This window comes from Plodia interpunctella, chromosome 11 (assembly GCF_027563975.2).
Source record: "Plodia interpunctella isolate USDA-ARS_2022_Savannah chromosome 11, ilPloInte3.2, whole genome shotgun sequence".
Lineage (NCBI taxonomy): Eukaryota > Metazoa > Arthropoda > Insecta > Lepidoptera > Pyralidae > Plodia > Plodia interpunctella.
This window is the reverse complement of record NC_071304.1, coordinates 9,107,906-9,252,084: the sequence shown is the minus strand read 5'-3', so window position 1 is coordinate 9,252,084 and position 144,179 is coordinate 9,107,906. Positions and strand designations below refer to the sequence as shown.

Genomic DNA, 144,179 nt, shown 5'->3' with positions numbered 1-144,179 from the left:
AAAATAATATATAAAAATTAAATTGCCACGATATGATATGAAGTAATCTTATATGCTACGTAATGATATATATTTTTTATTAATATGAAAATGTTCCGCAAAAAAAAATAGTAAAATCAATTTGAGTTTCTTGTTTTACATTCACCATTCTTAATAACTAACTCGCATTTTTTAATAACGCGCTAAATGTCCAAGAAACGAGACTCTTTTAAATCCTTATCAGGGCGGGCAAAGAGAAAAAAAAGGGCACTTAATTATACCCTGGAGTTTAACAGGTGGTTGTTCATTATGAGTTAATTATTCTCAGCCGACGTTACTGTGATTTTAAGAGAATTGACGGACTGTAACTGAATCCTAATTGAGCTGATTCAAATGGATTATTTTGATAACCATGACATAATAGTGCACCCAGAATCGTATATTAATATTGTGAGAACTCCCCAATGGCACGGGCACGATTTTTGTCAAGCATCGAACGCGACAAGATCTCTCTGACGACAATAAAAGCTTGTGGCAAAAATATCATTTTCATAAATAAACTGTTGCTCCCCGGGGCTTCGCTCCCGTAAGAATTTCGGGGTAAAAAGTACCCTATGTGTTATTCCAGCTTATATTCTACCCGTGTACCAAATTTCATAACAATTAGTCCAGTAGATTTTGCGTGAAAGTATAACAAATATACATACGCACACATTTCCTCACAAACTTTCGCATTTATAATATTAGTAGCACTAATTACTACTTGCATACGAAACCCTCGAGCTCCTCTGATATCTCAAAAACTGTATGTGTTTATGTGTGCGCAGTTCCAGTTGAACAACAAATTGATCTGTCACAATAACTCAAACTGTTTGTCTGTCGGTGCGTTCCTTTGAACACAACAAAGGATAAATAGCTCGTATTAGAATGAAATAATGCTTTGATTTTGTCTTAGATCGCGTCGCGACCGCACGTGCCGACAAAGAGTCGAGTGATTTATATACTACGTTAGTTTAAGGAGCACTTCATTTGTCAACTATTTCAAGGTAAATATTTTTATTTATTTATAAAATAACAAATTTAATATAAGCTACTAAAATACTAAAATAAACTAAGAAAAACGAATTATTTATTTATATATAGAATTATTTATATATATTTATAAAATACCAGTCCCTGCAATTCGTTCGAGACTTGTGTTATGGGATACTAACTCAACGATACTATATTTTGTAACAAATACATATATTGATAAACATCAGAAAAAAATAAATTTCTATCATGACCCGTCCGGGGATCGAATCCGAGACCTCTCTGTTCAGAGGCAAGCATTTTGTTTTATAAAGTATATAGACGGCGATAGTGAGCATAAAAACGTAAACATTTTTTACAAATAATTTATTTACCGACAAACAACAGTATAGTTTTTCAAGATTATTTTTCAGTTCTCGTAGTAAAACATTTTGTCTAATTAGCGGAACTATGGCTTAACCCCGCGACACCAGATCACTCCCAATGTCTCTCGCAGGCAGACTTAAAACAAATGAGTGCACAACAAAAGACCTTAATGCGGTCCTCATTTCCTCAGGGCGTGGCCTCATGAGGGAGTGAGGGAGTGAGGGTTTTTGCGAAGACGCTAAGCAGCGGGCGAACTTACAAAACTTATTATGGAGTTAGGTCTAATTTTCTACGTATAATGTCTATAGACACTTCTCACTCTGTGGTCTAGTTAACTGTAGAAGAAATCAAACGTGCCTTTTTGCTATGACGTTACAGGAAGAGTATAAAAGAATGATAAAAATATAATTCTTTGGATTAGGCCTTTGACGGGGGGGACTTGTTGTGCCTTACACATTACATTTAATAGTCAAAAAATAAAATGTGATTTAGGCATACTTACAACTAGTCTATATTATTATTATAAAGAGGTAAGCGCTTGTGAGTTTGTGAATTTGTATGTTTGAGACGGGTAATCTCCGAAACTACCGAACCGATTTCAAAAATTATTTCACCATTATAAAGGTACATTATCCAAGATTGCTATAGGCTATATATTGTCTCAGAATTCAAACGGGAGCCAAGCCCCGAGCAACATCTAGTATTAAATATTTCTGCAGACTATTAAAATAAAACTACATACAAAAAATATATATATTAAAAGTGTATTATGAAATTCGATGTTCCACCATTATGAATTTTTTCCATAAATACCAACAAAAATAAGGGACTAAAACTTTCAAATTTATTTTACAATCTTTAAAAATATTTCAATAAAAATGGAAAATACTCCGTCGACAAGTACCTCGTTTAAATCTATTGAAGATAAGAAATATTTCAGTTCATAAATAAACGCTATTCTACACAATATCTAATATCTATTCTAACAGACAATATTCAGATGTTCTAATTAAGCAGGTATCAATGTTAATAATATTCATGAATTTCTAAGAAAACCAGAACATTGTTCAAAACCAAGTAATTATAAGGTGATTTTGATGTAGCTTATAATTTACGGACTTGGTATGAAACAATTTCATAAGACAATAATAATTAATCGAATAATTCCAATTACGAAACTAAAATTAAATTTAGAAACTTACTATTAAATAGAGAAACTTAGTGTTGCCAAGTTATTATACTCAAAGAATCTTGGTAGTAGTTTTTCCCGCTGCAAACAGCTTATTAAGCAGGTGATGTCAAGCGTAATTTTCTTCTTAGAGCAAAGTGCTTAATAATTCTTTAAGGGGATGTTTTCAAACGGTGTACCTTTTAGTTAAATAGTTTTCTCGGAAGTTAAGTTCGCAGTTTGTACAAGTGGGTGTCAGTTATCACTTTGTATGGTTTTGGCATAAACTTGTAGCGATTTAGTTTTTTTTTTTTATTTATTATCAATTTTCAATATACATCTTACATCTAATATTCCAGGTTATAACCTAATACGTTAAAATGAACTTAGCTCAGTCTGTAGCAAATTACCAACAGTGCAACCCTCGTAAATTCATTAAAAGAGCAACAGAATAGATCCAGATCATTAGCCATAAGGTTAATAATTAAATATAAGAGTAAATTCTCTTTTGAATGATACGAAACGATTTGTTCAATTATATCGCCAATGAAATGAAGTGGTTTTTTTACTCTTTTCAGGACATCTGTCTGCGGATTTTATGACAATATAACTTATTTTGTGTCTCGTTTAGTATCAGTAAAAGGGAGTGAGAAGACCAGTCTTACCGCTTCGTCGCGTCGCCTTATAACGATTTCACATCATCGGCAAACAGTTTGGTGGTGTTAATTTACATTGCTGGACTTTCCTTGCCCTAAACAAAAGCTGACATATACACTACGCAATATACATTAATTCACGTCGTAATCTAAATATGCCGATGGTGCAGATGATTCAGTACTCGTACACGCTTGTTCTTATGAATTGTAACAACCAATGATAGCCAGAAGTTCGTAATATCATTACTTCAAACTCTGTTTTGTGTAGGATCTAGTTGAAACTTGCCCAGGGCACGATATATGCTTTTTCTTCTTATCTTATTTAATTCAGAGCGACGATTCACGTTTTGTTTTTCATAAATTTTCCGAGAAATATTTTTCTCATTTTGCGCTTAGAGCTTCAACAGGTAATTATTACTACAACTGAATAATTTGACAAGGAATTTGACTGGTGTTTTCCGTGAGAGCATATCATTATAAGCAATCATGACCACCAATAAACGGTGATACATAATGCTATCTGGTGCATACGTAACTTATTCGATATTTTTATTCTTAGCCAAAGCAACACATTTGTTAACTGCCAGTTACTTTTTAAAAACAGAAGCGAAGTATTCATTTTCGTCCAGTACGATAAATGTGGTACGATTTTTTTTAAACCGACACAACACATACCAGCAACATTTTTAATTAAAACGTCATCAATTGTCTTCGGACTACAATGTGGAGGTCGTAATAAGTTGATAAAATCCTGGCTCTGTGAGTTATTGGCCGCATAAACGACAGACAGAGGAACTTTGAGCCGTCGCTACTTCCGAACTACTTTACAGCTGATACACACGGCCCTGGAGAATGGTGAGCATTTCCTGGTCTGGAGCGTGAAAAAGATGATTTTATTTATTTTTGAAAATTTAACGTAGGTAACTCGTTTCCTAACAAAAAAAGAATCCTCACTTGCGTATTTAATTTGTTGTGTCAATAGTATTTCGTAACTACATAACTATTTAACATGTGTGGTAATCTGCTATCAAAATTTGTATATTAAGTAGGTACCTTTTAAAAAAAACTCGTACTTACAACGATCAACGAAAAGACTAAAAATGGCATTATTAACTTGTCATTCTTCTCAGTTCAGTCTTCTCCATTTCACACAATTTCAATAAAATTCATGAACCACAACACAACGAGTGCAAGTTTCCTAGGGATGTTATTTCCTTCACCGGAATTAGGTATTATGTCCGGCTTAAAACTCCGCCGCGGGCCAATTAATACTTTTTACATTTTTTCAGGTATCTGGTCTGAGTCCAAATTAGTTCATGGACCATGTTAAAGATTGTTAATATTTCTAGGGATCAATTAAACCGGATATCTTTTTTTTTTTTGATTGGCTATTTTCAAAATCCGCGTGTCGCGCACTAAAGTGTACAAAACTAACAATCACAAAACTGCACCTTACGTCGCGACAATAAAGTCTATTAATATTCCTTCGATATTCCTTCGAATACATTTGTTGCTTCGGGAGATTGCTATTGAGTTTGCGGTTGGCACTTCAGGGAATTTGGGAAAATGGCTCCGACTCATTCTGGCATTGTGGAGTGCCCTTTGTGCACTCAAAACAGTTGACGGCTCGAATTTTGAAACACTTTGATCGTAATATTGTTTACTGACAATGAATATTTATTAGAACTTAAGCCGATTCCTTTATTGTTTTCAGTTGGGATGTTTTTGAATGGTGTTTAAATTGGTTTTTAGATTTTCCGAGTCAAAGGCGCGATAAGTTTTAAATGAGATATTATGTTTTGTCACCGACCCCTAATTTAGTTTTGGATAATTTATAGTAAAATATTAATGGAAAGTGTTAAATCCATCAAAAGGTTAAATCCATTATTTGGATTGAATAAATTTTATTCAAACTTAAAATTTGTTTGAATCAAAATGTTCGTTATAATGAGAGTCATTTTTGGGTAAGAATTTTTTTTAGAAAGTAGGTCTACTTTGATGGTAATCACAGCCACTTTTACGTGATAAAATTTAAATAATTATTATTTTTAAAACAGCTAGCTATAGCTACAAACTACTGGCTTTTCGGAACAACCATTGCGGAGTAAAAATGCCGAAACATATGACAGAAGGGCAGGAATATTACTTTTAATGTGACATAACTAAACAATATGACCATTTTGTTATATGCACCGTCAGGACTAGCTTTTCTTAAAGCTATTTTTTTTATTTTATTTAAATAATAAGTAAATATTTTTTTCATAAATATGAACACAATTAGTTTTTATAAAGAGTTCTAGTGCGCAAAACTATATATAAGAATAAATTAATGCAAGCAAAAAAGTGCACTTGAGTGCAAAATAAAATGTAGCCGTATGAATCAAGTTGTCCGGCGCAGCGCGGACGCACTTACCGCTGCTAAGTGCAACTGCACCTGGGCGCTAATGTGGTATGCGTTTGCCGTTATGTGTACGTTACAATATAAGTACTATTTTTTGCAATTTTTTGCAAAATGAGGGGTGCTATAAGTTTGACCTCTAACTGTGTCTGTCTGTCTGTGTACGTTGCACCGTAGCTTATCAACAGGTGAATTTTGGATACGGTTTGTTTTTATTTGATAGAAAATCTTTATGCGGTTGTTCTTAGATATGTTTGATCGAAATCGTTTCAGCCAGTTCAACAGTTATAGCATGCAATGAATATTGAAAGTCTGGGGTTTTTTAAATTTGTCTAACAAATAAACTAGATAAAATTTGTCAAAATGAGGAGATCAGTAAGTAATACAGTGGAGTACTCTTTATTATACTGTAACTGTCGCCACGCCATCTATATGGAGATGCTGGATTCGATTTCCACCGCGGGCAAATATTTGTATATGAGGTCATAGTTACGGTTCTATCCGATTGTATTGTCCGTTTCTGCTAAAGCTAGTCATATATCATACTATCTGACGAAATATACATTGAAAATTAAACAAAAATAAATAATTACCATAGATACAGTAATAATTACCATAGATCTCGAATATATCGTCTCGTTAGTAATGCTAATTTAGGTACGTACGAAGTTTTCATTGTTATTAAATATATACGATTCGCGACTAAGCAAACACACTCAGGATTTTACAGTTTGTCTCTATTACCTGTTTTAAAGCCACGTTTCTGCAGTGATTTTATTTGTCCACATAGACTGCAGCTGTTGGGCAGCGGTCGGACCATAAGCTCCTCACAGATTGTCGTAAACTTAACTATACCGCTCCCACCCGGCAAAATAACATTAATTAAAATTGAGCTTTAAAGCGTGCTCTGTAGGCACAGTTTACATTGACAACAAAATAGCGGACTGCTCGCGGTCAGCTCTCGTCTTGTCACCGTAAAGTATGTCGTAAAGTATGTCTACAGAGCTCACTTTTAAATGAACGTCATCTTGGCGGGTGGGAGCAGTGTGGTGTACACGGATCATCTCTCACCGAAACCATAATCCGATGAAAAGCGGAACCGAAGAAGCAAGTATTTACCAAAAACATTCGTTCATGCAATCTTGAGATTGTGGTCCCACCTTTGAATAGGACAACTCAATGTCTTCCGGTGGAAGTAGTACAAAGCGACTGGATCCATAACCCTAGCTGCTGATAGGCAACAATGGCATTACCGAAGAGGGTTGACGTTTGATTGGTTCTAAATTCACAAGGCATTACAGCTCCAAACATAATCAGGCAAGGATGGGAGATTGGAACACGTAATCCGTCAAAAGTACGTCCGTCCGTTATGTTGATCGTATTTCTTTCTTTCGTTTTTCTGTTCTTCTTCTTGTCTTTTCTTTCAAATGACTTATGGATTAAAATAAGGTCGAAAATGATTGCTTTGAAATAAGTCCAGTTTCAGTCAGACTATTGCGCCGACAGCAGCTTGGGTCGCCCTATTAAAAATGTGCTCGTGCAATACGAAACACATCTTGATAGCGACAGCGAGCTAAAGGTTAGTTCACACCAAGCGAGCAAATCTCTTCGTAATCTTGCGCGGTGCTATGCAATCTGTGGCTCATCAACTGTCCTGTCTTAACACTCTAGCGTCCTGCTTTGTGGTAGACATGAACGGGGTGTAAATGACTGTTATTGATAATATATGGAGCATTCGGACATGTTCAAAAATGTCTGGTTTTTATTTTGTAATATATCTTTGAAAGCATTGATTTAATAAAGTGAATATTACTTAAAATTATTAATAAACGAACGCGTACCTATATACATTGGACGTTTCTGGCCTATCCATACATATTTTATATACAGAATCGACTTGATGATGATGAGAATCGATTCACTTAGAAGGAGTAGTAAATAAAATAGAATCTGTAGGTAAGACAAGAGATCTCGCAACAGTCTAATTGCGTGTGTTAGTTCCATTATGCTATTGTGAATGTGCCCTAGCCCAGAATAAATGGAGCGATAGATCACGCGGCGGGCTCTCGGCGTGTTTTATTTTGCGATAGTGCTGCCGTCCGGTCGGCGGTGGTGTGTACGCTCCCGTATAAGGGGATAGATTACAAAATTACTTTCTAATTTTATCGTGAAAATCACGAATCCCGTGTATACAGGGTTACTTGTATGAAACGCAAAACCTCTTAAAGACTACTTGGGTACTTACAATAAAATAAGCAACTTTTATTCTACGACTTTTTAGGATTGGTAGTTTTTTTTTCATATAAAAAATTCAATATAATTTGGGATTCTACACATCTTAACTCTATGTAATAGCCAAGCAACACGACAGTACAGTTAGCGTTATGTAGCGCAATCGAACATAGATATAACGTTTTATAGAAACGACATTAAAACTAAAAAAGGAAAATTGTTGTATTTATTACGTTTAGACAAAAGTCGTAGAACAAAAGATGTACCTTATGCGCCTTTGGAAGGTTATGCGTTAGATACCAGTAACCCTGTATAGACGGGATTGACAAAGGTGTGTATGGTCCAACTAATTCTAAGCATGGTAACTTAGGGTGGGTTGCACCGTCAATTTTGACGTTCACTTTAACGTGCGCAGATCAACGCAAAGTATGTCGTTTTGTTAGCGGCGCGCCGGTTATAGTCAACGTTAAATTTAACTGTGCAACTCACTCTTAGTATGTTAGTATGTTAATCTTTTTAATTACATGCTGCACCTCTGTTGTTTTATTGACATCTACACATATGTACAGAAATGCTTGGTGAAAAAAAAAACTTCGTATTAAAGAATTGCCGTGAAAATTGTGTGAATATGGTAGGTATATGTTGGACAACAGTTGTTCCCTCATTAGAGGTTTTATCTGGTGAGTAACGATTAGTGTTACTTGGCACCTTTCCCACAGGTGTCCATTCGAATGTGTTTTAGCCATAGATAAAAGAAATATATAATTAATTTTATCTATGGTTTTGGCCTAAGCATTAATTTTTTTTTACCTACTTATATAGGACTAGCTGAGCCCCGGGACTTCAATCCCATGGGAATTTCGGGATAATATAATAATAAATAATAATATAATATCTTTAGATAACAAGTACTCTATGTGTTATGCCAGGTTATATTCTACGCATGCACCAAAATTCATACCAATCCATCCAGTAAATTTTGCATGATAGGATAACGAACATACATACATACACACATACATCCCTACAAACTTTCGCATTTATCATATTAGTAGGATAGGATGTTTATTATTTTTGTCATTAAAGTATTTTAAAAACGACTTATAAATTATAAATCTTCGTTAGTCTTAAGCTAATCCGCTTGTTTCCTTGTGACCTTGTGAACCTTGTGAACCTTGTGAAGGCACATAACATAACAATCTAAAGAAGGTCCCATCGTGGGCACCCCATAGGCAAGGTGCCCATCATACAGGCAGCAGTCACGCGCTGAATTGTCGCGAGCCACCTGTTGTCTCCCACAGACGTTTGCTTAGTTCTCTGTACAACCCCCGTACGCCTCTGCCCCAAGAACCTAGTCTCGACGCCAAAAGTCAAAAACTCGTATTGGGCGCCGAGAATCAAAATATTGTCCAGATTTTGGCGGGTTATCCCGATTTTTATTTCAAGGAACTTAATGACCCGCGCGGGACAGCTCTTGCTGTACAGATTTTCGAATTTCGTTGGAAATGTTTAAAGTTGAAATTTGAAACAATCTCACTAATAAGTTTATAATGTTAGACAAATTTTAAAAAATCCGACATTTCATATTTTCTTTTTTTATTTCGCTACAACTTTTGAACGGCTAAACCGATTTTGATCAAACATATCTAAGAACCACCGCATAAAATTAGCTATCAAATAAAATAAAACCGCATCCAAATCGTTCACCCGTTGATGAGCTACGGCGCACAGACAAACAGGCATTCATTATTTTTTTTGCGTCGGTGGTTAAAAATGAGTCACCAATATAAAACAACATGTTATATTTAAGTTTGAGAACAATATATCAAATTGCTGCATTAGAATGCGAAACGTATCAGCGTACGTTTGTTCTCAAACTGTAAAGTATCAAACAAATGTGCGCCACGGGCCACCAGTTAACTACACAAGATTGTTTACACCGAACGATAAATTTTACATTGTATATAATTTTAATATTAATGCGGGAACCTGCAACATATTTAAAGATACATTTAGATAAGCACAACATACAAAAATTTGTTTGTTTTACTATACATTTCTTTTTTCAAAGACAAACATTATTTATTTGCAAAAACATGAGTTTACATTCTTTACAATGTGGTGTTAAAAGAAGAACTTAATCCTACATGTTTCACCGTCCACGGGTATGCAAATTTAAATGGAAAGCATGCTATCATCCTACAAAACAAAATCGAACAAATAAAAGTAACAAAATCTTTATATATGATATCTTACCTATCATTAAACTTAACGCTAATAGTAATTTAGCATGGTAATACGATGATTGGATAAGCAATATTTGATATATAAAAAATGCGTTATTGTCTTTAAATTCGTAGATGGAAATCATTACTCTCTACATTGATACAGAATTGCAGCCCTTAGTCATCTCTTACGACATCCAGACGAAGATATGCGACGAGCGCGTTTTTATTATGCTCTATATTCAGCTTACCAGACAGTTTATCCTTATATTAAATCTCTGCCAAAATTAAATAAAATGAACCCAAAGTGTGAAGCATATCAGTGCACGTTTGATCTTAACTGTAAAGTGTCGAATGAACATTCGCCACGGACAGAATGGAAAGGACGCTTTATACCTACCGACAAGACATCTCGATTTGCGTTTACCTTTTGAGAATACACAGGTAAATACGTCGTTTGAGATAAGAGATGCTTCTGTCTCAACTCAGTCTCGTTTTTTCTTCTGCTGCGAAACTTCATTTATTAACTGTATTCATTTGCTGTTGTCAGCTGTATTTGTTTTTCTTTTCCGTGCTTTAACAGAGAGACAACAATAGCAATCCCACAGAGGGTTGTTGTTAGACAGACAGTAGGTCGTATAACCTCAGCCGGATAATCAAATGTAGTAGATTAATTCGTAATATTTGTAATTATATTTTTGTCGTCTGTGTTCTGAGTGTGAGCCTGTGCCTGTCTCAATAAAAATAAAAAGTAGACACGGCTAATGAACCTAACATACATTCAGATGAGAGAAATACTAAATAACTAATATATCTAAAATACTAGCTGCGCCCCGAGGTTTCGCTTCTGTGGGAATTTCAGGATATAAAAGTGCCCTATGTGTTATTCCAGGTTATATTCTACCCTTGTACCAAATTTCATAAAAAGCCGTATAGTAAATCTTGCGTGATAGAGTAACAAACATACATACATCACAAACTTTCGTATTTTAAATATTATAGTAGGATCTATACTATTGTATCTCACATCTTTATCCCTTACGGGCTAAACCATAGATAAAAGAAATTACTAAACAAAACCTAGAATTGCGAAACTTGAAGGCTACGTTTAGCTACAATGCGCACCAGCTTGTTGGAAATGAGATAGGTACAATACTGATAGGTTCCCTTTGAGAAGTTTACTAAAATACAAAAATATAAAAAAACGAAAATGCATTAAAATGCTTTACTATATTCTGACATGACAACATGGCCGACCCACACATAAATATTCAGTGCGCATAAAAGCGACAAAATGGCCGAACAGTTTAAAGTTCAATTTACTTTGTTCCTGTTTGAGACGAGAATAAAAAGCCATCCGTAAATATGATTGTCACGTTACTTTTGGGATTAACAGGTGCATTCACACTAGGCAGTTTTAGGGTTGCCATAATTCTGGATTTTTCTGAGATTTCAGAATTTGTGTACATTGAATTGTTAAGACAAATTCAATCTAAGAAAATACAATTTGGACACACATTAATTATACAATAATTATAGTATTCATATATTTTATTACCTCATAATGTTAACTTTACGTATAAATCTTTAATTACTGATTTTTTCCCAGAAGTTTCTAGAAAAAAATACAAGTTGCTACAAAATCTTGTGATTTTTCGACCGAAACAAGGCTTTTATCAGGGTTTTGAATTTTCCATCTGGCAACCCTAGCTAAAGTGTTTTTTGGACGTATCACGTCCGTTGTGTTTATCCCACGCAGTCCCGAAATAAATGGCTTTTTAGTTTGAGGCAAATTTGACTCGACAACCTGTGTGAGTGACTTCGCGGGTTTTTGTTTCGGAACACACGTAGAATGAAAAGATTGACACATCCCATTTGCAATACGTCCTATTATGATTACAGAAAAAAATACTTATTTATCTATGTCTTTATTTTTGCATGACATGTGTCTATATCAGGATCAGGAAGCGTTGAAAGTTCTTTCAGTTTATAAAATCACCGTTAATAATTGTTAACGTTATTAATTTAAATTTAATTCACGTTTTCTTTGAACTAGAACTGTTTAATTTACTTTGATGCTAAGCTGGCAATCAAGTTCAAACTTTACTAGCAGCCAGTCCCGACTTTGTTTGGGTAAAACAATAATAAATTATACACTTAAATCTCCTCCACCTTTATCTCTTTAAGAAAACCCACATTTAAATCACAATTACATGAGGACAAACACAGCGTGAAGTGATTTTGTTTTATTCTATGTAGTGAATATAGATACTTACAATAATCGTTGCAACTTCAAAGGTTGTTAACATTATGTATGCAAGATATTTTCCGCTCTCTGTGACCACAAGTAAAATAATACATAAAGACGCAAAAGGTCTTAAAACCTTATAAATACACTCTGAATATTGGGCTTTTTGCCAGCCTTCTAAGAAAACATTGGCTCCGGAGTCTCGTTGCGAATTCGAAAATGCTTTTAGCTAAAACCCAGAGGCAAAATTTTAAGGTAATTGAGGGGCGAAGGTGATATGGGACTCATCTGGCTTAGAGAATTCCGAATAGGACAGAAGTGGGTGTGGGTAAAAGCGTTTTTGTGCAAGTTGATTTTTCACTTCTCACCTCGATGCTAAGATAGCTGATGTATTTCAACTTACGTGTATGAACTTACTTCATTTTATAAGACTCTTCATCTATTTCCACATGTTTAGATCTGTGGTTAAATCTTGCAATGTAAAACTTCTGGGTAAAGTTTCTAGTAAATTTTTGACGTGAACTATTTAGATCTAAAAGAGCTGTGAACATTACGAACATTTTGGAAAAATATTGTATGTTAGTTTTCAAATCGGAGTATATTTGAAAACGGGATACAAAAATTTATAAGACTATAAATACCCATAATGCAGCGCCGCGATGTACGCGACATCACTCTCATAGATAAAATCTAATTGAATTAAAAACAGCTCCCACAATTGCCTTGATATTTTACAGATTGCTTAAGCGAGCGAAAAGATATTTCATATCAAAACCTAAATCAATACCTATCGTTGTTTACCAGACACCTTGACGATAAATTCATTGCAATTCTTAGTAAATAACGTTTCGCCAACGAAGTTAAAATGTTATGAAATCTTATATTTTGATCTAACGCTAAGGGCACACGATATTTTGTTGGATATTGTAAAATATCACAATACAACGGAGGTCGTCCCCCCACCTATAAGACCAGTCAGTTCAGTTTTACCATTCTTATTCGAAATAAATGTTTAATGTCAGCTCGTCCGGGCTTCGCTCGAGTAAAACCATATTAAATATACATCTAAAACTTCCTTAAGAACAATACTATATATCTGTGGCGACATCTACCACGCCACATGCACAACGCCGCTGATGTAAAAAAGCCGATCAAACGCGACGAATAACAGGCCACACAAGTGATCCACGACTCTATGCGGACTGTTTACGCTTCGATAGCTTGTCTAGTAATGATTGAGATAAATAATAAACAATACTGGTGTTATCTTGCATATAATGCGAAAAGAAAATTTTACAGTATGAAATACGAATTGACGTTAGCGTAGTCGCGTCGGCCAGCGAAGTGAGAAAGTTGCGCGCGCAGCCGGCGCGCGGCATACCCCCGCGCACCGCGCCTCTTGTCGAGGATTGCGGTGTGGCCGCAACACGGACAGATGGCACTACGGTCGACTCATTACCTGAAGCTAACAAGCCTAGACCGCGCAGACAGTGCGTTTTTGATTGGAAGCATATATACGAGTACAACTTCCATGAACCTCCAACATGACAACGTCGGAGTTGTGCGGTTCCCCAGGGGTTGCCCCTGGGGAACCCTAGCCTGGCGGGAAGATCTTCCCTTTGTGGCGGTCGAGCAATAATCATCTGGCCCCCGCTACATATTAAAAAAAACCTCATCACAATCCGTTACGTAGTTTTAATAGTTTTAAAGATAGACATACAGCGGGAAGCGACTTTGTTTCATACTATACTACCGGCCCGTCCCGGCTTCGCTCGGGTAAAATCATAATTAATCACACACCTAAACCTTCCTCAGGAATTAGACTGTCCATTGGTGAAAACTGCTTGAAAATCCGTGCAAGTAGATTTTGAGTTTATCGCAAACAGACAGACAGTCTGGACTTTGTTTTATAATAAGTAAGGATAAAGTGTTTTATTTGCTGTTAAGTTTTATGTGCTGCTATACTTACTTTGACACACATTAGTATTTTTTATCTGTTTTAAAATATTGCTCCTGTTGCTATTTTGTTGCGGTGTGGTTGCGTTGTCACAATGCCACATTGTGATTGGTTTGCTGCGTGTCAACACTGCGAATCGACTCTATAGTGAGATGTGAAAACATAAATATATAAAGATAAACCAACTTTTGTAAAACAACAAAAATGTTCTCTATTTACAAGATCCGTTGAATACGCTTTAAAATGCCCTTTTACCATCACAGTATGCTACGTTCATCCACTTCGCTCTTTCACTACTTATCGCACTATCGCGCTCCATGAAAACTCCAGTCTCCAAAAGGCAACAGTGAATGGAGAATATTCTCGACTTTTCAGAAATGTGCACCAGGTATAATAACGGCAGAGGTCTTAGCCAATATCTCCCGGTAATCCTGCAGGATACGGGACGTGACCAGCGACGTCACCCACCCCGCCCAATACAGTACACGTAGTGACAGTAAGTCAAGTTTTTAGAAAAAAAAAACCACTGAGTTTTTCGTGTCTGAAGCTGATCCTCTCATTTAATTATTTTAACCTGTTAATTAAAATTCTATTTCTTGGACCTGGATAAATGGCAGTCAACAGGCTGCGGTGACCACTGTCCATGAAATGAAAATACTACCTTTCAGAAACGAGTCTACAACTTCTTAAAAAATCGGCAATGCTCCTGTGACGCCCCTGGTAGATGTCGCAATTGTTTTTGGGCCACGGTGACCACTTACCATCACGTGAAAAGCTAGCTTGTTCGCCATCTTTTTCATAAAACAATACATAAGCAAATAGGCGATAATACAGTACATTAAATATTGTATATTTTACGATTAGATGTGATCTATAATGGAACTCGGTGTTGAATTGTTTATGCACGGAAGCGGTGATGTAATGGTTAAGACACCCGCCTGTGGATCGAAAGGCCCCAGGTTCGAATCCTACTCGTGCCACATGAGTTTGTATAACAATTTGACTCAGGTATAGTTGTTTTCATCGACCAACACTTGCTTCCGGTGAAGGAAAACATCGTGAGGAAACCTGCACACTGGTTGATTATTAACTTGTTTGTGAAATGGAGAAGGCAATGGCAAACCTCTCCGTTACTAATGCCAAGAAAGTTGTTGTGTGTGTATAATTCCACGTAATGACTACGACCCTCAGCCATGAGGAATACGACTATGAAGAAGAAGATAATGAAACTCACTGTCTCTTTGAAACTATAATAACAAAATGCAATGCGAAATAAAGAAACATTATGCAATATATCAAAATACACAATACATTTTAAGGTAAAATGACGGCCTTATCGCCTTGGCAATTAAGCCTATTTACTTTAAATTGTCTTCAAAAGAAATACCTAAGCTTTACAGCAATATTATTCCAGCAACAGTTACATAAAATTTACTGCAAAATTCATGTCTTTCTAGGTCTTTGTACATGTTCTAGCTACCTAACCTACTGCTTTATATATACTATGTCAGAGGAGAGGGAATGTTATTAAAAGTATAGTGTAAACTTGTTATGGCACAAGAAAAATGTAAGGTTTAACGTTGCTTGATTTTATTTTAGTTTTGAAATTATAAAGCCCTGCTCATATTGTTTACTACGGTTTTGTTTTACTTTCTTTCTCGTCTGTATTGTGTACAGCAGTGCTTTTGTAAATGTGCCCTATCTATTACAATCTTTTATTCAGTTTTTCCTGTATTTCCCTGTCTGTAATTAAGTCTTGCAAATTAAATTAAACATTGTTTCAAATTTGCTTACAAATAACTTTTCTATTACCTTGTTTTATGCTAATTAAATAAACAATAAACTTCTATCAAAATATGTGTACTTAAAATTATCATATTTTTTTGACATGTTTACGTGACGTTACAAATTAGGTACAGTGTGTAGGATCTTAATACGTCAGGTATGATTTCATCATTTGTTATTATTTGTAACATTTATTCTAGAATTTATATTGTATTCTCGAAATTAAATTATATTTATATTTTTTCTCTTTCTTTGTTCCTTTCTTTCTTTCTTTCTGTTCGAAATTTTGAAATAAATTATTTTCGGCCTGAATATAATCTGAACATAGGATTCATTCCATTGGTTTACAATTTGGCGAGAAATTGTGCACACAGCACACTCGCTGCCGCGTGATGTTTCTATAAAACTGATACAGCAGTACTAACGTTGGCCGGCCCGCAATGATTTGCCTTTTGAGTTTTAAATGAGATGTATTTGGTTAAACAGACTGTAGACAGTATTTTTCAACACTATTTAGTGAAATCGGTAGTTTTTATACATGACATCTGGTAACACTTAAAAAAAATAATGTTTTTTTGACACAAAAGGTGTGATTTCTTGTAAAAATCTTAAGAAGGTAGGTATTTTACAGCATTATTTACTTACTTCCTTGTTACTTAATTAGTGTTTCTTTTTTCTTTTTATCTTGGGTCTTTTTCACAAATTACCTCATATAAAGTTAACTAGAACTGTAATTAATATATAGGAATATTAATTACAGTTCTAATTAACTTTATATGAGGTAATTTGTGAAAAAATACCCAAGATAATCTTAATTATGTAATTACATATACATATATAACTTGTACACATACCTGTCGCTATAATTCAGTTGTTCCCGACGATTTACTGATAGATAATGTTTTTACGTTTTTAGCATCAAGTCCACCCTTTGTACAGTCAATAGCATGTCAACCTACCCAAATTCATTGCAAACTCGCTTCTATTACCGCGCCATAGTGGTTCATGCAGGGTAACTTGATGTACTGTTGACTGTACTATATTTTATTTAAAATTTATTTACTGAGAAAATTTATTTTAAATAAAATAAAGGTTGAATTAAGTCGAAAACGTCGAATAATAACATAGTTGTGGTAACTTAACTATGTATTTATTAATGTATTCCCATGTCATTAGCGATTCTGGAGGTATGTTCCACCGCATTGACATAATATAGTCGCACAAACAAGTTAATGATAAATTATTCTCATTACAACTACGCGTCTGTATCAACGATCGGTTTGAATAAATTATTTACATGCCTAACTAGCTTTTCCCGTCGCTTTGCTCGGGGCAAAAGTGGTCTTTGTCAATCTCCACTACACAAAGTGAAAGAAATTTTGATTTTACAATTATATATGGGTTCTTAATGAAATCTGTTTAAAACTTTCCCGGTTGCTTTTCCGCTATTAAATCTCGAAGCCCAAGTTCGGCTGTGTATCTTTCTATCTTCACAAAATAATGACACTCCAAATCCTCAAGTCCCATAAGAGTTAAATGGCGAAAATTCGGAATAATTTGATTGCCAGCTTTGCACTTCAGCTTTCGACTATGACTTCCTCAATATCGATTGATCCGCATAAATCATCCGAGGGCCATCGGGGCACCTTTTGAAGTCCCAAGTCTCCATTTAGGTTCTCGATTGCTTTTTGAAATTCATGAAGCGATCTGCCTTCAAGGGTCTCCTTAATATTCCTAGAGCTCTCGGCAGTTCCGATAGATTAAGCGTAAAATCTTTGTTACGTTTCATTATGAAGGTTCGTCGTTGGATGTTATTAACAGTGGATTACACAAGTTTACTTTAACGTTAACTTTATAAAGTTGCGTATACTTTGTGTCTTTCGGCGCTGGGTAAAGTTTAAATTTTTAATTATAATATAAGATTGTTACATCGCTTGGTAATATTATTGGATGTTCAAAAAAATTTGTGTTATCCTTGAGTGTGAATAAAAAAAAGATTGAAATTGCCACTAGATTTAGAGTAAATAACATTTGCAGAATTTTCGCCGGAAAATTACCAGCGCATTCGACGCGAATCTGTTTTGGCTTTTAACCCGAAACAAGTACTCCGTAAACTTACTAAATTCACGTGTCAAATATTAACATTGCCATAGCGGTATAGCCGAAATCGATTTTGAAATCGTGACAGACATACTTTCGCATTTATAATATTAAGTGTGGATTTTTGATGTAAATGTTGCGGTGTATCATTTCCATTGAGTATACAATTAAACAAATTTATTTGCTAGACAAATTAAAAACCCTCGACTTTCAATATTAATTTCGCAACAACTTTTGAACGGCACTACTTTTGACCAAACATATCTAAGAAACACCCCATAAAATTTAGCTATCAAATAAAAAAAAACACATACAAATCGGTTCACCCGTTGATGAGCTACGGTGCCACGTACACAGACAGGCACACTTAGCGTCAAACTTATAACTTTTTGCGTCGTGGGTTAGAAGAAAGGATTAATGAATTTGCAAAATAAATTATTGTCATATTTCTTGCCTACCTATAATTATCCAAGAGAAGCACAGACCAGAGGAGCTAGTAATCTTACCTTGTACTCGTATAGCAACAACACAAGCTATACCTATGTTGATACTACAACAACGGGTGCTTAGCCGCATGTCTCCTTTGATAAACCTAATACTGTTGGGGCTGTTCAGAGAATGTCTTCGTGCGTATTGACAAAGTGACAGGCTGTGTAATTGTGTTTAGATATTGTCTGGCCAGTGGTCACATATATATTATAATAATATAATAATAAAGATTTATTTCAAGACCAAGTTTCATAAATTGTTAATAACTATTGACTATCATCTTATCCTAAGTGTTAGTAAACATAAATTACAATACAAACAAGGCACAGTTACCCCAGTTGCCCACACTTGTCACACTGCCAAAGTGTGGGCAGTCGAACCTGGCCGCTATCATCGAAAGTATGCTGTTGGAGCTGGCCTCAGTCCGGCGCAGCAGGGAAGAGCATCTCTTGCGCATTGTCGTGTAAAAACACTTAAGCGCGCTTCTGCAAACATCCCTGATGCGCTGCAGAAAGTGGGCAGCCCCATCAGCACCCGATACCCATTATAATACTGGACGCGGAGGGAGGGAGAAAGCGTATGGCTTTCTTAGTGTAATCTATCCAGAGACTGCAAGCGTACATTGTCCTGCACTATGCTCTGAACAATGACACCTTAATCCCCCGAGAGCACTTTGCAAATCTACGTGCATCATATTTGCTCTGACAGAAACCTCCGTTCCCTTTCGGTATCCATATCGTCCCTTAGTTCAGGAGTGAGCACATGACCTAAATATTTGAGCTGGTATACTCTATCTAGAGACACATTATTTAATTTTATAAGTCGAACCTCTGTCATCCGCTTACTCCCCGCCTCAAACACCATATATTGGCTTTTTTTTTACATTATATATGAGTCCATGGTCCGATGCGTTTAGTCCACTAGGATCCCCTAACTCGGTTCCCCTGGGGGATCCTCGTGAACTCATCTGTTCATCAGGATGCATAATCCTGACATATCCTCAACAGCTTCAACATTGTGCTTCAGTTTATTCCAATACGTCACCGTAACTTTATATTACTGTATGTATACAGGTTACTGGTATCTAATAACCTTAATAATAACCTTCCAAAGGCGCATAAGGTACATAGGACAACATCTTTTGTTCTACGACTTTTGTCTAAACGTAATTTAATACAAAAAAATCCTTTTTTCATTAGTCTTAATGTCGATTCTATAAAACGTTAACTATGTTCGATTTTGCTACATAACGCTACTGTACTGTTTCGTGTTGCTTGGCTATTACATATTATTAAGATGTGTAGAATCACTAATTAGATTGTATTTTTTGTTATATGAAAAAAATAAACACGAATCACGAAAAGTCGTAGAATAAAAGTTGCTTGTTTTGATGTACCCAAGTAGGTCTTTAGGAGGTTTTGCGTTTGATACCAGTGACCCTGTATAATTAATAATCTGTGACATCACATACATAATGGTTAGTTGTCATCAATTAATTTTATACATCCAATATCACCACCACATGTCACAAACCTATTTAGTTACTACCTATTTAGTAACCTATTTAGTACTATTTAGTTACACAATATGGTGTGTTGTTCCGCCCTAGAAAAGGACCACTCCATATCCTCCCGTGAATGTCGTACGAGGCGAATAAGGGACTCATAGTCTAGGCAGCTGATAGGCAACAATAGTCTTCCCATGGAGGGTTGACGCCAGGCTGGCGTTCGGTCGTAAAATCTCAGCCGAATCTTAAGAATTTGAGGATTATTCGTTACGCCGACCCCGGTCTTCGCAGCGTCACAGCCCCAGCGGATGCATGCGGAGAAAAGAGAGAGGTTAACACAAACCTTTTTATATACTTTTATTTAACTTATGCAATGTAAACCTACCTATGTCCCGGGTGGAATCTTGCAACTCAAATTTTAAGCAGATATCTTCAACCGATGAAGCTGAAATTTTGTACACACGTTCAGTTTGAATGCATTATTATAATGGCCAATTAATCAATTTGCACTGGCATAAACTCCCATTTATGTATAGCCTTCGGGCTTATGTTATTTCCTTACAAAAAAAAATCATCTGATAGTAATCAATATGTATCTTAAGTCTTGTAGTACAGGTTCTTCCACATTTTTTTATCTAGTTTCACCTTCACAATGCATAATATGCATGAATTAAAAAATATATATTATGCATGCATACGTAGGTACCTTAGATTATAAGAACTATTGTAATACGCCTTTTTATACGCATTTTTTTCTAGTTTCACCCTCATAATGCATAATATGCATGAATTATAAAAAACTTATATTAGGCATGCGTACGAACATATATGAACTATTGTAATACGCCCATAACCTGTTACCTATAATAAAAATTTATTATTTTTAAACAAAATGTAAATAGTTGTATTTGTATGGCTTCAACTTATTATCCAATTATGTAAAATTATTAATTATTCCATATCTGAACCGTAACACGAAGTTACATTTTAATTAAAAATTACATTTCCCCACGTCATTAAGGGGGTCTTATTAAGGGGCCTTTGTAATTGATTTACAGGCTAAGTGAGTTTACTTGGCGCCTCTCCCTATTACCATGAATAAAATTATTCTTATCAAGTTCTATGGGCAGTGCTGTAATTCTCCTGCCTTGTGGTTTTGACAGGTTTTTAATAAAAAAATTTACAAAAATATCAGTTTTGAGACTAAGTTTTATTGTCGCCAAAGTGATTTTGTTGCATTCGAATTGTGATAAAAAAATCATATGTGTTAATGTTCCTTCATCGTATGACGGTCCTGGGTCATCATTAAGTCGTAAAAATTGTACGTCTATGACATACGTCTATACGTCTGTACGTCTATACGTCTGTACGTCTATACGTTTTGCCTGTCGTAATAATTTGTAATTGCATGCACCTGTAATCAAATTAAATTTAAATTTGAAGATAAACTTTGCTTACTAGAATTAAATAAAGTTAGAAATAAGAAAGAGCGGGGTCTCTGGTACAGTCAACATCAACCTAGCCAAATTCATTGCAAACTCGCCGCTATTGCCGCGCCATAGTGGTTCATGCAGGGTAACTTGATGTGCTGTTGACTGTACAATCATATTTTTACTTAAAAGGCTCCTGAAATTAATGCAATTGTAAAATATTTCATCACAATAAACTTTATTTATTTTTTTTTATGCGTATGATTTTTTTTACATCTTTTATTTATAACTAGCTTTTGCCCGCGGCTTCGCCTGCGTCAATTTCTCCCGGGGCCAGTTCAGAGATCTATCATTTCTTGCAATATTAATAAGCTTGAAGAGGAACATACAAAGTCACTTTAACATTCGTTAGATCATATTAAATGAAATCGAAAAAGTTTTAGGACTCAATTGATAAAACTACCTACCTATATAAAATTAAAACTAATTAAATTCACAAAACTTACAAATTGAATATATGTCAAACTAAACACATATAAAAAATTAATTTGGTTGAAGATATCTGCTTGAAAATTGAGTAGCAAAACTCCTTACGAACATAATTACATAGGTACATAAATTGCAAGTTATTAAGAGCTTGTAATAATGTAATTTAATTTTTGACACCGCAAGAAAGTCAATGCAATAATTTATTATTTAATGATCTTCCTACGAAATTTTAATAAAGTGGAAATTACGAGCAATAAATTAAAAGCTATTAAGGCGCCGTTCCACTGCTCCACACGTACAAATAGACTTACCATGTTATTCATAAAAAAAAGTTAACATATTTTGCCAATATCGCGCATAACAAAATTTGAAATTGATAGGACGAGACAAAATATAATTCAGCTTAGGTATCTTAGCATTTCTTAGGTGGCAAATACGGATACAACAACTATAACATGAATTTCCGTGCTTGTCTATTTGTCAGCGGAAATTAACAACCTTAATGATTGTATATACTATACAATTGTTTCTTTTATTTGACGACCTCAGTGGCGCAGTGGTAAAGTGCTTGCCTCTGAACCGAGAGGTCCCGGGTTCGATCCCCGGTCGGGTCATGATGGAATATGATCTTTTTCTAATTGGCCCCGGATCTTGGATGTTTATCTATATATGTATTTGTTATAAAATATAGTATCGTTGAGTTAGTATCCCATAACACAAGTCTCGAACTTACTTTTGGGGCTAGCTCAAACTGTGTGTTTTAAAAACAATATTTTTTTTCTCTCTGCATCACCTATTCGTTGATTGTTGGAAAAAGCCGCCCTCTACATGTTGTTTTAATAAATAAAACCATCTTCAACGCATTACTACGCAGCCATAATAAACGCGCCAATGGAAGAATACCTTAAGAATTAACCGCGAAGGTACACCGAGCTCTCGTAACTTGATACTTCGTAAAATTCATAATAAAGTAATAACTACCGTGCAAAATGTCTTATTTTGAATAAGGGCTTTGCGGTAAGGAATTATTAAATTCTGTACACACTGTTGATCACGATCATGCCTGATTGAAAGCGGGTTTTGGGTATTTTCGGATAATGATTAATTTTTATCCGATCCGAATTTTATCCGATCTTAGTGATTTTTCACTGTATTATTGAAACCATAAAATGTAAAGGTAGGCATACTTTAAGCTAAAATATGTTTTGTCTCGTTCTGTCAACGCTAAATTGTGTAAAGTGTGAAAGCGACACAACATACCTAGAGTATGCTTTAACTTATTTATGAAAGGGAGGGAATAATAGGATTTCCCTTTTTCAAAATTTTCGACAGTCGACAGACAGACCTAATTTCATGGCTTAACAAGTTTTTTACAAAAATGTCATTTTTGCCACAAGCTTTTATTGTCGTCAGAGAGATCTTATGGCATTTAACGCCTGACAAAAACCCATGTCGGTGCTGTAAACGGTTGAAAGGGTTACCTCGTTTGGAGCAGATCCGGATCAGGTCATGCTTATCATAATAATGCCTTATCATGAAAACTGAAGCGACGTGAGAAATTTCAACTCTGTAGGTCAACTGAAAATAGCAAAAAATCTAATTTGCAAGATTTTATTACAGACAGACAACGGGACAGGTGAAACTAAATATAAACCTGTGATTAAAATTATTTATACTAATTCGATTCAATCATTTGAATCGTTCCATAAGATTTGTTCGATGGCCTGCTAATATGTTACAAAACCGAATCTGCATGATTTAAAAAGTTAATGTTGTGATATTTCCACTTGCAATAAATTGGACGTCTTCCTGTGACTGGCTGCAGGCTGCAGGCTGCAGTGTAATTACCGTGGAGTAGAGATTCGCAGTGTGATTAGGTCATTTATCAGGGCGAGACGTGGCTGCGATCCGAGTGCATTGCATTGGGTGTTTTACTGTAAGTCGTCAAAGTTGAGTGGAGCGGCGTAGTGGTCCAGCGGTTAGGACGCACGCCTGTGAAACGAAAAGTCTCAGGTTCGAGTCCTGCTCGTGCCGCGTGAGTTTGTATACCAATGTGACTCATTTATAATAGTTTTCCTGGCGATACTTGTAAAAAAACCTGTACATTTTAAAAATCATCAATTTTGAAGATTTTCAAAATGTACTCCTGTCTGTGGTTTTACGCCCGGCCGCCTGATAACGCCAACCCTCTTCGGGAATGCTGCGGTTGCCTCTCCTCAGCTGTCAAGTGTCCTCCTAATCACCTCGTATGACAATGATAAATTATGAGGCGGAAACCAAGCTTCTACCACCATTACAATATCTGAGGGTAAACCAAGCTATAATAAATACAAAACAGTAGCTCAGGTTGTATAATAGTGCTGAATAGTCTATTACGGCAATGCTAAGGTGAATAGAGGAATATTTTGCGAGCTTACGTAGCTATTATGCGCTCAAATTACCTATTATCACGCTGATGAAACAGCACCGGCCGTAGACGTGCCTTGTTTATTTTTATTTTCATTCTAGCATATTCTCAACGCAACACAACCTATAGTATGGAATAATTACGGTCTAGATACATTTTTATTCATTTAGTATCTAATGCATTACTGATAAAATATTGTATGGGTGTATTATTCGTATCAGATTTTATTCAAGTCGCTTCTGAAAGCCTCTGTGACATGACTTTTACGACTGCCTCAGTTTTTCAGCAGCAAGAAATGAAACAGTAACAGAACTTGGTAGATTTTAAAAATGATAAAACCCATAATATACGCAATGGGCCCACCAGTCAAAAATCAAATATAGATGTGAATATAGTAACAAAAATACACAATAACATTTCGTGAGCCGAGAAACAAGCAAATCTACTCTAGCAACATTACAAAAATGTGCTCAAATTGCGTTTTTATATCACGTTGCGTCCTCCGTTTCCAACACAGTAAACTGCCTTCATATCTTTACACTGTTTTGTTAAACCTTTTATCTGTTATTTATTTGACCCATTTCTGTGCGCGACAAAGCCTCGGAGGAAGATTAAGTTTAATTTATTTCTTGCTTTCTTGCCTTTGATTGACGACACGGGAGTATTACGGGCTCGCACCCACTTTGCTAACGAATTCCATGCATTTAGGTTAGCGCCTAAATGGAAAAAGGAATACGTTAGCAAAGTGGGTGCAATGTAGGCCGAATTCGCCAATGTTTGACGAACCGAGAAGAGCCTTGTAGCGCGAAATGTAGCCTTTAATGTATGCATTAATACATTCATATGCTTCTCGGTTCGTCAAACTTTGGTGGATTCGGCCTACAATGCTGGTTTAGAGTCTGAAACGGTTTTTCGACAATTACTTCGTCTACGAACGTTTCGTCGACAGAATGTTTCGACAACGGGCGTTTGAAGGGCAGGCGAAGCAGAAGTTCAAACGCCCGATGTCGAAACATTCTGTCGACGAAACGACAGAACCCTTCATCTACGAACGATTGTTTAAATTATAAGATTGTTAATTGAAGACTCGCTGGTTTATCATTGCAATACATAAAATTTATACAAAGTACGTAATGTTCATTCATTCTCGTCGGCATGTGTTCGAGATGTGTAGCTGGCCAGCCGGAAGATCGCAAAGCGGCGCTAGTTCCGACGTTATGACGTCAATACTTGGTAATAATGAGTTTGTTTCTATCACTCTTGCAAACAGCACGAGTCAGTCAACCCAGAAGCAGTTTTAAAATTAAAATGTGTGACGTTGACATCGATTTATTTATATCTTTTCGAGAAAAGTACTCGGCATCGCATTCATGGCCTTGTTAAATGGATGTACCCAGTATCTTCTTTGTCGTATATTTAAAACAGAATGTCTTCTTAATAAAAAATAACCAATAATTTTCTCACGATGGTCCATGGCAGGGACATCCACTATCAAAAATCACTAGGAACCGGACTGAGGAACCCTACCATACGATACGACAATAAAACGCTCATTTTCGCGACGCAACGTTTGGGACTTTAGCGTCGCGACGTCGCGTCGCAACGCGGTTATGTTTTACGCTTCATTACAGCTAAAGGTTAATGGGTGCGCCGCCTCATTTAATTATGACGTGTTCTTGACACGATTGTAATTGTGAATTACTTTGGAGATTGCTTTTAGGTAGAACAGTGTACGGGCTACCAACTCTTTGAAAGTAGGCAATATAACAGGCACCTACTTTGAGACTCAACAATTCGGCGGGTGATTTCTGAACACTAAACTTAATTTACCTGTCAATATCTTTGAACACCGTCGATTTCCATCCGTTATTTGACATAGGTACAAATAAATACGTTTTATTGTGTTTGTAGTGGATTGGTGCTTGGGGCTTGCCTTTGAAGGTAGGCTACAACTTCGAAGGCGCGTGCCATCGAGAGGCAAGATCGAGATCAAACACCGGAAGTCGACGATAAAATTGTTGAAACAATAAGTGAAAAATTTACAGGAATAAGTAAGTCAGATCAAGGGGCTTGCGCAGTTCAAGACTTAAACTGATCTGCAACGAAAATTCGTAACATCAACTTATGTTTTAATACTAAGTATTGCGTTTCATATATTGAACTGCGCTACAGTTGAATCGTTCCGTAAAAGTTCCGTAAAGCTCCACGCAGCCCTGACCCCAAATTTTTTCGCGTAGCCCCCGGGTCCCTAGGGAAAAAATTGGTCATAGATAAAAAAGTACCTGAAAAATCGACATAAAACAGTGCTTCAGTCCGTATGATAAAACAACTTTAAAGGCTGCCACATTGCTACGTTGCATCGTGCTGCTCCGTCGTTTTCCATAGGTTTTGAAATTAACACTAGTTGATGTATGACGTCGAATCTCCATACAATTACTGCGTTGTGTCGACGTACGTCAAAACAACGGAGCATGACTGAGCAATGGGGCCGCACTCTTACATCACAAGGAGAGCAGAAGCAGATAACTACTATCTACAAATCCACACTAATATTATTAATGAGAAAGTTGTAGGTCAAGCTTTTACGTCTGGCCGAATTTTGATAAAATTTGGATCGAGATATATCTATATAATCTAGGGCTACTGCGAGCGGAGCTGAGGGCCACAGTTAATATTTCTTTAAAAATACTACGAAAAATTATCTTATGAAAACGCCTTGGGTAAAATTTAATTAGAATATGCGTGTAGCAGTATGCAGCTCATTAAATAATGCAATAATGAGAGCATTGTGAAAATCATTGCAGCAACAACGAACTTCCTGGTGCATTGTTCTCGTTGTTTTAAGCGCCACTTTGTTTAGGGATCCGTGGAAATCCTAACTAATATTATAAATGCGAAAGTGAATTTGTTTGTTACCTCTATCTACTCAGACAATCTCCTTGAAATTAGCTAAAGCTAATTAAAATATAAAATATATCTATTATTCCCATATAACACTTAATACTTTTGTTACATATAGGTAATCTTATTCAGCTCTGGGGGCTGACTGCGTCAAAACATACATCAAATAAAATCTTGTTGGTTTTTCTGTTCTTCGTTAGAAATGCAATAAAGAGGTTTTTTTTTAAATATAATGAAGGAGTATCATTACAGTTCCTTTCATGCTGGAAAAACAAATGTGTTTATGGGAAAATTACGCGTGCGAAGCCGCGTGCAAAAGCTTAGACAACAATAAAATAAATCTATCCCTCGACACAATAAATAAACAATTGTTTTAACGGAGCATTTGCACCGGTTCCTAAATAGTAAAACAACTAATATTGTAAAGGAAAGTTTGTGAGTATGTTTGTTACTCCTTCACGCTCAAACGGCTGGGCCAGTTTTTGTGAAATCTGAGATTAGATCAAATAGTCTGATAGTCAACGGCGGTCTAAAAGTAAATACGTAAAAGTACTGTGCATTAAAAACGTAAGAATTTTTATATAATTTAAGTATATCTCTCTTCTCTTCATAGTCGTATTCCTCATGGCTGAGTGTCGTGGTCATTACGTGTAATGAAACACACACAACAACTTTCTTGGCATTATTAATGGAGTGGTTATATAATCAACCAGTGTGCAGGTTTCCTCACGATGTTTTCCTTCACCGGACGTATATATTAAACATCAAGCCTATCGATCGGCCCATTTCGTATTATGCGAATAAAAAAGCTTGCGATCTACCTTTTTTTAAATCCTGATTAAAATAAAATCTCAGGGACAGGTGTGTTCTGAAACAGCTGTGTTTCAGGTAATCTGAAAATCAGCGTTACGTCCAACAAACTATTGTTGAGGATAACAGAAGCTGAGACAATCCTTTGTCATTTGACGACCTCGGTGGCGCGACGCTAAAGTGCTCGCCTCTGAACCGAGAGGTCCCGGGTTCGATTCCCGGTCGGGTCATGATGGAAAATGATCTTTTTCTGATTGGCCCGGGTCTTGGGTGTTTATCTATATGTATATTTGTTATAATATATAGTATCGTTGAGTTAGTATCCCATAACACTTTAGGGCAAGCTCAATCTGTGTGATTTGTCCTTATATATTTATTTATTATTTATTGTTACATAGTGTATATCTTAAACTAAAATAAATTAGTAAATACTAAGTTTGGCAATGAAGTATTTTTTAAATCTTTAAGTAGGTACCTACATATTATAAAACAAAGTCCGCTGCAGCATCTGTCTTTCACGGATTTTCATGCGGTTTTCAACAATAGATAGTGTGATTCCTGAGGTGGGTTTAGGTGTATCATTTATTTGTTATTACCCGAGCAAAGACGGGACGGGCCGCTAGTGTTGAATAAAGAACTCTACGTAATGTACTTTAATTACAATTAATTTAATAACGGCTTGGAATAGATTAATTCAAGGCCGGCATCGCGCGTGTGTCACCTTTGATGTTGCAGGCGTCCATAGGCTGCGGTCACCACTTCCCATCAGGATAACCGCAGTTTCCTTGCTCAGTAGTATAAAAAAAAATCTACGGAACTCATATTACAAAAAAGTAAACACACTTTACTTCTGAAACCTTAATACCGCGCCCTGAAAATAGGATCCAGTCTGCACTTTTTGGCTGAATAGCTGTTGACACGCCATTGTACGAGCGAGACAATAGATGTGTGAAATTATTTTCATTTTCATGTTTCATTCCCATTGTTTTCATTATAATCTCGTCTGGATCTTCGGCCGTGTTTGGATTGTTCATAATTAATTTGGTACCTTTTCGATATGAATTTATTATGTAGGTAGATACTTACCTTGTAGTTTTGGGTGAATTTCACGAGCGTTTTGAACGCCGCCGAGGGCTATCATTAGTGTTTTTTATTAAATTGCACCATGCACAGTGATCAATTTAATTATCCTATTTTAAAAATAAGCAAAGTACTGGTACAATGTTAATTTTATAAATGTTTGATTTAAAAAATATATATTCTTTATTCAAAAAAATGTGCGCGACACTAATGAAACACCACGCGCCGCGTTGAAACAGTCGTGAAATTCACCCATTTGTGTTTCATGAAATATATTTGGTTTATCCTCTTATATTCCGGAATCATATCCCGGCTGGGTTTAATCCATTTATATTTAGGTACGTTTCTCTATTTGTGTTCTCAAAAACGTCGATCAGAGGATTAGCTAAATTATCAGAAGTCGAGGTAGGTACTGATCTACCAATGTACCTATTTCATTTTATTAGTAGATTATTTACTGATGCTGGCTGTAACGTACAAATTTATTGCGAGTTGATTAAATTGGTTTAGTTGTATAATTTATTATGTTTTTACCCGGCGAGCGAAGCCGGGATGGACCGCTAGTACCTATACAATAGAAAACACTATGTTTTTTTTTAAATAAACACTATTCCTAAAAACTTAATACAATAATAAACAACAGCGTAGATAAGTACATAAATACTTAGTTAATTAGGTATAAAAATACTTATTGATTAATACAATACGCGTGCTGAAAATTGAATGAAACGGAAATAATAATTGCAAACTGTCGATAGCATATCAAATTCGAGCAACAGACTCAGATGTCAGATTCTTGCAGATGCGATCTGCGGCTGAATTAAATCAGTTTGATTTTAAACGAAGCTGCAAGCAATTTCGGCATCATTTTACGGATAAATTTACAGTTTGTATTCTGACAGATTATAGTAAAAAATATTAAACATTGATTGTTCCCTATAGCATGGCTGGGTTTACTTTGTATACCTACCTATATTGTTGTATCGGCTGTTGGTGAACTGAATAAATAAATAAATAAATAAATAAAAAGCCAACTGTAACTACGAATTCATATGATGAGTACCTACATACTTACCTTCTTACTTAGGTAGGTACCTAATTACCTACTATAATATCAAGTTTATTTTAAACTTTGATAAGTTATGAATAATCAGAAGTAAGTACTTGTAGAATACAGGTTGGTCGTGGTACATAGGTATATGTATACACAACACAACGCTTTTAAATTTGTGCGTTATTATGATTGTGAGTTATAGATTTAGAAAGGGCCCAGCGCGCGGGCCGCTATGTCTGCTACTAAGCAATATATAATATTACGCAAAGCTCAGCGCAGATGGCGGTACTGGTACAATTAAGGTACTACGTACAATTGGCGCTTTTTGCCTCCATTAGCAATTTTCATTTCAATTTTCTGGTACAATTTTCAATATTGTACCAGATTTACGACCGAAAATACCTTCTACGCAATCGTGGTGCGAGTTTAAAGGAAAAAGATGGAAGTAAAAAGGATTTATATAGGATATATATATATATATATATATATATATATATATATATATATATATATATATATATATATATATATATATATATATATAGGATATCCTGAAAATAATAACACTATTTTAGGTTATGTTCTTCATTATTTGGTCAACTGTGGTCATGAACTGATATAAATTTGATTTTGACTGAAGATCTTATCTGTATGATGACCATATTTATAAGTCTTCACCTGTGAAATGTTCCGAGCTTCTTTTCGACTCGCGCGAAAATTTTACAGGTTTTTTATGAAAAACGATTTTCCCAATGTTTCGGCACCCGAATATGCTATTATATTTTCACAAACAAATGCTTGCATAATGAAAGGTTAATAAAGTACTTCTAAAAGAAACGTTTGAATCGACATAGCAAGCACATACAGTGCTGTACTCTTGCGGGAAAAATGTGCAGTTATCCCCTATTAGTTGGTACTCCAAGTACTTACGATGCCTCCGTAGCAGTAGCCAGTGAATGGCTCAGACCATCTAGGAAAAAAATATCTATTGAATTAGTTTTTTCCTTTGTGGTATACAAAGTTAAGTTACATATGTATATTTTTATTTAAATTAGAATTCAATTCAAATTCAAATTCAATGCATGTTCATTCACAAATATTGGCAAAAACATGTTTCATTTACGGCCTCAAAAAAGGAAGTGTCGCAATAAAATAGTTACGAGTGACAATGACAAAATTGACAAGTGACGTGACAGTGACTGTCTGGTTGGGCGGTAAAATAGCGGTAAAATTTTATTATTTATTGCGCCAATTTTTACTAGCATTAGTGTATATATTTTTATTACATGTATTAAATATTCCTATGTAATTAATTAAAATACATACTTTTGTGTGTAAATAACGAAATCACAATGTCTAACGTAAAGACAATAACTAACGCCGCTCGTATGGTAGAAAAAACCTCTAGGCCTTTCAGAGTTTCTATTGAAGGCAATATTGGATCTGGAAAATCTACGTGTATAAACTTCTTCGATAAATTCAATAACGTGGAAAAGCATACGGTAAGTTAGTCTACCCATTCTTTGGAATAACCTCTACTATTTATTGGTTTCAAGTTGTATTTACTTTCTAAACATCCGTAAGCGTCACAATATATTAATTATCGTTTTTTTGTATAACTTGTGATTACAGCGTAGTTTTTTCAGGAACCTCTGAATGAATGGCGTAATGTCAGCGGCCACAATTTACTTGGTCTCGTCTATACAGACTTACACAAGTGGACTTTCCCATTTCAACACTATGTGCACTTGACTAGGCTAAAAATTCAGACAAGTCCTCCATCAAACACTAATATTACTGTGAAAATGTTTGAACGGTAAGTTGGTTATTAGAATTTCCATGAAAATAAATATTTATGTAGCTATGTTTTAGTATAGCTGTAATATTTAATTTCATGGAAATTCTAGTAATAGGTATAAACATACAGCCCCAGCTGCAGTAAATGTTTGTCTCACTGCCCTGTGGATCTTGGAAGCCAGTAGTAGACTTACTTTTAAGTAAATGTTTGATGTCAGTAAGTGATGTATCATCCAAGTTGAATTTTGAATATGAATTTGCATCAAATTATTCTGAAAATGCCTGGCATAAGCTCAATTTCTGGGTACATTACATGATTCTGAATTATTGTGTTATGACATAAGATAAAAACTGACGATTGATCTCATGAAATTTAATTAAACAGATCAGTACAAAACAGTAGATTCTGTTTTGTGGAGAATGCCAAAAACCACAAGTTTCTTCATGACGCTGAGTACCAAGTCTTAACATCATGGTATGAATATGTTGAAAAGAATCTGGATATTGCACTTGATCTCATAGGTATGTTTTTGAAACTTACAATGTAACTCAAATTCTAAGCATTTATTCATGACCTTCACAGACACTTTCTCACTTCTAATAGTACAACCTACAAGAGACTAATTCGAGCATTCTAAATATGAATAAAACTCATTTGATGATTCCTATCATGCCAGTAGGGCCCAATGACAATCCATTCTTAGTAAAATTCTGTACCTGTTTGCCACCCAATTAATATGTATTATTGTATTTCCTTTCAGTATATTTAAAGACATCTCCACAAGTCGTGTGGGAGAGGATGATGAAGCGAGGTAGGGCTGAGGAATCTGAGGTACCACTGGAGTATCTACAGCAGGTCACTTTAATTATTTTTTATGCTTGCATTATACAAAAACTGAATGAAATCCTTTCTATGCCACTAATCTAATATAAGACCATCCAAGGTTCTCCCAGCCCTGTGCCTTGGTTCGACTGTGCTAATCTCAGTAGGGAGTTTCTAGTATCTGCTTTTCGAGTGAGATCAGGTCATGTTCCAGTTAACAAGTTTTATTTTCTTATTAATAAAAGCCCATTCGGATGATGTTGGTGAACTTGGCATACCAAGTTATAGAATATCAAAGTTTCATTGGAGTTCTATATGCATCCACATGAGTTCTATAGTTCCTGACACATTTCAAGAATAGTTCTGGCGTTTATCAATAAAAAAAAAATTTTGAAAAAATGATATGCTAAGTTCCGGTAGCATATCATTTTCTAAAAAACTAATATTAAATAATCAAAATCGATAAACACGGGATATATAAATAGTTCCTCATATATATTATAAATAGTTCTGCATTATTAAAGTAAAAAAAAATATCAAAGTTTATATATATATCGACGACATGCTACTATAAAAAAAAATAATATTTTGCTCAATGCTTACTATATTGATAGTAATCATATAAAAAATAGTTTCAAAAATGAAATTAAATGAATAAATAAATATATCACCAAAAAAGAAAAACGCCATGTAACAAAATAGCAGCATAGTAAATAAGAAGGTTATTTGGAGAAATGCCGAAATAAAACAAATATATCAAAATGTTTTGGATCGACGATAAACGTCATTTCAAGAGTAGTAAAATATTGAAAAACACAATCAGCATTTTTCTCCGAGCTCTATTCCCAGAAAAAATAGTAGTTAGTATATCACACTTGAATATTAGAAAATTAGAAATTTTACTAGATGATATTCGAAAAATCTTAAAAAAATGTTCTGGTTACCCAAGAACCTAGAACTCCGCGGATTATAAAACAACACTAATATATCAATAAATAAGAATAAGAATTTCAACCAGAACTCTTTAAAAAATATCAGCATATCACACTTGAATATTGGAAAGTTAGAAATTAAACTAGATGATATTCGAAAATTCTTAAAAATATGTTCTGGTTACCCAGGAACCTAGAACTCCGCGGATTATAAAACAACACTAGTATATCAACAAACAACAACAAGTATTTCAACCAGAACTCTAAAAAAAACATCAGCATATCACACTTGAATATTGGAATGTTAGAAATTTTACTACTATTTTTTTAGATGATATTCAAAAATTCTTAAAAATATGTTCTGGTTACCCAGGAACCTAGAACTCCGCGGATTATAAAACAACACTAGTATATCAATAAATAACAACAAGTATTTCAATCAGAACTCTTAAAAAAATATCAGCATATCACACTTGAATATTGGAAAGTTAGAAATTTTACTAGATGATATTCGAAAATTATTAAAAATATGTTCTGGTTACCCAGGAACCTAAAACTCCGCGGATTATAAAACAACACTAGTATATCATTAATTATCAACAAGAATTTCAACCAGAATTCTTTAAAAAATATCGGCATATCACACTTGAATATTGGAAAGTTAGAAATTTTACTAGATGATATTCGAAAAATCTTAAAAAAATGTTCTGCTTACCCAGGAACCTAGAACTCCGCGGATTATAAAACAACACTAGTATATCAATAATTATCAACAAGAATTTCAACCAGAACTCTTTAAAAAACATCAGCATATCACACTTGAATATTGGAAAGTTAGAAATTTTACTACTATTTTTTTAGATGATATTCAAAAATTCTTAAAAATATGTTCTGGTTACCCAGGAACCTAGAACTCCGCGGATTATAAAACAACACTAGTATATCAACAAAGAACAACAAGTATTTCAACCAGAACTCTAAAAAAAACATCAGCATATCACACTTGAATATTGGAATGTTAGAAATTTTACTAGATGATATTCGAAAATTCTTAAAAATATGTTCTGGTTACCTAGGAACCTAGAACTCCGCGGATTATAAAACAACACTAGTATATTAACATAGAACAATAAGTATTTCAACCAGAACTCTTTAAAAAATATCAGCATATCACACCTGAATATTGGAAAGTTAGAAATTTTACTAGATGATATTCGAAAATTCTTAAAAATATGTTCTGGTTACCCAGGAACCTAGAACTCCGCGGATTATAAAACAACACTAGTATATCAACAAACAACAACAAGTATTTCAACCAGAACTCTAAAAAAAACATCAGCATATCACACTTGAATATTGGAAAGTTAGAAATTTTACTAGATGATATTCGAAAAATCTTAAAAAAATGTTGTGGTTACTCAGGAACCTAGAACTCCCCGGATTATAAAACAGCACTAGTATATAAACAAACAACAATAAGTATTTCAACCAGAACTCTAAAAAAAACATCAGCATATCACACTTGAATATTGGAAAGTTAGAAATTTTACTAGATGATATTCGAAAAATCTTAAAAAAATGTTCTGGTTACCCAGGAACCTAGAACTCCGCGGATTATAAAACAACACTAGTATATCAATAATTATCAACAAGAATTTCAACCAGAACTCTTTAAAAAATATCTGCATATCACACTTGAATATTGGAAAGTTAGAAATTTTACTAGATGATATTCGAAAATTCTTAAAAATATGTTCTGGTTACCCAGGAACCTAAAACTCCGCGGATTATAAAACAACTCTAGTATATCAACAAACAACAACAAGTATTTCAACCAGAACTCTAAAAAAAACATCAGCATATCACACTTGAATATTGGAATGTTAGAAATTTTACTAGATGATATTCGAAAATTCTTAAAAATATGTTCTGGTTACCTAGGAACCTAGAACTCCGCGGATTATAAAACAACACTAGTATATTAACATAGAACAATAAGTATTTCAACCAGAACTCTTTAAAAAATATCAGCATATCACACCTGAATATTGGAAAGTTAGAAATTTTACTAGATGATATTCGAAAATTCTTAAAAATATGTTCTGGTTACCCAGGAACCTAGAACTCCGCGGATTATAAAACAACACTAGTATATTAACAAAGAACAATAAGTATTTCAACCAGAACTCTAAAAAAAACATCAGCATATCACACTTGAATATTGGAAAGTTAGAAATTTTACTAGATGATATTCGAAAAATCTTAAAAAAATGTTCTGGTTACCCAGGAACCTAGAACTCCGCGGATTATAAAACAACACTAGTATATCAATAATTATCAACAAGAATTTCAACCAGAACTCTTTAAAAAATATCTGCATATCACACTTGAATATTGGAAAGTTAGAAATTTTACTAGATGATATTCGAAAATTCTTAAAAATATGTTCTGGTTACCCAGGAACCTAGAACTCCGCGGATTATAAAACAACACTAGTATATCAATAAATAACAACAAGTATTTCAACCAGAACTCTTTAAAAAATATCAGCATATCACACTTGAATATTGGAAAGTTAGAAATTTTACTAGATGATATTCGAAAATTCTTAAAAATATGTTCTGGTTACCCAGGAACCTAGAACTCCGCGGATTATAAAACAACACTAGTATATCAACAAACAACAATAAGTATTTCAACCAGAACTCTAAAAAAAACATCAGCATATCACACTTGAATATTGGAAAGTTAGAAATTTTACTAGATGATATTCGAAAAATCTTAAAAAAATGTTGTGGTTACCCAGGAACCTAGAACTCCCCGGATTATAAAACAACACTAGTATATCAACAAACAACAATAAGTATTTCAACCAGAACTCTAAAAAAAACATCAGCATATCACACTTGAATATTGGAAAGTTAGAAATTTTACTAGATGATATTCGAAAAATCTTAAAAAAATGTTGTGGTTACCCAGGAACCTAGAACTCCCCGGATTATAAAACAACACTAGTATATCAACAAACAACAATAAGTATTTCAACCAGAACTCTAAAAAAAACATCAGCATATCACACTTGAATATTGGAAAGTTAGAAATTTTACTAGATGATATTCGAAAATTCTTAAAAATATGTTCTGGTTACCCAGGAACCTAGAACTCCGCGGATTATAAAACAACACTAGTATATCAATAAATAACAACAAGTATTTCAACCAGAACTCTTTAAAAAATATCTGCATATCACACTTGAATATTGGAAAGTTAGAAATTTTACTAGATGATATTCGAAAATTCTTAAAAATATGTTCTGGTTACCCAGGAACCTAGAACTCCGCGGATTATAAAACAACACTAGTATATCAACAAACAACAATAAGTATTTCAACCAGAACTCTAAAAAAAACATCAGCATATCACACTTGAATATTGGAAAGTTAGAAATTTTACTAGATGATATTCGAAAAATCTTAAAAAAATGTTGTGGTTACCCAGGAACCTAGAACTCCCCGGATTATAAAACAACACTAGTATATCAACAAACAACAATAAGTATTTCAACCAGAACTCTAAAAAAAACATCAGCATATCACACTTGAATATTGGAAAGTTCGAAATTTTACTAGATGATATTCGAAAATTCTTAAAAATATGTTCTGGTTACCCAGGAACCTAGAACTCCGCGGATTATAAAACAACACTAGTATATCAATAAATAACAACAAGTATTTCAACCAGAACTCTTTAAAAAATATCTGCATATCACACTTGAATATTGGAAAGTTAGAAATTTTACTAGATGATATTCGAAAATTCTTAAAAATATGTTCTGGTTACCCAGGAACCTAGAACTCCGCGGATTATAAAACAACACTAGTATATCAACAAACAACAATAAGTATTTCAACCAGAACTCTAAAAAAAACATCAGCATATCACACTTGAATATTGGAAAGTTAGAAATTTTACTAGATGATATTCGAAAAATCTTAAAAAAATGTTGTGGTTACCCAGGAACCTAGAACTCCCCGGATTATAAAACAACACTAGTATATCAACAAACAACAATAAGTATTTCAACCAGAACTCTAAAAAAAACATCAGCATATCACACTTGAATATTGGAAAGTTAGAAATTTTACTAGATGATATTCGAAAAATCTTAAAAAAATGTTCTGGTTACCCAGGAACCTAGAACTCCGCGGATTATAAAACAACACTAGTATATCAATAATTATCAACAAGAATTTCAACCAGAACTCTTTAAAAAATATCTGCATATCACACTTGAATATTGGAAAGTTAGAAATTTTACTAGATGATATTCGAAAATTCTTAAAAATATGTTCTGGTTACCCAGGAACCTAGAACTCCGCGGATTATAAAACAACACTAGTATATCAATAAATAACAACAAGTATTTCAACCAGAACTCTTTAAAAAATATCTGCATATCACACTTGAATATTGGAAAGTTAGAAATTTTACTAGATGATATTCGAAAATTCTTAAAAATATGTTCTGGTTACCCAGGAACCTAGAACTCCGCGGATTATAAAACAACACTAGTATATCAACAAACAACAATAAGTATTTCAACCAGAACTCTAAAAAAAACATCAGCATATCACACTTGAATATTGGAAAGTTAGAAATTTTACTAGATGATATTCGAAAAATCTTAAAAATATGTTCTGGTTACCCATTCTTAAAAATATGTTTGGTTGAAATACTTATTGTTCTTTGTTAATATACTAGTGTTGTTTTATAATCCGCGGAGTTCTAGGTTCCTGGGTAACCACAACATTTTTTTAAGATTTTTCGAATATCATCTAGTAAAATTTCTAACTTTCCAATATTCAAGTGTGATATGCTGATATTTTTTAAAGAGTTCTGGTTGAAATACTTATTGTTCTTTGTTAATATACTAGTGTTGTTTTATAATCCGCGGAGTTCTAGGTTCCTGGGTAACCAGAACATATTTTTAAGAATTTTCGAATATCATCTAGTAAAATTTCTAACTTTCCAATATTCAAGTGTGATATGCTGATATTTTTTTAAAGAGTTCTGGTTGAAATACTTGTTGTTATTTATTGATATACTAGTGTTGTTTTATAATCCGCGGAGTTCTAGGTTCCTGGGTAACCAGAACATATTTTTAAGAATTTTCGAATATCATCTAGTAAAATTTCTAACTTTCCAATATTCAGGTGTGATATGCTGATATTTTTTAAAGAGTTCTGGTTGAAATACTTATTGTTCTATGTTAATATACTAGTGTTGTTTTATAATCCGCGGAGTTCTAGGTTCCTAGGTAACCAGAACATATTTTTAAGAATTTTCGAATATCATCTAGTAAAATTTCTAACATTCCAATATTCAAGTGTGATATGCTGATGTTTTTTTTAGAGTTCTGGTTGAAATACTTGTTGTTGTTTGTTGATATACTAGAGTTGTTTTATAATCCGCGGAGTTCTAGGTTCCTGGGTAACCAGAACATATTTTTAAGAATTTTCGAATATCATCTAGTAAAATTTCTAACTTTCCAATATTCAAGTGTGATATGCAGATATTTTTTAAAGAGTTCTGGTTGAAATTCTTGTTGATAATTATTGATATACTAGTGTTGTTTTATAATCCGCGGAGTTCTAGGTTCCTGGGTAACCAGAACATTTTTTTAAGATTTTTCGAATATCATCTAGTAAAATTTCTAACTTTCCAATATTCAAGTGTGATATGCTGATGTTTTTTTTAGAGTTCTGGTTGAAATACTTATTGTTGTTTGTTGATATACTAGTGCTGTTTTATAATCCGGGGAGTTCTAGGTTCCTGAGTAACCACAACATTTTTTTAAGATTTTTCGAATATCATCTAGTAAAATTTCTAACTTTCCAATATTCAAGTGTGATATGCTGATGTTTTTTTTAGAGTTCTGGTTGAAATACTTATTGTTGTTTGTTGATATACTAGTGTTGTTTTATAATCCGCGCAGTTCTAGGTTCCTGGGTAACCAGTTGTTTGTTGATATACTAGTGTTGTTTTATAATCCGCGGAGTTCTAGGTTCCTGGGTAACCAGAACATATTTTTAAGAATTTTTGAATATCATCTAAAAAAATAGTAGTAAAATTTCTAACATTCCAATATTCAAGTGTGATATGCTGATGTTTTTTTTAGAGTTCTGGTTGAAATACTTGTTGTTGTTTGTTGATATACTAGTGTTGTTTTATAATCCGCGGAGTTCTAGGTTCCTGGGTAACCAGAACATATTTTTAAGAATTTTCGAATATCATCTAGTTTAATTTCTAACTTTCCAATATTCAAGTGTGATATGCTGATATTTTTTAAAGAGTTCTGGTTGATATTCTTATTCTTATTTATTGATATATTAGTGTTGTTTTATAATCCGCGGAGTTCTAGGTTCTTGGGTAACCAGAACATTTTTTTAAGATTTTTCGAATATCATCTAGTAAAATTTCTAACTTTCCAATATTCAAGTGTGATATGCTGATGTTTTTTTTAGAGTTCTGGTTGAAATACTTGTTGTTGTTTGTTGATATACTAGTGTTGTTTTATAATCCGCGGAGTTCTAGGTTCCTGGGTAACCAGAACATATTTTTAAGAATTTTCGAATATCATCTAGTTAAATTTCTAACTTTCCAATATTCAAGTGTGATATGCTGATGTTTTTTTTAGAGTTCTGGTTGAAATACTTGTTGTTCTTTGTTGATATACTAGTGTTGTTTTATAATCCGCGGAGTTCTAGGTTCCTGGGTAACCAGAACATATTTTTAAGAATTTTTGAATATCATCTAAAAAAATAGTAGTAAAATTTCTAACTTTCCAATATTCAAGTGTGATATGCTGATGTTTTTTTTAGAGTTCTGGTTGAAATACTTGTTGTTCTTTGTTGATATACTAGTGTTGTTTTATAATCCGCGGAGTTCTAGGTTCCTGGATAACCACAACATTTTTTTAAGATTTTTCGAATATCATCTAGTAAAATTTCTAACTTTCCAATATTCAAGTGTGATATGCTGATATTTTTTAAAGAGTTCTCGTTGAAATTCTTGTTGATAATTATTGATATACTAGTGTTGTTTTATAATCCGCGGAGTTCTAGGTTCCTGGGTAAGCAGAACATTTTTTTAAGATTTTTCGAATATCATCTAGTAAAATTTCTAACTTTCCAATATTCAAGTGTGATATGCCGATATTTTTTAAAGAATTCTGGTTGAAATTCTTGTTGATAATTAATGATATACTAGTGTTGTTTTATAATCCGCGGAGTTCTAGGTTCCTGGGTAACCAGAACATATTTTTAATAATTTTCGAATATCATCTAGTAAAATTTCTAACTTTCCAATATTCAAGTGTGATATGCTGATATTTTTTTAAGAGTTCTGATTGAAATAATTGTTGTTATTTATTGATATACCAGTGTTGTTTTATAATCCGCGGAGTTCTAGGTTCCTGGGTAACCAGAACATATTTTTAAGAATTTTTGAATATCATCTAAAAAAATAGTAGTAAAATTTCTAACATTCCAATATTCAAGTGTGATATGCTGATGTTTTTTTTAGAGTTCTGGTTGAAATACTTGTTGTTGTTTGTTGATATACTAGTGTTGTTTTATAATCCGCGGAGTTCTAGGTTCCTGGGTAACCAGAACATATTTTTAAGAATTTTCGAATATCATCTAGTTTAATTTCTAACTTTCCAATATTCAAGTGTGATATGCTGATATTTTTTAAAGAGTTCTGGTTGAAATTCTTATTCTTATTTATTGATATATTAGTGTTGTTTTATAATCCGCGGAGTTCTAGGTTCTTGGGTAACCAGAACATTTTTTTAAGATTTTTCGAATATCATCTAGTAAAATTTCTAATTTTCTAATATTCAAGTGTGATATACTAACTACTATTTTTTCTGGGAATAGAGCTCGGAGAAAAATGCTGATTGTGTTTTTCAATATTTTACTACTCTTGAAATGACGTTTATCGTCGATCCAAAACATTTTGATATATTTGTGTTATTTCGGCATTTCTCCAAATAACCTTCTTATTTACTATGCTGCTATTTTGTTACATGGCGTTTTTCTTTTTTGGTGATATATTTATTTATTCATTTAATTTCATTTTTGAAACTTTTTTTTATATGATTACTATCAATATAGTAAGCATTGAGCAAAATATTATATTTTTTTTATAGTAGCATGTCGTCGATATATATATAAACTTTGATATTTTTTTTTTACTTTAATAATGCAGAACTATTTATAATATATATGAGGAACTATTTATATATCCCGTGTTTATCGATTTTGATTATTTAATATTAGTTTTTTAGAAAATGATATGCTACCGGAACTTAGCATATCATTTTTTCAAAAATTTTTTTTTATTGATAAACGCCAGAACTATTCTTGAAATGTGTCAGGAACTATAGAACTCATGTGGATGCAATTAGAACTCCAATTAAACTTTGATATTCTATAACTTGGTATGCCAAGTTCACAGACACATTCGGATGCATGTAATGTGTGCAATAAAATGGAAGATTTGCTTCATGTTTTGTTGGAATGTAGTTTACTTGTTTCTCTTTCCATCCAAAGGTTGGCTGGAAGAAGTTGCATTAGCGATAAGTCCGCCTTTGCAGTCATTATGTTTAAATATCTTGTAACTTATAACTCCTTTGTGAATGGTGCAATAAAGAGTTTATCTATCTATCTCTCTTTGGGCAATGGTGAGATCAACATTACCTTGAACAAACCGTTGTCTCGGGAGACCAGATGTATTTATACATTCTGGAGAGGGATGACGACGCATAGGCAGACATAATACCAAATAAAATGGAATTTACCCATGAGGCTGGCATAGTCGCACCAAGCAACTGAACAAGCCTTGACAAAAAATAGATTTTTTTTAAATGCCACTAATATTGCTATGTGTTGCATGCATTCACTATGCATTACATCACATTTGCATCTCTATAACTATATTGAGTATTATGTTGGGGTGGTTACCCCAACATAATACTCAAAGTGCAGATTTTCCTTCACTGGAATCAAGTAGGAATCCATGAATACTAGCTACAATACATTAATACAAACTCATGCAGGATTCGAACCTGGAACATTTCAAATCACAGGTGAGCACCCATTGGACCACCACTACTTTAGTTTACAGCTTTAGTTTTAAATTCATGTATTATCCCAAGCAACATAGAACAGAACACATAGGTACTTTAACAATTGTGTATTTTACAGGTGCATGATGCATATGAGAACTGGCTCAACTCCCCAGATGTAGGTTGTGAAGTGCTCACAATAGACGCTGATAGAAGTCTCGACGTCGTGAAAGAAGATCTTCAAAGGTATTCTTATAAAATTTTAGGTGGGAACCACACAAACTGACTGAATTTTATTGTTAGGTGATGTTTTCTTAATACAATCTTGCCTTAATAGGATAGAACGATGATTACCTACAATTTTTGTTGTTTAAAAAGAAGATAATTACCAATGAGATGTCACTTATTGCTTCAAAACTCTGTGTTGTTTTGATCTTAGATTTTAATTTACCTGTTTTAAGAAATGATAATAAAAAAAGAATTAAGCCAAGTATATACTAATTGTAAACTGTTAAAATAATTTTATTAATATAATTAAGATAAATGTTAAATAGGTATGTATAAAAAAGGTTTTCTTATAAATCAAGTTTGTGTTTGATAATTCTATTGTTACTACCATCCAATAAATTCGACCATAATCGATGTGATCACAGACTTAATATTAACTTCAAGGATGTGATTATGTGTATCATTTTAGTTCCATCATTTGTGCTCTATGGGTGAATGATTTGGCCAATTGAGCAATAATAGGACGCAAATTGACTATGATTTAGTTTTAAATCTACTGACTACCTCAATGATGCCGAGTAAACTATTTTATTAAAATCAATAAAATTTCTTAAACTGAGAATATGTTTTATTTATCACAAAAACAATTGAATATTGCTAGTTTTAAGACCTATTTTGTTCACAAAAACCACTACCACTGTATATAATTTTCGACAAAAAAAATACTAAAAACAAAAAGAATCTGAAATGTTGCAAAATAGGCCTTAAAAGTATTTACACTAAGGTAATAATAAATTATCATTTTAACGGTAGAGATGATCTGCTCTTATGTTGGATGCTATTTCGCTCTCCCACTTGTCTCCGTTAGATAGCAGTTTTTCTTTATTATAAAGGAGTTCCTCGTGAGTTTCTGTCGAGAATTCGAAGTTGGGCCCTTCCACTATTGCGTCGACCGGGCACGCTTCCTGCAAGTTAGAAATGAAGCTATAGTTTATTATTCCTTAGAATATTATAAATACAAAGAACTCTGTCGCGTCTGCCTGGATGAACGCGATAAGTCGAAAACAGACAGAGATTTTTGTACAGTTTTCACTAGTGTGATATAGTTGACGACCTCGGTGGCGCAATGTTAAAGTTCTTGCCACTGAACCGAGAGGTCCCGGGTTCGATCCCCGGTCGGGTTACGATGGAAAATGATCTTTTTCTGATTGGCCCGGGACTTATATAGTATCGTTGAGTTATTATCCCATAAGTCTCGAACTTACTTTGGGGCTAGCTCAATCTGTGTGATTTGTCCCAATATATTTATTTATTATGGTTTTAGCCGAGCAAAGCTGGGACGGCCGCTATTATTAAATAAATGTACATTAGTCCACTTAGTTGCAATATACTTACAGTCTTGTAAATAAAGTGGACGACCTTATTTGGTGAAAAGTATTTGAAGAAAAGGCTGCAGTAAAGTATGTAGCGGCGCTTCTTCACCTGCGCTTTGAAAGTCTGCTTTTGTTGCTGTTTGTTTGGAAGAGACTTATGATGGTAATAAATAAAATTGACTCAAATATTACCTGACAGAATCCACAATATATGCATTTGGTCATATCAATGTCGTATCGAGTCGTCCTTCTTGAGCCGTCCTTACGCTCCTCTGCCTCGATTGTGATAGCCTGTAAAAGGAATTCATTAAAATAATTCCTGGTCTCATTCAGGGCTGTAATACTGTGAAGCCCATGGACAGCAGAAAATGTAGCTGTCACTTTTGTACACCCTGCAAGGCAGAAAACGGAGAGCTATGTAGGATAGCTCTCAGATTTCCATTTTAGAATATTTGTAAGTACTTCATATTATTATCTTTTACTATACAGTCAACCGCATAATCACTGGCAATTATCGACGGAAAAGTCGACTATAGTTTCAGTGTTATAGAAGAAGTAGGTAGGCCTTCTTCTATAACACTGAAATCAATATGACTGCTGACCATTCCCATATACAATCCACATACAATGTCTTTTTCTCACATTGTGTTTGTGTCCCACGCGGGGCATAGGGCGACCACTGTGCTTCGTAATCTCTATCAGGGTTGGGCTTACAGCTTCACTTCATTTTTTCTCACTTTAGTTTTAATCAATTTTCCTTCACCAGAAGCAAGTGCTGGTCAGTGAGAACTACTATACAGCATCATCATTTCATCACCAACATACCTGAGCTGGGCAGATAGCTTCACACAGTTTACATGCAATGCACCTCTCCTCACCGGAGGGATATCGGCGCAGAGCATGTTCTCCTCTGAAGCGGGGCGAGAGTGGGCCCTTCTCGAATGGGTAATTGATGGTGGCTGGTTCCTGAAATTAGTTTCATTCAATTGTGTATTAGTTTCATTCAATTGTGTCAAGGAGTTCCATTTAAAAATATATACTGGTCGTAGAGTGAAATGAATGAGCATTTTTTTAACCAGAACATTTTTACAAGCTTTTTTTATTTAACTTGTAATATAACTATGTACATATTTCCCTGTCTATATGGGTGGAATCTTGAAACTCAAGTTTGAAGTAGATATCTTAAATTGAGATGAAATTTTGTACACACATTTAATTTGGAGGATGGTGAGGACAATCCATTATTATGATAAGCATGCCCTGACAGTGCAACCAGGAATGGCCCCAGACGTGGGAACTTTTCAACTATAAGTATAGAGCATGATTTTTTTGTTACACATTGAAGCAATATATTACTCTCTGACAACAATAACAGTTTGTGTCAAAAATGCCATTTTTCTAAAAACCTATACATTTCAATTTCAGAATGTAGACCAGATTTTTTTTCACCTCATTATTAAATCCATTAATAAATATTACTATAGTTTACTGCTTTTTGTTAGTTCAAACAATTGACATAATATGAGGTAGTGGAAAAATAATTGAATAATATCTAGCACAGTATGTACCTTGAAAATGTGGGCTAACGTGACAGCGAATCCCCTGGCGAGCTCGGTCCAAAATATGGTTTGAGCAGCTCTGTCTGACATGGCTTTGAATGTCATCTCAGGGTCCTCAGCGTTCACATATTTGTAGCCTGGCGAAACTGGTGGGTATACTTTCTCCACGTTGCCCCCTGAGCAATGCCGCACTACTATATTGCCAGCACAAGTCGTACGGACTGTAATGTCAAACATAATAGTAGATATTAGCGTAAATATAATATGTTGATATGAAGATAATAATTATGTAAAAATGTTTTGAATGAATAACAAACTTAAGGTTGTAGAGATTGAATAAACAAGTTAGTTAAAGTGTAAATCTACGCAACAATCTAAATTACACTTAAAACAAGGAACAAATCAGCTGGTAAATACGCAATAGAGGTTATAAACAACAGTTGCGTAACAGGACATCCTAACAATATTAACGCTTGAGGGCTACAACATAACTTAAAGGTCACTCTATTACCTCGTGCGGACACTGAAAATAATTTAACTAGCGACATTATTACTATTTTATCGCCAATTTACATAAAAATCGATTGAATTTGACTGCAACTTCAGCCGAAATTCAAAATGTCACTTAGCTGTCTCCAGTGTTGCTAGTTGTAAATACATTACGAATGAGTAATGACATTTTATATTTTAATATTTTCTACTACGTCGTCGGATCGGATAGGTATGGGATAGGTAGAAAAAAAGGTAATTTTTGCTGGGTGGTAGATTTTATTTGCCTGCTTTAAGGTCAATATTTTGCAAGTTGAAAAGACCTGTGGTTCCGATGACTATGCATACAAGACCTAATGGTGAATATCAAGGTTGGCTCCCAGCGAGAAAATCTTCTCAATGGTTAATAGTACAGAGTATGCAACATTTGGAAATGTAGAAGTTAGATCATTTATGCGGTCAGCTAAATCTGCCAAGTCATTCAAATTTGTGGAAGTTGGTTGTTCAGCGAGCGCAATCTGAATTCCATGTGGCAAGCGACTCATCCAAATTGTCCGCAAAAACATCTGGAACGTTCAATCCAGCGAGGCTCTCAAATGGCACAAGAACTGTGACGGCTTTCTGTCGCCTAGCTGTTAATGCGCCAACAAATGTTTCAACTTATTCTTGTTCGATGCTGTCAGTCTTTTTACAAGTTCCGATTTTAATTTTTCGTATTTCTCCGTTTTAGGAGGGCTAATTATAATATCCTTGACTTCCCTTGAATATTTGTTGTCCAACTGGCTAATTACGTCATTGAATTTCGTTGCATCGTTTGTTATTCCCGAAATTGCGAATTAGCCTTCCACCTGCGCAAACCATAAATTTCCAGCTCTTCAGGCCAAAATGGTGGTATATACCTCTGATGTGTTAAGGTCCGACTCCACGGAATTTCCTCCGGTACGCCATTGTACGTCGGCTTCGGCATCTTTAAATTCTTTATCCAGCTTATTAGGTTTTTCCTATTTTTAGAGGTCACAGATATATGAAAATTACCATGTTCATTCTGTGATAGACATGTCAATAGGGCATGTAGCGGGAGCCAGATGGTTATGCTCAACCGCCACAAAGGGAAAATCTTCCCGCCAGGTTAGGTGTTGCGTCTGGGGAACCGCACGGCTCCGATCGTGTCGTGTCGGAGGTTGCATTTATGCTTCCAATCGAAAACGCACTGTCTGCGCAGTCTAGGCTTGTTAGCTGTCCATAGTGAGTCGACCGTCGTGCTATCTGTCCGTAATGTCCTGGATCACTTGTGTGGCTTGTTCATCAATGCGTTTGGTCGGCTTTTTACATCTGCGCCGTTGTGCATGTGGCGTGGTAGATGTCGCCACAGGCATATTACGTAAAACTCAGCGCAGATGGCGCTACGGGTACAACTAAGGTACACGCCATTGCCAATGGAGGCAAAAAGCGCTTATTTTCAATATTGTTGCAGATTTATGACCAAAAATACCTTCTACGTGATCGTGGTGTGAATTTAAAGGAAAAAGGAAGGATTTAGTGGAAAATAATAACACTATTTTAGGTTATGTTCTGCATTATTTGGTCAATTGTGGTCATAATATAAACTTGATTTGACTGAAGATCTTACCTGTATGAAGTTCATATTTTAGTAAGTCTTCAAGTATGAAGTGTTCCGAGCTTTTTTCGACCGTTTACTGGCTTGAAAATTTTACAGCGTGAGATGTATCCCATAGTTTTCGAAGTTTTTTATCTTATGAAAAACAATTTTTCCCAATATTTCGGCACCTGAATATGCTATTGTTGTATATTTCCACAAACGAATGCTTACATAATGAAATTATTAATAAAGTACACTAAAATAAACGTTGTAATCGACATAGCAAAAGGCGGCAAAGCTTTTGTGTACTTAACATACAGTGCTGTACTCTGGCGGAATAATGTGCAGTAATACTCCCTCCCTTTAATGTTCTAAAAAATGATAACTAAACGCATGTAAGCACGGTCGCATACGTTCGGTTTCTGAATCACAATTCCTGATGACATTTTCAGATTAAATAGTTATAGTTCTTTTTTTGTCGCTAGATTTGGAGAGATTTAAGTTTCAACAGCGATTTTCTAAAATGTGTTATTGTTCCTAACGTAGGATTATTTTCGTTCGGAAAAAAAGAAAACAAGTACGTAGGTATGCCCCAATGTCAATATTTTTATGTCAAAGAAGAGCACTAAGGGTTTCGAATTCGGATTCCTGATTAGGATTCCGCGTTCGGTGTGCGGTCTCGCTAAACATAGCTCGGCTGCTGATTTGTTTGTGCTGACTGCTGTACTTTTACGTCAAAACATCACATCAGAAGTGACGTTTACAGATTTTCATGTTGGTGATATAAATTTGCGAAAAATTCGCCACGCAGTATGGGAGATGCATCAGCTTCTGAAACGGAATCCCCCAAACCTAGCCCACAACACAATGATCTTCCAACAGCGGTAAGATTTATTCTTTTTACCATATTCTTGCGTTTTTTGGTCCGAACTGACTCTTCCCTTATCAACAGGACCGGCGCCCATTTGGCGGCCTGGAATTTCAAGTTTCCGAAGTAGTTGGACGGCTGGAAGCTGGGGTCAATGCCCAAGAGACGCCGGAAGATGAGAAGAAGCGAGAGCATCGCAAAATCAGTGCCGGTTTCTTCGAGCCGGAAGAGACAGCAATGGACGAAATTTTGAAGGTTTTGGAGGAATTGGTAGTGAAGACTGATCCTAATTGTGAAAGTATGGAGCCGCCGTTGCTGCCGACGGACGCAACGACCCGTGCGGCCATACTATCACATAGTATTTCGGCTTTGTTTGGACGCCTCGAGAGATCCCATGCCGCCCGTTTGGGCGCGCATATTGCTACCGAAACTACGCGCTGGATGGCCCACATGTTCAGGTATTTTATAGCATATTGTGTTATGAAACTCATAAATGCTGTGTCCAATCTTTTATGGTTGTTTGTTATCAGTTGCCTTGAATTCTAATTGAGTCTGGATAAGATTACTAGCTTGTATTGTAGTAAAATGTAGTGTTGTAAAATGGTGAAAGATCATTACTTACTAGGTGCCTAATAGATAGGCTTTTAAGGAATTTTGAGATAAAATATAGCCTATAGCAATCTTGGATAGTGTATGTTTCTAATGGTGAAATAATTTTTGAAATAGGTTCGGTAGTTTTCGGAGATTACCCTCCTCAAACTCACAAAGTCACACACGCTTACCTCTTCATAATAATGGTATAGATGATTTACTTAGAACCTCTTTACCTTAGAACCATATAAATGTGAAATCAAACAATTGTTTATCAATTGTGTCTTGATTCTGCAATTTACTAGAAAGATAATTTATTGGTCATAAATTTTTATCTATTTGAAAGATTTTAATATATATTTCCTTTATTTTAGATTAGTAAATTACAATGCATATTACCATCAAGAGCAGCTGGAGGGACTTGTGCGAGTCACACGGATGTTACTGCATCACAGATACCCTCATTACTTAGAAGATGGTGGTGAGTTTTATGCATCATTCATATGTAGCCACATGAATGATGATGTACTGTAAGGAAAAACTAACTAACTAAAAAACCTTTGATTTTAGTGGGTCTATTTTAAAATAACCTCTTTATATATTAAATTTTTTATTGTTATTTCAGCATTGGCATTACTAAATCGGTTGCCTTGCATATACAGCTGTGTTGCGAGCCCCCTTGGTGTAGTTCAACATCTATGTAGGCAGCTCGGACTGCCATTGGCTTGTGTGAAACCTGTGCCAGTACACTCATCAGGTGAAACATTTATACTATACCTCTACATACTAATATTGTAAATGTGAAAGTCTGTCGTGTCTGTCCCTCTTTCACTGCTAAACTGCTGGGCCGATTTTGAATATAAAGCTCCTGTGGGCAGATAGTTTGTTGTCAATATTTTTTCTTCCTTGTCGTTCCGAAATGCCAGGAGATTTTAGCTTGTGAGAAATTGCCATTTGATATAAAAATTTACGTGAAAAGGTCTGCCTTTGAAGGTCTAATTTGTGAATAAATTATTTGAATTTGAATTCTTCGTAATTGTACAAATGCTAAATTTAGAATTTAATACAGGTGAAGCTGCTGGTAAGCCCGTTGTTATGCATAAGTAATATGTCAAACTGTACCGTCGTTTGGTTTCTGATCTATAATGACGGGAGCACCACTCCATATCTTACTAGGGGATCAAGGGTGAGGGGATCAGTGGCAACATCAACATTCTCACAGAAACCCCCCTTTGGGAATGCTATTGTTGTCACTGTCAAGGTTTTTTATCGTAGTCGTCGTCGGGTGGCCAGTTCTAAAATTACCAAACCTCCAATATCAAAAGTATCGTTTACGCGCAGGGATAAGCGAGAAATACATATTTATTGGAATTTGCTCAACACATTCTTACAAGATCAGCATCATTGTTTGTTTCCAAGAGATATGCTTTGTCAAAGCTATGTCTGCTGCAATTATATCTCAACGGTTTACAAATACCAAATGCTTGAGATGTCATGTTAAATGCCATGTTTTCATTAATGGCAATTTTTTTAGATGAATTTGTGTAGAATTCATAAAAACGATAAAGCATATTTTATACTAAAGTATGTTTGACGACCTTGATGGCGCAGTGGTAAAGTGCTTGCCTCTGAACCGAGAGGTCCCGGGTTCGATTCCCGGTCTGGTCATGATGGAAAATGATCTTTTTCTGATTGGCCCGGGTCTTGGATGTTTATCTATATATGTATTTGTTATAAAATATAATATCGTTGAGTTAGTATCCCATAACACAAGTCTCGAACTTACTTTGGGGCTAGCTCAATCTGTGTGATTTGTCCCGTATATATTTATTATTTATTTATTTATTATCGCGCTTTACAAAATTTGACATTGACAGAGTGAGACGAAACATACTCTGCATGCTTACGGTACCTTATTTATTTGTAATGGATAGCATGCTCCTATTTATATTTGCATACATATATTCGGTAAAACATGTAGGTTTAATTTATTTTAACATCAATTTGTATATTTGTACACATGTTTTTGGCAAATAAATTATTTCTTTCTTTCTATTAATAACAGGGACAGACTTTAAACTAAAATCAATACATTTTGCTACATTATAATCACTTCATATCGCAAATAATGAAACTCGTTCTAGATTTTTCATGCATGAAATTGCTATACAATACTCGGCTAACAATATTTCAACATTAATCGTATATAGAATTTTATTATCTTTGGTAATTTTTTACTCTGAAGTAAACATAATTGTTTTAATTTCATAGCTCTTAATTATGTATTGCAATACACACAATCACACACGTAAATCATTATTGTCTTTTCAAGTTTTTTTTTTTTACTATTACTCATGTCAATATGGCCGGTTTTTGCGTGAAATTTTATCTGTTTTTATTGTGATTTTATCTACACTTTTAAACTAATAGTATAAAGAGGACATATGTGTTTGTAGGGTACCTTTACCTTTACTTTTACAAAATTCTTTCAACAGTAGAACACTACATGGGAGGCTTTTTATTCCAATGCTAGGTTCTAGGATGGTTTCAGGCCCGTCCCAGCTTGAAACCATAACAAATTATACCCTTACACCTTCCACGGCAATCACTCTATCTATTGTTCAATACCTTACAAAAATCCTTCCGGTAGTTTTTGAGCTTATCGCGTTCATGCAGATAGACAAATATATGCGACAGGGGAAGCATCTTTCTTCTTTTTATAATATGTAGGATTGGAAACGCAGCTAATTTTAATTAATTTTGTGCAGTAAATAAATTCGTTAGTTACAAAAACTCTTAATATTTTTATGTTAGGTCGCGGTATGGACATAGAAGCTCTAGAAAGGATATGCGATGAGGACTCGGCCGCGAATCGCATTCCACTTCTGGTGTTGGGCGAGGTCGGCGCGCCGCCGCTGGGCTGGGGCTCCCCGGTCGCGGCGCTCGCGCAGATCTGCCTCAAGCGGAACCTGCACCTGCACCTGAGTGGCCATGCGTTGGCGCTGCCACCTGTTATGGCCAGGGACGAGGTTAGTGCTGCGGGGAAGTTTGTTGCGACGCTTCTTCGACTTCGCTTTGAAAGTCGGCAATAGACTTAGTTTTAAGTTTAAATACATTTTTGAAGTCAATAAGTGATTGTCTTCCTATTTTCAATGATTTTGAATTTGAGTGCCGTCAACTCTGGTGGCGTGTGGTCCCGCCCTAGAATCCCTAATCTCACATTGATGTCGTACGAGGCGACTAAGGAATGCATAACCTAGGTAACTAATAGCATTCTTACAAGCCTGCCTTCGTCCGCTTTGGCAACTAAACTTACGTAACCAGTTAGTAACTAGTTGTGAAAGAACAAAATTTTAAGGTTATTTTTGTCACAGCTCCGTACGCGATCTGCAATGTACGAGGTTGAGAGAGATACAGATACAGTGTCACATCTTCATCCCTTACGGGGTAGACAGAGCCAAGAGTTGCGAAACCCGAAGTCCACGTTTATCAGTATGGTGGGCTGATTGGTGGAATTGAGGTTAAATATTGATTGCATGGTTGTTAACCCACGGTCAATGAGAAAAATCTACAGTATACAGCGTATTAGTAAAGACTATAACTTTTTTTCATGGTTTGTCGACCTCGGTGGCGCAGTGGTAAAGTGCTTGCCTCTGAACCGTGAGGTCCCGGGTTCGATCCCTGGTCGGGTCCTGATGGAAAATGATCTTTTTCTGATTGGCCCGGGTCTTGGATGTTTATCTATATATGTATTTGTTATAAAATACAGTATCGTTGAGTTAGTATCCCATAACACAAGTCTCGAACTTACTTTGGGGCTAGCTCAATCTGTGTAATCTCACAGATGTCCTAATATATTTATTTATTTATTTCAGACATTCAATTTAGCAGATTCGTTGACGCTAACGCCTGGACCATGGTTTGGTGTTCCAGGATTACCTACTGTTGTATCCTTTTAGAATAATTAAAACAAAAGCACATTGTCTATTGTTATATGTATACTAGAAACTTGGTCATATTCAAATTAACATTTATTTTTGCAAATCGCTGTGTATCCAGCTTTATCTTGTACCCAAGCTCAGTGCTTAGTGTGGCCCGTTGAGTGTTGTCAATTTCACAAAGTACCTAGTACAGAAATGTTAAAACCAAATTATATCGAAAGCAATTACTTCTGTCCTAGTTTTATTTTATATGTTTTGATTTCCTCAACATGTTTTAAACAGACATTTTTCAAAATACCAGAACCAATCACAGCTAATGACCAATCGAAAGGCGTGAGTGCTGTAAGTATACGGTTAAAAACGTAGAAAGAGAAAATTATAGACGTATCTTTCTTTTTGCTCTTATAAGAAAGAGAAACGTGTATTAGAAATACACGAGAAGAACGGGATAGGTCACACTAGATAAAAGCTTTTACAAGTTGTTCCGATGTTTGATGTTTTTCTGTAGTCATATCTAGTTATATTTCACTTCTGCTCGTCTTATAGAGTTGACATTTTCCATGACGCTTCAGTTTCTATGACAATTTAATAATATGTTAACAAAAAAACTTAAAATCGGTACAGCCGTTTGTCTTCTAGGATGCCACAGACTGTCTGTCTGTGGTCAGGAGTTAAATAATCATGACCCGATATTGCATCGGCAACTCGACATTGGGCATCGGCAACTCCTCGATGGTTTACTGTACCGATTTTCTTGCATTCAACAAGTGACAAAATATCACATTTTGTCACTTGTTGAATGCAACAAAATATCTCTAAAAGCATGCGTCTCACACATATGTGATACACACAGCACCATCTACTGTTTTATTGCAAAGTATTTTTATTTGCATTCAGTGCCACTTCGCTTAAGATAGAATACGGGTTTTTCGCAAATGATGTTTCCCCCGCGAACAATAGTTTCTCTATGATGAAAGGTATGTTCCTATGTTCTTCTCCATACTCTTAATTATACATATGTGGACGCATGTCTAATATACTACTAATAATCAAACGAAACAGAAATGTTATTTTGAGCAAAATATCTGTAATGTTTGGGCAGGTGGGTAGCAGCAGCAGAGAAGGCGCCCTGGCGGCGCTGGCGGGGCTGGCGGGCGGCGGCGGCCGGCTGCCCGCGCTGCCGCTGTGGACGTGCGTGCGCTCCGCCGGCGCACGCGCGCTCTCGCAGCGCCTCATTGCTGCGTTCAGGTCCGCGAGGGCTGTTTATACTGTGGTGTCCAACATGCAGCTTAGGTTACTGGTGAGTGTAGTGTTTTTCTCGTGGTTTCTCACCCGTTTCTCGTTATTGGGTCGTTTTCTGTCTCTATTGCGCCTATTTTCTCGCCCTGTCTTTTAATGCATGTTGTCTATGTAACATTTATTTGTTCACTCAGCCCTCGTATTAACAGAATCGCTTTTATAAAGAAAAGAACAGCTCAAGCCGACTTTGGTCGGTTTAAATATTTATTAGTGTATGTATACACATTTTTTCACTCTGTCCCTTGTTGTTCAACTTTATTATCTCGCTCAACATAACCATCCCATTTAATTGAAATGTGTCTGTTTCAGAGCGAACGACCGGGAGGCGATGAGCCCCTTACTGTAGATATAGTGGTGAGATATTTAAACTTTATAAACTCATTAGTTCTTCATTGTCGGTTAGACGAAAGAAATTTAGGTTTATTTTGATTAATTATGATTGGTTGATTGATATAATATTTTCGTAACGGCTTGATTGGCAATTTGATATAATACAGATATGTTTTACAGGAAGCAATAAGCCACGCGTCAGCCTGCGTAGCATTCCAGTTCGCGCCTCCTGGAACCGAGAAACCACCACCGTACTACGATAAACTTAACTCGTGGTTGGGACAAGTGCTGCAAAGAGAGGCTGATATGGTGAGAAATATATAAGACCTATATATGTTACATTACATAATTTCTAAATAAATGATTTTTGATTTGATAACGTCGATCAAATAAAAAGTCATTTATTTAGAAATTAGGCCTTCACAGGCACTTTTCACGTCATATTCTAAATTAAATGACATTTACCAAAGCTACAAACTACTAGCATTTAGAAATAGAAGTTAAGAGTCAAAAAATGTGTTTCATAAATGTTAGGTAGGGCTAACCTGGCCAATCAAATCGGACGGATTTATTTAGCTGTTAGTTTATCTGTCAAATTACGATATGATATTTTATCAGAAATTGGTGAAACCGGCCCTTAAAGTTGTAGATCAATGTGCATGTTTGTTAGAGTTAACTGGTTGGATAAATAACCATCTATGGCCGGTATAACACTTCATCCAATGTCACTGATATTTCTTAAATTATAATTGATACAATGAGAAATATTTGAGAAACATTCACAAAAAAATAAATGCGAGAGAGAAAAAGCAATCTAATCACATATAAGGATTAAAATGTTATTATAATTTAAAATATATAGAGATAAATAATTGAGAAACATTCACAAAAAAATTAATGACGAGATGAGAGAGAGAGAAAGAAATCCTTGCACAGGTGAGCATAGAAAAGTGCGAGATCGAAGTGAAATTAAAAAAAATGTGAAAAATATGAAAATGTTCCTCAAATATTTTAAATTCTCAAATATCTATATAAATAGGTGTGTAGCGGGAGCCAGGTGATTATACTCGACTGCCACAAAGTGAAGTTCCTCCCGCCAGGCTAGGTGTTGCGCCTGGGGAACCGCACGCGACAGACGGTGTCATGTCGGAGGTTGTATATATGCTTCCAATCGAAAACGCACTGTCTGCGCGGTCTAGGCTTGTTAGCTTCTGGTAGTGAGTCGACTGTGGTGCCATCTGTCCGTAGAGTCGTGGATCACTTGTGTGGCTTGTCATTCGTTGCGTTTTTGTCGGCTTTTACATCTGCGGCGTTGTGCATGTGGCGTGGTAGATGCCGCCACATGGGTACACGCGAATTTGTGAGAAAATCCGCGTTTATTATTAACTAGCTGATGCCTGCGTCTTCGTTCGCGTGGCCGAACAATTTTTGGTGAGGAGTCAAAACTATTTGAGAAATTTAATTGTACAGACAAATGTAACGATACCTATACATACAGAAGATGCTAACCAGACTGAAAAAGTATACTTTCCATAGTTTAGCCGAACTATTATAACTCTTCAGGTGTTCCATATCTGCGATTTTTATATCTCAACAGAAAATGTTCATCAGACTGAACAACTTTTGCTAAAGCGTCATTTCAATATTTCCTATAGTTAAGCTGTACCATCGATGTTCTCCGTCAGGTGTTCCAGTTTTCAAAATAATTTATACCCTATATGTTGCCCAGGCTTAATAGCTATATAACAAAAAAAGTTTCACTTTTAAATCCGTCCAGTAGTTCCGAAGATTAGCGCTACAAACAGACAGACATATAGACAGTTTTTTTTAAATTCTTACTCTGTTGCTGTGACTCTATCGCCTAATTTTGTTTTTCAGTAAATTTATTCAATGTACAGGATTTTTTTACTGTTTTATTATATGTATTGAATTTACCAACCACATTGACGAACACGGTGGCGCAGTGGTAAAGTTCTTGCCACTGAACCGAGAGGTCCCGGGTTCGGTCCCCGGTCGGGTCACGATGGAAAATGATCTTTTTCTGATTGGCCCGGGTCTTGGATGTTTATCTATATATGTATATGTTATAAAACATAGTATCGTTGAGTTAGTATCCCATAACACAAGTCTCGAACTTACTATGGGACTAGCTCAATCTGTGTGATCTGTCCTAATATAATGTATTTATTTCCAGATAAGCATAGAAGTGTGCGAGACAGAAGCGCACGGAGTGGTGCTCCGCTACTGCCCGCTGGAGGGCGCGCAGCTGGCGCAAGAGCCGTGGGCGGGCGCGCTGGAGACGCAGCTGCACGTGCTGCGCGCCACTGTGGCGCTGCGGGAGCCCTTCCACTCGGGGCTGCGCGACCGGCCGGCCTTGAGGCTGGTCCATGTTCCCGGGTGGGCAGGTGAGAATCGTCAGCTGGACGAGCTGCGCCGTCCCGTGGGAATTTCGGTATAAAAAGTATTATATGTGTATTATTCCAGGTTATATTCTACCCGTGTATCGAATTTCAAAACGTATTCTTTGTAAACATAATACATATACAAACTTTAAACTAGAATGTACAGTTTGTCAATAGAATAAAGAAAACTAATTTTAAGCGTGCGGGATGCAATTTTATGCACGTGATACATATAAGCCTTCCCCTTGAATCTCTATATATTATAAGAACCCGTATACATACACTCTATATATTATATAAATCTGTTGCGCAATTTTAAAGATCTAAGAGCTAAGCACATAAGCACCTTACTTTTATACTATGTAATAATAATGATGATTCATAATGAAAAGCTTGATGGTTGAGAGCACATTTATATCTCTAAATAAAAATCACAAATCACACGTTGTATGTGTGAAAAACAAGTGCATTAAAATCCATACAAAACAATGATTGATGACGGCCTCGGTCCCGGGTTCGATCCCTGGTCGGGTCACGATGTAAAATAATCTTTTTCTGATTGGCCCGGGTCTTGGATATTTATCTATATATGTTTATTATAAAATATATTATCGTTGAGTTAGTATCCCATAACACAAGTCTCGAACTAACTTTGGGACTAGCTCAATCTGTGTAATTTGTCCTAATATATTTATTTATTACTAGCTTTTCCCCGCGGCTTCGCCCGCGTGAATTTCATAGCAAAATCTCAGTAATTTTTTATCGCGTACTCTGTAAGACTGGTAAACATATATGATTCAAGTTCGCATTTTTTCATTTTTAGTTCAATTCCCTGTTTCCCGCTGCCTGTCTCGTCCCGCAAAGTTGTCCAATCCCGCTTCCTGCTATGTAATCTAGATATCCCGCACCGTTTGCTACATATTGTGCCATCATGTTTTACGTTTTACGTCCCGGTTTTTTATTAACGACAAACGTAAATTAAATATTTTTGTACTTACTATTCCTGTTCCAGCTTTGTATCTTGAAAATTGTATTAAATCTCATACAAACTTTCACCCCCTTTTGAATCGGGTTGAGGGTTAATTTTCAGAAAAATCTGAAACACGTATTCATTAATTAGTTGTAAACAAGCAAAATCCAAATTTTCAAGTCACTAACTTCAACGGTGTAGAACTTTTATATTTACAGTTTTTCACCTCTTTCACCCCCTTCGGAGTAGAATTTCCAAAAATCCTCTCTTAGTGCTCACCTACACTCACCTACATGCCAAATTTCAGCTTGTTCAAATTGTCGCGTCGCCGCGTGCCGTGTTCAACAATATATAAAAGTATCTACCTACTTAAAATAATTCGGCGTGCGTATTTTTTTATTCCATGATATTTCAGAATCTATTAATCCAATTTATGTGCTGTAAAGAACAAAATTTATGTTCGTGAGATTCTCTTGATGATGAAATAATCTCAACACTTTAAATCATAAGGATTAATATGCTTGTGTAATAATAATTGTAAAAATGCACATCTTAATTTACAATATCTTTTTACATATAAAATGCCTTATAGATACCTATTTATAAAAGATAGATAGTATTGTGTCGCGGACATTTTTATGGATCTACTGAAAACCTATATTTTTGTAGTACATTGTGTGTTGTGTTATCAATGGTAGGGCCAGCGCACGAACGTAAAGATTTTCGTTAGCGTTTTTTTTCGGATTATTTTATGAATGTTGATTGATCTGGCAGAATACTAATTTATCTCAAAACAAAAATACCCATAGCAATCTTCATACGCTTCATAATATTAGTACAAATCTTTATAATATTAGTATGGATTTGTGAGAGAGAAACCATAGCGTGATTTAGAGATTTAAAATTTTAGTGGCCATCTAGTGATTTATTTCGGAAAGAAACTATATGTATATATCATTTTGTCTGACCGAAAACATAGCGCGTTTTAAAAGTCTTGGTGGCGCCATCTTATTACCTTTACATTATCTTTATGTTCAAAACTAAAATATAACAAAATTAAATTGAAAATTGATATATATATATATATATATATATATATATATATATATATATATATATATATATATATCACACTTTCATCGATAAAAAAAATTCTTTATATTCTCTTTACACCTTTCTACAAAAATTTAATTAAATTTATTTTTGAAGTAAATCGGCTCCGTGGGTTGTTATTTTAAATTTCCTACAGGACCCATCTCATTTTCCTGATGAAATCTCTATAAGATGTTAACTCGGGATTCCGAGGCATTTTTGATTCATAATTAGTTTTTCAATTATCTTACGGGGATCTGCCCATTTACCGGGATGAAATGTATCTAAGATGTTAACCCGGTATATAAGGTACCTACATACCAAATTTCAGGCAAATCGGTCCAGTAGATTTCGAGTGATGCGCGTTAAGACGGACAGACAGACAGACAAAAATTTCCAAAACTATATTTTCGTCATATCAGTAACTAAGTATATTCCATGAAGAATTTAAAAAATATATCCAATGTACAAATTTGGCCTTTCTTCAATTTTATTATAGGTATTGATGAATGATTGTTCTAGGTCTCGGTGGTGTCCGTTACACACCTCCGGGATGGGAGGACGCCTCGCCCGAGGAGATAAACAATTTGAACAGACAATTAGTGGAGACCCTCAGAGCAACAGACGGGGCATTTTCGTGTGGGGACGGAGAAGACGGAATGGCGTGTGTCAGGTCAGTGGTCTAGTGGTTCAAAGATTCGAAAGGTACATTTATGTAGAAACCTTAGGCTTCTGGCATGATAGGGACCAACACTGTTCAAATGAGTTTCTTTCGGCATTTCTTCTTAGCAGTGGTCGTTCCGAAATGCCAGTAGTTTGTAGCTTGTGAGAAATAACTATATATATAAAAATTGACGAGAAAATGTGCCTGTGAAGGTCTAATTTCTGAATAAATGATTTGAATTTAGGGTATAAATTGTTTGAATAACAGTGAAAAATTCATTGAAATTCGTTGCGTGGTTTGAAAGAAGAACGCTGAGAAACAGGCGTGCAGTATCGATGATCAAACATAATCTCAATTTTAATGTTTAAATTTTGTGTGCGTCGAATAAACTAATAACAAAGTATTTTTTTTTAAATTTTTTTTTGTTGTTTAAATGCTTACCTTACAGATTCGGTATGGTGACGGCCGATACGGACGTAGATGAGCTCCTGGACCTGGTTATGTCTGCTGGCAAGGAGGTCGAAGAGAGCTCTAGGGCTCTGACTAATATGACTGAGGTTCTTAAGAAAGGTAAGAAAAAAGTACCAATTTTTTTTTCTAGAAAACTATTAACTCCGTTTTAAAAAATATATCAATTTTTTTTGCTTTTTTCCTAGAAATAAATTGGAAATTGTGAGGGCAAAGTTACCCATTTGGTCCATTGCTAAATATTTTGCATAAATGGTATTTTCCGACGAAGCGCTTTGCCTTCTGGAACGATATGTCCATACTAAAATACTGATATTATTATGAGAATATTAATATTTCTATTTTTAATTTGCAACGAATTAATTCAATAACCACTGGACCGATTTAAATCAAATTTGGCACAGACCTAGACTTAGACTTTTAGGATAACAGAAGCTACCTTTTTACTATGACCTCGGTGGCGCAGTGGTAAAGTTCTTGCCACTGAACCGAGAGGTCCCGGGTTCGATCCCCGGTCGGGTCATGATGGAAAATGATCTTTTTCTGATTGGCCCGGGTCTTGGGTGTTTATCTATATATGTATTTGTTATAAAATATAGTATCGTCGAGTTAGTATCCCATAACACAAGTCTCGAACTTACTTTGGGGCTAGCTCAATCTGTGTGATTTGTCCTAATATATTTATTTATCTAAGAAATATAATTATTATTAATCGCGGATCTTAATGCTAGTTGACTCGTCGTTTTAATAGGCATCGAAGCGGCGCAAGCGGACATCGAGCGAGAGAACGCTGAACGTCTATGGCAGGAAGGGCTGTTGCGTCGAATGCCAGTAGTTGGTCGAGTGGTGGACTGGTGGTCGCCCGCCAACGTGCCAGTGACCGCTGGACGGCGGCTGCACTTGGCTGTGGGCACCTTGCAGACCACTGATGATGTTATCAGGTGAGAAACATCTCTCTGTCACACATCGGAGAGGTGATTTTATGAGGTGAACACCATCGCTTTCTCACTCACATGTGTGCGGTATTCCTGTTTATACAGCCGACTTTAAAGGCCCAGAGTCCAGGTACGAGAAACATATAGTATGTTGTTTGTGTAAAAGTTCACTGTGTCTCCATACTATCAAAGGATATGTTAGAATAAAAAATACAGTGTGCCAGCTATTTCTCAGACTATAATACATTCAAGGGAGAGAGATAACCTGGAGATTCTTGTCACAGGCGATAGGATAAATCACATGAATATCGAAACAAAAATTATCCTTACTTTTTCTCCTGAGAAACTTGGAGAAATACAAACGGGATAGCAGAAGACTAAGTTTTAGCTTGTATATAAATACATATATTTTTCTAATAGAGTATGTTAGTGTCCATATTTAATTTTAATACTACTAATTTATATTTATTGCTCATTATTTTCCTAGACACGTCCAAGAGAAGAACAAGCAGAAACAAATTGAGTCCGAACCGGCGCGGGCGCACTCCCCCAGCAGAGCGGAGCAGTGACGTCACAATTCTGTATGTACCGTTACCACGGAATTACGAATTGAGGCATAGAAATGTCCAATCTTTTCGTCGGTTCAATTTTTTTTTTACACTGTAAACATAAACATTTTTATAAAATTCATCAAGGCGACCTCTGTCGAGTCTCATGCAAATAAGGCCTTTCTATTTCGTGTATTTCGATTTCTGTGATTATTGCGCTAAGTTTGTTAAATGTACGCGATTCCGATACCATTATTAAATCTAATAATTGTTTTGGATCAATGTTTGATCGGATTTCGGCTCGGCCGTTTATTGGAGTATTCGTTAATGAATTTTAAAAATTAATCAAATTTAACAGAGTACAGAGGTGCGAGAGATTAGCAACAAAAGGAATACAGAGAGTTCTCTCCGATTCCGTTTATCGTCTGCCAACACGCCTCTGCACCCACCGCTCCCACCCGGCTTGGTGACGTTCATTGAAAAGTGAGCTCTAAATCGTCCTCTGTAGACACATATTGCATTGGCATCAAATTAGCAGACAGCTCGCTGTCAGCTCTCGTGTTGTCAATGTAAAGTATGTCTACAGAGCACGATATAAAGCTCACTTTTCAATGAACGTCATCTTGCCGGGTGGGAGCGGTGCGGTAAAAGTGTGTTAAGCTTTTAGTAGCAAATGGACCAATAGCGATGAGGCATATACTGATTTATCACAATAATATGCATTTTATTTTTTGTATTTTTTTAAATTTCATATCAAAGTGTCGCATATATCGATCTAATAATAAATCTCATCAAACATTGGATATTATGAAGTTTTAAAATACACATTAAAATTAAAACTAAAAATTCGAACTTCGCAACAGTTTTAATAATGCCGTCAACAAAGGTCATTGGACTGACAAAGTTTCGTTTTTATTTCAATTAGCAGAATATAAAGGCTAGTTTAAATGAATTCGTAATCAAAATATAATGTTTCTAACAATGTAATATGTAATTTATATATTGAGCAATGCTACATCTTGTTAGACTTTTGTACAAAAAACTGTAGAACAGTGATTTTATTAATAATGCACTGATAAAAAAAAAAAAACCAGAGCGAAGGAAAGCATACATACTCTGCTTAGAGAAGACTGACAAATGTAAGTCATTCACCCTAAACCAATGTACTAACCATAGACCGAGAAAACTAGATAAGTGGCGTCCGTAGCCACATGAGATAGAACTATTTAATTTTACGTCTTATCGGTACAACGCGATAGGCTGGACCTAGTGAAAAAGTACGCGATATAGGACACTTTATCCGATTTCTCGTGTATTTATAGTACGCGTCTCTCATATGAGCGAAATGGAAGAATATGATATAGTTTTCTCTGTCTGTTGTAGCGTATACTAACCAACGTGCGCCAATTTAGTGTCTACCTGGTACATTCTAAATGTGGGTTATAGGAGTATTTGTATAGGTGCATTCGTTTTAATATATTACGTAAGAGAGCGTTGCACTAGTCAACTTTAACGTTAATATTAACTTGCGCACGACAACACAAGGTTCGCCATGTATGTAATGTAGCGTAAGGTTAAAGTTAACGTCAAAGTTGACCGGTGCAACTGACTATATAGAGAATAAAAATAAAAATAAGCTGTATAAAAATTAGCAAATTAGCTTTTTTACTTTGGTTAAGCTATGAATTTCATGTTATGGGAACATAACGGAGGTGACTGATCCGTAATGGCTGGTTTACACAACTAAAATTTGTTTGTTAATCGATGCTAATTTTTAACTGAAATGATAAATGGAATATTTATAAATTTATTGTTTCAGTTAAAATTTGGTTGGCTACTAAATTTACTTGTTTGTCAGTTCATTTGTGAGGCATAGAAAACCCATAGACTTAGAAGAAAAACATTTTTCATTTTATTTTTACTTTATGGGGAAACCCTTAACAAAACCGTATAAAAACTACCAACTTACACCTTCATATGAAAGTAATTTTAATGTCCAAACATGTCATTGATTTTTTATCGGGTAGTTACTTTGCAGCAGGTAGTTACATCAATGATTGTTTCTGTAATAAAGTAGGTTGTAAAAGTAATGTACAGTCAACAGCACATCAAGTTACCCTGCATGAACCTCTATGGCGGCGTAATAGCGGCGAGATTACAATGAATTTGGGAAGGTTGATGTGCAGAGGGCAAAGTGCGGGTTTGCATTTCACTTCTCACCATCGAATCGATTCGAAGTGAGATGCAGCGAACCAATCACATTGCGGTACGGTTGTCGTTGCGTCACGATAGCACACTGTGATTGGTTGGCTGCGTCGGTTGGCTGCGTCTCACTGCGAGTCGACTCGATGGTTAGATGTAAATAGCAAAGTCACACTACGCACACTGTTGTACACGATAGTTTATAGACTGGTCCAGTAGTTGACAGTAGAGTATGTGAATTGCAATAATATTTTCATACTTATATCTAATAACGTCATTTGCCGATAGCTGTTTGATGGTTGCATATTACCTTATACTGTCTATTCCCCGTTTCCGTGGGAGTTTTAATTTTTTTTTTTATAATTTAGGTACCATTTTAGAAGATATTTAATTCGGACATTTTGAAGTAACATGATAAGGGAATTCCTCCAAGTCGATTTTCTAATTTCGTAGTAAAACTTAACGAGCAAGTGAGCGTAAAATCTCAGGGGGTTCCATCATGACATCCACCAAATTTCAGCTTTGGCGTCCAGTAGTTTCGGCTGTGCGTTGTCTGTCGGTAAACTACGCAAGAGTTATATTGATTCTCCAAAGGTCGCTATGAGAGAAAGTGCATATTTATATGAGACAACTGATCTATCGGCAAATAATGGAATTGGATTTAATTTATATTTCAGTATAAGTAGAGTAGATGTTGATTCAGTGGTGTAAGTTTGAATTAAAAAATAAGGCTGTAGCTAGTGTGTAGTAGTGTAATAAGTGCTATTGTAGCCTTTTTTTAAAAATTTAATTTGAAACTTACACCAAAGAATGTAAAACTAATGTTTTACATTTTAGTTTTAATATAAATGTGTAACCAAATAAATGTGACATTATAGTTATTAATTACATGATGAAATCCATTATAATTTCGACCGAAAGGTGATAGTTTTTCAGAATTTTCAAGGAATATATTTAAACCATAAAATTGTGTATAAATTGAATACTTCACAATTGTGCTGTGAAATTTCTACGCGCATTCAGTTTTAATTAGACATTTTATTGTTTGGTCAACAAGAGACTTCATTACATACCAGTATTTTAAGATAAATTGTATGATTCATTATTTTAATATCACAAGTTAATTTGTACACAAAGTAAACTTTAAAGCACACGGTGCGAGTTAATCATATTTTAAGGTATTCTTTAAATAATTTCGTTCTCGGTGACAGGTTCTCGGTTTTCAAAATGTTTTCCTTGTCTTTCATGTTTTATTTTAATGCGGCAATACATCAGTTTCCTAAGAATTCAAATGCTTTTAATTTTTTTTATATAAAGTATTATTTGTCACCTTTAATTTGTCATAAAATTCAACATCTTCAAATGAATTTAAATGTCATGATATTTATTTATAAATATCTCGAATGTATTAAACAATAGATGCCAAGTGCTTATCATCTAGAGTGATTAATGTGTGGTACAAATTTATTTATACATAATTGTATTAAGTTTTTATCATTCATCTTTTCATGACATTAAATGATAAACAAAAGAAGTATAATTGTTAAGTCTGTAGAGTCATCTGTCTTGCAAAGGGTGTTGGTATAAGTTTACATGATTTCCATAAGGAATTATAAGTCGTTTTAGATTTACACTAAGTATGTAATTCTGTCAACACCAATTGATTGAACTATTACTAATATTCTGATTGTAACTGAATTTTTTTTCAATATTTTGTTTGACGCTAATGTTTTGTTAAAATTGTAAATAAAGCCTGGAATTTTGGATTCATAAACTACCCAAGGAAGACTTTTGAGAATGTATAAATGAAATATTTGAATTACGAAGTTCAATCGTTATGGCATAGTAACAGCCCTGTTATTTTATTGCATGTCGTAACATTAGCAAAATTAATTAACTGCAGCATGTATTTAAAATGTAATAATTTTAATTATTTAACTATCACACTAAAACGTAATTGAAATATTATTATAAGTTATTGAATGATTGATTCTAAATAAAGTTATATGATGTTATAAAATAATTGATTTGTTTTATTTCACAATGATTCAATAATAAATATGAAATTAAAAACTTAAGAAACAGTTAACTCTGAACTTTGTGATATTTTCTCATCAGCTAGAAAAGAGAATGGTTTCTAAATTGTTGAACACACATTTTTCATAAATAGGTACGAACACTCTCAATTAAACTATTTTTGAAATAAAAATAGATCAAAAGCTGGAATGTTAAAGCTAAGAGGTTAAGAGATAAGATAAATAATTGCTAAAATCTGTAAGTTTGCTGCTAGCAAGACTTTAGAGCCAAAACTGAATTTCTATAAACTATTATTAATATATGATTACACTGCAACAGATTGATCTGGAAGATACATTATTGCAAGTTTTATACCAAGTCAGATACTATTAATTGACACCGATAAATTAACCAAAAATCTCTTAAATTGCTGCAGTCAAATTAAGGAAATCTTAGGATTTCATATATTCATATTATATTGCAAAATATGTTACTATGTTTCCGTCAATCTAATTGGAAGTTAGGACACTACACTTTCATATTATAACCTCAACTGTCAACAGGTAAATAACAAAAACAACAGGTATTTTTTTTGGATTTTATTTACTTACAGCCTAAACCGTCATTACTTCTTGGCGGCCGCTCCGACCTTCGATTTCTTGGTGCCACGCACCTTCTTCATCCTGTTCTTACGTTCCTTGCGCTGTTTGCGAGTTGGCCTCTTCTTTTCGTACAATCCGTGGCGGGCTAACCTGTGTTTGGGCTCGAATTTCTTAGCCAAATCTAAGGTATCGTAGATCAACGCGAATCCAGTTGACTTGCCACCTCCAAAGTTCGTCTTGAAACCGAACACGAAAACTACATCAGGTGTCACCTTGTACATTTTCGCCAGCTTTTCTCTGATTTCGGTCTTGCTGACCGTAGGTTTGCCCGGGTGCAGAACATCGCAAACCATCTGCTTGCGCGCCAACAATCTAAAAATTAACAAAACGTTGTGTCAGACATAACCTGTCATGGCGAGGTTTGGTGTTCACAAAGATTTTCACATTTCCACTAACGTATTTCAATGATTTACACATTTACCTGTTGGTCATGAATTTGCGCGTGCGAATTGTCGCGGTTCCTTCACTCATTTTTACTTATTTTAGAGTTTTCGGCGTAAATCACGCACGTGTCTCCCAACAAAACTCGGAAAAGAAATTGCTAGTACTGCCAGTATGTTACTATCGATTTCCTACTAAATACTACTACCAAAATTACATGACAGGTATAACATTTATTGTCTAAACTGTGTGCTGAAGAATGGTCACCTTTTTTGTGTTAATAGAAATATATATTGTTGGATAATAATATACGTATTGGATATTTATTTATCTCCTATTTTTAGAAAACTACTAAATAATTTTCTACAATAGCTATAGAAGTAATATTTTAGTTTTTTTTAAATCTGGCAATATTAAACAGGCGCGTTCATAAATGTTATTAAGAATGCGTTCCTTCATGTGTAGATTTGAAAGAGCGAACTACAAAAACTGGGATAGCGCCGCCGTCGACCGACGACGTAGCGAGTAGAAATAATCTTATTACCATTATTAGAAATGAAATTGATATTTGGATTGTGAATTTTTTTGGATGGGGCACTTTTTAAATATAGTTTGATAGTACAACAGTTGTACCATCTGACGTTATGTGTAATGGGTGTATTTAGTAAGTACTTCGAGTACCTACTAATTCCATGGCATGATGTAGGTATTTTGTATCACACAACCAGCAATGTGCATCGCCAAAGTTTGGCGAATCGTTTGTATAGCCGTGGTTGGGTTGTTGATGTGCTGCTCTAAATATACTTTCATGGTTTAAATTACACTTGCACCTACCTACATCTTCAAGGACTGCCTCATATCATGTCAAGGCCAATACACCCTACATTCCTGTGCGTGCATGCATGCTGCCATTCAACACTGTCGCCGAACTATTGACACAATGTCGACGCGAATGCGTGAACATTGCGTAGTAAGTCGAGTTAGTCGCGTGCTTTTATTTATCGCAATGAAAAACCAGCAATGTATACCGACCACCATACCAAGTTATTACAATTCCAAATACGAGTACCTACCCCATTATCTTGATTATTACTTTTCTCACATTTTGGTAGGTACCAGTAACTTGCTTTCACAAAGGGTATCGGTTATCCCAAAGCAATTCCCAGGGAAGCAAACCTCGGTTACCTAGGTACCTAGTCCAGAACATCGATATAAGGTATATACCGATGGTCTACTTACTAGAATAACACTTTTATAACTTGGTCAACAGAAAACGAACTCGGAACCTTTCCAAACAAGTCGGCGACGTCGGGTCGTTTATGTTGTATACACAGATCAATCGCTTTTGGCAGACAATTTAGTAAATCGTCCTCCAGGGACACTAACTCTTTCACGAAACGCAATTACGGCTGGAACATTTTGGCAAAGAATATATTTCGTAAATGTCAAGTACAGAAACTCTTATTAATACCATAATGATTTATGTTGCTGATAAAGTATGAATTATTATGTTCTTGTGTGTAATTATGTAAAAAATGAATTATTATTTTCCTGTTTTTCGACTAAATCTTTCGTTAATATAAAAGTCTGACTCTTAATTTTGGATTTTATGTGTTTGGTGACTTATCTATATTTATATCTTTTTAGAACTTACACAAATAATATGTTTTGCTACTATTTTTGCACAGGCGTTTGCTGTGAAATGACGACGATGTCAGTTAACATTTTATCCTATAGGTAAGTACCTAAGTATATAGAGAAAATCCAAAATGTGAACTAGAAAATGTTAGCCTTTAAGTGGGTGGGTATAAGGTATGTCGACTTTTTACATGTTATAAAGTGAAGGTTACTTTCATTTAACACGATAAGATCATAGGAAATTATTGTATATAAGTAGGTATTTCTATGTCTCATCATCATCATCGTCCTGTGCATCTGTAATTAATTACTGTATATACAACTGTACAGTTCTCGATATTTTTTATATACCTACTATTTTTGTTTAGCGTTCATGAATTAGGTACTTAGGTGCCTATCAGTTCTATTACAAGTAACTTAGGTACCTATTTAAAACCTTCCTATAATATTACGTCGTTTATCACCATATGACTTGAGAGAGTTCTACCCACGTTCTACCTCTAATTAATATTAATGACCAACATCTTAGAACAACTTACACGCAAACTACCTCTCTTAGGTGCTTAGTACCATTGTGTAATACTGAGTACGCGATGTTTGATGTAGGTACTCATCACGCCATTTCTACTGGACATAGGTATTTTGGTGAAAAGTAGCTCAAATAAGAGTAGAAATATAACCTGGACTAGCACATAGGTAGGTACATATATTACTTTTTATCTCGAAATTCCCACGAGAGCTAACTATTTAGATTTTTAAGTAATTATTATAAGTCCATTTTTTTTTACTAACTACAGTAATATAATGAGTATTATGTACCATCGTATTAAGAAAACAAAAAAAAAACTTAATGCCAATATTTATAAATAAGCTGCGTTTGTTTTTTCTGCGTGACGTCAGATTAAAAGATTTCCTTAAACACAGTCAGTTATGCAAGAGCCACGGAGAAACCATCGTTTTCCCTCTGTCTGTGTGCCTGTTCATTACAACCAGGGGAGAGGGGGAGGTCTTGTATGAGTGGTGTGTGTAGACCACCCCAGTCAGCCACCCCCTATTGATCGTTTGTAGGCGCCGGTATACCGTTCAGGTTAGGTGTGCTGGTTGGTTGTCTTTGTGAAAGGTCCTGAAAATATTTATATCAATCTCTTCATAAAAGGTATGGACTTGTCTAAAAATACCTTGTATATTGTTTAAACCGTAGGATTCATGTTTAATTCGTGTTTTGTTTGTGCTTAGAATTAGTGATTGATTTTAGTGTAGTAGCTATAGTTTTAGTTTATTAACTTTTTATCGTTTTGCCGTGATTCTTGGTCATAATGCATACATAAAAATATAATTTCTATGCCTCTTCAAGTGTACTTGGCTGTGCATGGTGTATAGCTATCTATACACCATAGATAGCTATACACCATGCACATTACTTATATGGCGCTTATAATTAAAACTGCATGTTATATGCAGTTTAAGTCGGAAATTTAAGTTTAAAAATAAGAGAATAGAAAATAAATATCATTAATTAATTGCTCATCTATTATAGATTTAGGTTATTGAAATAAATACCGGTCTTCGTTACCCACATTAGCCCACATATCTTATTGTTATAGATTTTATTGAGCTTTTACTTATTGATATAATCTGCCGGCCAGTCCCGGCTTCGGAAAATCCATGATACACCTAAACCTTCCCCTTGAATTACTCTATCTATTAAAAGAACCCGCATCAAAATCCGTTGCGTAGTTTTAAAGATCTAAGCATAAGTACATAGGGACAGATAGATCGCGGCCGGGAAGCGAGTATAAAACCTGTGCTTAGTGATGCAATGACTTATCGATCTTAACAGTTGACGGAACTAGAAGACACACAATTTCTTTGTGTGTCTTCTAGTTTCGTCATCTGTTAAGCTCCTTGTATGTAAAACATAAACGACCATACGATGCACTTGTACCATTTCAAGTACTCACACATCATGGGCATGGCATTCCACATATTATTATCAGTATTTTTTTCATGGAAAAAATATAGCCATTTTGTAGAAAACCTCAGGTGTTATTTAAATGGGTGCCCAACTAGTAGCCATTTTGTAGAAAACCTCAGGTGTCATTTAAATGGGTGCCCAACTAGTAGCCATTTTGTAGAAAACCTCAGGTGTCATTTAAATGGGTGCCCAACTAGTAGCCATTTTGTAGAAAACCTCAGGTGTTATTTAAATGGGTGCCCAACTAGTAGCCATTTTGTAGAAAACCTCAGGTGTCATTTAAATGGGTGCCCAACTAGTAGCCATTTTGTAGAAAACCTCAGGTGTCATTTAAATGGGTGCCCAACTAGTAGCCATTTTGTAGAAAACCTCAGGTGTCATTTAAATGGGTGCCCAACTAGTAGCCATTTTGTAGAAAACCTCAGGTGTCATTTAAATGGGTGCCCAACTAGTAGCCATTTTGTAGAAAACCTCAGGTGTCATTTAAATGGGTGCCCAACTAGTAGCCATTTTGTAGAAAACCTCAGGTGTCATTTAAATGGGTGCCCAACTAGTAGCCATTTTGTAGAAAACCTCAGGTGTTATTTAAATGGGTGCCCAACTAGTAGCCATTTTGTAGAAAACCTCAGGTGTCATTTAAATGGGTGCCCAACTAGTAGCCATTTTGTAGAAAACCTCAGGTGTCATTTAAATGGGTGCCCAACCAAAGTGGAATACGTTCTGGTCATAAAAAATGATGAATCATAGCTGAATATCATAGGGCGGCGAATACAATATACAAACTTGAACACAAACTTTTTGCCGTGTCATGGATAAACTGTTAGGGCGATTTCGGGGTGGCAATTATAGTGAAACCAATTTATTTAGTAATTAATACTTTTATCGATTCCAGACGTTCACCATTAGTCACTATTACGGCTCGATACATCTGCGCTATTATCACTTTCTGAGCTGTGGCGCTGTGTTGCGCCACTCCAAACGTGTATGGGAGGCTTTACAAACGGAAGTATTTGTAGAAAATCCTTAATGGTTGAAAGACAAAATAAGCCCAATACTCTCAAACTGAACTGCGTAGCGAGGGAAGCAAGCAGATACTCCGCTAGAGACCCAAGATTAAGAAGTTAAGATAATAAAGGTTAACGCACTGCCAGTATTCTCCAAGGTATTATATCTAGTACAAACTATGGATCTCAATTCAGAACGTACTGTTAGAAATAGGACACCAAGGAATAAAGACCGCGTTAAGGATTTAGCTGTCAGAGAATCACTTCTTTCTGATCAATCGACGTCAGGAATCTGTAAAGATGAAGGGGAAGAACCAACTATCAATTCGTGTACTTCAACTTTCTCAAGTCCTGATCTTGAGTTGAGTAACTTAGAACATCTAGTAACTGTAACGATAAGTAATGGCGAAGTTCCAAATAATGTATTAGATAAAGATATATTGCTTGATACTAAGGAAGTAAAAGCTAATAATGTCAAAATTACATTGAATCCGGCAGACGATTTACATGTTGAGAAATCTGATCCAAATAAAAAGGTTGCCATACCAGATGGAGGATGGGGCTGGGTGGTCGTGCTGGCTTCTTTTATAATATCAATGATTGCTGATGGAATCAGTTTCTCGTTTGGTCTACTCTACATTGAATTTCTGGAAGAATTTGGAGCAAGTAAATCTACAACTGCATGGATCGGTAGTCTTTTTATTGCAGTGCCTTTATTATCTGGACCTGTTATGAGTGCTCTGGTTGATAGATATGGGTGCCGCAGCATGACTATATTAGGAGGCATAATATCAACACTTGGCTTTGTTCTGGCATCGATTTCGACAACTTTAGAAATGATGATGATTACTTTCGGCGTGATTGCTGGCTTAGGTCTTGGATTGGTCTACGTCACTGCTGTTGTGTCTATAGCCTACTGGTTCGAAAAGAAGAGAAATTTAGCCGTTGGTTTAGGAGCATGTGGTACTGGAGTTGGTACTTTTGTCTATGCGCCTATGACTCAGTACTTCATTGAAGAGTACGGTTGGAGAGGCACAATACTTTTATTATCTGGAACACTTTTGAATCTATGTGTTTGCGGATGTGTGATGCGAGATCCAGAATGGTGGATACTCGAGCAGAAAAAGCAGAAAAGTAGCAGAGATGAAGGCAAAACCAAAAGAGATAGTGTTTCAAGGAATTCCAGCTCATTATCCATACGCAATCCTTACGCCTTTGATTTCGATGCACCTACACGTGGTATGAGTATGGGTGGTTTGATCAGAAGGGGAGTATCACCTGAGAAGGTCATAAAGCAGGAAGCTGCAAGTATCAGGCGACATCAGAATATGCTACAAATGAAGAAAAAACTAAATAAACTCGAAAAACGATCTCGATCAGTAGTGAATCTGCCTACGTATCTTACATATAGTGATAAGGTAAGCTGTCTATTAAAAGGTTCTTAGTTATGTTTTTCTTAGATTAATACCTATACCTATTTAAATTTCCTTTTTCTTTTTCAGGTATCAATGACGTTGTTAGATAAACTCGTTAAGAATACCAGCAAGGAATATGATATTGAAATAAAGTATCCGTCATTTGCCATCAGCCGGAAACATCATAAAAAAGTAGATGAAACGCCCGAAGGAGAAATCGATATACCTATAGTAACTTACGAGAAACCATTGATTCAAAGGACAAATTCAGAGAAATATGAATACAAGAAGGAAAAGGATTATGAAGATTATCAACTCAAGAATCCAAGGCAAGGAAAAGTATTCAAAAAATCGAAATCTGATGAAGATAGGAATGACGCTAAATTTTTGATAAAACAGGACAGTAAAGAGAATAAAAGAGATTGGCTGAAAAAGCAGTTATCTGTAAACCATCATTATTTGAAAGATTTGAAGATGCCTATAAATTCGATAAGCCACAGAAATGCAATTCTGAATATAAAGAGGTACAGATTGAAAGCTTCATCGTGTCCGGATATATTTAAAAATTCCATGATCACTATTGATGAGAAAGAAGAGGTAATTAATTACATTTGTACTTTCACTCGTGTATTTTACCCAGAAGATGACATCAATGTCTTGCAAATGCATAATAGTTTTACATTACACAAACAAGATAAAATATTTACTTAGAAGTATCTTATGTATCAAATTCGTACTTAATTGATGATTTGTTTAAGCGTTTTGATGTTTTGATTAATTTTATTGTTAGCCGTGTCATGAAGATCCTTTTACAATAACAACGTGAATATATAAAACAACAAACGTGATACTTTCTGAAACTACAAATGATATAGATTTATTTATAGCATAAGTCTTTTCCATGCCTTTTATAATACTCTCTTTGTCTATCTGACGGTTTTCCCAGTTACTTCCCCGCCAGAGCCGAGGGATTCCTTTCCTACTTATTCTCGTCCACTTCACCAATTTTATGTAATTTATCTTCTAGAAATGGTACGACGACTGTGTCAGCTGCCTCGCGGACATGTTCAATGTGGCGCTCTTTAAGAAGATGACCTTCAACCTTCTCTGCCTTGGCACCATCATTCTATTCATATGGTTCATCGTTCCGTACTTCTATTTGGCTGAGCACATGATACACAAAGGGTACAACGAAGACGATGGCGCTGTCATGTTGAGTCTTATTGGAGTTACTAACACTATTGGTATGGTAAGTACACCGAATTTTACCTATCTTATAGAATAGGTTAAAAAAAATACCTGTACTTCTTGGTGATGTAGGCAGATTATTGACACAGTCGATCAATGCAGACGTTGGCCGCCGTAATTTAGTCTATAGTCCAGCCAACGTAGTTGTTGATTGTTGGCTTATGTCAAGTTAAGAAAATTACATATTTATTTGTATAATTCCACTCCGGATTCTTCCACAGTGATATCATCATGGCTTATATCATCTCCAGAAGTTGAAGGCGATATTGCAAAGATCTATGAAGCCAACAGTAGCGTAATAAAATGTATTGACCTGTCATTTTTTTTTGCATTATGTGAAACTCATGGAATTATTAGGTACTCGAAGTACTTACTAAATCTATGGTGAAACTTAAGAAAGTACAGCAGTTATCCAGTTTAAAATAGACAGTTCATTGATCAACATTTAAAATATCGCGCCAATACTTTGCTTGTTGTTTCACGTATAATAAACAGCTCGGCAAAAAAAATATAAACAGTGTTAAGAGTAAACATTCAAGGCAAAATAAAAAGAGTGAACACAAAAAGTGTTTTAGTTGCTGCTATTTTTTGTCATATCTGAATCGAAAACGCCTTGCAAAATGTATGTTTATTATCATACAGTTATTATTTTCAAAGTTACCCTCGTTCCCGTGGGAATGTTATAAATAAATCTATACTATTATTATAAAGAGCTAAGCTTTTAATTGTGACTTTGTGGGTTTATAATTTTGAGGCGGTTAATCTCCGAAACTATCGAACCAATTTCATAAATTCTTTCAGCATTAGATAGGTACATTATCCAAGATTGCTATAGACTATATGTTATCTCAAAATTCCCACGGGAGCGAAGCTCCGGGTAACATCTAGTAAGTTCAGTAATAATGTAGCTTCCTGCCTAGTGATAGAATTTTGGAAATAGGATGAGTACTTAGATCCGAAGATTTCTAACACACACTAACAAAAAATTCCTCTTTATAATATTCGTCTTCTTAGTGAAGACAGTACCTATATATAGATTAGTGTAGATAATGGAAATTATCAAGTTATTATAGTTACAAGTCTTGTTTCATTTCCAACTTTAGCTTTAATTGACTCAATAAGTGCATTGAAAGCTTGACAAATCGTGTTTACTTCAGTAAATCGTACGATGACATGGCCAGCGTGGTCCCGATATATTTTGGGACAAATTTAGAGAATTCTTCGAGGAATCTGGCACAGTTTGGCTACAAATCAAAGCGTGTTACATATAGGTTTTGCACGTGGACCCACCGTTTTGTTGCCTATTAGAAAAAAGCATGCAAGTCAAATAGAATAGATTATATTCATGGTATGCTTGTGTAGCGCGTATATCTTGTATGTAGGTATGTATGTAATATTCTTTATTACCTACCTTATATCTCCAAAACAGCTGAACGGGTTTACATAATTAAGGTATCCTTACATTCGTCTTAGCTACCCTAGTGTTCTTATAATAAGAGTTTCTTTTAATAAAATAAAAATGACGGCTGTACAATGGTATTCGTTTTTTTTTGGGATCATTAAGCAGGCCGGGTTTTTTGTTTCTTTTTAATTTTTTCCTTGTCAATGGAGACACTTCTATAAAGACATTAATTTGCCATGACTTGGTCTTCGCCAGACGAATGAAAACTGGATAGGTAGTTATTTTTGGCGAGCCTTGTGACAGTATTTTGTCATTTGTGGCCTTGGACAGCCAGACTGGTTGCATATGTTTCAGAGCACTGAAGTTCTAATGTTTATCTAGCAATCTCATTTTTATATTACTGAGCAAGCGAACAGGCATGCAGCCCACCTGATGGGAAGTGGTCACCGCAGCCTATGAACGCGTGCAACACTAGGGGTGTCACACGCGTGTTGCCGTCCCTGAATAATAATTTCACGCTGTTTTTGAAGAACTCCATGTTGTTTTGAGATTGAGAACCAAATGTCATCAGGTTCAAGTTATTGTACACTAGCTTTTGCCCGCGGCTTCGCTCGCGTGAATTTCATAGCAAAATCTCAGTAATTTTATCGCGTAGTCTGTAAGACTGGTAAACATATATGATTCAAATTCGCATTTTTCCTCATCTTTACTTAAATTTTCTGTTTCCCGCTGCGTGTCTCGTCCCGCAAACTTGTCCAATCCCGCTTCCTGCTATGTAATGTAAAGTTGATATCCCGTACCATTTCCTACATATTGTGCCATCATGTTTTTTGCAATGTGTCCCGTCCTGTTTCCCACTGCGTGTCTTCTTCCCATTTCCCGCTCCTACTCCCGCTCCCGCTTTCTGCAACGCGTGCCGTAGCATTTTCCATGACGTTTTACGTCCCGGTTTTTTATTAATCACAAACGTAAATTAAACATTTTTTTGTATTTACTATTTACTACAAAAAGTAAGTGTGCCAATTTTCAGCTTTTTATCTTGAAAATTGTATTAACATACAATCCCCCCTTATGAAGGGGTTGAGGGTTCATTTTCAGAAAAATCTGAACCACTTATTCATTACTTTGTCGTAAACAACCAAATTTTCAAGTCACTAACTTCAACGGTATCTAATTTTCCTACAGGACCCTCCTCATTTTTCGGGATGAAATGTGTATACGACGTTAACCCGGTATATAAGGTACCTATATACCAAATTTCAAGCAAATCGGTCCAGTAGATTTCGAGTGATGCGCGTTCAGGCAGACAGACAGACAAAAAATTCCAAAACTATATTTTCGTCATCTATACGAGTATCAGTAACTAAGTATATTCCATGAAGAATTAAAAAAAATATCCAATGTACAAATTTGAACTTTCTTCACTTAAGTACATATTATAAAACAAAGTCATATCTGCCGCGTTTGTCTATCTATCTGTCTGTTCGCGATAAACTCAAAAACGACTGCACGGGTTTTCATGCGGTTTGCACTAATAGATAGTGTGGTTCCTGAGTTTCCTGAGGTTTAGGTGTATACCTATTAAGTTTTTATCCGAGCGAAGCCGGGACGGGTACGCCAGTATATTATAAATTATTATCAATTTTATTTCAGGTGGGACTCGGCTGGATCGGCGATTTTCCCCAAGTCTCCATAGGGAACCTTTACGCCTTTTGCCTTATCCTGTGTGGCGCTACGGTGGCAGCCCTGCCACCGGCGGCCGCTAATTACTGGATTCTCGCCTCTGTGTCCTCAGCTTTCGGTCTACTTTTCGCTGCATCGTTCACGTTCACTCCAAGTCTACTGGTTAAATTGGTGTCGTTGGATGATTTCACGGCTGCGTACGGGCTGGTGTTGCTCGCGCAGGGTATTGGGCATCTTATTGGACCGCCTTTGTCAGGTAATACGTTTTGTGTAATAGGGTAGATAACACGGACATATATATATATATATAAGATCATTGTGAAAATAGACTGTAACAATGCAGTTGGATACCATTATACTATTTGCAATGATTTCGGGTAGGTACCTAATTATTTGATATGTAATTTATTGACTTTCACAGATTATTTTCGATCTCATTTGTCTGTATTATATTGTCTGTATTTATTATATTATTATATTATATATACATATAACTTTAACCATAAATCGACAAATGAGATCGAAAATAATCTGTGAAAGTCAATAAATGACATATCAAATTAGTTTTAATTTATTATATTATCATAATCGATATAATAATTGATAAATATAATTTATTATATTTATCGATTATTTTCGATCACAATGATCTTTATTTTGATATATATATATATATATATATATATATATATATACAAACTTTCTTGTATTATCGTATCGTATTGTATCGTATCGATTTGTCATATATGTCATGTCACACACGCTTTTAAACTTTACTATAACCTATTATTTTTTCTAAATTGACGATTAATTAATTTTAAAACAAAGGTCTAGATAATAAATATTATACATTTAGAAAAAACGTGAGTGTAAATCTAAGAAAAGTTTGTTTTGTTTCCCTACTTACTTTATTGCACACAATAAAACACAAAAATATAGGCATAGTAAAAATATTTTCTTTTTCAATTAATTAAAGTGCCATATTTTGTCTGATGTCCAGGTCTAATCTACGACCTGACATTCTCCTGGGAGCTCTCGTTCTACCTGGCCGGGGGCTGGATCATGGTCTCAGGACTCCTCATCTCCCTGATACAGCCTGTCAAGATGTATCAGATGAGAAGAGAGGCCGTGGATGACCGTAGCTTATCCAGTGCTTAAACTGTTAACATCAGGGTATATCAAAATTGACTCAAATCTTATAGAAGTTTTAATTATAGGTATCTTTATGTAAGTTTTTTTTTTCAATCTTCTAAAGACCCTTTTAATATATTAATATCTCATATAGTTACAATTCATTTGTTACAATTCAATATTCTACAAGCTAAAAATCTCGTTTAACACGTCTCCTCCAGACACAGTGCCCAAAATGCTAGGAGCGTTTCCTCTTTGAATTATAAGGCTGATTCTTTGAGCCAGGAAGCTGCCAGCTCTGCGGTCACCAGTTGAAAGTATGTAAGTTATTTAGAGATTATTAAAAGTATCTATAACTTTGTAAACTACACAAAAGTATGGTTGAATTCTATTAAATTAGGTAAGGAAAAATTTTGTGAATCAAGGTGAAAGTTCAATCGCGTGGCCAGTAGCATGGCAGTAAATTTAAAAGTGTTATAGTGAGATGAATTTAGTCTTCTTGTCAAATTGATATAATTACAAAAAAATTAAAGTATTATGTATAGTACCTAGTTAATTAATATTTTAATGTACCTGGCTGGTCTGATTCTGATTGAGTGGAAAAAAGCAATTTTTTAAATCAGTCGTCTTCTTTGCGTAATCGAGTAACATACACAAAAAATAAAAGATTGTATTTAATACATACATAACTATTGTTTGTAAATAAAGTATTGAAAAACTAATACTTTTTTTTGAAGTATGTGCCTATATGAAAATAGGGGCATTTACAGTATTAAGTCATTGGCAAGTTTTATAAGAACTTCTGGCTGTCAAGTTTCATATGAATGAAGTAATTGCGTTACTTATAAAGATATTTTTTTGCAAAGTTAACTCGAATCCATTGTGTTAGTAATTAAAAATATATATATTGTCTTAGCATAGTGTCTTAGTATATTATTCTACAAGGGATTTAGTATAATATATCCAGGCAGATAATGGCACAGGAAAAACGTATTAGGAAGAAATAGAACATTCTTCGCTAAAGCATTAAGTCCGTTTACTGTATTTTGTGAAATAGTGAAGTTTACACAAGTGAAGAACAAAGATGCATGCTCGGCTTTATAATCGCGCTCCGTTGCGTGTCGCTTGTATAAAACGTCCAACATTTACATGTTAGTATCAATCAATACGCGCAATTTAGTAAAACCATTTTTTTTTATCAAGGATTTTTTATATTACTTACTGAGCAAGCAAACAGACATGCGGCCCACCTGATGGGAAGCGGTGACCGCAGCATATGGTCGCCATAGTCTCTAATCAAAACCACGGCATGGGAGCTCATTCCATAAACTCTGAGTACGCGGAAGGAAGCTCCTTCAAAGAGCGTTTACGCCTTTTGGCTCAAAAACAGTGCTTTTTAACAAATACATTAATTACAAATAACTTTAGGAAATGTAATAGCTTTGTCTGAATAGTTATCAAAGAAAACATTTCGATTAATAGACTATTTGTGCATTCAAGAAAACTGAACAGAGTTTCTCCCAATTTGCCCTTCAGTGTAATAGTGATAAAACAAGCAATTTTAATCTACGACTTCTCGAGATTCGTAGTTTTTTTTCATATAAAAAAAATACAATCTAATTTGCGTTTCTACACATCTTAACTCTATGTAATAGCCAAGCAACACGAGACAGTACAGTAGCGTTATGTAGCGGAATAGATTAAAACTAAAGAAAAGGAAATTTTTTGTAATTATTATTAAACAAAAAATGTTAGTCTCTATGTACCATATGCGCCTTTGGAAGGTTACCCTGTATAAGTAATGTAAGTTAACTTTGGGATGATAGTGAGATTCAAGTTTATTTGTTAGACAAATTAAAAAACCACCGACTTTCAATATTAATTTCGTTACAACTTTTCAACGGCTAAACCGATTATGATCAAACGAATATGTAAGAAGCACCGTATAAAAATTAACTATCAAATAAAAACATTCGCATCCAAATCGGTTCGCCCGGTGATGAGCTACGGTGCCACGTACACAGATAGACAGACACACTTATCGGTCAAACTTATTATATTAACATCCCTCTTTTTGCGTCGGGGGTTAAAAAAAACTTAAATAAATGATAGTAAATTCTGATTTATTAAACACAAAAAGATTAGAAAGCACATCAGAATCCATAGATTTATAAGTGTTATTCACAATGTAATAATTCCCTTACTAATAGAATTATTTCTTATGACATTTAGAAGACTTTAGATAAATATTGTATTTAATCGACATTTATTCGTGTTTAAAAATATGAAAGTTATTAAAATTATCTTAAAACTTTTTGTCGTTTTTTTTATTTATTTAAGTATTATGACGTAATAGTGAATTAGATAATGTTTAATAGTGAATTAGAAATAATAATTCTAAATAATTCCAAATGTCCACAACAATGTTTTAATCAGATAAAAATAATGCAACAGAATATTAAGATGGCTGTCATAATTTCTTTGCTATGACGAAAGTAAAAAAAAAACAAATGGTGACGTTAATGTAAATGAAAGTAAGTACCTACCTTATAAGTGATAATAAGGAATCATATGGGTAAAGTAAGAGTAAGGGATTAGGGATTATATTATTCATGTTCTTGTGCAAAATTTCTTTTAAAATTATGATTTAAGAAAAGAATATGTATAATGTTTAAATGATTCATTTTCAAGTCTGTAATTAGAAAGACATCTTTTGTAGTTAATAGAATAAAAATAGAAGAGAGAGATATATCATTGCTACACGCATACCACGCGTTGCTATGAGCATTGTGAACTGACTGATTAATTCTTTCTTTACTACTTACGATCTAATTGCTCAACATAGAGCTAGAAAAAGACAAGACGTGAAAGGAAAACATTTTCTTTATTGGTTATTTTTCTAAAAAAAGGAACGAAACTCTTATACAATATTAGGTACCACCAAGGTTTAGTTGTATTTTTCGTTATCCAACAAATAATATATAGTAAAATTTGCAATAAGATTTTTAAAAGAATTATAAAAAATAGAAATAAAACAAGGGTACAGGATTAACATACAGACAGTCGTTAATTTACATCGTCGAATAGTATATCCCTAGGTAAAGAATCGATAAAAATAATTATTATTTGAATATCTATATATATATATATAAAACTCTTGCGTTACTGAGTGACTGACTGACAGACAACGCACAGCCGAAACTACTGGGCGTAGAAAGCTGAAATTTGGTGTTCCTAGGACAGTGTCGGGGAGCACTTAAGGAGAGATTTCCTGAAATTCTCACGGGAAATGGATTTTTAATCAAATACGAATTTGTGGGAAAAGCTAGTACCTATTTTATATAGTTTAATTCTGTCATTATTGTTCTTTTAAGTATCTAATTACAGTACCTAACATGTCCAAATACTAAGAAATAAGTAGGTACATGTCTAACTTGAAAAAAGTTTTAAGTTCAATATGCAACTGTCAATAGTTATATATATAATCTAGATCTAGATATTTATATTCAGTCTAACAATTGACACTGGAATGTCTTGTATTATAATGCACTTTTATCACAAATTTATCGCTGGTTGGTCTTGTCTATCTTATCACTATAGTTATTGCAATATTCAGATAAAGATCTATTCATTCGTAACAATTATTTAGATAGATTATAGTTATTTACCACTGAATCTCTTGACATGCAGATTTTCTATCTATAAATCAAAAATTCGTAAAAATAGCTTTTAAATCAAATGCAAAAATAACAGCATACAATTATACAAAAACTTCAAATCTATTAAAACATTGGAAACCTGAAACTTGAAAAAAAATTGTTTTTTTTTTTTTTAATCTATACCTACTTGTTTTTTTTTAATCTATACTATTATTATTAAGAGGTAAGCGTTTGTGAGTTTGTATGTTTAAGGTGGGTAATCTCCGAAACTACCGAACCGATTTACAAAAATATGGTGAACATTAGAAAGGTACAATATCCAAGATATCCAATTCCCACGGGAGCGAAGCCACAGGCAACATCTAGTAGTTTGATAAAGAATAATGATCTCAATATCATTGCGGATTCTTTGATGTAAAAAAATCGGGTGTAGAAAAGCACATACTTATAATTTGAAAAAGAATTTTAAATTCTGCTTTTTAATAAAAAAAACTTTGTTTAAAAAAAAAGTCCTCCTTTTTTAGGAGTCATGAAAAGTAGTTAGGGACACGGCTTAGTGCTGTAACGATTATCCCAATCCGACTGGGTAATTCCCGATTTTAGCGCGTTTAAACAAAGTCTTCAGGTTAATAATATATTATTCTATGGAGAGTGGGGGGAGCTGCAGCCACCGGCAGATAGTTTCATTCGAAACCATCTTCCATCTCGCAAATAACAGAGCAAAACTAAATTACGCAAATCAAAGAGCGCGCGACAAGTCCCCCTCTAACTTTTTCCAACTCTACACTTCAATTACAATAATTATACGTAAAATTCCACTGATAACGCGATCTGAATTCGCTTGTCAAACAAGAGCAAAGAGAGTAAACAATATTATCACTCTTTTGATAAGAGCATTTGTGTCCACCATTCCTCCGGGATCGGTCGTGTGTGTGAAAAAAAAGTGAAAATAGAAAAAAAAAATGCGGTTGTTTGGAGAGAGGCGCGACGCTCGCCGTCTCGCCTCCGAGTAAACCTGGGTACCCAGAAGTGTTGTGTTGTTATAACTGGACGCACGTGCCGTTGTGAACACCAGTGTGAACGACTGTGAACGCGTTATTCTCGTGTTACTTGGTACGTAGTCGATTTTTACCATAATATATAACTGTTTGTACGTATTTTTAGCGTCGGTGCTTGAATGAATGGAGTCAGTATGTTGTATTTCACGTTTAGCGCAATATATTCAGTTGTGTTTGTATCAACTGTGAAATTCCGCTTTGTTATCGCTTATTTTGTTGTGTTTATATTCTCTGTGAATGTTGAATTGTTGACCTTGTCAAAAGAATTGCCTGTCAAAAGAAAAAAAAAGAATAAAATGGAGATTTTATGTCCTCTTTTTATAGTGTATCGTTAACACTGAAGTCATATAATGATTAGTCGCCAAAATGTGTAAAATTTTTTGTTTGCAATATATGTCATTTTAAGTAATAGATTACTGATGGAAAGATCTAGAAAAATCAATGTAAACACATAAAAAAAGTGATAAGTTAGTCGAAATGGAAAAATACCATGTAATAGTCAAACTGGTATGAGCCTGAATGAGTCAGTGTTCACAGGAAATTTGCTGTAGGTATTTGTCGCTGAGTTTCTGTTAATACTTTTAATTTTAACCTAGAATAGTACGGCTTCAATGTTGGAGCAGGTAGCGTCAACACAAACAATGATTTGTCTCGCATTGTCTGTTAATCTTGACGCTTTTTTGCGGTCGTCTATGTGTATAATACAAAATTATTATCGTTTGAAACTAGATAGGGATTAACTTTGATGTTAATAATGAAGAAATTGTTTTTGAAGTTTCTATATTTTTTATTCAAATTGACAGATTCAAAAAGCGTTTTTCAGCTATTCCCCACTGCTGGGAGAGAGCTTCAAAAATATTGATTATTCTATAAATAACTTATTAGAAGGAAAATAAAAATTTAAATCAACTAAATAAAAAGACTTACATAATAATGATTGCTTACTACTTAGTTGTCTAGCGATAACAGTAAATGACGTACCTATACCTTGACATGTACCTATTACTTAACCTGAATATCTATCTAGACACTGATTGTCTATCTAGTATATCTATACTGGAGACCTAGATAAAAATAAATTACTAGATACAATTGGTTCGATCAGCTGATCGTCCGCTTTATTGTTTAATTCCTAAAATTACATTTTATTTTTATCTGTGAATGAAAATAGAATGTCATTTTGAGAAAATTTAAAAATGTAATTTTTAATCGCCAAAAATAATTTCGTCCAGCAAACTTTAGGTTTGTCTTAACCAATATGCAGATTTTGACGTTTATGTGCAAGCACAGAATAAATTACTTTCATTTTTTAATAAATTTTGTTGCGAATGCATAGAAGTCGAGTGTTCCATTTTAGAAAATATTTTAATTCTTTGCATGCCTTGTAGTTAGTTGCCAATCTTTTGTTTCGACGATATCAAAGTAGCCTATTAGCAATGTAAATTAATGATGAATGATGCGAATATCAATAGGTAAGTAGGTATTGCTGAATGATACCTACATATTAATTAGATAGTTTACAAAAACGTCAAAGTTGTAATTAGCTTGTTACTGCACCTAACATGTCCTATCAATCTATCGTCGGTTGACTGTAAAAGATTTCTGAGGTGTCTACAGTTCAAAGAAACACTGTTCACGTTTCACACTCAACGAATCTCCTTGAAATTTTGGATACATGTAGTTTGAAGTATGAAAAAGGATATAGGGTACCTGTCATCCCGGAAAAATAACATACGCGGGCGAAGACGCGGGCAAAAGCTTGTTTGTATATAAGTTATTCAATTTTACTTTCAAAAATTTTAAATATAGAATTGTTTATATAACGAATGTTAATAATAGTTCATTGGTTGATTGATCGGACAATTCAAACATTGATTGGATGTGATAGATCGATGTCACTTGAGCTCTTTATGGGTCACAGGACAGGAATCACTAGGTTCTATATTATACTCATGTAAATGAGTCTTGAGAGTTCTTCGCTTCGTTCCCGTCTACCATCCCGTCCTATTTGGGATAACAGTTTTATGTTACCTACTTGCATTACGTCGAAATACGTCCAGATCTCGCATGAAAAAGTAGAAAATTTTGAAATGCAAATAAGTTTTCACAAATATCACGCAATATACCTAAGTACACTATATATATGTATATATAAGTACACTAGCTTCAAATTAGGGCTTTTTTCTTACCACGGGTCCACGGTTATATCACAAAATTTAATTTGTATCATTCCAGGTTATATTCTATTCGTGTACCTACCATATTTTGTCTTCACAATCGTATATATTCACTTCACAAGCCGTCGAGTAGATTTTGCGTGAAATAGTCGCAAGCCTTTCGCCATTATTTATAATAGGATAACTTTTTGACTTCAGAATAAATGGATTTGAACGAATATTTTATTTATTTTCGACAATTAGTAATCTGGAAGATTGCTTTCATGTTAGGACTCGTACGAAAAAAATGTAGACGTTTTTACTGACTGTACCGGCAGCTCAGTAGTTTCTCTCGATGGTAAAACTTTCCCCAAGTCTAGGTGCCCATACAAACACGTACATACATAATTCGTATTGTATGTGATTTATATCTTTGTCTGCAATCAATATTAGTCATTCAATGTGTGTATTTGGAATGAGACTGATTTATATATTCATAATATAATATTATAAAATGTCACTCCGAAATGCTTTGGTAAATGTGGCCGTCCAAATCAAAAGCGACCTTATGGCGGCTGGCACTTAGGTCTATATTGCCGTAGTTCGAATACAAAACAACGGCAATAATGGCGTAAGTGCCCGGCGCCATAAGGTCCCTTTTGATTTGGACGACAACAAATATTTGCATTAATCAGAAACTTGGGAAATATTGGGAGTAAACCCATTTCCGGCTCCTGGAGACATATTTTTCAATACTTATGACACGACATGTGACATTAAGTGGCAGCTCCACATTGTCGCCGAACTCGGACACATGCCGACACGAATGCGTGAACATTGCGTAGTTATAGTATGAGTGCTTTTATTTACCGCAATGAAACCCAGCAATGTATACAGAATCCGCCAAAATTTGGCGAACAGAGGGGTTAGTGCGGGTTAGCATTTCACTTCTCACCATCGAATCGATTCGAAGTGAGACGCAGCGAACCAATCACATTGTGGTGTGGTTGTCGGCGCGTCACAATGGCGCAAGTTAAATGCAAACCCGCACTAACCCCTCTGTTCTACGACAGAGTCGAGCCGGCATGAACGAAAGTCCATATCGTGACGAATCTTACTTCATCTCTAGGTCAGGGTACGTGTGAATGACCTCTGTTATGTACCTACGGTGAATCAGATTCTAATTCACACGATAAGTTTTGTTAGTAAGTAATTTTGTAAGTAGGTAGTTATTTTGTGACTAACATTTAACACAGCGCTGAAAATCACAGAAAACACCAGTATTTATCAATTTCAATCTTTTAAAATAGGTAAGTAGGTATAATTAACATTTTGTGTCACATGTGATCATAAAATATTATAATTTGTATGTAATGGAGAAGGCAATGGCAAAACACTCCGCCAAGACAGTTGTTATGTGTGTTTAATTCCACGTAATGACCACGACCCTCAGCCATGAGGAGTATCCTCATGGCTAACCTTGTAAAACGTAAAAAATTCAAACCAAGTAAATTTTACTTGGTTTGAAATCATGCATGTGTAATACCTATACAAGTGTAATTTCCAGAAAACAGGTTATTGTACAATAGTAATTAGCAAAACAAGTAAAGGATATTAATTGTGTTTGCTCATTATCTCACTAGAACAAAGACTAATCTTACGATTACAGTGATATGGAGATAAGAAAATTATAAGATATGTCATTCATTGTGAGAGTTGTGGAAGGCGAATTTGTCATTAAAGTGCTCCTTTTTTTGCAAAGATTTGGCATCACAGATTGAAGAAGCATTGGCTAAATAAATTTGACTAATGGTTTAACTGTCATTGAATCGTTCCGGAACATTGTTACGTTTTAAAATAAGATATATCTGGAAGAAGGCATGTTGATATGTGGAAGATACTCGAGTAGAAGACCAAGAACTCATATAAAAGTGTCCTACTAAAATGTATCAAAGAAAACGATTTTTGTCTAGCAATTTTGTAATACGCGTGTGAATCTCTCTCGTACATTTGAGTATTTTCCCGGTTCTTAACGCCGCCATAGAGCGTTGGAGCCAAGGATCCACTTTTCTACTGTTTTTCCTCTATCACAAGGTCTACGGCATTCCTAGTTGTCAGACTATTGGCACGCATATTATCCTCTCTTGTCTTTTCGGTCAGGCAGGGCTAGGCGGGAGCGGTACAGCCAGACATTTTGTTCTCTACGTAATTTGCTGGTTTAAGCAAGAAGAAGTTATTAAGTAAAATTAAGTAAGTACTTATCTAATCTAAGGGTATATTAGGAACAATTTGAGTTTCATTCTAAGCATAGGTACATCTTTATCCTTACACTAGATGTTGACCGAGGCTTCGCTCCCGTGGGAATTTTGAGATAAAATATACCTTAGATAATGTGCCTTTCTAATGGTGAAAGAATTTTTAAAATCGGTTCGGTAGTTTCGGCGATTACCCGCCTCATACATACAAAATCTCAAAGTCACAAACGCTTCCCTCTTTATAATTAGTATAGATTTATAACAAAGTCTGCCTATTCGCTATAAACTTAAAACTACAGATTTTCATGCAGTTTTCACCAATAGATAGATAATTTATTAGGTTTTCACCCGAGCGAAGCCGGAAGGGGCCGCTAGTTACATAATAGTGTACATTTCGAAATGAGTCTAGACGAATTGTATCATATTAGCATAACGGACTGTAAATACAAAAGAGCTGACACCGACCCTTCGCGGCCCTCTGAAATTTCACGGTATGAGACATTTTTGTGTCATGGTCGAATCTTAATAGTCATTTAGGGAGATCTTATTGTGCTTACGTAGCATAATATGATGTACTTGATTTGTACTTGTAGGTTGATCAATGTAACGGTTTTTGAGCTGAATTGAAATTGTTTCTCATTCGAAGTTCAAGTTCACAATATTGTCAACTTCGATTAATCAGCCGTGATTCTGAATGTTTTCTCGGTAAATCTGAGCGTTTTCTCGGTTTATTCCCCCGCCGCTGAGCGTTGGAGCCTTGCGTCCGCTTTTCTAGTTTTTCATCTCCACTTCGTTCGATCTTGGACTTGAACTTTGGAGCAGTCACAGTAGGCACCCACGGGTATCTCATAGAGTAACACAATGATGCTTTTAGGCGACTTGAATAATATAACACACTATAAAAAAAGACAATTTAAATTGAAATATTATAATATATTATTACGAGTACATTAAATGTCGATGACTGATGATGACTAACACTGATTCAAATTCAAAATTCTTTATTCAATTTAGGATGATATACATCACTTATTGACGTCAAAAATTACTTAAACTAAGTCTACTATCGGCTTCCAAAGCGCAGGTGAAGAAGAAGCGGCGCAACAAACTTCACCGCAGCCTTTTCTGCAAGGACGTCAATGAACAAATATAGGTCCTATACATATATTAAAAATATATATATGATATATGTTCATATTCAATTATTTGCCAACTAAGCGTACAATTTATTTAAAATTATTACAAGTAGGTACTTGTAATTTAATTACCTTGTAATATGCGCCTAGATCGAATGATTTGAATGAATTATATTAAAATTCTACAAACTACAATTCTTATAATACACGGTCGTGCGTTTGCGAACCGAGAGGAGAACGGGATCTCTCTGTGTTTTATTTAGATATCCAGGACGAATCCAGGGCTATTGAAAGTATAATGAAATAGGCACTTACGTTTTTGTAATAGGCTTATTAAAGCCATTTTACAATGTCAATGACATAATGATTACATGAGATTGCTCAACACACTTGTGTCAACAATACTGTCTCTCAATTCCGACTGACAAATATTGTATTATGTATTGTATTACATATTTGTTTTACGTAAAAGTGTTCAAGTAGTGTTGTGTATGGAGATAATTTTGGAAGGACAGCAAAGTGACATTTTTATAACACCAACCCAAGGTATGTTACCTATACGCAGTGTTTCCTGTACAATAATTTCCTGGTTATGTCACTAAAAGAAATGTGTTTCAGAGTATTCGGCAATTTTTCAATTATAGATCAATAATACTTTAAAAAATAGAGGTTCAACTTCAATTGAAAAAGTTCGACGAAGTACATATTTATAAAATTAACGATTTACACCAACATGACGGAAATGTTTTTTAAAGAGAAAATTTTGCAAAACCTGTACAATAATAGCTCAATAAAACAATAACTAATTTTTGGTTCTAATAAATAAATAAATAATAAATATATTAGGACAAATCACACAGATTGAGCCAGCCCCAAAGTAAGTTCGAGATTTGTGTTATGGGATACAACTCAACGATACTATATTTTATAAAAAATACATATATAGATAAACATCCAAGACCCGGGCCAATCAGAAAAATATCATTTTCCATCATGACCCGACCGGGGATCGAACCCGGGACCTCTCGGTTCAGTGGCAAGCACTTTACCACTGCGCCACCGAGGTCGTCAATAATATCACAATTAGGTAATGATAATCTAGTAATTATGCGTAATTTTAGAATTGCACTTAATATGTTTAAAACTTTATCATAATAACCAGCATCACAACGAATAAATTCGGCTTAAACATTACTGCATCTTTATCTTATCTAACAAGGTCATAAAGATAGTGTAACACGATATTTTAGCACAGTGTCTGTCGGTCTGCGTAAATAATGCCTCTCTGCTATGATTCCAGATTAAATGAATTCCAATTTTAAGATATATAGGTGTATAAGTTACCTACTTACATATATTGAATTTCCAATGTAATGAGAATTCTGAATCCGATCCTGGAATGAGATTTTTTTTAAGCAATTTGATTAGATAGGCATTTGACTGTAGCGTTGTGGCGATTAGAATGGTTAATTCAATGAAAAAGAACTTCTTTAAACACAAATAACTGTCGAAAATTACTCACAATCATCGAGTTTAATAACGGTTTCCACACCTTTCATTATTGTCACTAAAATAATGACGATTGTATTAAAATTGATATTTAATCGTTAATTTTGTATTGTGTTTAAGTGGCAGTGACGATGTCAAGGCATTTGTTGAAATCGGTCTTATTCTTTCCACAGAATACAAAAAAAACTACACTTCTGACGTATATTTGAAGCGTTGGTTGGCCTAGTGGTTAATACCGTCCGCCTGTGATCGAAAGGTCCCAAGTTCGAATCCTACTCGTGCCACATGAATTTGTGTAGTACTAATCTGACTAATGTATAGCACCTATACATATACTTTACATCGACCACCACTTGCCTTCCGGTGAAGGAAAACATCGTGAGGAAACCTGCACACTGGTGGGCGGTTTAGTTCACTAGTGCATATGCGACTACCTGCCACTAGATGGCGTAAATAGTTCTAATAGTCATGTCAGATGCATTTAGGCGACTTGAATAAAATCTGACACTAGTGTTCGCAATAACACACTCGATATGATGATGACTGATGAAATGAAACAGATGACAACAAAGTAAAAGACCACAAATAAATAAGCCCCCAGCTGTTTTATAAATATACCCGCGTTGAAAAATCAACAACCGATGGAGCCGATATCGTCATCGGGTAAAAATATCCACCGTGCGTCTGGACTTCCATTGGATTTGGATATTTTCAATTGTGAGAGTTGCGTCTCGGTCTCCCGTTGATTCATAAATAAAATGTGTTTATAGGGTTATTCATAGCTAGCGGCGGCCCGCGGTGATATACCTATTTTAAAATAAGTGATTCTTTAAAAAAAAATTGCTTACGTTTTTAGTAGTGCCATCCGACATTTGACGGCCTCAGTGGCGCAGTGGTAAAGCTCTTGGCACTGAATCGAGAGGTCCCGGGTTCGATCCACGGTCGGTCAATAATATTATACATATGTTATATTATAACTATTACTTAGTCTTAATTATACACAGAAATCAAAATTAAAAATTAAGTTTGTCCTTTTGTATCAACCAGCTTAATGTTAGTACAGTCAACAGCACATCAAGTTACCCTGCACGAACCTCTATGGCCCGGTAATAGCGGCGAGTTTGCAATGTATTTCGGTAGGTTGATGTGCTGTTGACTGTACCTTCCAAGAAAACTTGTCTTTTTATTATAGTTAGGTATTACGATACGATACATAGGCGCCATAAGTATTGTAACCGGTTATGGGTACAGCTACATTCATGCCAAGCACTTTTTAGCATTTGACTGCTGTAATAATAAAAACAAGTTGGAAAAATAAAAAAAAAAATCGGTATTTTCCGTTTCAGCTAACATAATATAATATGTTGCGAAGGCACATTTTGTGATCATATTTTATAATAAAACTAGCTTTTGCCCACAACTTCGTATGTGAGTAAAAATCCGTTTCCCGTGGGAATTTCAGGAAATCCCTTCTTAGTGCTCCCCTACATTGTCCTAAGAACTTAGCTTTCTTCACCCAGTAGTTTCGGCTGTGCGTTGTCTGTCAATCAGTCACTCAGTAACGCAATAGTTTTATATATATATAGATTAGTTATACATAGCAACAACTATCCATATGTTGAACGCGTTCGTTCGGGACCACATAACGTAAAATATACACATATTATCGCACTAAAGGCGAAAGTTTGTCAGTATGTTTGTTACTTCTTCACGCTCAAACGGCTGACTAATTTTTTATGAAATTTTCGTACAAACTTAACTTCACCCAAAATTCTAGTCATTTCATTTTTGAAAAAAAAAACAGCCTATGCTTGAACGAAGATCTTTAACTACACGCATACAAAATTTCATCAAAATCGGTGCAGGGGTTTAGCCACACAGGTAATACAGACACACAAACATAATTTTGCATTTATCATACTAGTATGGATTTCGTTTCGGATGGGTAAAAACATAAGAATAGAACTATTAAAATATTATAATCATATTCTAATATATTTAATCATATTATAATAACAAAATAATTAATTGTTCACCTTAAAACGAGAGTCGGTCGTTACCAAGATTTCGACCTGGAATTAACACTATCTGAAAATATCGTTATAGATGCCATTTACAGCGGTAGTGTTAATTCCAGGTCAAAATCTTACTGTCTTAGTGATGAACAAAATACAAAGCTATGAAAATTATTACACAAAAAATAACAATTATCTTAGCAGCCCAGGAAAGAGTGGTAACAAGTCAAAAGTTCACTATACTAATGCAACTTATCGTGTTGTTTATATAAGATAAATGTTGGCGCCAAGCTATCGTCAAAATATCGCAAAAACTAATTTGATAACGTTAATAATAATTTGTTGAGGTCAAATGTCTTACTGCTTTGATCCGATGTCGCCAACCTGTATTCCCGACTTGAAAAGTGAGAATGTGAATGTTTGACTTAGATAGTAAAGCTATAAAAATATAAAGTTATATTCTCAAAGAAGGATGACTTCGGACAGGCAGTCGTAAAAACTCCAAAAATTTTAGGATTATGAAATTACGCTGCTTTGCGGCGTTTCGGCCGCGAATGTGAAAATGCGTGAATGAGATATATATATATATATATATATATATATATATATAGAGAAGAAGGTTGTATTTTGAACGACTTCCGATTACTTTTTTTGCTATTGCAAATAGAGTTGCCAAGGTTGGTAAAATTAATTGATAAACACCCAGTGTGCCCAGCCAACAGGAGATATTGCTTTTATTTAATTTCTTTAATTTATTGACATTAAATATAAATATATTAGGACAAATCACACAGATTGAGCTAGCCCCAAAGTAAGTTCGAGACACACACGAGATACACTTCTTTTGAGCTTTAAATACTTTGTCAACCCCTGTGGCGTTTCCCCAGAAGATGATACCGTATGTTAAAGTAGAAAGAAAGAAAGAAAGAAAGAAAGAAAGAAAACATTTATTTGCCAAAAACATGAGTACAAATAGTCAAAATGAATTAGACCTACACGTTTTACCGAATATAGGTATGCAAATATAATTAAATAAAGAGGAGCATGCTATCCACTACAAATCCAAAACAAACTATAATGAACTATAATGTACTATACTAGCCCTAAATTCTATCCGAGTCTATCATTAAAGAAATCATTTAAAGTATAATAACATTTATCAGTTAATAAAGACTTGAGGTGCTTTTTAAATAGATTTAAATTTAAGCTTTTATATTGATTTGGAATTTTGTTGTAAATTTTCGGTGCCATACATACTATGCTATTACCGAGTAAAGCAGTTTTTGATGGGTGCATGCATAATCGATAGATATCTCAAACAGAGATATAACATATCCATGGTATGTGGTTAACAGAGCACTTTGATCAGCAACCTTTTTTAACATGTACAGTGCATGTGTACAGGAGAATGTGTTCAATTTTTTGCAAACATATTCAATGTGCGTCCCCCATGCCATAGTTTTATCAATATGTAACCCCAAAAATTTAATAGTCGTGAGTTCTTCGATGGATATACCCGAGTGTTGAATATTTATATTTACGTGATTTTTATTAATTCTCTGGCTAAATGACATACATTTTGTTTTATTTAAATTAATTAAAAGATTATTATTGATTAACCATTGAATGATGGAATTTAATGTCATATTTATTTCGGTCAAATAAGTTTCCGTATTATTACATTCAAAAATTATAGTGTAATATAACTATCATCAGCAAATAGAATCCTCGACTGATTTATGGATTTAGGAAAATCGTTTATATAAATTAGGAACAAAAGTGGTCCTAACACGCTTCCTTGAGGAACTCCATATTTTATTTCTTTTACAGTCATCTGATGTGTACGTTTTTTATTGCCTAGTTCTTGTACATAATCTTTTTATCTGTGTCACTTGTGCTCTATTATTTAAATATGATTTTAAAAGACTAAATACATTGCCCCTTACTCCATACTTATATAATTTGTCAATTAATAAATCATGATCCACTAAATCGAATGCTGTGGTCATATCCATATATAATGCGCAGACTTGCTTGCCTTTGTCAACACATTTTATTATTTTTGATAAAAATTCATGAAAAATATTAATTTGGCTAAATTAAAATTTTTATTTTTCCTAAAACCGTACTGTTCTTTACAAAACAAATTATTATTTTCAAAGAAGGCATACAGTGCATCATACATATAACATATTCAATAATTTTTGAAAATATCGGTATCAATGCTCTAGTTGCCTATAAAATTGCATTTTTTCACGATCCTCTCTCTTGAACAAAGGATTAACTAACGTCAATTTCAAAGCAGTGCGAAATACTCCTTTTTCAATACTTTTTCAGTATAGTTTTCATCGACCGCCACTTGCTTCCGGTGAAGGAAAACATCGTGAGGAAACCTGCACACTTGTCGATTATTAACTTGTGTGTGAAATGGAGAAGGCAATGGCAAACCACTCCATTAACAATGCCCAGAAAGTTGTTATGTGTGTTACATTGCACGTAATGACCACGAACCTCAGCCACGAGGATTACGACTATGAAGAAGAGGTAGTTTGAAGTACGGAGAAGGACATATGGCACTTTTAATCGCGGAAAAATAACTGCTCCCGTGGGAAATCACGCGGGCGGAGCCGCGGGCAAAAGCTAACAATAAGATAAACAAGAAGGTATATACATATATATTTAGGTAATTTTATCTAAAGTGAAGTGACCCTTTAGTGAAGTGCGCTAAAGAGTGCATCAAGGTGTTTTAAGACGTGACCTTTCCTTACTTCTATAAAGACATATAACGATAAAAAATATTATGTTTCAATATGAATAGAGTGCAGCTCCACTCGATAATAAAATATGGATCAAAATGTATATTACTATCATCCTTATGCCTACTTTTACAATTTATTTGTAACCAAATTTATTTATTTACAAAATATTGTAAAAATCTATGGTAGGTATTATATTTTTTCTCCATTTCTAAGTAGTGTGTTTGTAGCATTCATTTTTGAGAGAAACAATACAAAAGCAAGTTTATTAAAAAAATACCTTTTGCCCGCAGCTTCGCCCGCGTGAATTTCATAGCAAAATCTCAGTAAGTCAAGTCAAAATCCAAGAAAGTCTTTTTTTATCGCGTACTCTGTAAGACTGGTAAACATATGTGATTCAAATTCGCATTTTTTCTCATCTTTTTGCCACATGCTTTTATTGTCGTTAGAGAGATCTTGTCGCATTCAACTCGTGACATCAATATCGTGCTGTAAAACGATATGGGAGTTCCCTTGGCTGGAGCCGATCCTGAGTGCACTATCAGATCGTGCTTATTATAACTAATATCGATTAATTTCCAAGATTTGATTAGAGACAGACAAAAATAGGTGAAAGTAATGTTTGTACAATAAAAAAATGACGAGAAAAGTGCCCGTGAAAAATAATTTCTGAAGATGATCTTCATGGGATTAGTAGGTACTACGAAGTACTTATTAAATCCATGGATGATTTATTCTCCAAACGCTATTGTTTGCGTCAATTAGTGAATGATTACTAAAATCGATGAATGATGACACGATGTTTGAAGACAGAAGCAAGAATGCAAACAATTGACTTATACAAACATAGATTTTAAACATAGAATTTGCGCGATTTGCATTATTCTAGTCTTCAAAAAAATAAAATGGAAAAATACCGGGAGTGAACCCATCAATTTTATTAATGACGTGATTTTATTTATATCTCTTACCATTTTTTTAATAGCCTGTATTTTGTGTCCCACTGCTGGGCAAAGGCCTCCCCTTCTGTCTTCCAAAGGTCTCTATTCTGAGCCATTTGTTGCCAACCACGCCGAAACCTGTCGAAATCATCCCGCCATCTAGTTCGTGGCGACTATTCTAGACTTACTATTTAATAATCGTTGTATTTCACTATGTGTTAATCCAAGGTTTCAGCCAATTTTCATAATAAGTGACCCAGCCGTTTAAGAGTGAAGAAGCAACAAAACATACTCACAAACTTTCGCCTTTATAATCATTAGTGGGTTTTAGCTACTGCACAAAAGCTAAGCATTATTTAAGTCCGCCTATTGTACAGTCAATACATCAACCTACCCAAATTTAATACAATCTCGACGATATTACCTCGCAATAGAGGCTCATCCAAGGATCCAGGGTAACTTGATGTGCTTTTGACAGTTCTTATAAAAATAAATAAGTACTTACAAATAGGCGGCGACTAACAGTTTGACTGAAATTGTGACGTGACTACATCATTGTTCACAAGTTCCATATTTTTTTGGTAACGTTTATACACGAGATAAATTAAATCCACTATTCTATTTGACATTTATATATATAAAAAAAAAACTAAATTACTACAATAGCCTATTGCTTTTAATTAACGAAAAAAATTAACAAAACGGTTAGGTACTCACACATCACTATTTGAATTCGTTATCTTAAGATCTGAATTCCTTAGTAAAAGCATGATGTCCAATTGTGTGCGTTTGTTATTTTTATCCATCCATATACTGTGGTCTGAACTGTTTCAATTAATATAACGAGTTTGTGCGCGCGCATCACTAGTAGGTACCTACCCAATTGTTTCAGATCAATTGTTAGAATTGTCTTGGGGCAAATATGTTTACAGCTTTTGTATTCTTTGACGAGTGAATTTAATTTTTCACCAATTAAGTAATTAACCGTTAACCTTTGGAGGTGAAACTTCTTTTTAATGAGCACTAGAAAGGAATTTCGAAAACTCAAATACGCATAAAGAATATATCTGCAATGTTGTACGTTACCTAATTGGGTGTGTTGAATACCTAACCGTCAGTTAGCGTACAAACTACATATTTTGCCAAATTGTTAAGTGGTAGTAATGCCAGTGATTCGATGAATTTGGTCGATGAGATCAAACTATATACTACTAGTTCAGCTAAGAGCAGCATAATCGTCAAAATCTCGAATATTTCTGACACCCTATTTTCAGATCGTAGGGCGTAAGTTGGCATTGGTAATATTGGTATGACACGATAAGGTTGCAGGCGTCCCTAGGCTGTGGTGATTTGCCAATTTTTTCAACTTATCAACCAAACATTATCATTCTATTTGATATTGGCAAAAACTGTAGTTCGTTTTCTACTGTGAGACAAACACAACTGAACTAGGTGTCTAAGGAACTCCCTGGACACCTGGTTCAGGCGCCACATCTCCGGAACTATAATTTATTTTCTTTTTAATGTTGTGGAGACAAAAACATTTGTTTGCCCTTTATAGACAGGCCTTATGTCTGTCTATGACGTCCAAGACACGTGCAGTCTCAAAACCCGTGTTTACTGGAGTTTGCCAGGGAGTGACGCAGGCGTCGCTCGCGATTCTTCTATTTTGATACGACCTTCATGACATCTGAATCCCCGGATCTTTAGCCAGAGGATGTCGTTGAAGCGAGCGATTGACCTCTTAATTATTTTAAGCTTTTATGCTTTAAAATTATGAGTACTGACAAGAATCTACATTCAAGGATAATCCTAAATAATATTATAAATGCGAAAGTAAGTTGGTTTGTTGGCTCTTCATGTACCTACTAGGTATCTACTAAATTTTGCATACATGTAGTTGAAGTACGGACAAGGAAAAGGACATATTTACACCGGACATATAGGCAACTTTATTTGTATTTGCACAATGGGAGGTAAAATACCAATTCAATGACAATGATTACAAAATTTCTTCATAATTCATAACATACACTGAGCAGATGTTCAATCAACGCTGTACGAATGAATGAGATTTTGTTCTCAGTTCTCCGAAACTTTAGTACTTACAAATAAATTTGAAGGCAGACATTTTGTTAATGCCGACTACACACAATTTGGACATGTCGACGCGAACGCATTAACATTGCGTTGTTTGTGTGAGTGCTTTTATTTATCGTAATGAAAAACCAGCAACGTATGCCGAATCCGCCAGGTTCGGCGAACACCGCGATAGTATTGAGCCGGCATATCAAACAGTATTACCTATTTAACCAAATAATTTCTGTTTTTCTCAGTAACATCGTTCTCACACCGTTTAATGCAGTTTAATGACTCTTGTACAATGTGGTGTGTATAAAAATTTATACGAAAGATTGTTTTGTAATTCGATTGTTTTTTATCTCATACATCTACTGTTTAAATCTAGTGGATTCATTATTATTTTTTAATCTTCTTCCTTGCCAGTTTTCTTTTATAATTCAACTATAAATAGGTAGAATAAAAACAAATTATGTATGTCTGCTTCGAATTCTTGCGTCTGTCAGGCATAATGCCAATAGGATAACATGAACTAGAAAACTGATTTATTTACAAACTAGCTGCGCACCGGGGCTTCGCTTCCGTGGGAATTTCGGGGTAAAAGAAGTACCCTATGTGTTATTCCAGGTTATATTCTACCTGTATACCAAATTTCATAACAACTGGTTCAGTATATTTTGCGTGAAAGAGTAACAAACATACATAACATCTTTCGCATTTATAATATAGTATGATTGTGTCGAATATAGAATAAAATCTATCTAAGCGTTTGTGAGTTTGTATGTTTGAGGCGGGTAGTCTCCGAAACTACGGAACCGATTTCAAAAATTCTTTCAGCATTAGAAAGGTACATTATCCAAGATTGCAATAGGCTACATTGCATCTCAGAAATTCCTACGGGAGCGAATGCCCGGGCAACTAAATAATAGTCTTAAATACATATACAATTTTAGGCTTCTATAGGCTGCGATGACCATTTGATGCACCGCATGCGTGCTTGCATTTGCATGTTATAGTACTAGAAATAAGCACATTTAAAAAATTAATACAAGAAAGATACAACGTACTTATTGGCGCATTTATTCCATGTGAGATCTCTTTCAGTCGACTGGCGATAAGTTTATATATACCGATTTATATCGTAGTAAATAGTTTTAAAAAAACTTTTCATAACTAGATATATAATTGAATACAAATATATGATTATGGAATTATTATCTTAAGTAGGGTATAAAGAAATTAATCGCGTATTTTACTTCGGGTTACTGGTATCTAACGCATAACCTTCCAAAGACGCAAAAGGTACATAGAGACTAACATCTTTTGTAAATTGTATATACAAAAGTTGTAAATTTTTGTATTTATTACTTTTATTACGTAATAAATACAAAAAATCCTTTTTTTAGTTTTAATGTCGTTTCTATAAAACGTTAACTCTATTTAAATAATAGGTCCCTTAAGTAGGGACTAAAGAAATAATGGATTCCATCCATGCATGATGGTAAAGTTTAACCAAATACCTACTCTTATTAGGTACTATATTTGTTTTTGTCAAATTATTCTCATCAAATGAACATTCATTCAAAAAAAAATATTTGTTTTTAAAAATGATAAATGCCAAAGACCGATAATATGGACCGTTGTATCGATATCAGGTTCCATCAGACAGCAATCGATACGCTGATTAGCGACGTGTGGCCAGATAACGACACATTGTTTGTAGATTAGTTGCAGGGTACAGCTTCCAGTTTACGATATTGTAGATCTATATATGTATTACACATATTCTTCCGTGGATGTCGTACGAAGCGACTAAGAGACATACCTATAATATTTATTTATGTAGGCACATCAACGACATAAAACCAATACAATGACATTTTACATAGGTATTGAAAACTTAACCTAGTGTTTACATTTTATGACAGACGTGCACAACATTCTATATCAATTTGCAATTAATTATTAATCTCTATTAATTATTAATTTGAGAATCTCTGTCGATCTATTTATTTAAAACCTAAAATATTTTTAATATTGATATGATAATGACTTACGTAATAACTTAAGACAGAAGGTCCCTTAAGTAGGGACTAAAGAAATTAATCGACTTGGTATTACATTGATCTTACAACTTTTTACAGTAGAAAAACTGAGCTGCGAGACTTGAGTTTTTTACGGCATGTTTTTGATGGCATACATTTTAACAATACTGATTTAAATAGTAATTTTATCATAAAATAGATAGCAAAACAAATATATAGCCCTTCTCCCATTACAGCGCCCGACAGGGTCCTTAATTGTTCCTTTATTTTGTAAATTATGACCTGTATACTGTACATTAAAGATGCAATAAATAATTTGAATTGAATTGAATTAAATTTAAATAAAATAAATTGAAATTCCATAACTTAAGTATAATAGGTAACAGCTGCTAGAACTATCTAAGTGTTTAAAAAAAATACCAGTTATTTTTTACGCGATACCTGGAAAGGATGAGAGAGAGTTGAGATACAAACTAATATGGCACGAGTAGGATTCGCACCTGAGACCTTTCGATGCACAGGCGGGCGTCTTAACCATCACACCACCACCGCTTGAGTTACATAGCTACCTACACAGAATTTAGTTCTTTAATCTAAGTATATTTATCTTCTAAAAAATAGTCTTCCAGTCTCTATATACTTATGTATGTATTATGGCAAATTCCCATGTGAAACATCAAAATGAGACTTCGTAACAACATCCTATTGTGCACAGTGAATAGACGTCAAGATTGTATGTCCTCATGTCAACCATACAAAGTCATACAATAGGTAATACGGATATGGGAAATTTCCGAATGATTATGTTTACTTAGGTAAGTATATACATACCCATTATGTATATCACATAGTAAAGAGTCTACTACGTGGATCGAAAGGTCTCAGGTTCGTATCCAACTCGTGCCATAGGAGTTTGTATACTGATCTGACTCATATATAGTAGTTTTCATAGACCACCACTTGCTTCCGGTGAAGGAAAACTTCGTGAGGACACCTGGTTGACAGTTTAGTTCCCTAGTGTCCTGTCTGCCACTAGAAGGCGGTAAGTAGTCGTAAAAGTCATGTCAGATGCCTTTAGGCGACTTGAATAAAATCTGACACCAGCGTTCGCAACAACACACTCGATATGATGTTGATGATGATACTGACAGACACCGCAGGGGAAATTCTTTGTATAATATAAGGATTTAACGACCCGACGGCACAGATACAAAATTGGATTAAACATTATCGTAAAGTTTATCTGTGCTCTGTGGAACTATTTCAAGTCCAGTCGGATTTGTTTACAAGATAACAAAAATCATATTTCATTGATAACACCCGCAGCCTGTCAGATCAAAGAGTTAAGATTGAGATTTAATAAATAAAAATAAATATAAATATAAATATAAATATATTAGAACAAATCACACAGATTGAGCTAGCCCCAAAGTAAGTTCGAGTCTTGTGTTATGGGATACTAACTCAACGATACTATATTTTTATAACATATACACATATATAGATAAACATCCAAGACCCGGGCCAATCAGAAAAAGATCATTTTCCATCATGACCCGACCGGGGATCGAACCCGGAACCTCTCGGTTCAGTGGCAAGAACTTTACCACTGCACCACCGAGGTCGTCAAAATGGGGGTTAAAATAAAGTTATTTCGGTCTAATGATGAAATTTCTTGATGTAAACTTTACAATGATATAGGTAGTACCGTCACATCTTTATTTTTACACTAGCGTCCTGTCCCGGCTTCGCTCGAGTAAAACTTAATCACACCTAAACCTTCCTCAGGAACCACACTATCTATTGGTGAAAACCGCATGAAAATCCGTGCAGTAGTTTTTGAGTTTATCACGAACAGACGGACACGGCTCAGAACTTTGTTTTATAATATGTGAGGTTATACATAGCTTTCGCCTGAGTGATTTTTTCTGCGAAAGCGGAATAGATATGATTTTCATACAAATTTTCACCCGTTAATAATGACGGGTGAAAATTTGTATGAAAATCAAAAAAAACTCCCCAAATGACTATAAAGTCATTTGGGGATTGATTTTTGAAAAAAGATTAGCCTATGTTGGAAGGGTGTCATTTAACTACATATATACAAAATTTCATCAAAATCGGTCCAGAGGTTTAGCCGTGGACGTGGGACAGAGAAACATATAGACAGACAGACGGACTTTCGCATTTACAATATTCGTATGGATGGTAAAGTCTAAATCACAAGCCATTTTAGAAGATTTCAAATTAAAGAAAGTAATAAGTGTTTATGTACTAAATTCGTACACTCAGCAGAATTTAAGTATAGAAAAGCTTCTAATTTTTGTATTTATATATTTTGCATTTAATTTTTTAAATCAAAGATTTGGTCTTTGGTATCGTATCTGGACGTCAACCCTATTTCAGCTGTAAAGGCTTTTTATCCCTTAGTCACCTTGTACGACATCCACGGGAGGCTATACAGTGGTTAAAGTCTATGGCGGGAACAATTAAGTGCGTACATAGAAATTTAAATTATATAGATGTATAGATAGATAATGACTGCAAACTTTTTTTTAGCCTGTATTTTGTGTCCCACTGCTGGGCAAAGGCCTCCCCTTCTGTCTTCCAAAGGTCTCTATACTGAGCCATTTGTTGCCAACCACGCCGTAACCTGTCGAAATCATCCCGCCATCTAGTTCGTGGTCTACCTCGATGCCTGCGCCCTTCGGGAACTCAATTTGTGGTGATCTGTGCCATCTCTCTGGCAAAAATGACTAACAAAATATATATGACTAACGAATAACAAAAAATATTTTAAGCTGTAATATTTTTAAGTTTATAGAAACCGCAGTCTTGCCAACAAGTTTCAAATTTGTTTGAACTACCATTTACCGACATGTGAATGTGAAAAAAAACATTTACACAAATCCTTAGATCTAGTCATCAGTACTGGGAGTCTTTTAACACATATATGATAATTTATACATTAAATATATTTACGGAAATGTATAATCTATATTTTTATCCAAAGATTATAGATCAGTTAAATATAAAAAAATCTACCTATAGGAATAATCTGACGTTTGATTTCTCGAAATTTTCGAGTATACGCACGAGAACGGTCAGGAAATTTTCTCAGAAATTCCCGCGATTTTTTCAGATCATTCACCCATGCGTTTACGGCTATGTTGATGATGTTGTTAAAAATTTTGTATCAGAATTGTCATAATTGTCATATGAATGACAATTTTTTGACTTGAATGATACAATATTTTTAATTATCAGCAGAATAAATATCATAAAACTATTGTTTAATATGAGCGGGTTACTTCTAAAAACAGACAGATTACATAAAAAAGGGAAAAGGAAAAAACTTAATAACAAATTAATGTCTATTTTACCCATGGAATTGAATGAATGATTTTACCTGAATGATGAAATATTTGACATATTGTCATTAGAATGTATTTTTTTTTGACTTGAATGATATTTGTCAATATGTCGCCTAGGGTCGTTACAATACAAACGAACATTTCATAATTCGAATAATTTTACGTACTTATATAGCTATAAATAAATAAAGATAAAGAGGTAAGCATTTGTGGATTTGTGAGTTTGTATGTTTAATGCGGATAATCTCCGAAACTACCGAACAGATTGCAAAAATTCTTTCACCATTAGATAGAGTTACATTATCCAAGATTGCTATTGGCTATATTTTATCTCAAAATTCCCACGGGAGCGAAGCCCCGGGCAACATCAAGTTATTTATATTATGACAACATTTTAATATCGATAAACAATAGTTATTGTTGTGTCTAAGTTAATGGATTAGCTGTTATATGCAAATCAATTTGCTATTAAATAATAAAACATAAATATGTAGGTATAATAACAGAAGGTAAAGATTTAATTCAATAAATTACCGAGAATCACTAAATAAACCAATGATGGATTTTGTACAGTCGACTGCGTGTTAAATTAGCGTGCATCTTTACGCAACGGTAATAGTGACGAAATTGCACTATCTGTATTTGCTATTTAGCTGTCGACTGTACAGGTGACATAGTTACAAGATCATTCCATGTGGACTGTATTGTCACAGCAATAGTAGGTAATTTGCAATAAATTTGCGTAGGTACTTTGGTTGGATGTTAGCCGTAATGAAATGGCAATGCAATGAATGACGTCATGGTTGCAGAGTGCATCCGTAGTAGAGACAATAGGGTCTTTAAATATGCGACCATTCATACACAGTTAAAACATAGTTGATGTTTTGTTTCGTACAAAACTGCTCACAAATGGGCCTCAGTGTTTTTCCTTACGATAAAGTAAATTTATACTATTATTATAAAGAGGTAGGTAAGCGATTGTGAGTTTGTACGTTTGAGGCGGGTAATCTTCGAAAATACGGAACCGATTTCAAAAATTCTTTCACCATTAGAAAGGTACATTATCCAAGATTGCTATAGGCTATATGTTATCTCAAAATTCCCCCCTAGTACATAATAAACCTAATATTAATAGTAAGGAAACATAACAAGCAATTGGTGAAAATGAGGGAATTTATAAAAAATTGAACCAGCCGCGGCTATCCCACTTGAGCTATTACTTATTCTGTGATTATGCTTGCATGACTTTTCCCCGAGTAGAGTACTTTTATCGATATAAAGGCCTCGCTTCGCTAATTTCGGGTTAAAATTACGCTATGTGTTATTCCAGGTTATATTCTACCCCGTGTACAGTCATCAACCTACCCAAATTCATTACAAACTCCATACGCCATAGAGATTCATGCAGCGTAACTTGATGTGCTGTTGACTTTGAACCAAATTTCATAACAATCCGTCGAGTAGACTTCGCGTGAAAGAGTAACAAACATACATACACACCTACATACATCCTCAAAAACTTTCGCATTTATAATATTAGTTAGGATTGGGAAATTAGAATTAGCAATGAATATTGATATATACAATTTGCCAGTTACTGAGTCTGAAACTAGAAACAGACAGGTGAAAAATAATCTTCAGTATAATTAACATTAATAGTAAATGAGAAAATGTGTCAAGTACGTTTCCAGTGACCGTCTTTGGCCCGTGTCCAAAGTCTCGTGTTTCCAAAAAGCAGACGATCTTACGTAAATTGAAGTTGCGATGGAAATAGACTGAAGTCGTCATATCCCATTCGCCAAATGGTTTATTTTACAAGTGCGTCCTTACTTGTGATTGTAACGCTGCATTACGCGATACGATCCAATACTAGTCCCTTGTCCTCAGTCAGGTCAAGACGGAAAATTATATTTTTCAAATTGACCTGGGTCTTAAATGTTTTTTATGTATATGTCATAGAATGAAGTATCGTTGAGTTAATATGCCACAATACAAGTTTCGAACTTACTTTTGGGGCTAACTGAATTTGTGTGATTTGTCACTATATATTATAATTAGATGTTGCCCGTGGATCCGCTCCCGTGGGAATTTTTGGATAAAATATAGTCTATAGCCATATTGGATAATGTACCTTTGTAATGGTGAAATAATTTTTGAAATCGGTTCTGTGGTTTCGGAGATTACCCGCTTTAAACATACAAACGCACAAACGCTTACCTCTTTATAATAATAGTATAGATTTATTTTATAATGTGATCATATCATGTCGCGTTTTTCGCGCACTTAGGAAGTTAGTTAAAAGCACAGGGTAAAAGCGAAGACCAAGAAAATTTTAAACTAATTTTTCAGATAAACAAACACAAACTCCAAAGAGCGGATCTGACTAAGACCTATCATGATTTATCTTTAGACTGTGTCCTAATCTTGTCACTTTTGCAATGACAGATTGACACAATTGCCGCCAGTAGGCAATTCAAATTTTCCCGCCTCTTCTTATCTGGGGGTCTGTCATTATGGCCTGGCATACTTTAACGTACTGGGGTATTATATAATCTGTGTTTAACGAAAAGTTAAAGATGTTAATGTCACGCCCGCACCGCAATCCGAATATAATTTCGCAAATCCTTACATATACAAAGTCTACCGCATCTGTCTGTCTGACGTCTATTCGCGATAAACTCAAAAACTACCGCACGGTTTTTTCATGCGGTTTTCACTAATAGATAGTGTGGTTCCTGAGGAAGGTTTAGGTGTATAATTTATTATGTTATGTTACCCGAGCGAAGCCGGGACGGGCCGCTACTAAGTAGTATAAAAGAAATATCAGCTGTTAGACAAACGTCAATCTCGTCCCAATAACATTATTGTGTAACAAAACTTTTTTCTAGCCATGTAGGCCGCCCCCAAAAATTTGCCGTCCTAGGCTCCAGCCTACTCAGCTTATTAGTAAATCCGCCACTGTGCTTTGATTTATTAGTATCTTGATCGATAGAAGTATATTCGAGATATAAGACTTACGCCTATAGATACACTGATGAATGGATAAGGAAATATATCGAAAGTATAGTTTCACAGTCATCGTTGGAAGTTCTATTAGATGAGTAGTTTTTAGTTCACAATTGTAATATTCTTTGATGTACAGTCAGTCTCTATGTGGCGGCAATAGAGGTGAATTTGCAAATAAATTTTGGTACGTCGATGTGCTAACTGACTGTAAATATTTTGAATTATTTTCACACAAAACTTAAAGGTACGTGCAGTTTGCATCATTTGATTGATATAAAGTCACGATCACATATGGTAACTTTCAGCAATGCTGTGCCTTCATCTGCGTGTTGTCGCAGAATTGCATTGTGTGGTTTCGTGTTAGGTAGGTAGGTACTACGACGAATTCATTAACTCTTTCTCTTGTAAAACGAAAGGTGACGCGATAGATCGTGCTAATCGCATAGCATGTCGTGACGCTATTATGTAATCTATGGTCGTGATAAGCTTCGCAGTAATGTGGGCACAGCATAAAAATTTATGTTTGTGTAGTGTAGAATTGTTTTAACAATTTTACTAATATTTCACGATATTACGTAGGTGAGGGCGAAGCATAAGAAATATAGAGCCAAAGGCCTAGATTAGCCAGCCTTGATAGTTCAACGACCAGCCTTGGACTGATACCACGATACGACCTATCGAACGAATACCTATCAAGAGACCATACCACGAAAAAAGGTTCGTGGCAATATGAGGCACTATCAATAACAGATAGGGCACATTGTTGTTTGCAGCGACAGTAGCGCCATGTTTGCGGGACTTCTTTCGTGTACATATAATAATAGGTATTCCGAGAAATGTTGATTTCTGTTCTAAATTTCTGAGTAAATTCTTCAAGTTGATTTTTTGAAATTTTGAAAGTATTCTTTTTTAAATCAATGTACCTATTAAGATATTGATTTAAAACAAGAATAGGACCTTTCAAGAATTTTCACCAAAAATATATGAAATGTTTGTCAGTGTGTAAAAAAGGTATTCAAACCCAGGTACACGAAGTCAACTTCCTAAGATCACAAAGGCATCATACCTCCATCCAGGTCATTACCTTGGCTCCAGAGGTCGTCGCCACACGCAGCCGCCATATATTAAAGGTCCGTACACACCTAATGCGTATTCAGCACGTGTAGCAAAATTGTATGGAAATTTCACTACACGCGCTTAGGGTTGCCAGGTCGCCAAACCTAATTGCCGGATAGATCAGACAGTTTGGCCTGACATTTGGGTAAAAAGGCCGCACACCCTACTTTATTGAGGACCGGCTTTTGCCCGCGACTTCGCCCGCGTAAATTTCCCACGGAAACAGTTATTTATCCGGGATGAAAAGTGCCCTGATATTTGGGTAAAAAGGCCGCAAACCCTACTTTATTGACAACTCAAATGAAAAAAGTCTAATAAGAGACACCGTTTATTTTGGCCGGACACACATTAAAAAAGCCTGGCAACCCTATCACGCTTATACGAGCAAGAGCAGCTGCTTACACTAACTTCCATACCACTTTGTAACAAGAGTGCTGCAAAGGAATTCAGTGTGCACGGGCCTTAAAGAGTAGGTACCTACGTACCTCAGGTTAAGATTGCGTCTCAACCACCTCAACCGGTTCTATTTGAGCTGAGTTAACTTTCCAATGACTCGGTACCGACTAATATTAGAATTAAATGGTGTAATGTATGTTAGATAACATACCTACATAATCAAAGAATTATTAATGTTATACTTAGTATTGTCTTTCTCTCAATACTTTTCATAAAACGTATGTTGGTTTCAAATTTACTTATTATACCTAGGTACCTAACTACTTAATTACAAAAATTTAAAAAAAAAATAAAATTTTAAACGGAACGTCGTATTTGCTCGTTGAGGGCGAACAAAATGACGTTCAGTGCTCGGTGTTTGACCCGAAAATGAAGGAAAACAAATGAAGATTGGTTGGAAAAGTTACTAACATTAAATAAATAAATATATTAGGACAAATCATACAGATTGAGCTAGCCCCAAAGTAAATTCGAGACTTGTGTTATGGGGTACTAACTCAACGATACTATATTTTATAACAAATATTAAACATCCAAGACCCGGGCCAATCAGAAAAAGATCATTTTCCATCATGAGCCCGGGACCTCTCGGTTCAGAGGCAAGCACTTTACCACTTCGCCACCGAGGTCGTCATCAATATTGGTAATAACCTGCGGATTCTAAATACTAATTTATTTACAAGGTCATAGAAAAACATATGAATCACCATAACTTTTTAGCACATTAAACATAAATCAAATAAAATACAAATTAATAAATCATAGTGACTACGAGCGAAGCCATAAAATGTGGCATATGGTTTCCATCTGTTTATTAAGCCAGTACGTAAATCAATCTAATTTTTAACTAGCGATCCAACCCGCCTTCGCACGAGGTCGATAAACCATCGGGAATAAATTGTCTAAACAGAAGTGAAACCAATATCAAAATCTGTTGTGTGGCGTAAAACCGTAGGTAACTATCTATCCAAGATATGAAATAATAAAAAAAAAATGTTATATTCATTGTCTAATCTAATAAAACCAGGAACAAGTGAGAATGAGAATGAAAGAGATAGAGAGATTCGTCCATTGTCTCAAGTCCCCGATTTTTTTTCATAGTAAGTACCTAGTTACTCTCCAAAACTTCCACAATCATGTCAAGGTTTCTGGGACGGTCGCATTTTTATCATCCATTTATACTCCACGTCGAGGTTAAAATAAATCACTTTTGGGAGTGCCTCTCCGGGTTGCGGCTTAATCTTGACACGACATTTTCCTAAATTACAATTTTCAACAAGTATTTCAAATATTATAAGGTATGTACGTGTGGTTTGCGGCCCACTCTATGAAACTCTACGAAAATATGCTTGGGATTTAGTGAACGTTCCACAAGAATTGTGAAAGTTGGAATTATGACATTTTATACATTGGCAAAATTTTGTTTAAATGCTCGGTCCATGAAACTGAACGAGTTTTCGTATGGGAGCGGACACCTAACTCGAAGAAAATGTTTGGATCAGCTGATATTTCTTTCGCAATTTCATAACATGGACTGAACATTCCCTGTATAATTAGCCTTTAGGCGCGATTGGTCCAATTCGCGATTGGTCCAAAGTTCCAAAAAATGTCCAGTTCGCGGTTGGTCCAATTCGCAGTTGGTCCAAAATATACGAAATTGATACTAATCACGTCTTTATCCCTTACGGGGTAGACAGACATATATAGGTACATACAGATAGGTACATTCTATGTTTTTTATCCGCTCTCAAACCAGCAAGGTATATAACATTCTAACAATAATAATCCTATCCTATTATACTTAATATATATTTAAAGAAACATGTGTAATTTTATTTTATTTTGGAAATAGTTTATATTGGACCAATTGCAAATTGGACCAATTGCGAATTAGATGAATTGAACCAATCGCGCTTAAAGGATCCAAACCCATATACCTAGGTACTTCAGCTTGCCTTAATCTCTCTTATCGTCGTATTATATATTCGCAGCTGTAACAGAAACCCTGACAGAAACCCAAACCCGAAAAACTCCACCTGGATAAGTCGTAAAAATAAATTAGCTTGTTTCAAAATGGTATGTAGTGGTATTTAAATAATTTATTTTCAGATCTCGGTAATACATCGTGTTTTATAAAAAAATCGTCTCGTGTGTCACAAACACATAATAAAATACACACCTAAACCATCTTCAAGAATCATAGTATATGTTGGTGAAAACGGCATGAAAATCGGTAGAGTGGTTTTTCTGTTTATCGTGGACAGACAAACAGACGCGGTAGAGGATTTTGTAATATATATATGGTTAAGGATTATGGCGCCTTAGCCGAGAGCTTACAAAATCGAGTGCCAAATGGCCGGACCCGACACAAGAGTTCTCAGATGTACAAAACACACTCGTAACAGTACCTCATTAATGTTATCTCGACGTGTTTGCTCTACTTTCCCTAATAGCAGTTTTATCGAAAAATATTTTTAGATTTAATGGTGTTCGGAATTAATTTATTATAACAATTTAAATGCTTTAGTGTAAACACGTGCCGTTGGCGTTTGGCCGTTGCGGTAAAAATTATGAATCTTAAAAAATAAGGATCATTCAAAATTTGCACGTGTAGGTAATATTTATCTTTCTTCTGAGTTTAATTTTAGTTTCAAATTGTATCACGTCATTTACCATAAAATTATTGATTAATCAATTTATATTTTGTTTGTTTCAGGTAATTTTTGTGGCATATTCAAATGTTGGCATCGGCACTTTAAATCTTAATGCCAAAGAAGCATACAAGTTCCCGGAGAGCAGGACAAAACAAAAGTGAGGTTTTCAACACGCTGAGATCGAGGACTAGCCGGTCCTTGATGTACCCGACAAGTTACAAGCTTTGCGCCCAAAAACTTATTCTGACTAAGAGACCCTGTCGCTACTCCGCTAGAGACCCGAGGTTAAGACACTGGTCCAGAGAATTCTATTCCTATACATATAACCAATCCCTACATTGGTTTTAAACGATTACAAAGAATTATCCTTTAGAGGACTGACTTAGATACACAAGTACGTATCAGACGCGTGCTTCTAAAAAGATCGTCCCAGAGACTAATGGACTCGGAACGAGCCTATGCAAATGGAGTTGCAGGCAAAGAGAAAACGATCAAATATGAACACAAAGTACCGTCTGAAGAGGAGAAGACTACGTCGCCCCTCCTTAACACGTTGAAAACCAATGACTTGAAGTACATAGACGAAAAAGATGACAATTTAGAGCGAGATGTAAAGGACGAAAAGCCCAAAGAAGATCTCAACAAAGTAAATTCTATGAAAACGGAATCAAACTCACCTAAAAATACTTTATCTGTGGCATATAGAAATGAGAAAAATGACGAAGACGCAACTTCTACTAACGAAGGTGTTAAGTTTTTGGGCTTGGGAGAGGTTGACAGTATCTGTTCAAGCAAACCACCTGAGCAGACACCTCAGATACCGGATGGTGGATGGGGTTGGGTAGTTGTGGCTGCTTCTTTCTTAATTGCTACCGTAGCAGATGGATTGGCATTTTCCTATGGGTTTTTGAATACTGAATTTGTTGCATTTTTTGGAAAGTCAGAATCACAGACTTCGGTTATTGGCAGCCTTTTTATCTCTGTTCCATTGATACTGGGACCTATAATGAGCGCACTAGTAGACCGATATGGTTGTAGAAACATGACAATACTGGGCGGTGTGGCATCTACAATAGGATTCGTAGCAGCTTCAATGAGCAATTCTGTGGAGGTGTTGTATATAACTTATGGTCTCATGGCTGGTCTTGGAATGGGATTATTATACGTGACAGCTGTGGTATCCATAGCTTATTGGTTTGAAAAACGTAGGAACTTAGCCGTAGGCTTGGGTTCATGTGGCGTCGGATTTGGGACTTTTATTTATTCACCTCTTACTACTTATTTATTAAAAGAGTACGGATGGAGAGGCACGTTGTTACTTCTGGCCGGTACAGTATTGAACGTATGTATTTGCGGTGCTGTTATGAGAGATCCAGAATGGTTGATTTTGGAACAAAAGAAACAGAGGAAGTTAAGTCATGCAAAGAAGGCATCAAGTTCTATTTCGATATCTGCAAGATCAGCCAGATCTGGTGGCGCAGATTCAGTGTATCCAGGTATAGAGGAGCTTAAAACTCTTATGAAGAGCGGTGAGACACCGGAATATATTTTGACCACGTTAGTAGCATCTGTAGCTGAAGCAGAAAATCTGGAAGCGACAACTAAACAAAATACAGACTTGTCGCAACAAAAAGTCAGCTCTGTCATTAACTTGCCAACATTTTTGAAGCAAAGCGAAAGGGTAAATAAAATTGAATCTCTTTAATATTGTAGGTATTCATTGTTTAAAAAATTTGAGCTTTTCAATTCTATATGTTTACAATTTCAGCTACCTGTTGAAGTATTGGAACAACTATCATCCAACAAACGTCTCTATAATATCGTATTACAAAATTATCCTTCTCTTCTTGCTTTGAGAAGCAACTCTGAACAAAAACTGCCCATAGAGCCAGTTTCAGAAGCTGCGAAAACTAAACCAGTGACCATGTCTATGAAGCTCAAGTTGAAAAAGAAGCAGAAGAAAGATTTTGAATCAAAATTGGAAAAAGTGAGAGAGACTCTTCTTCAGCCGATACCCGAGAATAAGGCCCCAGTGATTTCGCCAAGACAAGACTGGTTGTCACGACAACTATATACTGATCATCATTACCTGAGGGACATAAGGGTTCACCGTAATTCTATTATGCATAGAGGAGCTATGATGAATATTGCTAAATATAAACTACGCGCTTCATCCTGCCCTGATATTTATAAAAATTCCATGTGGTCTATGGAGGATGACCAAGTAGAAAAGGTATATTTAATTACTCCGTAAAATGTAATTGATTATACCTAATTTTATTAGAATTAAATAGTTAAATATGCATAATTATTATTTACATAGAATTGAATAACATAGAATTTTGACACAGCATAGAATGTTTAGCTAGAATGATATACAAAAATGTAATTATAATCTTCCAGACATGTTTTCGCCGTGTGATTGATACGATTAACAAGACGTTTGACTTCAACATGTTCACCGAGTTCCACTTCCTCATCATGAATCTCTCGACCCTTGTGCTTTTCATATGGTTTATAGTGCCTTACTTCTACGTCACGACGCTTATGACGATGAACAACTACACCTCGGAGGATGGCACTTGGATGCTCAGTATTCTTGGAGTAGCTAACATTATCGGAATTGTAAGTTATTTCTACATCATAATTTCAAATATCTACTTTAACTTACAACCAGATAACTAGTTAATTAATTGAAGTTTATTTCTCGAAGTTCAATTATCGTTATCCTCATTTTTCAAGATTTAAGTTTTAGTGTGTATCGTTGTAAAAGGTATGTCAGATGCCTTTAGGTGAATTCTTGAATAAAATCCAACACCAGTGATAGCAATAACACACTAGAAAAGTTGAAAATGAAGTGCACATTTTCATCAGCAGTTGGAGGAGTTTTGATATGTCTCTAGAAGTTTCGTTAAAGTAATTTTTTAAGAGAGATAAATTCGCACACTATTTATCTTAACTGTTGTAACAACTCAGAAATCTTCTACAATTTTCAGGTCGGTTTCGGCTGGTTTGGCGATCTGCCCTGGGTGAACATAACCAAGACATACGCGATTTGTCTGGTCGTTTGCGGAGTGAACATCTTCCTATTTCCGATCCTCGTCGAATTCCTGAACCCCGCTCACCGACTCAGCTTCTACATCCTCGTCTTCAACGGAGTCATGTTTGGCCTGACCTTCTCCAGCTCATACTCCTACACTCCAAGTATTTTGGTGGAGTTGATTGCCCTTGAAAGATTCACAATGGCTTACGGCTTGGTTCTGCTCAGTCAGGGTATTGGACATCTAGTGGGACCTCCGATAGCCGGTAAGTAATTTCGGAATTTAAACCTTATCACAGTTTCATAGTGTTTTATTATAGGGTATGTTTGTAACTTATCCATCCAAACCATCGTATTTAAGAAGTGGTCTCTCAGACCACGCCCACATTTTCATCAAGTCATTGTATTATTTTTTTTGCAAAAATTCGGCAGTAAATTATTTTTTCTTACTCCATTTGAGCCAACCGTGATACACAATTTAAGAAACATTAAAACTTCAAATTCCAGTTTTTTTTATTAACATAACAAATAACCGGTTTTTTTTTACCTTCTCCAGGTTTTCTCAAAGATGTGACCGGCCACTGGGACCTCTCGTTCTACATAGCAGGAATCTCTGTCATCATCTCCGGCCTATTAGTGGGCATCATACCTTACACAAAGAACTTTAGGATGTGTGGCAGCTCGCCCCTTTCGAAGGACGTTGCGGGTGAACCAGACCCGAATATTAAGATTATTATAGCTCATTAGTTGTGCTTGTAATGTACCTCAAGTTTACTCCCGTAGAAATGTTCGAGTTAGTTATAGGCGATATTTACACAACGCGGCATCATATTATTCTACCGTGCGATCGATTCTACGTATGCGCGCAGGTTTTTCTTAGAGGCCCGTGAAATGTGAGGTCGGCGCTGTGTGATGGGAATATTGGCTACGCCGTGTTATTTCTCAAAATTTGAAAGAAAGGGAAAATAAATACAAAATTTGCGAAGATTAAAATAGAAAGATGGCATTCTAAAAAATATCTTTATTTTGTGGATTGAAAATGACTTTATGTAAGTTCTGTCGTTTGTATTTTAATAATGAATTGCAATTTGTTGTACTATCTTCTCATACAAGCGTAAGAAAGGTAGAAGAATCTTCCGTGCTAATATTATAAATGTGAAGATGTGTTTGTGTATTGGTTTGTCAGTATTTCACGTCAAAATTGAGGTAATTTTTGGTGTGGAGTTAGTTGAAGAACTGAAGAGGGTCATGGGCTCAGGTCACGGGCTACATATAGCCGCGGACGACAGCTAATGAAAGTGATAGAATAATAATCAACGGGTCACGGTCAAGGCCCGTCATCCCGCCTTAGTAACAATTTCTATTTATTTTGGTAAAGAAGGTGACTCTATAGGTATTAGATTTATTAGTTTAGATTTGTGTGTATTTTTATTATAATTTTAGAATTAGTTGCAAAGGTTTAGGTTCATACGACTTACGGTGTGATAAATATATTTTAAGCAGTTTCATAATGATTTATTACTTGGTTAGGGTTCCGAATCTCAAAAGGAAACCCTTATAAGTAGGAGCACTATGTTGTAGACAAATCCATATAAAAAATCTGCATAGGTCCCGTCATTAGCCCCGTCATTAATTAAAAAGTTAAAGCATAAGTACTTTAAGCTGTCGTTCTCTCTTTCCGTCTATTCCAAATTTTGAAATACGTTTGAATTTTGAGAACATGCGATAGTGACAAAATATAGTTTAGCTTAAAGTATGTTTTCTATTTTTTATGAACAGTAATAGTATTTATGGTAAAGTGAAAATGAAAATGAAAATGAAAAAATCTTTATTTCTTCAACATACATTGTTTTATAAAAACTAGTTGATGAGAAAGTAGGTACCTACTAATAGGCTAAATTATTTTTTGCTACTAAATAGCACTTTTGCATATATACATTTATTATACATATTATTGTAGAATACTTATACATTTTTAGGTACATATATGATTACAGTGTAAAGTAAAGAAAACGCAATTTTATTGAAATACATTTATTTGCCATTGCATTACCGAATATAATCAGTGATCAAGATTGGTTAATAAACACCCTGTGTTGCCATCTATTAGGAGACAGTGCCTTCATTTATTTTCTACTATTTCTTGACAGACTTCACGTACTTACCTAAACTTTCTCCACAACACTATTTTGTGAAGAATACATTATGTTTACGCCTCGCCCCGATTAATAAGTGCGGGGATAATTATTAGTGGTTAGTTTTACCCTACGTATAAAATATATTTTTAGATGAACTTACTCAAATCTTATGTAATAACAACCAAGTAAGAAAATAGTTATTCTCATCATCCAGTTAATGAAAGCTAATAACAGTACCAACCATTTAATCACCAAAAATGTATGAGAGACAAACAGTTTTGCACATGAGATTAAATCTGTCACGAATTTTGAAACTTTGTTTTAAACTTAGGTTTAAGTGCATATCGTATGATTATTGTATATGTATTAAGGTGTGAATTTGGTGTACTGTGTGCAGTAGAACCTTTTTAAAATTTATTTTTTGTATATTTAACTTAGAATAGGTATATAGTGCAGAATCATAGAGCCCGCGACGCGTCACGAAAGAAGTCTCGCAGTCTAAGTATCCTATATCGTTATAAAATCGTAATTAATTAGACACCTAATAACCTAAACCTTCCTCTTGATTCACTATAACTTTATAACACTCGATCAAGTTCCGTTTCGTAGTTTGAAATATCATATATAGGGACAAACAGCGGGAAGCTACTTTGTTTTATATGATGTAGTGTGAGGACATAGCTACAGAATATTATGAAAAATACAAAAAATATATCTTGAACCGACTACCTATATTGTTAGGAATATAACTATATACAAAATTAGATATTTTAAATTATGATTTATCGTGATACTTAGTAAATAGACATTTATTAGGTAGGTACCTAATTAATTTTGTAATTGCGTGTTCCTTAATAACGTGGTGTTCTATCTTTGCCTTATTAGTGTGGTGAAAACTATGAATTTATTTTTTTATGGAATTTTCAAAGTATTGTAGTGTAAGTTTGTTGATCTACTTATTTAGAATAGACGACTTTATTATTAGATATGACTTAGTATGAAAGTATATAATGATATCTACATAAATAAATTAAAGTTTGAGATTTGACCTATTTGCTTTTTCATTACCTTATAATTACCAATTTATTTACACTTGGTGTAAATAAATTGGTCTTCCGAAGCCTTGAAAGCTACCGACTTATCTAATTGAGTACCTATAGTTGAAAAAGAAAAGAAATATCACAGATTACATAATACCCGAAATATACTCAGATTGGTGTTTAAATCTTTTTGACAATTTTTCGGGGGAACATTAGAACTCATACAAGATGAGTTTGGCTTGATTTCTTATTTCAAGCACACTGAAATTTAAAGTGAGCTCCAAGTATGCTTCATGTAACTATAAAATGGAATAATACTTTAGGTACCTACCTACCTATCTTAATTCATATTAAAAATAGTAATTTCTACATTCGATTACAAAAAACGGCAACACCAGTTTTGTCAATGTCAGTTTTGTCAATGTCAGTTTTGTCATGTCGGTAAAATAAAATTTGGGTTTGTTTTGATTCTAATAAAAATTAAAAATTCTGTAAAAACAATACGCACAAAATAGGTACAGAAAAATCAATTGTTAATTTTAATCCATTTCGATCACTTAGTACTAACCTTTTCTTTATTTAGTTTGTGCGCTATAAAAAAACCGCAAAGTCGGCATATTCATAGGTATTTAAAAGCATACAAAAATCTGTGATTCATCTTCTGAACTAGTGACTAACTTGATCAACGCTCATTTTATTTGTTTTATACTCGTGTGTGGTGAAATCAACTATTTTGAAAATGCAACTAGAACACAGGTAACCTAATATATTACATATACAAGCAGTACTTATCAACTAAGAAATCTGTAACTAGGATTTTTGTAATTTAACAAAGAAAAATTAACTAGTTACCTGACTCTGTGATTGAGGAGTTTAAGCAATGATGCACAATATTTTTTTTACTCAGAAATCTTTTCCAGAATTATCCATCTTGACTTAAAGGGCGCTCCATGGAAGGTTCCATACTTAGAAAAGGTAAAGTTTTAAGGAATGATAAATATTTGTGATAGAGTTCATAAACAATGTATGTGCCAATATTTTTTTTTCACACAGTAACTATTATAACCATGTCTATGGCACAGTTCAGCTGTTGAGAATAGACACTTGACTGCATGTCCTTGTAAGAAATGGCACAAACTAGTGCTGATTTACATTTTATGAGACTATCTATTGGTGAAAACCATCCAGACAGTAGTTTTTGAGTTTATCATATTCATATCAGTCAAACAGATATGACAGGGTGACTTCTTTTTATAATATTTAAGGATTTTTATTTGAGGTACATGTGATGCTTTAAAGCACTGGTGGTGTAGTGGTTAAGAAGCCCACCTGTGGATTGAAAGGTTCAGGTTCGAATCCTACTCGCGCCACATGAGTTTGACTCATGTATTGTTTTCATCGACAACCACCTGCTTCCGGTGAAGGAAAAACATCATGAGGAAACCTGCATACTGGTTGATTATTAACTTGTATGTGAAATGGAAAAGGCAATGGCAAATCACTACATTAACAGTGCCAAGAGAGTTTTTTGTGTGTGTTTTATTCCATGTAATGACCACAACCCTAAGCCATTAGGAAATAACTGTTCAGTCCAGCTTGTTTGGACTGCAATCCTATTGTTTTTCAATAAACATGAATGATTGTAAGCTAAGCTGTCAACATGTAAGAGTTATTTGTCAAGATAGTTACCAATTTTAAGAATTCAATTGATTTTTAAAAAATATTTTCAGGTATTACTAAGAGCTAAGGCATGGGGTGCCACAGGAGTGCTGTTTGAATGGGAGGACACATTCCCATACACGGATGAGTTGGTCACCCTGGGCAGTATCACTGGGTGTGGGGGCGATGGAATGTACACGATGGATGAAGTCCAGCATATGATGCAATTTTGCAAAGAAAATGGCTTGGAAGTGGTGAGTCACTCATCAGAGTTTTCCCGGTTTTCTTCCTTAGCCATCGAGCGTTTTTAAATTTTGAATTGAATTTGAAATATATAGGAACAAATCACACAGATTGAGTTAGCCCCAAAGTAAGTTCGAAACTTGTGTTGTGTGGGTTGCCCTGAAGCCCGGGATCCTCTATAGTGAGAGTTTTTTTTATACTATTGAGCAAGCATACGGCCCCACTGATGCGAAATGCTCACGCGCGTTCTTGATAAACACTGCGAGAGTTTGATCAAATAAAAGACTGTTACAAAAATACCTCTTAATTTTAATCATCATACAAACCACGAATCTAAAACAAATAGGAGATGTTTATTTTTTGATGATGTTTATTTCCATTTCTCTAGCAAAAGTTGTGTCAAGATATGCAGGGTTGAGGCAGACGAGTGGAGAACCCCCCGACGGGTTCCCATCTTGTCGCGATGGTGGGGCTTAGTAACCGGAAAGCAAGAGGAACCCAAGGCCCAGAGACTTTGGTGGGTGCTCTGGGCCTGGTGGACGGTCCCCTCGGTAGTACTGCCAGTGGCTGGTGACCCGCCACCAGCCTTTGGATGTGGAAATTAGAGGGGACCAGAGGTGGGGTCGCGGGAGTTTGTCCTCCGCGACCACAGCGCGGCCGTGGCGATGAACACGGTGCGCTGGGGCCGCAGGGGAAGAGGAGAGTCGGTATGTTTCTCGACGATCCCCCTGTCCTCTGCGGCCGAAGGGTGGCTGCCTCTGTATCGGGCGCAATGTGTGGGTGTCACCTGCCTATCACCTCTTGCACCCGTACAGAGGCAGACTTGGGTGCCCTGTGGCACCCAGGATTATGTTGTGTGTGTTGTGACTGGTGTGCGGAGTGGGCTTGATGGTCCGCGCCAAGCTCGCGTGGCGTCCCTTACGCCACGCGAGCTTGGAGCGGGTGGTTAGCACTTGTGCCCATAACGGCAGCGTGAAAACGCCCCAGGGGTTTAGTGGGTAGGCTGGGCCGACTAGCGGCCGAGGAGTCCCACACTCAGTGCGTAACAAGCATTCCCCTGGGTAAACAAAAAAAAAAGACGAGTGGGGAAGCGGTTCCGCGGGGCTGCGCTCCTTTTGCAAACGGAAAACGAAATAGCCCCGCCCCTTTACGTACGTACTTTAATTCTATGTTATGAACATTTCAATTGTGACTGCATCCCGTCCCGTTATATACATATTGTAGATAAGTGTTCAAAGCGCAATTTTGATTTTGTTTATCGTATATTCTTTTCAGGTCCAACTTGTCCAGACAATAGGACACTTAGAGTTTGTACTCAAGCACCCAGCATTCACACATCTACGGGAACTACCCGAGTCTGCCACCTCGCTGTGTCCGTCCAAACCACAGTCACTTGCGCTGGTTTGCTCCATGTTGGACCAAGTGTTGGACGCTCAGCCCAATGCTAACTACCTACATATAGGAGCTGATGAGGTAACTTATCTGCGCATGTTCTCGGTCGCATTCGGAGCTGTGAAGCCTCGAAACCCCGAGTCGAAAAATTTGTATATTTAAAATCCTTGATTTACCTGTAGGTATGGCACACAGGAGTGTGCCCAGATTGCAAGAAAAGAATGGAAGGGAGTGTCCATGGTGTGGCCTCGCTTTACTTAGAACACATACAAAAACTAGCCTTATTTCTTAAGATGAAACGTCCAAATTTGACTATCTTGATGTGGGACGACATGCTGAGGTCAATGAGTTTGGATGCATTGGAGTGTAAGCAGTTTATATTTTTTTAATAGAATACTTTAACTTGCTTTTGCTTGCTATGTCGTCTATGTTAATAGAATAATGTTAGAATCTCATGTGCAAAAAGAAATATTGAGATGAAACCTTCGGCTTGTTTTTAAGTTAGAACTTCAATTATGCAACAGTAAAAGCTGCATAAAATATTATTTAATATTTATATATTAAATAATCCACTCCACTTAATGATCACGACCCTCAGCCATGAGGGGAAAAATAAAATATAAATAATTATATTTTGTTTTTATATTTTATTTTATTTTTTATGGCTGAGGGTCGTGATCATTAAGTGGAATGGAACGCACAACAACTCTCTTGGCAATATTAATATAGTGTTTTGCCTAACTTAACCTTCTCCATTTCACACACTAGGCGATATCACAGGGTTTCCTCACGATGCTTTCCTTCACCAAAAGCAAGTGGTGGTTTATGAAAACTATAATAAATATGAGTCAGACTGGTATATATACTCATATCGGTCTAGACTAGACCTTGCATATTATAAAACATAGTCTTTTGTCTAGCCAGTCTGTCTGTTCGCGATAAACTCAAAAACACGGACGCGGTTTTAGACTGATAGATAGTCTGATTCTTGAGGAAGGTTTAGGTGTAATATTATATTATTACCCGAGCGAAGCCAGGACGGGCAGCTAGTCTGAAATATTTATTTTTCTTTTCAGTCTACAAGCTAGGCGAGCTGGTTCAACCAGTACTATGGGATTACAACGTGAGCCAACATTTCCACATACGTCCGCGTCTGATGGAGATCTATCGCGTGTTGTTCCCCAAAGTATGGGCAGCTTCGGCATTCAAAGGTGCCAGTGGTGATACCAAGGTAACTTCGCTCCGAAATGCTAGTACTAGTTTGTAGCTTTAGTAAATACTAGATGTTGCCCGGGGCTTCCGTGCTTCCGTGGGAATTTTGAGATAAAATGTAGCTTAAAGCAATCTTGGATAATGTACCTTTCTAATGATGAAAGAATTTACGTGTATGAACTCGGTACGGTAGTTTTGGAGATTATGCGCCTCAAACACACAAACGCTTACCTCTCTATAATAATAGATATAGATTATTTAATTTAGAATCTGACGTAAAAAGTGCTTGTGAAGGTCTGATTTCTGAATAAGGCAGGCTAGGCTACTCACACACCTGCCGCGGGAATAATCTAGGGTATAAAGAAGGAAATGCACGTATTTAATAGAAAAGGAAGGTCGTCCTACATCTCTTTCTTTTAAATACCTGCATCCCTTTCTACAGTCCCTTAAATCGGAGCGTGTGTAGCCGGTCTAAATTATTTGATTTGATTTACTTCCTGACAGAGCAAGCTATATTTCGCTCATACAAGAAAGAGATAGAAATACATGAGAGTGTGTCACTCATCACGTGCCCGGCCCAATCAGCCACTTTGTATGAGATTAGCTTCGCTCATGTAAACCCATAATAAATTAATATACCTTAACCCTCAGTCTATTGGTGAAAACCATACAAAAATCCGTCCGGTAGTTTATCACGTTCATACAGAGACACACTGAATTATTTTTATATTCTTTCCTCCTTAGAGTAGTATGCCTCATGGCTGACGGTCGTGGCAATTGAGTGGAATGAAACACAGTGACTCTCTTGGCAATATTAATGGAGTGGTTTGTCATTGCCTTCTCATATATTTTTTTATGATACACATAAATATGATTTTGTTTTATGTCAACTCCACAATGTCGCCGAAGTACGCCTGCGTAGTTATAGTATGAGTGCTTTTATTTACCGCAATGAAAAACCAGCAATGTATACCTACCGAATTTGCCAAAGATTGGCGAACTGTTCCACGCCATTGTGAAGTTGGCAGTCTAATTTGACAGTGATTATGTCATTCCAGGCGATCGCGCCTGTCAGCAGGTATGTCAGCAACCACGTGGCTTGGATGAATGAAGTACAAATGTATCCTGACATTAAATTCGCCGGCATCATCCTGACCGGATGGTCCAGGTAAATTTAGTGTGGTTCCACCCTAAAATAAGACCATTACATGTCCGTCCCGTGATGATATACGATACTATTTCCAAGGTGGAATTATGATACCTTTAGACATTGAAAGCTTTCGTTCAAATCGAGGCGAATCTCGCGCGGGACGCGATTCGCTAGTATAACTTATATTTGCGTAACCGTGAATGTCGTACGAGGCGACTAAGGGACAAATAGCCAACACTAGTATTCCCAAGCAGGGTTAACGTCAACACCAAATTTTCAAGGTCTTTTTTTACGTTTACGCCGGTCTTGTAATATGCGGAAATGAACGAGATTTGGACAGGGATTTAAATAGAGTAATAACCAATTTTCCAAATGTGTGTATGTCATGTCGTGGTGTGCGGTGGAACATCAGTGAGGCTGGCTGTGATGTACAGTCAATGTCACGTGTATAAGGATATCACACTTATTTATAACTAGATGTTGCCCGGGGCTTTGCTCCCGTTGGAATTTTAGCCTATAGCAATCTTGGATAATGTACCTTTCTAAAGGTGATAGAATTTTTGAAATCGATTCGGTAGTATCGGAGATTAAACATACAAACTCACAAACGCTTACTCTTTATAATAATAGTATAGATTTTGAGAGAAAACGAAGCATAATTATATGCTGCCAAAACCATACTTCCATACTAATATTATAAAGAGAAAATATTAAAGATTTGTATTTTCATTTCTTTATGTTTTGTTCGTAGTGAATAAACTCAAAAACCACAGGATCGATTTGATGAAATTTGACACAGAGATAGACGAAACGTTCAGAAGTGACATAGGCTAGGTACTTTTTTTTATTATGGTTCTACCCAAGCGAAGCCGGGGCGTGCCGATAGTCGTTTATACATTTATAATTTGTTTTGTGAATTTAAGCGGTGGCGGTGTAATGGTTAAGACGCCCGCCAGTGGATCGAAAGGTCGCACGTTCGTATCGTATTCGTGCCATAGGAGTTTGTATACCAATCTGACTCATATATAATAGTTTTCATAGTCCACCACTTGCTTCCGGTGAAGGAAAACATCGTGAGGAAACCTGCACACTGGTGGACGGTTTAGTGCATATGCGACTACTTGCCACTAGATGGCGGTAAGTAGTCGTAAAAGTCATGTCAGATGCCTTTAGGGGACTTGAATAAAATCTGACACTAGTGTTAGTGTTGATAATACACTCGATGTGATGATTTGTTTTGTTTCAGATACGACCATTTTAAGACACTTTGTGAATTGCTGCCCGTGTCGTTGCCGAGTCTGGCCAGCTGTCTGAGGACTGTTACAAAAGTAGACGACAGACCTATGGGTATGTTAATGACATTTAGACCGGATACATACGCTCCGATTCAAGGGACTTCAATAAATCTGTGACATCATCAATCTGTGTGATTTGTTCTAATATATAAATGTATTAGGTACATTTTAATGATCTGAACATACGTACGGACAGGCGGACAGTGAGAAACGACTTTGTTTTATACTATATATTCGTATTCGTAGTTGTTGCATCGACCCTGTCACAGTCACACGTTTCTCTAGCACGTGATGTGCCGACACAAAGTCACATGAAAATAGGACTCTAACACATCAGGTCGCAACAGTATTTCAATAAATAATATAACTGAATGTCAGAATCCCTGGTGTCCGACTGGTTGCCGGCGCCGGAGTGGCCGGGCGCGGCGCTGGCGCGCGGCGCGCGGCGCGCGGCTGCGCTCGCGCTGAGGTCTCACCACTTCGTTATTGAGTAAGTAAAAAGAAAAAAAAAAATCAAAATTATTTTTCCAATTTAGGATGATATGCAGTCACTTAATGACGTCAAAAAAAAAAAAACTTAAACTAAATCTAAAAAATTATGCATTCAATTTAGAGTGATATGCATCACTTGTTGACGTCAAAAAAATTACTTATACTAAGCTAAGTAAAAAACTAAACTAAGTGTATTGTAGCTTCTGTGGATCTAACCGGTTGTCTTCGTGGAGACAATTAGCGATGCGACGCGAAAATCTCAAATATATTGGTATCAAAGTTTCAAATAATTTAAGATTTTAATGCAAATCTTTAAGATTTGAATGCAAATCTTAAAGTTATTATTTCATTTCATTATACATTTTAGTCGTTTATAATTAAATTTAAATTAACAAATCTTTAAATTTTAATGATTTAAACTTGCTTTCTATATTAAATTGGCTACATGCCATATTTTATATTGCAAGCGTTTACTAAATGCGGTGTATGTATGATATCTTTTCGGTTGAAATCATGGCACTAAATTTTGAAATTTCAACCAATTGACCTGAAATTTTAGTATTTTACTGCAAGTTTAGCTTGTATGAAAGTTCATTATAATGGTATGCATTATCTGTTGTAATACCCAGCGTTGGCTCCCGACGAGTGAACTACTCAAAGGCTTACTACACGGACATAAGTTTGTGTTACAATGTTGAATGTGACAAAATCTTTCCGGCGACAACAAAAGCTTGTGTCAAAAATGTCATTTTTGGTTAAACAACTTTGTGTTGTAATGACGAAGCCAGTCGGCGATTTTGAAAGAAAATAAAGAAAGAAAAAACGTTTATTTAGCACAATAAAAAATATGACATATATAACACTAGACATATAATAGTAGATATAAAAATATTGTACTAAAATGGTCATCGCTCAGCATGGTGTCGTGGTGTGAGCCACGACGCTGACGTCGTGGCTCACACCACGACACGACACGACACCACGTGACGTCTTCCGCGAATGCCATAAAAGGAGACACAAAAGAAAACAATAATAAATTTTCTTCGTATCTCACATTTTAATTTAATAACTATAATATTAAATAGTATTATTTGATATCCATATTATTATAGCCCCTCCTGGTGGGTCATGGCCCGTAATGTTTATGCATCTGTAAGAAAGGCTGGTGTCTCTGTAGTGGGAACATTAAAATGGTTGATAATGAGGTACCTATCTATACTTTAATAACTATATAGATACCTCACTGTTTAAAATTCAGTAGCTGGCAGTAGCTTCGTGTTATTCCAGGTTTCATTCTACCCATCATTGTACCAAATTTCACAACAATTCGCCGAGCAGATTTCGCGTTAAAAGAGTAACAAACATACACACATACATTCTCACAAAATTTCGAATTTGTGATATTGGTGGGATTGAAATTGATCTACGTAAGTCTCTGACAACATGAAAATATTACATGATTTTTTATATGTGTACTATAAATTCATCGAATTAGCGAAACTGTATTTTAATAAAACGGTGATATTTTAAAAATATTTGCTTAAAATACCCAATTGCCAAAAGTACCACATATAATAATAAAATAATCTTACCTAATATGTATTTTTTTAGGCAAACGAACGAGGATCTCGATCTACATCCAACTAATTCCAACGATTCATTGAAAAATACCGACAACACTACAGAGTAAGTATGTTTTATATACATAACTAGCGACCCGACTCGGCTTCGCTCGGGTAAAACCTTAATAATAAAAAAAACCTTCCATCAATATCCGTTGTGTAGTTTAGAAGATCGCATACATAGGGACAGACAGCGGGAAGTGACCTTGTCCTATGAATTTACTAGATGTTGTCCGGGGCTTCGCTCGCGTGGGAATTTGGAGATAAAATATAGCCTATACAATCTTGGATAATGTAGCTTTCTAATGGTGAAAGAATATTTGAAATCGGTTCGGTAGCATCGGAGATTATTCGCCTCAAACATACAAACTCACAAACGCTGTAATAATAGTATATATAATATTATTGTTTTCAGATTACTCAAAGAACTTTATGCCGTGAAAGATGAAGTTACAAACTTACTTTCCGAGATAACGGGAAAAAGAAGCACAGAAGAATGGGTGCAGTTCAATATTATGCCTTCTATAAAAATGCTTACAGAAATTGAAAACAGATCGCTTAATATAAGTTTGCCTACTACTGAAGATTCAAATCAGCTTTAGTACAGAAAATGTAGACAGAGACAACCATAATACATCGTCATATTTTCCTTTTCGCGCTAATACATGAAAGAGAAACGTACGCGATGTACACGAGAAGAAACGGGACAGAGCGATCATATGTTTTGTCCATCCTGGTGTCTCGGTTTTTACAAGGGCAGCCTACCTATATCTGTCTCATGTGGCTACGCTATGATTTTCTTTGTCTTAGATGGAAAATTATAGGTATTTATATTTTGTATCGACAGAATTCTAGTGTATTACTTATATGTAAAAAAAATTACACTGTATTTCATTGCTAGCTATTCTGTGTACATAAAAGTAAAATATAAAGAACTTATTTATTCATGAATAAATATGATTTATACAAAACTTTAGTATTTATTTAACATTTATTAAGATAAAAATATAATTTCGCACCCGTTACGACCGAAGCTGGCGTAGACAACTTATGATACTGGAGCCTTCACTGCTAAGAACATTTTTGATGCAAGATATTGCTATCTCTTTCATTTGATGCCGCCCCTCTCTTGCGCGTTGAAAGGTAAGCTGTGATTTGACAGCCCGCTGCCTGACTTCAACTCTCCCTGGGAATGCTAATAGACTGCCTAGGCTATGTGATCTTTCGTCGCCTCGTACGGCGTCCACGGGACCATACGCCACATGTAATGAATATAATCAAAAAAATACTTCACAGCGTAACAGGAAAACTTAAGGGTTCACTCGGTAACGCCCGGCGGCACCAGGATGCTTCTCTCAATAGGCCAGGCACCTTGAGCAATATACCGCCCTGGCCATTTTTCTAGTAACGTCCAAAGCCGAGGTTTTTTCCCACCTGGGAGCTCTTTGAGCTGTTACTGTTTCGGCTGTACGGTCCTTGTGACTGTCGCCATATTTCCTAAGTAGGCTTCGAAAGCCCTGACAGCACTTCTGTTCGAGACCTCTCTTTGATCACACGTCTAACTGTGATATTATTCACACCTGAGTTTTCTTACTGTCGAAATTTTTATCGACATTTATATCGATATTTGGTTTATTATAATTCATTATTATTATATTACAAACGTTGATTTTAGTGTTTCACTTTAATTAGTACGAATTATATCTGGTATATTCGACCATACTGTTTCATTCCTCTCCTCAACATGTATCAAGCACATCCTTCAGACAAGAATCCAACCTCACAGGTATGTATGTACTCAAATCTAATACATTAGCGAACCCCAAAAAGGGATGGCTACACAAAATTTTAATATATCGCGTCCGATAATAATCTGAAAAGGTAGGACTAAAAGCAGCACCGCATCATTACAAACTGCGGCCGTTAATTATTATATTAATCAAGCGATAAACACTGCCTAGCGCGTGGCGTTTCTCTTACAACTGCCCAGTCGTCCCTATGGGCCAAAATTTCATATTTTCTCCATCTGAATCTTTCGGTGTCGATTTATTCAAGTCTGCGATGGTCCAAAACAGAGGTCGAAGTGCGGATTTTCACTTTTCACCATCGATTCGATACGACGTGAGAAGCAGCGATCCTCTTTAAAAAGAAACACTAAATTTTGGGAATTCGGCTGTTTATGTCAGTCCTTTTTAGGACCGCTTTTGTTGCCTCTAAGATATCAAGCCGATTTTATCTATTTCTCTTTCTTAGGATAAAATGAACTCAAATAAACAACAAAAAGACAGCAAATGCTTTATCATCATATTGAGTGTGTTATTGCCAACACTGGTGTATCAGATTTTATTCAAGTCGCCTAAAGTCACCTGACATGACTTACGACTACTTACCGCCATCTTGTGGCAGGTATTCGCATACACACTAGTGAACTAAACTGTCCACCAGTGTGCAGGTCACGATGTTTTCCTTCACAAAGCAAGTGGTGATCTATGAAAACTTTTATATAATGAGTCAGATTGGTATATAAACTCATATGGCACGAGTATGATACGAAGCTGAGACCTTTCGATCCACAGGCGGGTGTCTTAACCCCTACTTCAAATGCCCCCTAAACAAACAAACCTCTAAACTAGTACCCCTGCTTCAAATGTTATATAAATATTTGCAACAAGCGGCGCGGGAGCACCTGCACGACATCTACGGGAGGATATCCTATTCCAGGGCGGAACCACATGCCGTGGAATTGCCTTCCAATTTGTATCTACCTGTAGGTACCAATGAGAATAAACTTGGGCCAGCCATCCATAATGGCTGACATCAAACCGACCGCCATTCTTTGTTGAAACACAATGAACCTCCCATAATTAAGATAAAACCGCAAATTTACTGCGAATTTTATATGATTATCGCTTCGAAGTGAGTTCGCGGTGTATATATACTAGCAGATGCCCGCGACTTCGTTCTGCGTAACCGAACAATTTTTGGTAAGGAGTCGAAATTATTAGAGAAATTTAACTGTACAGACAAAGCGTCCGATACTTACCTATACAGAAGATGCTCATACGACTGAAATTATTTCCTATAGTTTAGCTGTACCTTCGCTATTCTCCATCAGGTGTTCCAGTTTTCAAAATAATTTATACTCTATATTTTGCCCAGGTTTAATAGCTATATAACAAAAAAAGTTTCATTCAAATCCGTCCAGTAGTTCCGAAGATTAGCGCGTACAAACAGACAGACATACAGATATAGAGACAGTTTTTTTTCAATCGTTTTATGCAAATTTACAAATGAAAATCTTTGACCGATCGAGATGCGTTTGCTCGATCTTTTAGACGTTTATTTTTTTTAAATTCAGAAACAGTAGCAGAATTTTCAGAAAAAAATGAATAAAACTGATGAAGTGAACTTCGATTGTGTGAGAATCGGGCTCCTGATGCCGACTGGAATGAACAAACATTGCCAAGTTTGTATGAGAGTTATTTTTTTTATGTAGCTTTCAGGTCCCACTGCTGGGCAAAAGTCTTCCTCTCTTTGTTTCCAACCACTTTTATTCCTTATCGAAGGCCGACAGTTCGTAAGACCATCGCACCTTCGGCTTGCCTTGCGATCTTTTCGCGAAGTAGCCACTCTTCTGGGCCATCTTTCAGGCACAATGTGGCGCCCAATCATCAATGTACCTTCTTATTTATTTGTGTACACTACATAACAGAGTAAATTGCTAATACTTAAGTACAAAGGTACTATATATTTACACATTTCTTCCAGTCGAAACGTCAGTGTACCTACGTTGACCTACTGCTAAAGTTTGATGTTAAGAATCGAAATTTATCAGTTTACACGTTCAATAAAGCATCTACAGCGTGAACGAAATTTTATTTATTTTTATGATTGCCAATTTCATCCTCCAAATATTATATCCGACCACCGTTATGACACTTCTTTAATAAAAACTTGAATCATTACTAGGAAATGTATCCATAAAGACTACTATTTGGCGAGAAACCGTAATAAAGTGGGCCATGAGAAGGGCCACCATGATCAGAGGAAAGTGTGGACATTTTCTTGTGCGTTAATTTTCCTTTTCGAATGTCCTATGGGAAACTTGCCAAAGTACCTAGTGCGTATGTTAGACAAGGTATTTTTGGAATCCAATCCCACAAACTCCAGCTCAACGATATAGGTTATTCAAATCGTGAGATCGTGATAAATCGAAATCGAACTTGGACTAGGTAGGGGCTTAGGAAGGACTTGTAGAACCTTTCTACATGGGGAGTCGTGGTAGAATGTTCGCCATTCCATGACGCCTCCCCATCAAAGGCCGGCGCGGGTATGCCGCAGGGGGTTTAGTGGGTAGTCCAGGCACTCTGCTTGGGAGTCCCACACTCAGGGCTGGTGCCTAAACACATTCCCCCTGTGTAAACAAAAAAAGGGACCCAACTACTTATTTTCTTTGTTGTTTTCGGAAACGCTCTGAAAGCTAATCGTATTGATTTAAAGTCGGTTAACTGCTAACAGCAAGATACTCTAAGTATATCCAAATCGAAATTAGGATATCCAACACTTGTGTGCGGATTCGAATGTATACAAATTTCCAGACCGAGAGATGTCCGGGAAATTTCGAACGCGTGTCAACCCTACCATCCCTATCAACAGTGGTGTTCAATGGGGTTCAAAAAGTGCGTTGTATATTTTGTATTCCTCGATTTGCGTTACACATTAATCTCTACAAATGGCTTCCCTTTATTGTGCGTGTTAATTTATTATTTTACGTCAAGAACGAAGGGAGTTTAATCAGTTTTACGAAACGAAGTTATGAACTGGGATTACTGAATTTATATATTTTGTTGCTTATTCGATTTAACTAAGTGGAACGCAAAATTTGTATCGCACTTGGTTGGTCATTTTCAAAAAATTTTCATCGCTGTGTTTTTAGAATTTGTTTTTCGAATATCACTTTGTTGCTTACAATGCTGAAAAAGTTTTATTTAAATATTGTTAACAGGTTAATAGAAACAAATGTTCATCTGGTCCTGGCAGAAGGGGCAAACCCAAGAAGTTTTGGCTGCATGATATGCGTGCTAATCGTCTGACAACTACGGATGTGAAAGACCGCACGAATTGTGGGAAAAAAATCTGGGCTTCGACGTTCTATGGCTGAGGAAGAAACCGGGAAAGCGCTTAGATGTGGGAGTGAAAGTGGTATTTAAATGCGAATAATTTTGGGTGAGTGTATATAAGTTGGTTTGTGTATGTGACGGTTGATTTGTTATTATATTATATATATATATTCAATTATGTTTAATTTATTGAACAGATTCCAACAAAATGTTACCTTTCCTCTTTTGTGCTATTCGCATATTATATCTGAATGTTGGCCGTCAGCTCCTTATATTTCGTGTTATCCCGATTTAGTCTGAATAATTGTTCAATCCATGAGTAGAATATAAACGGGTACCTAAGTAGGTACATATTGTCAAAATTTTGCATTTATTAAAAAATTTTAGACTCTGTCAATTTATGAATAGGGAGGTAGTTACATGGGGTAGATAGTAGGTAGTTGATTATAATGGAACTTGCTACTTACCTTAATATAGATAGGCATGTGGTATGTCGTAAGAATTTGTATACACTTGTTATGATCATAAAATATATTATGACTAAATGTTATGTAAATTACAATAATCAGTCATTTATTCAACTGATAGTGATAACGCGGTCACGTATAATTCGAGCCAGTTGAGTTGCGCGCGCGCCGAGAACACACGCGTTTAAAAATAAATCCAAAATGGCCGGCCGCGCGACGCATTGTTTACTAACTATTCCAAAGAGGGGTTACAGCTCAAAAGTGGACAAAAATGTCGCATTTCTCGGCCTTGGCAATATGGGTGGTTTTATGGCCGCAAATTTAGTCAAAAAGGTAAGTTTGGATACAATATCTGGATTGAAACCGGTTGAGGAGTGGCATTTAAATGGGTGTATTGAATATTTATACTTAGTGGTATTTGTAGTGACAATGCCGGTTCGCTATCATGTTTACGATTCACATACGTAGTATGTTACATAGTAGGTAGAAATCACTAATAGTAACTATTTATCACTTACAAAACTAAGTTGAATGGCACAAGCTTTTGAGTTTATCGTTTGTGCCATTTCTTCTTTACGTGCGCCATGTAAGTCGCAGTGGATTTGTTTTATGTAAATTTGCCGTCAAAAAGTGATGTACTTATATCAATTGAATAAAGAATTTTGAATTTTATCAATTCATGGAAATTATTAGGTACCAATACCTATTAAATTGTTTTAAATTGTTTAAAAAATTGACCTTGAAAATAAAGAATAATATGTAAAGCACTTATTATAGATTTTGTGGTGAAAACTATTTCAAAAGAGCGAATATTCAGTACTTATATCAACTATGTCTACAAAGTATTTAAACAAAAACATCCAGTAATAACAAGAGATTACATTCGGGTCAATTAATGGTCAATTAATAGTCAATTAAATCCCACTAATATTATAAATGCGAAAGTTTGTGAGGATGTAAGTATGCGTGTATGTACTCGTGTATGTTTGTTGTTACGCTTTCACGAAAAATCTACTGGGCCGATTGTTATAAAATCTGTTACATGAGTAGAACACAACATGGAATTACACATAAGGACCTCTCGAAATTCCCAAGGGAGCGAGCCTCGGGGCGCAGCTAGTAAATCATATCAGTCCGCAGCATATCAAGCTGTCTAAACACTTTATTACCGCATAAAATCCATATTATATGCAACGTGACGTTTGGTTGACTGTGTGTAAGTTGTATGAATGACATATACAATTTAATACTATAGAATAAATAGGTCAGTTTTTCGACTGTACCTATGGCACATCCAATTATTAAAATACTTATGAGCTCCCATCGCTCGATAACTTCAGAACAATAACTTTATTCTTTTTTTATTATCGTGCAGTATGTGTTTCCGTCTTAGAATTAGACCACTGGTTCATACATCATCACGTCGTTTAACATTTTAAGGTTATTTTCTACGCTAACCCCTTCACGGCTTCACAGCCCCGAAAGCAATCGGAAACATGCGGAGACGAGGCAGAAAAAAACTTTACAATTAATGCAGAAGTTAACAACACAATTTTCCATCTCTAGGTGTAGGTACTTATCTAAAATAGCTATATATAATAAATCTCAGTATTAGCTTCATATCAGTTATCATTTTATAAGACGACAGATAATTATTACCATTGAAATTATCTGTATGTTATTTAATGTTCTTATCTGTCTCAGTGCTGTAGTTACCCAATTATATTGACGGAGATTAAAATTGTTATTTGCAAACTGAATATATGTAAATAATTATTAAGTACCTACGAGATACACGAGTGATCAAAAAAAAAACTTTGTGTTTTATTAAAAAATGCAACGGATTCTTAATAAGTATCTAGGGGAATAACTTGATTTTCTGAACTGAAAAATACAATACAGATAAAAAAAAGGTGAACACCTTGGCTATACTCGTTAAAATCTTTTCCTTCTCTTAAAATTACCATTACAGAAGTCAATTACTATAAATTAGACCATTGGAAAAAGATTAAAAAGGGGAGCCGAGTAAAGTAAATTAAAGATTTGAGCAAAATTCGCGGAAGCCAATACAATTTGAAATTAAAATTCATTCAATTCATTCAAGATTATGCAGAATCATGTAAATTAGGCTTTTTGGTGTTACGTTTTAGTTCGTCATTTGGAACGAAAAATAAAACATCTGCCTGTCGTTTCGTCTTGACAATAAAATGTCCAATTTAAAAATTCTTTATTCAATTACGGTGAAATATACATCACTTATTGATATCAAAGATTTACTTAAATCTATCGCCGACTTCGAAAGCACCGCTGAAGAGAAAGCGGCGCAACAAACTTCACCGCTGCCTTTTTTCCAAATGTGTCAATTGACACATTTGGAAAAAAGGCAGCTAAATTAAAATGGATGTGGACGAATAAACATTATTAAAATATAATAATAGCATAATTTATATATCTATCTATCTATATCAAAGGTCTATAAAAATGTCCCACTTTGGCTCGCCATAGATAATAATCACCGTTCCAATTTAGGGCTTCACAGTGAAAGGTTATGACCCCTCATCAGACGCAGTTAAAGCCGCCGCTAAAAACGGCATCACAGGCGCTTCGTCCATCGCTGCAGCTCTTGATGGCGCTGATGCCCTGGTATCCATTCTGCCCAGCAACAAAGTCGTGCTTGACGCTTACCTTGGTAAAGATGGAGTTGTCGCACACGTGAGTCTTTTTATTTTTGCCATGTGAAGCTTTAAATGTCAGATGCCTTCAGGTGCAAGCTAAATCAATGAATAAGAAGCTCTTGAAGTCTCTGCTATCCTGGTACTATCTTGCCTTGCCACAAAGTCGTACTTGAATATTTTTATTTCATCTTTCTTTAAAATAAATTAATACGATACATATCATAAAAAATCTCTAACGATCGATAATAAAATTGATTGACTGAACTAACACCAAGTTAGTGATAAGACACCCAATATAAAAGTAAGATTGACTATTTAGATATTTAGACAAAAAATATATCTAAGACCAAAGTAATTAAACTAGATTAGCAAAAAAACACATTTAATGTCTGATCGTAATAAATGACTTAACAATTGAATGTACTTTTTATGTAAATAATAAACGTAATTTTAATACATAATTTTATCATCTTTACCCCACACACGTAAGCTCTCCATACTCAAATCTAATCATATTTGAACAAACTAATTGATATACTGTTAGTTCTTATTTCTTGGTTTCTTCGGAACCTCGTACAGGCGCCAGTTCTCCACAATTACTTGTATCTACCTTAGCCTTAGCATGTAATTAACCGTTTGTAACACTATGTCTTTGTGGAGAAAAATAAATGATGATGATTATTATTATTATATTATAATATAGGCAGCCAAGGGCACCCTTCTCATCGACTCCAGCACAGTGGACCCCAATGTCCCCAAACAAATTTACCCAGTGGCCATCGAGAATGGCGTCGGGTTCATCGATGCCCCAGTTTCTGGAGGTAAATGTAACTCTTCTTCTTCCTCAATATCACCCGGCTGTTGGTACGTTATGATGGCTGATACTCGGGACTAACGGTTCAGAAGCATGAAGGAGCTATAATGGAATAATACATTTTCGGTCGTCCATCCAATGACCGACCATTGCGAAGGTGTCAGGAACACAGAGAAGAATTTGATGTGTAGCCATTTGTACTGTAGTTGATTTATTTTAACTATTTTTAAACTTGCGCGTTGCATTTTTCATTTTGTCTTATTTGTCTGAAACGGACAAGGTCAAGACCTATAATTTCAGTTAATGTGTTTTATTCCACAAAATTACCACGGATTTACTGCGAAAACAATTATGTAACAAAATATACTTATAGAGACACACCATCGTGCGATAGTCAGATAGTCAAGGGGGTGACCCGGCCCCCTATATGATAACATCGTCAGTGACATATCATTTTGTGTAATAATGATACTTTGTTACGTAAAAATTACTCAAATGATGAGCGAAAATCACGCGACGTATCATTGTACGCCTGTTGACTGGCACCAATACGTATAAAACAATAAGTGCTTACATAAAAATGAAATTACATGTTTTTGTGATAATTATCATGTAAAAAAAATAAATCGTGTCTTTTTTCGGTATTGATGTAAATAAATAAAACACTGACCTACTTTTTTGTTTCTTACAGTACAATTTGCAACAATTAATGTTGAGTTGTGAACTCCTAAACTAATAAAAAGACTAACTAATTAAATCAAAACATAGCTACTAACTCTACTGATCGTTGAAATCTGTAAAGATAGAATGATTTGCTTACAAATTTATTTGCTGCCCACAAGGAGTTTGGTCTTTTAAATTGAATCTTGAACTAAAATCTTTCCATAGTATAAAACAAAATCGCTTCCCGCTGTCTGTTCCTACTCGTATGTACGCTTAGATCTTTAAAACGACGCAACAGATTTTGATGCAGATTTTTTTTAATACATAGGAAGGAATCACATCCTGAGTAAGATTTATATGTAGGTATTATGGTTATGTATGTATAATTTATTATGGTTTTACCCGAGCGAAGTAGGGACGGGCCGTTAGTATGTGACAAATGTTAATTCCTTCCAGGTACAATGGGCGCTCAAAATGCCACACTAGCGTTTATGTCCGGAGGTCGTAAAGGGGACTTTGAGAGGTCACTACCCATGTTGAAAGCGATGGGAGCCAAGCAGTTCCACTGTGGAGATATCGGCTCAGGCCAGGTGGCCAAGTTAGCCAACAATATGCTGATGGGTATCACCGGGATGGCCACGGCTGAGTGCATGAATATGGGAATCAAGTAAGATCTTATAACTATCTTAACTAATATTATAAATGCGAATGTGTGTTTGTTATCTCTTCACGCTCTATCTACTCAACCAATCTTCTTGAATCAATAAATAAATGTTCCCTTGGGAAGCCGCGGTAACATAAACATACATACATACATACACATACACCCTCACAAACTTTCGCATTAATAATATTATTAGGGTTGTATTAACTTCTTAGTTGTAAGACTGAGATCTCAGCTCAGCAGAAAAATCTCAGCCATGCAGTATTCGTTATGATACTGATATTGCGAAACGAAGTAATTTTTTTATTCCCATAATCAAAATGGAATCGTATTCCTCGACTTGAGTGACAAATCGTGTCGTTCAGTTAATATCATCGACCAGGCAAATAGCTCATTTCAATAATATTAAAATGATCTAATACTTCTCCTATTTGGATCATTTTAATATTATAAAACTTCTTATTCGATTGAATGTGATGTGAATTTCGTGTTTTACGGAATCGCAAAGCTGATCTAGTATTTACTTTAATGGAATTGTGGATAGAAGTGTAGAATGGTAGAATCCTAATCCTGTCCTAACTAATATTATAAAAGCGAAAGTTTGTGAGGATGTGTGTTTGTATGTATGTATGTATGTATGACAGACAGATTGTTACGAAATTTAATACACGTATAGAATATAATCTGGTATTTATGTAACACATAGGGTACTTTTTATCCCGAAATTCCAACGGGAGCGAAGCCCCGGGCGCAGCTAGTAATATTACAAATGCCAAAGTCTGTCTATCTTTCTGTTAGTAACGCTTCTTTCACGTCGGACTTCGAGCTCGGGTTACTAAGCTATATAACGTCAGTTTGGTATATGATAATAACCCAAGATTAAATATAGGCTTTCGCCCACATATTTCTCTCTATTTGGAAACCCTGGGCTTATAGGAGTCCAGGATCCCTTACCTAATTTTTCTTTGGGAAATTTAGCTATATATGTTGTTCCATAACCTCTTATTCCAGGATGGGTCTGGACCCCCAAGTCCTGCTTGACGTGCTGAATAACTCGTCAGCTCGCTCCTGGTCCACCGAGGTGTACTGCCCTGTCCCCGGGCTGATCCCCACAGCGCCGTCCAGCAAGAATTATGATGGGGGGTTCAAAAACGAACTTATGGTTAAGGTGGGTAGCTGGTGGTTCAAAGTCGAAGTATTTATTAGAAATTAGACTTTTCCTGGCACTTTTCATGTTCACTTTCTAAATTAGAGATCGTACCAGGAAAGAAGTACCGTGTCAATTATGAGGAACTATCAATAACGGTGAGGCCACGTCGTTGTTTACAGCGAGAGTAGCGGTGCTTACTAATATTTATAAAGTTACAAACTACTATCATTTCGGAACGACCACTGCTGAGAAATGCAATTATATTTATTTAAATTTTATTGCAGAATTTCAAAGTTAACGAGACTTTCGCTTGCTGACCGGAAAATCATTATTTTAAATATAAATTTTGCACGATATAATAAATATGTAAAAAAACATCCAAGAACCAAGCCTTGATTTGAAAGACATAATTTTCCTTTTTGACCTGACCTGGGTCCGAATACTGGACCTCCAGTGTAGCAGTTCGTCAAGATGGCTATTAGGCCACAGAGGTCATCTTCAGAAAAATAAAGAAGAATACTTATTGCAATAAAATCAGATTTCTAGACTTCAGTCTTAAAAATCTTTCACAGGATCTCGAGCTCGCCAGCGGTATGGCACTCGGAATCCGGTCACCGATCCCACTCGGCGCCGTCGCGACTCAGCTTTACCGCATGGCGCAGACCAGAGGCTTCGGCCAGAAGGACTTCTCTTACATCTACCAGCTCCTGAAAGAAGACAAACAATAGTAAATAAATTAAATTAGAACAAGTTTCTTGTTTTTTACTTTTAATTTCATTCATACGTGCAATTGTTTTTAAGTTATCGTTCGATCATTTCTTTGTTTAATTTGTAAAAGATTTAATATATAAAAGGCGGACTTAAAGCCATATGCTTTTTCTATCACACAACCAATAGGTCATCTCATTCATTCACCAGATCTATCAATCTATATAATCGTTTTCCTAATGGCTGAGGGTCGTGGTCATTATAAGAAATGTAACTAAATGTAACTTATCCAACGATTTCCTTGTATATCTAAGGAAGTCGTTAATTATCATTTCAAATATTAGATGATTTTTTTCAAATAGAGTATAGGTTTCCTTATTATATCTTCATTCACCCGAAGCAAGTGGTGGTCGATGAAAATTATTATACAAGAGTCATTTCGTATAGAAAACCCACGTGGCACAAGTGGGGTTCGAATTTAAGACCTTTCGGTTCATGGGAACCATCACATGATTTCAGAATTCAACACACATACATATAGACAAAAAGACACACAATCCTAATCGAAAAAGAAAACCTATATGGATATACAATGCACCTAAAGTATATGTAAATGCATCCTTCATATCCCTAGATGCCGGGGGCTAAAACCATCCCGTTCCACAGATGGCGACTGTATAAAAAAAAACAAAACAAATAAATGTCATTCTATTCAAATTTGGAACTCGTGCCAATTTAGCTGGAACGGCATCCGTGCCGATAAGTTATGGAAAAACGCTGGCTGGTTTTGATATTTTATTTTTACTCAATATTTTCCAGTTTTCTGTTAAGCCAGTATTTGTTTACAACACATTTTATTTTTTACTTTTAATTAAACTGGCATGAATGATGCATTGAAAAATAATTACGAAATAAAAATGAAAGAGAAAAAAATTGGATTGCAATTGTAATGAAAAATCATGGGAATTTTAAAACAAAAGATGACAATTTATTATTATTTAAGTACATAATGTGAACAAAACTTAACTAAGTAATATCCATTTGCTTTGTTAAAACTAGCAAAAACAAAAAACATAAGATCTTAAGAGCGACTGACGTTAAAACAGCTGAGCAACGTCCGAAATGGACGACTGAACGCGAACCAAGTCGTATTTGCACCTTGCAAGTATGCTTAATCAAGTACTTGCCTAATTTCTTCTTCATAGTCATATTAATCATGGCTGAGGGTCGTGGTCATTACGTGGAACAACAACTTTCTTGACATTATTAATTTAGTTGTTTGCCATTGCCTTCTCCATTTCACACACAAGTTAATAATAACAATCAACCCGTTTGCAGGTTTCTTCGTGATGTTTTCCTTCATCGGAAGTAAGTGGTGGACGATGAAAACTAACTATACATGAGTCAGATTGGTATAAAAACTCATGTGGCACGAGTAGGATTCGAACCTGGGGCCTTTCGATCCACAGGCGGGCGTCTTAACCGTTACACCACCACCGCTTCCTACTTTACTGTGTATTAAATGACAAAATTGATACAGTTCGTGGTGGCCACATAGTGTCTTTGCACCTTTTTTGTATTTTATACTAGCTGTTCGCTCAGTTAATTAATAAATCATAAAAAATATACATGATAAACCTTTCTCAGGGACCATACTATCTACAGGTTATTATATTTTCATGTAAGTTAATTGTGTTTCACATCTATCTATATATTATAATCAGCACTCGGATCACAATCATAACCTGTTTTGATATACCTTATGACTATGTACATTATGTACTTTTATATATTATTAGAAAGAAAAAAAAACATTGTAAGAAACAATAATGGTAAGCCGATCTGGCATGATAGGGACCAACACTGTTCAAATGAGTTTCTTTCGGCATTTCTTCTCAGCAGTGGTCGTTCCGAAATGCCAGTAGTTTGTAGCTTGTGAGAAATAACTATAAATATAAAGATTGACGAGAAAAAGTGCCTGTGAAGGTCTAATTTCTGAATAAATGATTTGAATTTGAATTTGAGTTAAAACCGCATGAAAATCCGTGCAGAAGTTTTTGCCAAACAGACGCGGCAGAGAACCTTGTAACTATAATCCTTAGATTATAAAACGTAATTAAATGTTTTAGCTATCATGTCGGTACCTATGTATATAACTATATATAATACTTCCAGTATTATTTTTAGTCCTAATTAAGTATCGTTAAGTAGGTATAATGTTAAAAAAGCTTTAGTATCCAGCAGACATATTTAGAGTTTGACTGAATGAAATGAAGATACTATAAGAACTAAATATTATGAATTTTAAAGTTTGTTTAATGTTATATATTTTGACGGGTTTAATTTAACTTTTACTAGCGGCCCGTACCGGCTTCGCTCTTGTTATAACATAATAAATTATACACCTAAATCTTCACCAGGAGTCACAATATCTATTGGTGAAGACCGATTGAAAATCCAGTGGTCAGTGGTTTCATGTTCATCGCGAACAGACAGACAGACGTGGCAGAGGATTTTGTTTTATAATAATGTAAAGGATAATGATGGATATTGACGCCGACGCAGACGTCAGTATGATAGCAAGCGCACAAACGGTTCTATATTCAAAAAACCTAACAAAAACGAAGCTTATATGCGCCTAACATTCATTTATAACCCAGTCACATTAACGTAAGAACTCCTTTGTGCTGAGAAAAATATGATTATGACAGAGACCGTCCCTCCTATTGTCCTTTATTCGATTTTTTTCCCTCCAAAAAACTCAATATGGCCGGCATTTTTCGCTGTCCGTAAGCCGAGTCGGAAAATTAAAAAAAAAGGACGCGTCGTCCATTTTGCTTGCGGGGAATAAAAATGAGGATTTTATAAGTTATGTGTGCGTGTATGAGTGCATTTATCCTATATACCCAGATAAGTATTCACTGTGCCTTGTGACTTTATCCACGTAGGAATTTTTGATATAAAAGTTCCCGAGTATTATTCCCATAATATCATTAATGGCATAATTTATTTATTTATAAATTTACCAACTGCACCCCGGTGCTTCGCTTCCGTGGGAATTTCGGGATAAAAAGTTCGCTATGTATTATTCCCCAGATATATTCTAACCGTGTACCAAATTTCATAGCAGTCGGTCTAGTAGATTTTGCGTGAAAGAATAACAGAGATACATACATCCTCACAAAATTTCGCATTTACAACACAAGTGGGATGTAGGAACACAAGAAACTTATAAAATAGTATTGTAAAAATGAGTACAAGGTATTTAATTACATACATAATTACATATGTACATATAATACATATAACGGTATTTAATTACATACATATGCGCCATATGTAGCAATCTCTGAAATGGTTAACCATAGATATGTTACTGTAAAAGTCCGTATACAGGTAGATCTTAGGTTTTTTTCAGAAAATCTTAGAATTTACCGATATGGGTTGGTATATGTAAGGATTTTTAAATAATTGTCAATTTTTTCGGGCTTTTGCCATTGGAATTTAGTATATGCTAGGTTTTGCTACTGATGGCTGGTAAATGTTGGTTTCGGGAATAAAACAATGATTAATTCCTATTAATCATTTATTTTCAGTCAAAACCTTACATATTTTTATGTAGGTATCATAATTATGAGAGTAATTAATTAACTAAGTAATTAGTCAAATCCTTACCTATTTTAAATTATTTTCATTTGGTAAGTATTTTTATTCATAAATGTTTTTAACTTTTAAAGGTTACTTTAAAGGTAAGGTATAAACTTTAAAATACTTCTTAAATAGTAAAAAATAACAAAAGTAAAATTATTTTCTCAACATTTACCGTGCCTTCGATGTAAATCTTAAGATTTACCAAGTAAATTGTGGTATTAGTTCGAATCGCAAAATTGTTCGGACTTTTACCATTAAGAGTTGGCAAATCTTAGGTTTTACTGGAATATATTAGGATTTACGGTAGTTCGTGCTTTTACAGTAACAGATACACACACACACAGAGAGACACACAATGGACCTCAAGGTCTATAATCTTCTGTGACTCAAGTCTACAGATTTTATTGTTGTATGTTTCTGAAAAAACTTAGCAGTCATCCTCTTTAATTGAGTTAAAAATTAAATGTAACTGCATAAAATGAAAAGTATTAAACTCAATGGAGCAGTGGATAGCGCGCTAGGCCCGTGATAGAGGTTAAGACTCTCTGCACAATGGTCGGTCATAGGATGGGTGACCAAAATTATCTTGAGATCCTACGTGCATCGGAAGGCACGTAAAGCTGTTGGTCCCGGTTATATTTGCAGTTGTTAAAACACGCCAATCATGGCCCAAACTCCTTATCCATCCGTAAGGAAGGCCAGTGCCCCAGCAATGGGGACGTTTAAATGGCTGTTGATTATGATGATTTAAATTAAATGTGCAATAAAGTTCACGATATTATACGTAAATTACCGCCTATACTCTATTATTAAAGAGACTTTAATATTATATGTATATAAATTTTTACATATTTAAATATACCAAACACCCAACTTGCAATATTTTGATACACGTCCAATAAAAATAGGGAATCCCAATAAAATTTCACTTAAACACGAAATTTAAAATTTTCACGTTACGATGTTTGCTTTCATGTTAAGAACGACTTAAGCCATGCGCTGCTCTGTGTCACTTTATAACTTAAATTGAATGTGTTAAAGTTTAATTTCGTTTGTGTTTTAGGGATTTTAAGGTGTGTCAGTATTGTGATAGGTGAAATTGGAAGTCAGTGCCGGCAAGTAATGGTGGATCGTGACGGGAATGCTATTTGAATTCCGCCGATACATTTTCCTACGCCTATAGTCGGCCCCGAAAAATTTACACGCTTCTCCTTAATTTTCTTTTGTGGTTTACGTGAGGGAAATACGGATTTTACAAGATTTATGAAGAGGTGCGACGACCTTGCTCAAAATTCAAATTCAAATTCAAATCATTTATTCAGAAATTAGACCTTCACAGGCACTTTTTCTCGTCAATCTTTAAATTTATAGTTATTTCTCACAAGCTAGAAACTACTGGCATTTCGGAACGACCACTGCTGAGAAGAAATGCCGAAAGAAACTCATTTGAACAGTGTTGGTCCCTATCATGCCAGATCGGCTTACCATTATTGTTTCTTACAAAAAATTTTTTTTTTCTTTTCCTTCTAATAATATATAAAAGTACATAATGTACATAGTCAAAAGGTATATCAAAACAGGTTATGATCGTGATCCGAGTGCTGATTATAATATATATATATATATATATATATATATATATATATCGATGTGAAACACA

At 35.3% G+C, this 144,179-nt stretch overlaps 8 protein-coding genes across 10 annotated transcripts; 6 read left to right on the top strand and 2 right to left on the bottom strand.

Annotated features, from left to right (window-relative positions):
• Positions 1-31,501: 31,501 nt before the first annotated feature.
• Positions 31,502-43,845, top strand: LOC128673714 (deoxynucleoside kinase-like). Its single transcript, XM_053751749.2, has 5 exons — positions 31,502-31,815; positions 31,960-32,129; positions 32,496-32,632; positions 32,872-32,966; positions 43,135-43,845. The coding sequence occupies exons 1-5, from the start codon at positions 31,666-31,668 to the stop codon at positions 43,279-43,281; spliced, it is 699 nt and encodes a 232-aa protein (XP_053607724.1). The 5' UTR covers positions 31,502-31,665; the 3' UTR covers positions 43,282-43,845.
• Positions 43,830-46,819, bottom strand: LOC128673715 (NADH-ubiquinone oxidoreductase subunit 8-like). Its single transcript, XM_053751750.1, has 5 exons — positions 46,667-46,819; positions 46,165-46,376; positions 45,422-45,562; positions 44,789-44,887; positions 43,830-44,188 (listed from the first exon to the last, which is right to left on the bottom strand). The coding sequence occupies exons 1-5, from the start codon at positions 46,701-46,703 to the stop codon at positions 44,027-44,029; spliced, it is 651 nt and encodes a 216-aa protein (XP_053607725.1). The 5' UTR covers positions 46,704-46,819; the 3' UTR covers positions 43,830-44,026.
• A 2,140-nt stretch (positions 46,820-48,959) lies between these two features.
• LOC128673493 (uncharacterized protein) lies at positions 48,960-66,577 on the top strand. The gene is made up of 15 exons (XM_053751367.2): positions 48,960-49,128; positions 49,197-49,570; positions 50,078-50,184; positions 50,329-50,460; positions 52,518-52,732; positions 53,579-53,650; positions 53,927-53,986; positions 54,747-54,944; positions 55,253-55,297; positions 55,454-55,582; positions 57,468-57,678; positions 60,260-60,410; positions 60,850-60,971; positions 61,621-61,810; positions 62,292-66,577. Exons 1-15 carry the CDS (start codon positions 49,057-49,059, stop codon positions 62,371-62,373), a joined length of 2,160 nt encoding a protein of 719 aa, XP_053607342.1. The 5' UTR covers positions 48,960-49,056; the 3' UTR covers positions 62,374-66,577.
• Positions 66,578-67,154: 577 nt separating this feature from the next.
• On the bottom strand, positions 67,155-67,813 carry RpS24 (Ribosomal protein S24). Its single transcript, XM_053751368.1, has 2 exons — positions 67,654-67,813; positions 67,155-67,544 (listed from the first exon to the last, which is right to left on the bottom strand). The coding sequence occupies exons 1-2, from the start codon at positions 67,701-67,703 to the stop codon at positions 67,196-67,198; spliced, it is 399 nt and encodes a 132-aa protein (XP_053607343.1). The 5' UTR covers positions 67,704-67,813; the 3' UTR covers positions 67,155-67,195.
• A 2,487-nt stretch (positions 67,814-70,300) lies between these two features.
• Positions 70,301-79,283, top strand: LOC128673762 (monocarboxylate transporter 14-like). The gene is made up of 6 exons (XM_053751845.2): positions 70,301-70,407; positions 72,119-73,648; positions 73,733-74,242; positions 74,673-74,894; positions 77,949-78,234; positions 78,979-79,283. The coding sequence occupies exons 2-6, from the start codon at positions 72,410-72,412 to the stop codon at positions 79,134-79,136; spliced, it is 2,415 nt and encodes an 804-aa protein (XP_053607820.1). The 5' UTR covers positions 70,301-70,407; positions 72,119-72,409; the 3' UTR covers positions 79,137-79,283.
• A 4,168-nt stretch (positions 79,284-83,451) lies between these two features.
• On the top strand, positions 83,452-117,550 carry LOC128673357 (uncharacterized). The gene is made up of 6 exons (XM_053751126.2): positions 83,452-83,881; positions 111,387-113,005; positions 113,093-113,557; positions 113,728-113,949; positions 114,321-114,630; positions 114,921-117,550. The coding sequence occupies exons 2-6, from the start codon at positions 111,764-111,766 to the stop codon at positions 115,109-115,111; spliced, it is 2,430 nt and encodes an 809-aa protein (XP_053607101.1). The 5' UTR covers positions 83,452-83,881; positions 111,387-111,763; the 3' UTR covers positions 115,112-117,550.
• A 415-nt stretch (positions 117,551-117,965) lies between these two features.
• On the top strand, positions 117,966-127,578 carry LOC128673358 (hexosaminidase D-like). 3 transcript variants are annotated; one of them, XM_053751127.2, is made up of 11 exons: positions 117,966-118,298; positions 118,463-118,517; positions 119,273-119,455; positions 120,720-120,917; positions 121,019-121,202; positions 121,913-122,067; positions 123,107-123,216; positions 124,445-124,545; positions 124,872-124,983; positions 126,597-126,671; positions 127,023-127,578. In XM_053751127.2, exons 1-11 carry the CDS (start codon positions 118,282-118,284, stop codon positions 127,207-127,209), a joined length of 1,377 nt encoding a protein of 458 aa, XP_053607102.1. In that variant the 5' UTR covers positions 117,966-118,281; the 3' UTR covers positions 127,210-127,578. The 3 variants fall into 3 exon arrangements, with proteins under 3 accessions (XP_053607102.1, XP_053607104.1, XP_053607103.1); XM_053751128.2 differs by having other exon boundaries at positions 117,967-118,298; positions 124,887-124,983; XM_053751129.2 differs by lacking the exon at positions 118,463-118,517.
• Positions 127,579-132,333: 4,755 nt separating this feature from the next.
• LOC128673723 (uncharacterized protein) lies at positions 132,334-138,911 on the top strand. The gene is made up of 6 exons (XM_053751769.2): positions 132,334-132,527; positions 134,724-134,906; positions 135,573-135,690; positions 136,803-137,013; positions 138,022-138,178; positions 138,733-138,911. Exons 1-6 carry the CDS (start codon positions 132,396-132,398, stop codon positions 138,886-138,888), a joined length of 957 nt encoding a protein of 318 aa, XP_053607744.1. The 5' UTR covers positions 132,334-132,395; the 3' UTR covers positions 138,889-138,911.
• Positions 138,912-144,179: the final 5,268 nt, after the last annotated feature.

What these genes read in the sequence shown, in the direction of transcription:
- LOC128673714 (XM_053751749.2), top strand. Translation starts at nt 31,666, where the DNA reads ATGTCTAACGTAAAGACAATAACTAACGCCGCTCGTATGGTAGAAAAA. An exon ending in ATAACGTGGAAAAGCATACG is followed by an intron (nt 31,816 to 31,959) that starts GTAAGTTAGTCT and finishes TAGTTTTTTCAG; the next exon opens with GAACCTCTGAATGAATGGCG. An exon ending in ACTGTGAAAATGTTTGAACG is followed by an intron (nt 32,130 to 32,495) that starts GTAAGTTGGTTA and finishes TTAATTAAACAG; the next exon opens with ATCAGTACAAAACAGTAGAT.
- LOC128673715 (XM_053751750.1), bottom strand. Translation starts at nt 46,703, where the DNA reads ATGTCGCTAGTTAAATTATTTTCAGTGTCCGCACGAG. An exon ending in ATTTTCAGTGTCCGCACGAG is followed by an intron (nt 46,377 to 46,666) that starts GTAATAGAGTGA and finishes TTGACATTACAG; the next exon opens with TCCGTACGACTTGTGCTGGC. An exon ending in AAGCTATCTGCCCAGCTCAG is followed by an intron (nt 44,888 to 45,421) that starts GTATGTTGGTGA and finishes TTCCTTTTACAG; the next exon opens with GCTATCACAATCGAGGCAGA.
- LOC128673493 (XM_053751367.2), top strand. Translation starts at nt 49,057, where the DNA reads ATGGGAGATGCATCAGCTTCTGAAACGGAATCCCCCAAACCTAGCCCA. An exon ending in TGGATGGCCCACATGTTCAG is followed by an intron (nt 49,571 to 50,077) that starts GTATTTTATAGC and finishes CCTTTATTTTAG; the next exon opens with ATTAGTAAATTACAATGCAT. An exon ending in TGCAAAGAGAGGCTGATATG is followed by an intron (nt 55,583 to 57,467) that starts GTGAGAAATATA and finishes ATTTATTTCCAG; the next exon opens with ATAAGCATAGAAGTGTGCGA.
- RpS24 (XM_053751368.1), bottom strand. Translation starts at nt 67,703, where the DNA reads ATGAGTGAAGGAACCGCGACAATTCGCACGCGCAAATTCATGACCAAC. An exon ending in CGCAAATTCATGACCAACAG is followed by an intron (nt 67,545 to 67,653) that starts GTAAATGTGTAA and finishes GTTAATTTTTAG; the next exon opens with ATTGTTGGCGCGCAAGCAGA.
- LOC128673762 (XM_053751845.2), top strand. Translation starts at nt 72,410, where the DNA reads ATGGATCTCAATTCAGAACGTACTGTTAGAAATAGGACACCAAGGAAT. An exon ending in CTATTGATGAGAAAGAAGAG is followed by an intron (nt 74,243 to 74,672) that starts GTAATTAATTAC and finishes TTTATCTTCTAG; the next exon opens with AAATGGTACGACGACTGTGT. An exon ending in TTACTAACACTATTGGTATG is followed by an intron (nt 74,895 to 77,948) that starts GTAAGTACACCG and finishes ATTTTATTTCAG; the next exon opens with GTGGGACTCGGCTGGATCGG.
- LOC128673357 (XM_053751126.2), top strand. Translation starts at nt 111,764, where the DNA reads ATGGACTCGGAACGAGCCTATGCAAATGGAGTTGCAGGCAAAGAGAAA. An exon ending in AGGATGACCAAGTAGAAAAG is followed by an intron (nt 113,558 to 113,727) that starts GTATATTTAATT and finishes ATAATCTTCCAG; the next exon opens with ACATGTTTTCGCCGTGTGAT. An exon ending in TAGCTAACATTATCGGAATT is followed by an intron (nt 113,950 to 114,320) that starts GTAAGTTATTTC and finishes TACAATTTTCAG; the next exon opens with GTCGGTTTCGGCTGGTTTGG.
- LOC128673358 (XM_053751127.2), top strand. An exon ending in AGGTTCCATACTTAGAAAAG is followed by an intron (nt 118,518 to 119,272) that starts GTAAAGTTTTAA and finishes AAATATTTTCAG; the next exon opens with GTATTACTAAGAGCTAAGGC. An exon ending in TACATATAGGAGCTGATGAG is followed by an intron (nt 120,918 to 121,018) that starts GTAACTTATCTG and finishes ATTTACCTGTAG; the next exon opens with GTATGGCACACAGGAGTGTG.
- LOC128673723 (XM_053751769.2), top strand. Translation starts at nt 132,396, where the DNA reads ATGGCCGGCCGCGCGACGCATTGTTTACTAACTATTCCAAAGAGGGGT. An exon ending in CGATGCCCCAGTTTCTGGAG is followed by an intron (nt 135,691 to 136,802) that starts GTAAATGTAACT and finishes AATTCCTTCCAG; the next exon opens with GTACAATGGGCGCTCAAAAT. An exon ending in TGCATGAATATGGGAATCAA is followed by an intron (nt 137,014 to 138,021) that starts GTAAGATCTTAT and finishes CTCTTATTCCAG; the next exon opens with GATGGGTCTGGACCCCCAAG.